This window comes from Babylonia areolata, chromosome 2 (assembly GCF_041734735.1).
Source record: "Babylonia areolata isolate BAREFJ2019XMU chromosome 2, ASM4173473v1, whole genome shotgun sequence".
Lineage (NCBI taxonomy): Eukaryota > Metazoa > Mollusca > Gastropoda > Neogastropoda > Buccinidae > Babylonia > Babylonia areolata.
In genome coordinates, this window is record NC_134877.1 from 511,933 (window position 1) to 656,111 (window position 144,179).

The window sequence follows — 144,179 nt, forward strand, 5'->3', positions numbered from 1 at the left end:
CAGAACTATACATCAGGTAGTCAGTTCATCCAGAACTATACATCAGGTGGACACTTCATCCAGAACCATACATCAGGTGGACAGTTCAGTCAGAACTATACATCAGATAGTTCAGTCAGAACTATACATCAGGTAGTCAGTTCATCCAGAACTATACATCAGGTGGACAGTTCATCCAGAACTATACATCAGGTGGACAGTTCATCCAGAACTGTACATCAGATAGTTCACTCAGAACTATACATCAGGTAGTCAGTTCAGTCAGAACTATACATCGGGTAGTCAGTTCAGTCAGAACTATACATCGGGTAGTCAGTTCAGTCAGAACTATACATCAGGTAGTCAGTTCAGTCAGAACTCCACATCAGGTGGACAGTTCATCCAGAACTATACATCAGGTGGACAGTTCATCCAGAACTATACATCAGGTGGACAGTTCATCCAGAACTATACATCAGGTGGACAGTTCATCCAGAACTATACATCAGACAGACAGTTCAGTCATAACTCTACATCAGATAGACAGTTCACCCAGAACTCTACACCAGGCAGACAGTTCTTCCAGAACTAAAAGATCCTTTCTCTTGTTATTTCGCTTTCCTTGAGTTAGTGTTTTGGGGAACTGCCTATCATGGCTTCCTGCAAGAATCACGTGAGATAGATAATTAGACATGATTATACGTGTAATCATACATATCCTCTTTTTCGATCATTTCTGCATTTTATTGACTGTGTATCAAGTACATTTTGTTTGGAACGAAATCTACTATTGGATACTGTTAATCTCTGTGTGTTTGTCTGTCTGTGTCGTCTGTGTGCCTCTGTGTGTGTGTGGGTGGGTGGCAGGATATGGTGGAGATCGGCGTGGTGAGTCAGGCCGGGGAGCGGGGCCAGACTCACATCCAGCTGGCCAACGTGGGGAGCTGCCTTATGCGCTACTCCTGGCGTCGCCTGCCGCACCAAGACCACTTCCACACAGGCCGCTACCGCCTGTCGCCTTTCGTCTTCAACTACGGGGATGGCTCGCTGCTCCCTGAGGAGAAGGTAGGGGTCATGGCTGCGGAGAAGGTAGGGGTCATAGCTGCTATCTGAGAAGGTAGGGGTCATGGCTGCTCTCTGAGAAGGTAGGGGTCATGGCTGCTCTCTGAGGAGAAGGTAGGGGTCATGGCTGCTCTCTGAGAAGGTAGGGGTCATGGCTGCTCTCTGAGGTGAAGGTAGGGGTCATGGCTGCTCTCTGAGAAGGTAGGGGTCATGGCTGCTCTCTGAAGAGAAGGTAGGGGTCATGGCTGCTCTCTGAGAAGGTAGGGGTCATGGCTGCTCTCTGTAGAGAAGGTAGGGGTCATGGCTGCTCTCTGAGAAGGTAGGGGTCATGGCTGCTCTCTGTAGAGAAGGTAGGGGTCATGGCTGCTCTCTGTAGAGAAGGTAGGGGTCATGGCTGCTCTCTGAGAAGGTAGGGGTCATGGCTGCTCTCTGAGAAGGTAGGGGTCATGGCTGCTCTCTGAGGTGAAGGTAGGGGTCATGGCTGCTCTCTGAGGTGAAGGTAGGGGTCATGGCTGCTCTCTGAGGTGAAGGTAGGGGTCATGGCTGCTCTCTGAGGAGAAGGTAGGGGTCATGGCTGCTCTCTGAGGAGAAGGTAGGGGTCATGGCTGCTCTCTGAAGAGAAGGTAGGGGTCATGGCTGCTCTCTGAGGAGAAGGTAGGGGTCATGGCTGCTCTCTGAAGAGAAGGTAGGGGGTCATGAGGAGAAGGTAGGGGGTCATGAGGAGAAGGTAGGGGTCATGGTTGCTCTCTGAGGAGAAGGTAGGGGATCATGGCTGCTCTCTGAGGAGAAGTGGGGGGGGGGGCGGGAGGGGGGGTCACGGCTGTCTGCTTTCTGAGAGGGTGGGGGGCCAGGGGTTGTTGGACATGTGATCCAGGGGTCAGGGGTTGGATATGATCCACGGGTCACGGGTTGTTGGACATGTGATCCACGGGTCACGGGTTGTGTAACTAACACGTTAAGGTAGATCAAAAGACACACATATTAAAAGGTATATCATACGGCAAACACACACACACACATACACGGGTGTTTTTCCGGTGGTCAGCTGTCCATCCCGGTGCAGTTCTACTCGAGGTACGCGGGGCGGTGGACGGAGCAGTGGATGCTGAGGACCACGCCGTGTGTGTACGAGGGACCTGGGGGGGCCGAGGAGATCGCCGTCAGCCTGTGGGGGCAGGCCCTGGAGGTGGACGTCCACCTGACCCTCAGACAGCAACTGGAATCTGAGCTGGCCAACAGCGCCATGCACAGGTAAGATGGGGTGGTTGGTGGGGGTGAGGGGGTATTAGCGGGACATCCACCTGACCCTCAGACAGCAACTGGAATCTGAGCTGGCCAACAGCGCCATGCACAGGTCAGACGGGGTGGTTGGTTGGGGGGGTCCGGGGGTATTAGCGGGACATCCACCTGACCCTCACACAGCAACTGGAATCTGAGCTGGCCAACAGCGCCATGCACAGGTAAGATGGGGTGGTTGGTGGGGGTGAGGGGGGGGGGGGTCCGGGGGTAGTAATGGGACGTCCACCTGACCCTCAGACAGCAACTGGAATCACAGCTGGCCAACAGCGCCATGCACAGGTCAGACGGGGTGGAGGGGAGGGGGGTTGTGTTGTGGAGGTGGTCCAGTGATAACGCGTCTGCCGCGGAAGCTGACTGATCGAATCCCAAACTTTCCGGATTTGTCTTTCTCCGTCTGTCCACCAGACCTTGCGTGGTGGTGGTGGTGGTCGGGATACTAGCCATTCGGATGACATGATGACCCGAGGCATTTTTACACCCCCTACCCCCCTCCTCCACTGGACTAGTGGAGGGGTGTTGTCTGGTGCCAGTGCTAACGGAGGAGACCGTAAACTGATGTCCCGTGTGCAGCACGCACTTTGTGCACGTATTGGAACCAACGGTAACAAGAGACTGTTGAAAGCCTGTTGACAAATCCACTGGGACAGTATAGCAAATAACTGCCAGACTGAAGGAAAAATAGAAGACGAATGTGGATGTTGCTGCAATATGGCAACACTCTGTCCTGGAAGAGATCAGCCCGAATTTCACACAGAGAAATCTGTTGTGACAAAAAAATTAGAATATCACGATACAATGCAATCCAGTATCATGTCATGCAACCCAACACAGCACAGCACAGCACAATGCAGCACAGTACAACACAAAAATGCACAGTACAACACAAAAATGCACAGCACAGCACAATGCAGCACAGCACAGTACAGCACAATGCAGCACAGTACAACACAATGCAGCACAGCACAGCACAATGCAGCACAGTACAACACAGCACAGCACAATGCTGCATAGCACAGCACAATGCAGCACAGTACAACACAGCACAGCACAATGCAGCATAGCACAGCACAATGCAGCATAGCACAGCACAATGCTGCATAGCACAGCACAATGTAGCACAGCACAGCACAATGCAGCATAGCACAGCACAATGTAGCACAGCACAGCACAATGCAGCATAGCACAGCACAATGCAGCACAGTACAACACAGCACAGCACAATGCAGCACAGCACAGTACAACACAAAAATGCACAGCACAGCACAATGCAGCACAGTACAACACAAAAATGCACAGCACAACACAATGCAGCACAGTACAGCACAAAAATGCACAGTACAACACAAAAATGCACAGCACAGCACAATGCAGCACAGCACAGCACAGCACAATGCAGCACAGTACAACACAAAAATGCACAGTACAACACAAAAATGCACAGCACAGCACAATGCAGCACAGCACAGCACAATGCAGCACAGTACAACACAATGCAGCACAGCACAGCACAATGCAGCACAGTACAACACAATGCACAGCACAGCACAATGCAGCACAGTACAACACAATGCAGCACAGCACAGCACAATGCAGCACAGTACAACACAAAAATGCACAGCACAGCGGAACACAGTACAGCCCAACAAAAGACAAGACAGCACAACCCAACCTACCCACCCCCCTTCCCTCCCCCACAGACTGGCGGAGCGCTACACCTACGACTTGGTACGACTGCTGCCTCTCCGCACGGTGCAGCAACAGCAGGACGTGCAGCAACAGCTGAGGATGCAGAGTGGGTGGGAGGAGGACCCGGTGCAGGTGTTCCACAGGCTGAACCCCAAGCTGTACTACCACAGCCCCCCAGTCACCCTGCTGCTGACCGCCCAGTGCCAGCTGCTGATAGAACGACGGGGCCTGGCCATAGTGCGGGCCGTCACGGAACAGATTGAAGACACGTCTCGGGGTGCTGTGTCGGCGGTGAGTGCTGTCTGTTGACCTGTGGTGAGGGCTGTCTGTTCACCTGTGGTGAGGGCTTCTGTTGACCTGTGGTGAGTGCTGTCTGTTGACCTGTGGTGAGGGCTTCTGTTGACCTGTGTCAGTGGTGAGGGCTGTCTGTTGACCTGTGGTGAGGGCTTCTGTTGACCTGTGTCAGTGGTGAGGGCTGTCTGTTGACCTGTGGTGAGGGCTTCTGTTGACCTGTGTCAGTGGTGAGGGCTGTCTGTTGACCTGTGGTGAGGGCTGTCTGTTGACCTGTGTCAGTGACGAGTGCAGTCTGTTGACCTGTGGTGAGGGCTGTCTGTTGACCTGTGGTGAGGGCTGTCTGTTGACCTGTGTCAGTGACGAGTGCAGTCTGTTGACCTGTGGTGAGGGCTGTCTGTTGACCTGTGTCAGTGACGAGTGCAGTCTGTTGACCTGTGTCAGTGACGAGTGCAGTCTGTTGAACTGTGTCATGACCTGTGTCAGTGACGAGTGCAGTCTGTTGAACTGTGTCAGTGACGAGTGCAGTCTGTTGAACTGTGTCAGTGACGAGTGCAGTCTGTTGACCTGCTGGTGAGTGTTGTCTGTTGATCTGTATCAGTGGTGAGTGCAGTCTGTTGAACTGTGTCAGTGGTGAGTGCAGTCTGTTGAACTGTGTCAGTGGTGAGTGCAGTCTGTTGACCTGTGTCAGTGACGAGTGCAGTCTGTTGATCTGTATCAGTGGTGAGTGCAGTCTGTTGACCTGTATCAGTGCTTTGAATGACGTGTCAGGGTTAGCTAACTGCTCTGAATAACGTGTGAGGGTTCGTTAACTGCTCTCATCAACATGTGTGAGAGTTAGCTAACCGCTCTTATCAACACGTGATAGCTAATTGTTAGGTGCGTGTCTGGACAAACGAACGTGTGTTTATTGCTTGACTATTCCATTTTATGGTTGGTGTGTTCGGTGTTTGTTGATGTTGTTGCTGCTGCAGCCTGTCAGTGTTTGTTGATGTTGTTGTTGCTGCAGCCTGTTGGTGTTTGTTGATGTTGTTGTTGCTGCTGCAGCCTGTCAGTGTTTGTTGATGTTGTTGTTGCTGCAGCCTGTCAGTGTTTGTTGATGATGTTGTTGCTGCAGCCTGTCGGTGTTTGTTGATGTTGTTGCTGCAGCCTGTCAGTGTTTGTTGATGTTGTTGTTGTTGCTGCAGCCTGTCAGTGTTTGTTGATGTTGTTGTTGTTGCTGCAGCCTGTCAGTGTTTGTTGATGTTGATGTTGTTGCTGCAGCCTGTCAGTGTTTGTTGTTGTTGTTGCTGCAGCCTGTCAGTGTTTGTTGATGTTGTTGTTGCTGCAGCCTGTCGGTGTTTGTTGATGTTGATGTTGTTGTTGCTGCAGCCTGTCAGTGTTTGTTGATGGTGTTGTTGCTGCAGCCTGTCAGTGTTTGTTGATGTTGATGTTGTTGTTGCTGCAGCCTGTCAGTGTTTGTTGATGGTGTTGTTGCTGCAGCCTGTCAGTGTTTGTTGATGTTGTTGTTGCAGCCTGTCAGTGTTTGTTGATATTGTTGTTGTTGCTGCAGCCTGTCAGTGTTTCTTGATGTTGTTGTTGTTGCTGCAGCCTGTCAGTGTTTCTTGATGTTGATGTTGTTGCTGCAGCCTGTCAGTGTTTCTTGATGTTGATGTTGTTGCTGCAGCCTGTCAGTGTTTGTTGATGTTGATGTTGTTGCTGCAGCCTGTCAGTGTTTGTTGATGTTGTTGTTGTTGCTGCAGCCTGTCAGTGTTTGTTGATGTTGATGTTGTTGCTGCAGCCTGTCGGTGTTTGTTGATGTTGATGTTGTTGCTGCAGCCTGTCAGTGTTTGTTGATGTTGATGTTGTTGCTGCAGCCTGTCAGTGTTTGTTGCTGTTGTTGTTGTTGCTGCAGCCTGTCAGTGTTTGTTGCTGTTGTTGTTGTTGCTGCAGCCTGTCGGTGTTTGTTGATGTTGATGTTGTTGCTGCAGCCTGTCAGTGTTTGTTGATGTTGTTGTTGCTGCAGCCTGTCGGTGTTTGTTGATGTTGATGTTGTTGTTGCTGCAGCCTGTCGGTGTTTATTGATGTTGTTGCTGCAGCCTGTCGGTGTTTGTTGCTGTTGTTGTTGCAGCCTGTCGGTGTTTGTTGCTGTTGTTGTTGCAGCCTGTCGGTGTTTCTTGATGTTGATGTTGATGTTGTTGCTGCAGCCTGTCGGTGTTTATTGATGTTGTTGTTGCAGCCTGTCGGTGTTTCTTGATGTTGATGTTGATGTTGTTGTTGCAGCCTGTCGGTGTTTATTGATGTTGTTGTTGCAGCCTGTCGGTGTTTGTTGCTGTTGTTGTTGCAGCCTGTCAGTGTTTGTTGATGTTGTTGCTGCAGCCTGTCAGTGTTTCTTGATGTTGATGTTGCTGCAGCCTGTCGGTGTTTATTGATGTTGTTGTTGCAGCCTGTCGGTGTTTGTTGCTGTTGTTGTTGCAGCCTGTCAGTGTTTGTTGATGTTGTTGCTGCAGCCTGTCAGTGTTTCTTGATGTTGATGTTGCTGCAGCCTGTCGGTGTTTGTTGATGTTGTTGCTGTTGTTGCTGCAGCCTGTCAGTGTTTGTTGCTGTTGATGTTGCTGCTGCAGCCTGTCGGTGTTTGTTGCTGTTGATGTTGTTGCTGCAGCCTGTCGGTGTTTGTTGATGTTGCTGTTGTTGCTGCAGCCTGTCGGTGTTTGTTGATGTTGATGTTGTTGCTGCAGTCTGTTGGAGGTCAGCACGTGGTGTGTGTCTCCAGGCAGACAAGGCAGGTCCCCCTTCCAGAGCCAGTGTGGCGGGATCGATCGCTCCAGACAGAGCTCCACGCAGGTAACTGACTGCCCGATTGATTACTCCATCAATGCTCAACGCAGGTTACTGACTGCATGATTGATTACTCCATCAATGCTCAACGCAGGTAACTGACTGCCCGATTGATTACTCCATCAATGCTCAACGCAGGTAACTGACTGCCCGATTGATTACTCCATCAATGCTCAACGCAGGTAACTGACTGCCCGATTGATTACTCCATCAATGCTCAACGCAGGTAACTGACGGCCCGATTGATTACTCCATCAATGCTCAACGCAGGTAACTGACGGCCCGATTGATTACTCCATCAATGCTCAACGCTGGTAACTGACTGCCCGATTGATTACTCCATCAATGCTCAGTGCAGGTAACTGACTGCCCGATTAATTACTCCATCAATGCTCAACGCAGGTAACTGACTGCCCGATTAATTACTCCATCAATGCTCAATGCAGGTTGTTACTAAGTGGGTGAGGAGACAGATAATGGAAGAAATATTTTTGCGAGTTCAGCTTGCAGTCTTCAGTCTCTCACTCTCTCAGTAAACAAACAAAAAAAAACCGACACAAGGAATTTTCCCCTGAGCCAGTTATAATTATTAAGACCAAGGAAAAAAATCTTTCATTCACTCTCTTCATCCTGGAAAAAAATTAATCTTAAACACAGGAACAAATGTCTTGACTATCACAAGTCCCAGGATCGCCTCAGTCCTAGGCCGGACAGCAGCCTACTCACAGTAGTGTCCACCCCACTCACTCGTGGGAAAACTCGGGCACCTCCTCAGTGAACATTCCAGTTCAAGGTCCCTCCACTCCGTGGCCAGTCAGCATGGAGCCCTGATACTTTTTCCAGTTTTTAGCTCTCGCCACTCCATTTGAATTATTCCTTCTAGCTAATTCTCAATGTTCCCTTATTTTATTTTATTATATTTGTTATCCTTTCATACCACTCATGCATTCATACAATTTTCCAATTAACAATACAATATTCATTCATGAGTCACTACATCTTATAAATTTATCAAAAAGCAAACATTTCAAAACTATCAGCAAAAACTACTATATTCTCAAACTATTCAATCATTACTTACATTTCGAATAAACAATAAAATAAATTTTCCCACCTGATGTTCGGAACATTCAAGGCACACAGACCACATCACCCGAGCTCTGATGCATTCAGACTGACGTTACAGCACATACATATACGCACACACACACACATGAACATGCACAGCTCACGATTCACCCACACTTACCACGTGCAAAACATTTTCACATTCATACAGGTATTCGAAATGTACAAACAAAAATTTCGTTCTTCCTCTGGCCACAGGCATTCGAAACTCACTCTGTCACAATGACGGCCCGATTGATTACTCCATCAATGCTCCACGCAGGTAACTGACTGCCCGATTGATTACTCCACCAATGCTCATCGCTGGTAACTGACTGCCCGATTAATTACTCCATCAATGCTCAACGCAGGTAACTGACTGCCCGATTGATTACTCCATCAATGCTCAACGCAGGTAACTGACTGCCCGATTAATTACTCCATCAATGCTCAATGCAGGTAACTGACTGCCCGATTTATTACTCCATCAATGCAGGTAACTGACTGCCCGATTAATATTATTACTCCATCAATGCTTAACGCAGGTAACTGACTGCCCGATTAATTACTCCATCAATGCTCAACGCAGGTAACTGACTGCCCGATTAATTACTCCATCAATGCTCAATGCAGGTAACTGACTGCCCGATTAATATTATTACTCCATCAATGCTCAACGCAGGTAACTGACTGCCCGATTAATTACTCCATCAATGCTCAATGCAGGTAACTGACTGCCCGATTAATATTATTACTCCATCAATGCTCAACGCAGGTAACTGACTGCCGATTAATATTATTACTCCATCAATGCTCAACGCAGGTAACTGACTGCCTGATTAATTACTCCATCAATGCTCAATGCAGGTAACTGACTGCCCGATTAATTACTCCATCATTGCTCAATGCAGGTAACTGACTGCAAGATTAATTACTCCATCAATGCTCAATGCAGGTAACTGACTGCCCGATTAATTACTCCATCAATGCTCAGTGCAGGTAACTGATTGCCCGATTAATTACTCCATCAATGCTCAACGCAGGTAACTGACTGCCCGATTAATATTATTACTCCATCAATGCTCAACACAGGTAACTGACTGCCCGATTAATTACTCCATCAATGCTCAGTGCAGGTAACTGACTGCCCGATTAATTACTCCATCAATGCTCAATGCAGGTAACTGACTGCCCGATTAATTACTCCATCAATGCTCAATGCAGGTAACTGACTGCCCGATTAATTACTCCATCAATGCTCAATGCAGGTAACTGACTGCCCGATTAATATTATTACTCCATCAATGCTCAACGCAGGTAACTGACTGCCTGATTAATTACTCCATCAATGCTCAATGCAGGTAACTGACTGCCCGATTAATTACTCCATCAATGCTCAACGCAGGTAACTGACTGCCCGATTAATTACTCCATCAATGCTCAATGCAGGTAACTGACTGCCCGATTAATATTATTACTCCATCAATGCTCAACGCAGGTAACTGACTGCCCGATTAATTACTCCATCAATGCTCAACGCAGGTAACTGACTGCCCGATTAATATTATTACTCCATCAATGCTCAACACAGGTAACTGACTGCCCGATTAATTACTCCATCAATGCTCAGTGCAGGTAACTGACTGCCCGATTAATTACTCCATCAATGCTCAATGCAGGTAACTGACTGCCCGATTAATTACTCCATCGTTGCTCAATGCAGGTAACTGACTGCCCGATTTATTACTCCATCAATGCTCAATGCAGGTAACTGACTGCCCGATTTATTACTCCATCAATGCTCACTGCAGGTAACTGACTGCAAGATTAATATTATTACTCCATCAATGCTCAACGCAGGTAACTGACTGCCCGATTAATTACTCCATCGATGCTCAATGCAGGTAACTGACTGCCCGATTAATTACTCCATCAATGCTCAATGCAGGTAACTGACTGCCCGATTAATTACTCCATCGATGCTCAATGCAGGTAACTGACTGCCCGATTAATATTACTCCATCAATGCTTAACGCAGGTATCTGACTGCCCGATTAATTACTCCATCAATGCTCAACGCAGGTAACTGACTGCCCGATTAATTACTCTATCAATGCTCAATGCAGGTAACTGACTGCCCGATTAATATTATTACTCCATCAATGCTCAACGCAGGTAACTGCCTGCCTGATTAATTACTCCATCAATGCTCAATGCAGGTAACTGACTGCCCGATTAATTACTCCATCAATGCTCAATGCGGGTAACTGACTGCCCGATTTATTACTCCATCAATGCTCAATGCAGGTAACTGACTGCCCGATTAATTACTCCATCAATGCTCAGTGCAGGTAACTGACTGTCCGATTAATATTATTACTCCATCAATGCTTAACGCAGGTAACTGACTGCCCGATTAATATTACTCCATCAATGCTTAACGCAGGTAACTGACTGCCCGATTGATTACTCCATCAATGCTGAACACAGGTACTCGTGACTGACGGCCTGGTTAATTACTCCATTAATGAACGCAAACTAACCACAAATATCAACCACTTTATTCATAATTAATGACATTAATAGCCACTTGTCCTGCGTAAGCATGGAAATTACATTGATGCATGGGACATCAGTTTGTTGTATGGGTGGGTCAAACATCTGCCAGGACCGGTAAATTCTGCCATGTGATGGGACATCAGTGTGTTGTATGGGTGGGTCAAACATCTGCCAGGACTGGTAAATTCTGCCATGTGATGGGACATCAGTTTGTTGTATGGGTGGGTCAAACATCTGCCAGGACCGGTAAATTCTGCCATGTGATGGGACATCAGTGTGTTGTATGGGTGGGTCAAACATCTGCCAGGACCGGTAAATTCTGCCATGTGATGGGACATCAGTGTGTTGTATGGGTGGGTCAAACATCTGCCAGGACCGGTAAATTCTGCCATGTGATGGGACATCAATTTGTTGTATGGGTGGGTCAAACATCTGCCAGGACCGGTAAATTCTGCCATGTGATGGGACATCAATTTGTTCTATACCGGTAAATTCTGCCATGTGATGGGACATCAGTTTGTTGTATGGGTGGGTCAAACATCTGCCAGGACCGGTAAATTCTGCCATGTGATGGGACATCAGTTGTATCGTGTGGTTTGCTGTTGTAGTTGTTGCATGGATCTCAAACCTCAATGACGTCATGCATAAGAAGGCTCCTGTACAGAGGGCAGTCGGGTTAGCGGCGTGATTATGGTGTGGAAGACGTGAGAAAGGTGTGGAAGACGTGCTGTGAGAAAGGTGTGGAAGACGTGCAGTGAGAAAGGTATGGAAGACGTGCTGTGAGAACGGTGTGGAAGATGTGCTGTGAGAAAGACGTGGAGGCGTGCTGTGATTATGGTGTGGAAGACGTGAGAAAGGTGTGGAAGATGTGCTGTGAGAAAGACGTGGAAGACGTCCTGTGATTATGGTGTGGAAGATGTGCTGTGAGAAAGACGTGGAGGCGTGCTGTGATTATGGTGTGGAAGACGTGAGAAAGGTGTGGAAGATGTGCTGTGAGAAAGACGTGGAAGACGTCCTGTGATTATGGTGTGGAAGACGTGAGAAAGGTGTGGAAGACGTGCTGAGAGAAAGGTGTGGAAGACGTGCTGTGAGAAATGTGTGGAAGACGTGCGGTGAGAAAGGCGTGGAAGACGTGAGAAAGGCGTGGAAGACGTGCTGTGAGAAAGGTGTGGTAGACGTGTGAGAAAGGCGTGGAAGACGTGCTGTGAGAAATGTGTGGTAGACGTGTGAGAAAGGCGTGGAAGACGTGAGAAAGGTGTGGAAGATGTGCTGTGAGAAAGGTGTGGTAGACGTGTGAGAAAGGCGTGGAAGACGTGCTGTGAGAAAGGTGTGGTAGACGTGTGAGAAAGGCGTGGAAGACGTGAGAAAGATGTGGAAGACGTGCTGTGAGAAATGTGTGGAAGACGTGCTGTGAGAAAGGCGTGGAAGACGTGCTGTAAGAAAGGCGTGGAAGACGTGCTGTGAGAAATGTGTGGAAGACGTGCGGTGAGAAAGGTGTGGAAGACGTGTGAGAAAGGTGTGGAAGACGTGCTGTGAGAAAGGTGTGGTAGACGTGTGAGAAAGGCGTGGAAGACGTGCTGTGAGAAAGGTGTGGAAGACGTGCTGTGAGAAAGGTGTGGTAGACGTGTGAGAAAGGCGTGGAAGACGTGCTGTGAGAAAGGTGTGGAAGACGTGCTGTGAGAAAGGTGTGGAAGACGTGTGAGAAAGGCGTGGAAGACGTGCTGTGAGAAAGGTGTGGAAGACGTGCTGTGAGAAAGGTGTGGAAGACGTGTGAGAAAGGCGTGGAAGACGTGCTGTGAGAAAGGTGTGGAAGACGTGCTGTGAGAAAGGTGTGGAAGACGTGCTGTGAGAAAGGTGTGGAAGACGTGAGAAAGGCGCGGACTGGCAGAGAAACGACAGGAGATGAGGAACAGTGATGGTGGACAGTTCCCGCCAATGTCAAACACCAGCGTCTGGCATGAATACACGTTACATGGTGTGGAGTACAGTAATGTGTTTTGCTGCTGATGTTTTGGAGTTTAGAACTTATTATAATACGATAAAATGCAACACAGTTCAATGCAATACACAGCATTGCAACACATCAAGATACAATTCAGCGCAATCCATCATCCATTACAAATAATAGAATGCAAGTACAGTCCAAATCAACACAAAACAAATTCAGTGCAACAATTAACCCCCCACCCCCTCTACCATTACCCCTCTCCTTCTCATTTTATCTCTAAAATTAGTTTTAAAAGACTGTCTGCCACAGACAGAAATCTATTTCTTGAGAGAATCATGGAAGAAGCACTAGAAGAACATGAAGGAACAGTGAGCATTGGAGGGCGAACAATCACAAACTTGCGCTTCGCTGATGATATTGACGGATTAGCTGGTCACGAGCAAGAGCTAACAGACTTAGTGAACCGCTTAGAAGAAAAATCAACAAAATTTGGTATGGAAATCAGCGGGGGAAAAACAAAAGTGATGACAAACAGCAACTTCACATCAGAAATCAAAATCAAAGACCAGAAACTTGAAAGTGTTCACAGATTCAAATATTTGGGATCTATCGTGACAGACGAGGGATCAAAACCAGAAATACTGTCAAGAATTGCCCAGACCACAGCCGCAGTGACCAAGCTCAAACCCATCTGGAGAAACAGAAAAATCGCCATCAGTTCCAAAATCAGACTGATGCGCTCTCTGGTCATGTCAATCTTTTTGTATGCATGTGAATCATGGACCCTCACAGCGGACTTAGAGAGAAGAATAAGAGCTGTAGAAATGAGGTGCTTCCGAAGACTCAGGCATCTCATACAAAGACCACATCACGAATGAAGAAGTCAAGAGACGCATCCGCAATGAAATCGGGCCCTATACTGACCTTCAAACGCTCGCCAGACAACGAAAACTGAAGTGGTTTGGTCATGTCACACGCTCCTCTGGTCTTGCTAAAACAATCTTACAAGGCACAGTGAGGGGAGGAAGAAGAAGAGGCAGACAAAGGAAGAGATGGGAGGACAACATTCGAGAGTGGACAGGCATGGAGCTGAGAGACACCCTGAGAGCGGCCGAGAGACGCGAGGACTGGAGAAAGGTGGTTGACAAAGCTTCGAAGGCGCCCCAAAGGATTCGGAATCTGAGGGATCGGTGACGGTGACTGCCACACCACATACTATTCGCTTTGCTCTGACGTCATGGCATCAGGCTGATGTGTGTGTGTGTGTGTGTGTGTGACTGAAACGACATGGGAAACAAATGTCAGTCGGCTCTACCCAAAATCCCTCCATATTTGTTACAGGTCGGCCACAATGGTCATCATCTTTCAGGGTGGGTCTTCCACGTGGAAACTGCATGTAGCACCTGAAGACTGTGGTCTGTGATGGTGCTTGCTTCCCCAAACAACCTAACAAACAGTGGAAGCATTTCTGATAACTCTTTCCCTGGCGAAAGTCGTACAGCATCATAGCTGGAAAACCCCACTGACTCAGCTCAATTTCAGCACCATGGGGAGCGTCACCCTAACCTGACAATTGGCCTTCCTGAACAGACACGATTTTAGGGAGCACAGTGAAATTTGACTTTTTTACCTGTTACGACATTGTTGTATATAATGACTTAATAATGATTATTGTGACGTCAATAGTTCTTTCCCTATCGCTTCCCTTATTGAAGGGCCGTTGTAAGAAGAAGAGTGATGATGACGATGATGCTGATGTTGGTTCCAGACCGGACAGGGTGTCCAGAAGCCGAAAGTCCTCCAACAACCAGACCACCAGCAACGGAAGCAGCACCCCCGTACCGCCCCGCCAGAGAAGCATGTCCCGCAGTAAGAGGAAGCCCTCAGTGCTGCAGTACCCCGGAATGCCGCAGTCCTTCAGCACCGAGGACCTCCGGCAGTTCCGGCGTCAGCTGGAGGTGGGCAGGGTGTACCGCGAGGCGCAGGCCCTGAGTGAAGACTGCGACAAGAAGGAGGAGACGTTGCGCATCGTCAGCCAGGCCGTCCTGGACATGTCGCAGCGGCCCCTGGCGTCGCCCATCAGGCACTACAAGCACGTGCTGCTCAGGGCGGCTCTGGTCCAGCTGTGCGACAGGCTTGCGGCCCTGGAGTGGACCCTGCGGAGAGACCTGCACCTCCTGGACGACCCCCGCTTCACCAGACTGGCCTCCTTCTCTCCGGACGGTTCTGGCACCAGGAAGCGGAGCTCGGTCAGAGAAGTGAGCAGGTCGGGCAGTTTGGGGTCCAGGAAGATGTCGGTGAGGAGCAGACCGTCCCTCGCCCAGCCCGTGAAGCCCGTCAACTGGGAGGAGGCTGTGGCCAGGCAGTACCACGTCAAGCTGACAGCCATGGTCCACCGCCTGCTGACCTCCACTCTGCAGGCACTGCTGCCCGTGCTCACCTATGACGGCTACCGCATGGACCCCTTGCTGCCTCCGCCAGAAATTTGAATCAGATGGAGGGGAGAGAGGGTGGGGGGGAGGGGGCTCTGGAAAGTGTTGCCTACCTCAGTTTTTGTTCGACGCCGTTAGTTATGTTGTCACAGAAACCTCACTGTTTGTTATGCTGTTGATCAGTCTTTGATGTTGTCACTGTCCCTACCAGTGTGTACAGACCCCATCAAGATCACTTCGTACTGTTGTCACTGTCCCAAACAATGTGTACAGACTTCTACAAGATCAGTTTGTAATGTTGTTGTCTTTACCAGTGTGTACAGACTCTCTCAAGATCAGTCTGTAATGTTGTTGTCTTTACCAGTGTGTACAGACTCTCTCAAGATCAGTCTGTAATGTTGTTGTCTTTACCAGTGTGTACAGACTGCTTCAAGATCAGTCTGTAATGTCTTTACCAGTGTGTACAGACTCTCTCAAGATCAGTTTGTAATGTTGTTGTCTTTACCAGTGTGTACAGACTCTCTCAAGATCAGTCTGTAATGTTGTCTTTACCAGTGTGTACAGACTGCTTCAAGATCAGTCTGCAATGTTGTCTTTACCAGTGTGTACAGACTGCTTCAAGATCAGTCTGCAATGTTGTTGTCTTTACCAGTGTGTACAGACTGCTTCAAGATCAGTCTGTAATGTTGTCTTTACCAGTGTGTACAGACTGCTTCAAGATCAGTCTGCAATGTTGTTGTCTTTACCAGTGTGTACAGACTGCTTCAAGATCAGTCTGCAATGTTGTCTTTACCAGTGTGTACAGACTGCTTCAAGATCAGTTTGTAATGTTGTTGTCTTTACCAGTGTGTACAGACTGCTTCAAGATCAGTTTGTAATGTTGTTGTCTTTACCAGTGTGTACAGACTGCTTCAAGATCAGTCTGTAATGTTGTCTTTACCAGTGTGTACAGACTGCTTCAAGATCAGTCTGTAATGTTGTTGTCTTTACCAGTGTGTACAGACTGCTTCAAGATCAGTCTGTAATGTTGTCTTTACCAGTGTGTACAGACTGCTTCAAGATCAGTCTGTAATGTTGTCTTTACCAGTGTGTACAGACTCTCTCAAGATCAGTTTGTAATGTTGTTGTCTTTACCAGTGTGTACAGACTGCTTCAAGATCAGTCTGTAATGTTGTCTTTACCAGTGTGTACAGACTGCTTCAAGATCAGTCTGTAATGTTGTCTTTACCAGTGTGTACAGACTGCTTCAAGATCAGTCTGTAATGTTGTTGTCTTTACCAGTGTGTACAGACTGCTTCAAGATCAGTCTGCAGTGTTGTTGCTGTCCTCACCGCTGTGTACAGACGCTTTGAACGGACCTTACAGACCGCGTTATTTTCCTTCCACAATCCACCACAAATGTGATGGCTTCACACGGGGGAACGTGCTTACATCTTTGAAATGTCTTCAGGACCACAGGTTGACCCGGGTTTGGGGGGCGGTGGTTTGTGTGCATGTGATGACGGGTGAACATGAATAAAATGAATTGTTCAGAACAATGCGTTTGCTTATCTATTTATTCCCGTATTTATGTATTTGTTTATTTATTTATTTCTTGGTTTGTTTGTTTTCTTTACTTCACCCATTTACTGCGTTTATCATTTTATTTACGTACATGCTCATCTGTCTGATCCATCATATTCTATCTATTCATAGTTGTGTATATGTGCAGTTTTGTTTGATATCTTATTCTTTAGTTATTTGTTCAGACTTTATACATACACTAACTTATCTATAACTTTACTTATTTGGTTAGGATCGAACGACTCGGTGTGTGCCCAGGCGTGTGTATGTGTGTCCGTGCGTTCGTAGGCGAAAATGTGCGTTACGTGTCTGTGTATATATGTATATATATTGAGCCCAACATCACAGTCAACGGTCAGAGACTCAGTGCGGTGGAGCGGTTCACATACCTTGGCAGCACACTGTCACGAAATGCGACCATCGACGATGAAGTGAACGTCAGGATTGCAAGAGCAAGCGCAACTTTTGGTAGACTCAATGCAAATGTCTGGAACAGAAGAGGCATTAGTCTTGAGACCAAGCTAAAGGTCTACAGAGCAGTAGTTCTCCCCACACTACTGTACGCCTGCGAAACTTGGACAGTGTACCAACGACATGCCAAGAAGCTGAACCACTTCCACACAACATGCCTCAGGAAGCTACTGAACATCAAGTGGCAAGACAAGACCCCAGACACAGAGGTGCTCGCAAAAGCCACCCTTCCCAGCATCTTCACCATCCTGATGCAGTCCCAGCTTCGCTGGGCTGGACACGTGGCGCGCATGCCAGACCATCGGCTGCCCAAAAGGCTCTTCTATGGCGAGCTGCAACAAGGGAAGAGATCACACAGAGGTCAGAAGAAGCGCTTCAGAGATACTCTGAAAGTCTCTCTGAAAGCGTTTGATATTAACCCTGACTCCTGGGAGGAATCTGCAGTGGACCGTGACAAATGGCGCGCTGCTGTGCAGGAGGAAGGTGGCAGAATGGTTAAGACGCTCAGCTGCCAATACACAGAGTCCGTGAGGGTGTGGGTTCGAATCCCGCTCTCGCCCTTTCTCCTAAGTTTGACTGGAAAATCAAACTGAGCGTCTAGTCTTTCGGATGAGACGATAAACCGAGGTCCCGTGTGCAGCACGCACTTGGCGCACTGAAAAAGAACCCATGGCAACGAGAGTGTTGTCCTCTGGCGAAATTACGTAAAATGAAATCCCCTTTCATAGGTACACAAATATGTAAGCATGCACTCAAGGCCTGACTAAGCGCGTTGGGTTATGCTGCTGGTCAGGCATCTGCTCAACAGATGTGGTGTAGCGTGTATGGATTTGTCCGAACGCAGTGACGCCTCCTTGAGAAACTGAAACTGAAACTGTGCACAAAGGCGCCAAGTTATGCGAGGCCAACAGGACTGTCTTTGTCTGCCCCAACTGTCAGCGAACATTTCGTGCGCAGATTGGACTATTCAGCCATCTGCTCATTCACAGATAGATTCATGAGCATCCCCCCCCCACCCCACCACCACCCTCCCCCCATCCCCCAGCTGGATGACAACGATGGTCATCATCGATCTCGATGGACACACCACCATATATGTCCGTGCGTTTCGTGTCTGTATATGTCCGTGAGTTACGTGTCTGTGTATATGTCCGTAACTTGCGCGTTACGTGTCCGTGTATATGTCCGTGACTTGTGCGTTACGTGTCTGTATATGTCCGTGACTTGTGCGTTACGTGTCTGTATATGTCCGTGACTGGTGCGTTACGTGTCTGTGTATATGTCCGTGACTTGTGCGTTACGTGTCTGTGTATGTGTCCGTGACTGGTGCGTTACGTGTCTGTGTATATGTCCGTGACTGGTGCGTTACGTGTCTGTGTATATGTCCGTGACTTGTGCGTTACGTGTCTGTGTATATGTCCGTGAGTTACGTGTCTGTGTATATGTCCGTAACTTGCGCGTTACGTGTCTGTGTATATGTCCGTGACTTGTGCGTTACGTGTCTGTGTATATGCCCGTGAATGGTGCGTTACGTGTCTGTGTATGTGTCCGTGACTGGTGCGTTACGTGTCTGTGTATGTGTCCGTGACTGGTGCGTTACGTGTCTGTGTATATGTCCGTGACGTGTGCGTTACGTGTCTGTGTATATGTCCGTGACTTGGAAACCAAAGAAACAATGGGAGGTGTGGAGACAACAGAACCAACGGCTAGAAGAGGCAGATGAACATGAGACATCAAAGCTCTCATCCCCGTTAGACTCGCGCACGTTATACACACGTTACTGTAGTGTTTTGCATTACTTTTTATCACAGCACATTTCTCTGTGTGATATATTGGCTGCTCTCCCCTGGCAGAGGGAGTCGCTATAGTGCAGCGCCCTCCTTCCATTCTGTCAGCAAGTGCATTTGTTGGACATCATAGTGGGGTTTACTATAGGTGTATTTGTTGGACATCATAGTGGGGTTTACTATAGGTGTATTTGTTGGACATCATGGTGGGGTTTACTATAGGTGTATTTGTTGGACATCATGGTGGGGTTTACTATAGGTGTATTTGTTGGACATCATAGTGGGGTTTACTATAGGTGTATTTGTTGGACATCATAGTGGGGTTTACTATAGGTGTATTTGTTGGACATCATGGTGGGGTTTACTATAGGTGTATTTGTTGGACATCATGATGGGGTTTACTATAGGTGTATTTGTTGGACATCATGGTGGGGTTTACTATAGGTGTATTTGTTGGACATCATAGTGGGGTTTACTATAGGTGTATTTGTTGGACATCATGATGGGGTTTACTATAGGTGTATTTGTTGGACATCATAGTGGGGTTTACTATAGGTGTATTTGTTGGACATCAAAGTGAGGTTTACTATAGGTGTATTTGTTGGACATCATAGTGGGGTTTACTATAGGTGTATTTGTTGGACATCAAAGTGAGGTTTACTATAGGTGTATTTGTTGGACATCATAGTAGGGTTTACTATAGGTGTATTTGTTGGACATCAAAGTGGGGTTTACTATAGGTGTATTTGTTGGACATCATGGTGGGGTTTACTATAGGTGTATTTGTTGGACATCATGGTGGGGTTTACTATAGGTGTATTTGTTGGACATCATGGTGGGGTTTACTATAGGTGTATTTGTTGGACATCATGGTGGGGTTTACTATAGGTGTATTTGTTGGACATCATGGTAGAGTTTACTATAGGTGTATTTGTTGGACATCATGGTGGGGTTTACTATAGGTGTATTTGTTGGACATCATGGTGGGGTTTACTATAGGTGTATTTGTTGGACATCATGGTGGGGTTTACTATAGGTGTATTTGTTGGACATCAAAGTGGGGTTTACTATAGGTGTATTTGTTGGACATCATAGTGGGGTTTACTATAGGTGTATTTGTTGGACATCATAGTGGGGTTTACTATAGGTGTATTTGTTGGACATCATAGTGGGGTTTACTATAGGTGTATTTCTTGGACATCAAAGTGGGTTTACTATAGGTGTATTTCTTGGACATCAAAGTGGGGTTTACTATAGGTGTATTTGTTGGACATCAAAGTGAGGTTTACTATAGGTGTATTTGTTGGACATCATAGTGGGGTTTACTATAGGTGTATTTGTTGGACATCAAAGTGGGGTTTACTATAGGTGTATTTGTTGGACATCATGGTGGGGTTTACTATAGGTGTATTTGTTGGACATCATGGTGGGGTTTACTATAGGTGTATTTGTTGGACATCATGGTGGGGTTTACTATAGGTGTATTTGTTGGACATCATAGTGGGGTTTACTATAGGTGTATTTGTTGGACATCATAGTGGGGTTTACTATAGGTGTATTTGTTGGACATCATAGTGGGGTTTACTATAGGTGTATTTGTTGGACATCATGGTGGGGTTTACTATAGGTGTATTTGTTGGACATCATAGTGGGGTTTACTATAGGTGTATTTGTTGGACATCATGATGGGGTTTACTATAGGTGTATTTGTTGGACATCATGGTGGGGTTTACTATAGGTGTATTTGTTGGACATCATAGTGGGGTTTACTATAGGTGTATTTCTTGGACATCAGAGTGGGATTTACTATAGGTGTATTTCTTGGACATCATGGTAGAGTTTACTATAGGTGTATTTCTTGGACATCATAGTGGGGTTTACTACAGGTGTATTTCTTGGACATCAGAGTGGGATTTACTATAGGTGTATTTGTTGGACATCATGGTGGGGTTTACTATAGGTGTATTTGTTGGACATCATGGTGGGGTTTACTATAGGTGTATTTGTTGGACATCAAAGTGAGGTTTACTATAGGTGTATTTGTTGGACATCAAAGTGGGGTTTACTATAGGCGTATTTGTTGGACATCAAAGTGGGGTTTACTATAGGTGTATTTGTTGGACATCATGGTGGGGTTTACTACAGGTGTATTTCTTGGACATCAGAGTGGGGTTTACTATAGGTGTATTTGTTGGACATCAGAGTGGGATTTACTATAGGTGTATTTGTTGGACATCATGGTGGGGTTTACTATAGGTGTATTTGTTGGACATCATGGTGGGGTTTACTATAGGTGTATTTGTTGGACATCATGGTGGAGTTTACTATAGGTGTATTTGTTGGACATCAAAGTGGGGTTTACTACAGATGTATTTGTTGGACATCAGAGTGGGGCTTACTACAGATGTATTTGTTGGACTTCAAAGTGAGGTTTACTATAGGTGTATTTGTTGGACATCAAAGTGGGGTTTACTATAGGCGTATTTGTTGGACATCAGAGTGGGATTTACTATAGGTGTATTTGTTGGACATCATGGTGGGGTTTACTATAGGTGTATTTGTTGGACATCAAAGTGAGGTTTACTATAGGTGTATTTGTTGGACATCATGGTGGGATTTACTATAGGTGTATTTGTTGGACATCATGGTGGGATTTACTATAGGTGTATTTGTTGGACATTAAAGTGGGGTTTACTATAGGTGTATTTGTTGGACATCATGGTGGGATTTACTATAGGTGTATTTGTTGGACATTAAAGTGGGGTTTACTATAGGTGTATTTGTTGGACATCATGGTGGGGTTTACTATAGGTGTATTTGTTGGACATCATAGTGGGGTTTACTATAGGTGTATTTGTTGGACATCATGGTGGGGTTTACTATAGGTGTATTTGTTGGACATCATGGTGGGGTTTACTATAGGTGCATTTGTTGGACATCATGGTGGGGTTTACTATAGGTGTATTTGTTGGACATCATAGTGGGGTTTACTATAGGTGTATTTGTTGGACATCATGGTGGGATTTACTATAGGTGTATTTGTTGGACATTAAAGTGGGGTTTACTATAGGTGTATTTGTTGGACATCATGGTGGGGTTTACTATAGGTGTATTTGTTGGACATCATGGTGGGGTTTACTATAGGTGTATTTGTTGGACATCATGGTGGGGTTTACTATAGGTGCATTTGTTGGACATCATAGTGGGGTTTACTATAGGTGTATTTGTTGGACATCATGGTGGGATTTACTATAGGTGTATTTCTTGGACATCATGGTGGGATTTACTATAGGTGCATTTGTTGGACATCATAGTGGGGATTACTATAGGTGTATTTGTTGGACATCATAGTGGGGTTTACTATAGGTGTATTTGTTGGACATCAAAGTGGGGTTTACTATAGGTGTATTTGTTGGACATCAAAGTGGGGTTTACTATAGGTGTATTTGTTGGACATCATGGTGGAGTTTACTATAGGTGCATTTGTTGGACATCATAGTGGGGTTTACTATAGGTGTATTTGTTGGACATCATGGTGGAGTTTACTACAGGTGTATTTGTTGGACATCAAAGTGGGGTTTACTATAGTGTATTTGTTGGACATCATAGTGGGGATTACTATAGGTGTATTTGTTGGACATCATGGTGGGGTTTACTATAGGTGTATTTGTTGGACATCATGGTGGGTTTACTATAGGTGTATTTGTTGGACATCAAAGTGGGTTTACTATAGGTGTATTTCTTGGACATCATAGTGGGGTTTACTATAGGTGTATTTGTTGGACATCATGGTGGGGTTTACTATAGGTGTATTTGTTGGACATCAAAGTGGGTTTACTATAGGTGTATTTCTTGGACATCAAAGTGGGTTTACTATAGGTGTATTTCTTGGACATCAAAGTGGGGTTTACTATAGGTGTATTTGTTGGACATCATGGTGGGGTTTACTACAGGTGTATTTCTTGGACATCAGAGTGGGGTTTACTATAGGTGTATTTGTTGGACATCAGAGTGGGATTTACTATAGGTGTATTTGTTGGACATCAGGGTGGGATTTACTATAGGTGTATTTGTTGGACATCATGGTTGGGTTTACTATAGGTGTATTTGTTGGACATCATGGTGGAGTTTACTATAGGTGTATTTGTTGGACATCAAAGTGGGGTTTACTACAGATGTATTTGTTGGACATCAGAGTGGGGCTTACTACAGATGTATTTGTTGGACTTCAAAGTGAGGTTTACTATAGGTGTATTTGTTGGACATCAAAGTGGGGTTTACTATAGGCGTATTTGTTGGACATCAGAGTGGGATTTACTATAGGTGTATTTGTTGGACATCAAAGTGGGGTTTACTATAGGCGTATTTGTTGGACATCATAGTGGGATTTACTATAGGTGTATTTGTTGGACATCATGGTGGGGTTTACTATAGGTGTATTTGTTGGACATCAAAGTGAGGTTTACTATAGGTGTATTTGTTGGACATCAAAGTGGGGTTTACTATAGGTGTATTTGTTGGACATCATGGTGGGGTTTACTATAGGTATATTTGTTGGACATCAGAGTGGGATTTACTCTAGGTGTATTTGTTGGACCTCAAAGTGGGTTTTACTACAGGGACAACCTTTTTGTTGCCGTGGGTTCTTAAGTTGAGCAAAATGCATGCTGCACATATGGCCTCGGGTTTGCCCTGCCCTCATCTCCCCTCCCCTTCCTTGTGGGGCACGTAACACCCTGCCCTTACTCCCCTTCCTTGTGGGGCACGTTACACCCTGCCCTCCCTCCCCTGCCCTTCCTTGTGGGGCACGTTACACCCTGCCCTCCCTCCCTCCCCTTCCTTGTGGGGCACGTTACACCCTGCCCTCCCTCCCCTGCCCTTCCTTGTTGGGCACGTTACACCCTGCCCTCCCTCCCCTTCCTTGTGGGGCACGTTACACCCTGCACTCCCTCCCTCCCCTTCCCTGTGGGGCACGTTACACCCTGCCCTCCCTCCCCTTCCTTGTGGGGCACGTTACACCCTGCCCTCCCTCCCTCCCCTTCCTTGTGGGGCACGTTACACCCTGCCCTCCCTCCCCTTCCTTGTGGGGCACGTTACACCCTGCCCTCTCTCCCCTTCCTTGTGGGGCACGTTACACCCTGCCCTCCCTCCCTCCCCTTCCCTGTGGGGCACGTTACACCCTGCACTCCCTCCCCTTCCTTGTGGGGCACGTTACACCCTGCACTCCCTCCCCTTCCTTGTGGGGCACGTTACACCCTGCACTCCCTCCCCTTCCTTGTGGGGCACGTTACACCCTGCACTCCCTCCCCTTCCTTGTGGGGGCACGTTACACCCTGCCCTCTCTCCCTCCCCTTCCCTGTGGGGCACGTTACACCCTGCCCTCCCTCCCCTTCCTTGTGGGGGCACGTTACACCCTGCCCTCCCTCCCTCCCCTTCCCTGTGGGGCACGTTACACCCTGCCCTCTCTCCCTCCCCTTCCCTGTGGGGCACGTTACACCCTGCCCTCCCTCCCCTCCCCTTCCCTGTGGGGCACGTTACACCCTGCCCTCTCTCCCTCCCCTTCCCTGTGGGGCACGTTACACCCTGCCCTCCCTCCCCTCCCCTTCCCTGTGGGGCACGTTACACCCTGCCCTCCCTCCCCTCCCCTTCCCTGTGGGGCACGTTCCACCCTGCCCTCTCTCCCTCCCCTTCCCTGTGGGGCACGTTACACCCTGCCCTCCCTCCCCTTCCCTGTGGGGCACGTTACACCCTGCCCTCCCTCCCCTTCCTTGTGGGGGCACGTTACACCCTGCCCTCCCTCCCTCCCCTTCCCTGTGGGGCACGTTACACCCTGCCCTCTCTCCCTCCCCTTCCCTGTGGGGCACGTTACACCCTGCCCTCCCTCCCCTCCCCTTCCCTGTGGGGCACGTTACACCCTGCCCTCTCTCCCTCCCCTTCCCTGTGGGGCACGTTACACCCTGCCCTCCCTCCCCTCCCCTTCCCTGTGGGGCACGTTACACCCTGCCCTCCCTCCCCTCCCCTTCCCTGTGGGGCACGTTCCACCCTGCCCTCTCTCCCTCCCCTTCCCTGTGGGGCACGTTACACCCTGCCCTCCCTCCCCTTCCCTGTGGGGCACGTTACACCCTGCACTCCCTCCCCTTCCCTGTGGGGCACGTTACACCCTGCCCTCCCTCCCCTCCCCTTCTTTGTGGGGCACGTTACACCCTGCACTCCCTCCCTCCCCTCCCTTGTGGGGCACGTTACACCCTGCCCTCCCTCCCTCCCCTTCCTTGTTGGGCACGTTACACCCTGCCCTCCCCCTCCCCTCCCTTGTGGGGCACGTTACACCCTGCCCTCCCCCTCCCCTTCCTTGTGGGGCACGTTACACCCTGCCCTCCCTCCCTCCCCTTCCTTGTGGGGCACGTTACACCCTGCCCTCCCTCCCCTTCCCTGTGGGGCACGTTACACCCTGCCCTCCCTCCCCTTCCCTGTGGGGCACGTTACACCCTGCCCTCCCTCCCTCCCCTTCCTTGTGGGGCACGTTACACCCTGCCCTCCCTCCCCTCCCCTTCCTTGTGGGGCACGTTACACCCTGCCCTCCCTCCCCTTCCTTGTGGGGCACGTTACACCCTTCCTCCCCTCCCCTTCCTTGTTGGGCACGTTACACCCTGCACTCCCTCCCCTTCCTTGTGGGGCACGTTACACCCTGCCCTCCCTCCCCTTCCCTGTGGGGCACGTTACACCCTGCCCTCCCTCCCCTTCCCTCCCTCCCCTACTATTCCCCACCTTCCCCTCACCTCCCTTGTGGAGCACATCAGCACTGGGTCAGTGCCTCACATGACCCACACACTGTCCACCTCTCTGCACACCCACCTCACCTTCCTCCCTTCCCCGCACACCCTCCCTCCCCTCCCCTCTCCTCAGCCTTTCTCCCTGTGGCCCACTTTGGGTTGTGGAGGCTGTGTCTGTAGTTGGTCACGTGTCAAGGACCTCACTCCTCCCTTATCGCCAACACTACGTCACACTTTGACGCCTTAAGACGTCAGCAAAGACACTGACTGCCGCAGCTCGCAGTCCAGCCTATCAGCTGTCGTCCCTGGCAGCGGCCACTTGAAGGAGTCAAGGAAGAAAGGGTCAACTGTATTCGTGTCGGGGTGTCGAGAAAGAAAAACAAAAAATGAGACAAACGGTGTACGCCGTGTGATTGTGTGTGCGCGTCTTGGTTTTTGCCCTGCCCCCTCTCCCCCTTCCCCTCCCCCCCCCCCCCCCCTCTCCCACCCCGCCCGCCGTCTTGAAAACCAAAACAATAACATCTGATAACGGGAAAGTAAAAACAAAGCTGTTTATGTTTGCATGCGCGAGCGCGTGCTACAAGACTGTACTTGCACGCGAGCCCTCTTAACACATCCTCCTCCCCCCGCACCCCCCCACTTTCCCCCCTACTCCTCCTTCACTTTACTAATCTACGCCCCTCCCACCGCAACTTTTACCCATCTTCGCCCATTCCACCTCCTTGGGGCGTGAACGCTCGTTCGTGTATTTTCAAACATGTGAATGAGCATACATGTTCCCTGTTTTATTCTCTCTCTCTCTCTCTCTCTCTCTCTCTCTCTCTCTCTCTCTCTCACACACACACACACACACACACACTCACTCACTCACTGCCAGCTAATATCTGTCACTCTGTGTGTGTGTGTGTGTGTGTGTGTGTGTGTGTGTGTGTGTACGTGTGTGTGTGTGTGTGTGTGTGTGTGTGTGTGTGTGTGTGTGTGTGTGTGTACGCGTACAATCGATACAACTGAGTGATTGATAAAGACATGACACACAAAAAGAGAGAAGAAGAGGTAGACTGTGCATATCCCCAAAATAACGATGATATGGTTTTACCACTTTATAGTCCTGACAGTCCCCAAAGTAACGATGATATGGCTTTACCACTTTATAGTCCTGACAGTCCCCAAAGTAACGATGATATGGCTTTACCACTTTATAGTCCTGACAGTCCCCAAAGTAACGATGATATGGCTTTACCACTTTATAGTCCTGACAGTCCCCAAAATAACGATGATATGGTTTTACCACTTTATAGTCCTGACAGTCCCCAAAATAACGATGATATGGTTTTACCACTTTATAGTCCTGACAGTCCCCAAAGTGACGATGATATGGTTTTACCACTTTATAGTCCTGACAGTCCCCAAAGTGACGATGACATGTCCTCTTGAACACTTTATAGTCCTGACAGCCACTTGATCTCCTTTGAAATGTTCACTTTGTTTATCAATGCCTGCATCTTCTCTTTAGTGAACCAAAGATGGTTATCATTGTTCATGATTAAATTAATCGTTGAACTATGGCGGCTTCAAACTCGTGTTGGCTACCCCCATTTACGTCGATCTACGCTGATCCATGTGGTTCAGCTTCAGTTTCAAGAAAAACAAGAGAGGCAAGGCCTTCAAGACTCACTTGTGATAAATTAAGTCCCCTAGCATTAATTATAGAGTAATTTCCCTTTTTTACTATCTGCACCAAAGTGTTTGCAAAATAAATAAAAATTCCATGCTTAGCAAAAGAAGTTCCTGTTTGAACAAAAAAATGATGATAATGACTCCTCTTGTTGTGTCAGAATAAGAGGTCAAAGTGCCAAGTTTAGAGAATACAAAAAAATATAAATATAACAGTAAATGCAGTTTGCATATAATTAGGCTTCTTTTTTTGTGCCCATCCCAGAGGTGCAATATTGTTTTAAACAAGATGACTGGAAAGAACTGAATTTTTCCTATTTTTATGCCAAATTTGGTGTCAACTGACAAAGTATTTGCAGAGAAAATGTCAATGTTAAAGTTTACCACGGACACACAGACACACGGACACACACACACACACACACACACACACACACACACACACAGAGAGAGAGAGAGAGAGAGACAACCGAACACCGGGTTAAAACATAGATTCACTTTGTTTACACAAGTGAGTCAAAAAAGGAAAGCAGCAGATCACTGACCTCACAAACCGGACGCTGAGCACTGAGAAAGCAGTACTGAGGAAGAAAGACGTGTCAGCTGATCGTCTTCACAGACTGTGGGAGGTGGACTAAGAGAATCTTGGTAAAGTCGACTTTCGTGGGATAACAGAGGCGACGTATCGAGCCACAGGCTGTTCTTCAGGCAAATGAAATGAGTGAGTGACAGACAGAAAGATACAGACAGAGAGCGAGAGAGTAAAGTTCAGGAAAGGAAAGTGATGAGAAGTCACAGGAAAGGACACAAAAAACAAAGCAGGGTGAGTAGAACTGTCAGTGTGCTCTGAAAGGGAAGGGGGAGGGGAAAGTGGGCGTGGGGGTGAGAGGGCAGGAGTGAGGGAAGGGGGTGGGAGAGACTGTAAGGCTACATTTACACTAGGCTGGTATCTTAGCTCAACTAGTTGAGCTAAGTTGAGCGTCAACTAACGATATCTCCGCTCAACGTTGGTCAACTAGTTACCGAATTCAGGTTGCCTCAACTCCCTTGCGAATGCAGTTTTTTTGTTGTTTTTTAAATAAGCCCCGCCTCCCCGCCACGTCACACGCGCAGCAAGCGCTGGGCGCTTTTATACAGCATTTTTACTGGCAACTACCACCAACTGCCAACAACTGTTGCGTTAACTTGTGCTCAACTTGGAAAGTTGACATGTAGTTGGTGTGGGTCTTGGCTCAACTTCCAAGATAGTATAAATAAAGCTCTCGGGGTAGCTATTCAGTCCATCTTGCCTCTTGTCGAAAAGAAAGGGATTTCTCTTCAGAAAATCCAAGACCTGCTCCTTTTGATTCTCGGTGAGCCTTGGCTGCTTGAGGGACTTGCCCTTCTTGTCAGTCTGGGTGGGGGTGGACTCGATCCCCGGGGTGTGCTCTGCAGCATCTCCAGGAGTCGACGGCACATCATCAGGAACAACTGCGGAATCAGGACTCGACATCTTGTTGTTGCAGGGTCGACAGTGAAAACCCCTAGTAGCAGCCAAAGATTTGAATGAAATGCGCGCAAAGATATCGTGTGATGGTCTGGTTTATATACTGTGCGCACACCAACTGTACAAGTTGAGACAAGATGCAGTAACCCACACCAACTAGTTGCCACAACCTCTGTCAACGTAAATCAACTTAAATCGTAGTTATCGCGTCCAAAAAACACACACTGCGTGCGTGCGAGCGAGGCTTGGCTTGCGAGTCGAGAAAAAGGTTGCCTCAACTCAGCGCATCTTGTGTAAACGCGCATGTCAACTGGCGCCAACGTCGAAGTTGGCGGCCAACTCCATAGGATATTGGGTGGGAGGTGATATCTATTTCAGCTACGGCAACTTGAAGCGCATCTTGATCGGGAAAACCAGATAGGCAAGGTCTAAAAATAAAGGGTCGACAACTGCCACCAACTCACAATATCCTTCCTCATCTAGCTCGGCAACGCTAGCACAACTAGTTGCTGGGAGTTGAGATGCCTAGTGTAAATTAGCCTTAGTGTCAGGGACATATGAACAAGAAAGTAAAATAAGAAGTGGAATTTTATATATATATATATATATATATATATATATACATAATTGAAAAAAAAAAATGAATAAATAAATAAATGAATGAATAATAAAAAAAAAAAACATTTAAAAAAATAAACAAATAAAACAAAAAATTAATTAATGAATTAAAACAACAACAAAACAACAACAACAAAATCAGAGCTATGTGACTAGCCCACAAATGTCACAGTTTGGATTATTTTATATGCATGCGTGCCCGCAAATATTCATACAAGCCGACAAACATAGGCGCTACTGAATTACATACATACGTTCATACTTACAGATATACGTACAAACAGACAGAGACAGAACAGACTGACAATGTGTGCTCTTCAACGAAGTCGTGAACTCATTCGTAATTACCAATTCATGATAATCATCATCATCACTATCACAATAATGATGACAACAACAACAATAATATCCATAACCATGAATAACAAGAAGAAGAAGAGCTTAGAATTCAGTAAAGAGACACCTGGGTTACCCCTACACAGAATACGCTTTTCAGGAAAAAGATTCATTGTTACTTTATATAATAAAATACGGTCCTAACACTGCCCGAAAGGCTGCAATATTCCACCCCTCGTGCAGTACTGCTGGCCTTATTCATTCCTATTTCAAGGACTCCATGAGTATGGAATCTGTTCTTTTGGAATTCCATATTGGTCATCTTTTTATTTTTTTAATCCTCGTTAATCTGGAGAAACCTTTGTCAGTAGTGAACTGCCTGTCACTGTCAGATTCTGACCTCATCGTCAGTGGGTGGGCGGGGTCATGGGAAGAAGGGGGCGTGCCCATATACAAAGTGACACATGTCAGTACTGTCTGTTCACGTCCGGACTTATCCACACGTGCACATGGAAGACACAGTGTGACAGACAGCCTGGGTGGTCACTGATTTCAGCACTGGAAAACCTCCGGCACAGCGAGACAGGTGAACAACTGAAGGGTTTTTTTCCGATCCCCCGCGTTAAGTTAATTCAGCCTTTGTGAAAACCTGCCGTTTCAATTTCAGATTCAAGGAGATGTTAAAGGGTGTGGACTGATCCATAGACGCTAAACCATATCTGCGTAAATTTAGATAGATATGATACAAACAGGCACAGGGAAAAAAGAAAGCAGATGTCTAGCTTTCGCACAAACCCAATGCACAGGTCACACTTTGAGAGCCCTCGGTTTGTAGAAAACCTGGACCGGAAATGAACAAACAAAATATACAATGTAGTATACTAAATGTTTTGAACATAACCAACTGAAAGATACGTACAAAGGTTTTGACTGCAGTGAAACCAGAATGGAAACGGGCCACGTTCAGCAACCACACACTCGTCAATACTCACACTGTTGAGCAAATCCACACACACACACACACACACACACACACATATATATATATATATATATATATATATATATATATATAACGCACTCTCTCACACACGCACGCACGCGCGCGCGCACACACACACACTAACACATACGCACGCACGCGCGCGCACACACACACACACACACACACACACACAGTGAGAGAAAGAGAGAGAGAGGGAGAGAGAGAGAACGATGCCAGAAGCAGTTGTGTGCATGAGGCAGGTGACTGGTCAAACTTCCTGCAGGGGATGGTCAAGCAGCACATTCGCGGAAACTGGCTGCAGGACATTGCATGGCATGGACTCCGCGCACGCGCGCAGAACGCAACTTGGCTGCTTAAATAAAGGAGAAAGTGTGCAAAGGAGAAAGTGTGCAAAGGAGAAAGTGTGCAAAGGAGAAGGGGCAACCGAAGAAATGCAACGAAATTACATTTTTTTTAATTAAATAATAACAACAACAAAATGATGCTGATGATGATATCATTAAGGATAATAATGATAACAGCAACAACAATAATAGTAATGATAATAAACACCCTATGAACTTACTGATTGCGTACGTGTGTTTGAGCGCGCGCGCGCGCGCGCGTGTGTGTGTGTGTGTGTTTGTGGACGTTTGTTGCGTGTGAGCGTGCGCGTGTGTGAGTCTGCACATGCACAAGCACTCATAACTGTATGCATATATATCAAACTTCCGGCTGTATTTTGTCTGTATTTGTTTGTTTCAGTTCGTGTTTGTATTTGTATGTAGATATACATGTATACCTACATACCATCCCCCAAAATATCCCTTGTAATCCCGATACATTTGGCACTAGACGTATTCTATTCTATTGTATTCTATTCTATTGTATTCTGTTCTGTTCTATCCACTAGGGTCAGGAGAACTGGCTGTTAGCTGAGTTTAATCATGTTTATTTGTTTGGCTTTAGAGTTGTAAGAATTCCGGATCTTGCAAACCGTTTTTCTAAGCATCTCTCTCTCTCTCTCTCTCTCTCTCTCTCTCTCTCTATATATATATATATATATATATATATATATATGTGTGTGTGTGTGTGTGTGTGTGTGTGTGTGTGTGTGTGTGTGTTTCATTGAATGTAAACAATGTTGCTAAAAGGATAATTATGCCTAGTTTATTTTCGCTGAAAGATGATAATGACGACGACGCCAGCATAACAACACCAGCATCAACAACACCAGCATCAACAACACCAGTATCAACAACAGCAGCAACACAGCAGCATCAACAGCAGCATCAACAACACCAGCATCAACAACAGCAGCATCAACAGCAGCATCAACAACACCAGCATCAACAACAGCAGCATCACAGCAGCATCAACAGCAGCATCAACAACAACAGCATCAACAACACACCAGCATCAACAACACCAGCATCAACAACAACAGCATCAACAACACCAGTATCAACAACACAACCAGCATAACAACACCAGCATCAACAACACCAGCATCAACAACACCAGTATCAACAACACAACCAGCATCAACAACACCAGCATCAACAACACAACCAGCATCAACAACACCAGCATCAACAACACAACCAGCATCAACAACACCAGCATCAACAACACAACCAGCATCAACAACAACAGCATCAACAACAACAGCATCAACAACACAACCAGCATCAACAACACCAGCATCAACAACACAACCAGCATCAACAACACCAGCATCAACAACACAACCAGCATCAACAGCACCAGCATCAACAACCAGCAGCTAGCGTGTTTCCCACCGAATCCAAGTGGAAAGACGATAACAGTGTGACGCAAAACAAAGTGGGGGAGGGCAGGCGCTGTACACAATAACGAAAAGACCAGAAACTGGGTGCTCGCTGCACGCAGGCACACGCCCTCAAAAAGAAAGGTGTTGACTGAACTCCGTTGAGTGGGCCGCTTGGAAGGCCGCAGAAGTGGGCCTTTCAGATTGAAAACAAAACAGAAAGACAGAAAAAGAGGACGTCCGTAAATGGATGCGCAGATTCCAATCACTGACAACAAAGCTGACACGAAAAGCTGTGAAAGGAGAGACACTTGAGACGAAAAGTGGGCGTGCAGGTAGATGTCAGTACGAAGATGTCATCTCGCGACCCGTCTTGACCAAGCTGCCCTTGGAAAGAGGGGGCTACGCAGCTGCTGTTCACTGGTCTGGCGATCAACGTCATCGCTGATAACGACCACGTCGGCCGTGCTGGAGGCGTGAGAACCGACCTCATAAAACTGGCCACCACAGCTCTGACCAGCACCATCTTTTGGACAAGTTGCTACGATCGTTGAAGAGGCTTTCAACCTTCAGGCATAACTTGACATCTTGTTGAGATATTCTTTGTTACGTGTTGTAGCTTTCAGGAGAGCGAGTGAAGGAGATTTATATGTTATATTCCAGCGTCTCGGATTCTTCGGTCGTTCATAAATTTGAGGAGATTTCACGGAGGGGAGATTCACATCTCTTCTAACATCTTGGATTGTTCGGTAGTTCGTTAGTAGATTGGAGGAGATTTTACTGAGGCTGTTGTTTTGTTTTGGCTCTTAGCTGTTCGGGAAGGCCAAGTGTACCAGGTAGAGCTGGGAACCGTTATCGATTAGGATTCATCATGTTCTTTACATACCTCCTTCTGTCCGTTCTTGGCTACCTGTTGGCTGTCTTCTACTGGTAAGATGCTTGTGCCTCGCTCCTTTGTCCTGTCATATGTTGTGCCTCGCTCCTTTGTCCTGTCTTATGTTGTGCCTCGCTCCTTTGTCCTGTCATATGTTGTGCCTCGCTCCTTTGTCCTGTCTTATGTTGTGCCTCGCTACTTTGTCCTTTCTTTACGTTGTGCCTCGCTCCTTTGTCCTGTCATATGTTGTGCCTCGCTCCTTTTTCCTGTCATATGTTGTAGCTCGCTCCTTTGTCCTTTATGTTGTGCCTCGCTCCTTTGTCCTTTCTTTATGTTGTGCCTCGCTCCTTTGTCCTTTCTTTACGTTGTGCCTCGCTCCTTTGTCCTTTATGTTGTAGCTCGCTCCTTTGTCCTTTATGTTGTAGCTCGCTCCTTTGTCCTTTCTTTACGTTGTGCCTCGCTACTTTGTCCTTTCTTTACGTTGTGCCTCGCTCCTTTGTCCTTTATGTTGTGCCTCGCTCCTTTGTCCTTTCTTATGTTGTGCCTCGCTCCTTTGTCCTTTCTTTACGTTGTGCCTCGCTCCTTTGTCCTTTATGTTGTAGCTCGCTCTTTTGTCCTTTCTTTATGTTGTGCCTCGCTCCTTTGTCCTTTATGTTGTGCCTCGCTCCTTTGTCCTTTCTTTATGTTGTGCCTCGCTCCTTTGTCCTTTCTTTATGTTGTGCCTCGCTCCTTTGTCCTTTATGTTGTGCCTCGCTCCTTTGTCCTTTCTTTACGTTGTGCCTCGCTCCTTTGTCCTTTGTGTATGTCCTATATTTCCCGACATCATCTTGATTGTTTTTTTCTGACACTGTTGCTGTCTTCCCTCCCCTCCTCCTCCTCCTCCTCCTTCCTTCTTTAGCAATTTATTCTTTCACCTTTATTTGTACGTTTCTCGTTTGTATTTTGCAAGACTTAATCACAAACGTTTGTTAATTCATTACAAATTTCACACACAAATCTCTTTCAAGATAAGATATATATCTATGGAATAAGTTACCTCTCTAGACACAAAGAAAAAATTCAGTGCAATGTCGCATTACCTTATGATAAATGTTTTTCCTTTTTGCGATCCCCACAAACACAGTCATCAACGTGTGTGCACTTTTTCAAACGGCAATCATTAAGTTTGGGATTACTTTTAATATGTTTTCTATTACAAATCTATAAATCAACATATACATTTTTTTCACGCAATTGTAACAAGACTGCGTTATTTCTATGTTTGGCATTTATGTTGATCTAGCTAAAATGAAGTATTATTACTGTTATCATCATGATCACAGTTAATGTTATCATCATCATCACAGTTAATGTTACCAGAAGCAGAATCGTCATTGTTGTTGGTGCAGGCAGACAACACAGTGTTGGTCATTGTTGTCATTGTTGTTGGTGCAGGCAGACAACACAGTGTTGGTCATTGTTGTCATTGTTGTTGGTGCAGGCAGACAACACAGTGTTGGTCATTGTTGTCATTGTTGTTGGTGCAGGCAGACAACACAGTGTTGGTCATTGTTGTCATTGTTGTTGGTGCAGGCAGACAACACAGTGTTGGTCATTGTTGTCATTGTTGTTGGTGCAGGCAGACAACACAGTGTTGGTCATTGTTGTCATTGTTGTTGGTGCAGGCAGACAACACAGTGTTGGTCATTGTTGTCATTGTTGTTGGTGCAGGCAGACAACACGGTGTTGGTCATTGTTGTCATTGTTGTCATTGCTATTGGTGCAGGCAGACAACACGGTGTTGGTCATTGTTGTCATTGTTGTCATTGCTATTGGTGCAGGCAGACAACACGGTGTTGGTCATTGTTGTCATTGTTGTCATTGCTATTGGTGCAGGCAGACAACACGGTGTTGGTCATTGTTGTCATTGTTGTCATTGCTATTGGTGCAGGCAGACAACACGGTGTTGGTCATTGTTGTCATTGTTGTCATTGCTATTGGTGCAGGCAGACAACACGGTGTTGGTCATTGTTGTCATTGTTGTCATTGCTATTGGTGCAGGCAGAGAAGACGCCAGATGAGGGTGTTCAAGGAGCTGGGCATCCCGGGCCCCGAACCTCACTTCCTCTTCGGCAACCTGCTGTCCTTCAAGGGCAAGATGATGTTTCAACAGTACCTGGAGTGGCACGACACCTATGGTGAAACCTTTGGGTCAGTAGTTGGTCTTTCTCTTCTTTTTGGTCATTTTTTCTTTCTGTTTCACTCTTTCGTTCCTTTCTTTCTTTCTTTCTATCCCCGCTCGTGAATGAATTCTTCATACCTCCATGAAACTAAAGCTTTCTTTCTTTCTTTCTTTCTTGCCTCTTTTCTTTGTCTGCTTGTATTTGTGCTTTTTCTTCTTGCTTTTTTTAACTGCACTTTCACGTTCATTTTTCACGTTCGATTTTTACGTCCATTTTTCACGTTCGATTCGTTTAGGAAAAGCGTTTTGGTTCGGGTTTTTTTCTGTTACTTGCAGTGGCGTGAATCCTTGACTAAATTTCTGTTATTTGCAGTGGCATGAATCATTGACTAAATTTCTGTCGTTTGCAGTGGCGTGAATCCTTGACTAAATTTCTGTCATTTGCAGTGGCGTGAATCCTTGACTAAATTTCTGTTATTTGCAGTGGCGTGAATCCTGTCCATCTCTGAATGCAAACCCACACGTGGTGAGGACAAAACAGAACCAACTAAACACGACACGTTTTTCCATTGGTTAAAACTTATCCTTCCAGAAGACACGTATTTTACTGTTGCAGTTGTTGTTGTTGTTGTTGTTGTTGTTGTGTGTGCTCCTACAATTTTCCTCTCTTTTTTTACAGTGGGTCCTCTAGCTTCCTATTTTTTCCCAATCTCTTTTTAGCATTTTTTTCTTCTTCTTCTTCTTCTTTTTTTTTTTTCTTTTTTTTATACATTATACATTGTTCAAGATCACAAGTAAACGTTTTAAATCAGGTTGAGGTCCTGAAGGTCCATTGTTCAGCTGGGGTCTTGCTGCCTGGATGGTGGTGTGGCTCCAGAAGTTGGGTCCTGGTTTGTGACACGAGATTCAGTCTGTGCCCTGTTGTTCCCACAGCTATTTCGAGGGCCCCACCCCGGTGCTGGTGACGGCCAACGCAGACCTGCTGCGCCAGGTGTTCGTCAAGCAGTTCAACAACTTCCACGCCCGCAAGCTGTGGCCCGTGCAGGTGGACCCCGACAACACTGACGACGCCCACCTCTTCTTTGCCCGCGGACAGCGCTGGAAACGTCTGAGGTCCATCGTCAACCCCGCCTTCACAGCCAGCAAGCTGCGCAAGGTCAGTCTGCTCGGACACTGCTCGGGCACCACGGACATCCGTAGGGATAAACAAAGTGCGGTGTGTGTGTGTGTGTGTGTGTGTGTGTGTGTGTGTGTGTGTGTGTGTGTGTGTGCACGCTTTTGCAGTGCGTGGACAATTTTTCTTATTTTGGTTTTAGTCATTTGCCTTCTACATATATTTCTTTCCTGTTTTTTTGTTTTTTGTTTGTTTGTTTGTTTGTTGTTGGGTTTTTTTAATATATATTATATCTGAATGTACGTACTTATTTGCTTATTTTGGGCCTGTTGTTGATGGCGGCAAATGGTGCGTGTCTGTGCAGATGCAGCCTCAGATCAACCGGTGTGCACAGCACCTGAAGGAGGTCGTGGACCACCTGGCTGACCAGTCTCAGGAACAGCGGGTCGACATGCTCAGGTCAGGACTGCCCACGTCCACAACTTGTGCTCATTGTCTCTCTCTCTGCCTCTGTCTCTGTCTCTGTCTGTCGGTCTCTCTATCTATCTCTCTCTCTCTCTCTCTCTCTCTCTCTCTCTCTCTGCTTCTGCCTCTGTCTCTGTCGGTCTCTCTCTCTCTCTCTCTCTACCTCTCTCTCTCTCTCTCTCTCTCTCTGTATTGTCTGTTTCTCTCTATCATGCGCATACACACACATGCACACTTTTTCTCCTCTTCCTCCTCCTCTTGCTCCTACTGCTCTTCCTCCTATTCCTCCTCCTCTTCCTCCACTTCCTCCTCCTCCTCCTTATCCTCCTCTTCATCCTCATCTTCCTCCTCCTCTTCCTCCTCCTCATACTCCTCTTCATCCTCATCTTCCTCCCCCCCCCCCCTGAGGTCAGTGATGACGTGTGGCTGTGTGTCCCAACAGTGTGTCCCGCCGGCTGACGGTGAACGTGATCGTGGGCTGTAACCTGGGCCTGGAGGAGGACGCCCTCCACAACCCGGACAACGACTACCTCCGTCACCTGCAGGGCGTTATTGACGACACCAGCAAGCAGCCTGTCCTCTACCTCTTGGGATGTGAGTCCTGCCGCCCCCTCATCATTCAGATAGCTGTCTGTCTGTCTGTCTGTCTGTCTGTCTGTCTATCTATCTGTCTATCTATCTATCTATTTGTCCATCTATCTATCTATATTTTTTAGCTAAATCAGCGTGTCAAAGCTTGATATTTACTCACGTTGGTGACTTAGAACTAGGTTCATGACGTAGTTGTTGCGGATAGCTTGAAAGGTTTATGGGTTTTGGTTGGTGTTTGTTTTGTTATGGGTTTTGGTTGGTGTTTGTTTTGTTTCCTTTGCAACGAAGGTAATGAAGTGTTGATTCGGAGGCAGAGGATGCGGTGGACTTAAATATTGATCACAGTGCATTGAAATTTTGGCTTCACACTGTCAGGAGATGCTTTTTTTCCACGAAAGAATACCACAGTGTTTGGCAAAACCATGTGGATGAGTGTCTGTATCCCAGTCTGTTTTCTTTTGATTATCCGGTAGCCTCTTAATTAAGAAAGGAGTGGTGAAGGCAATGTGTGTGAAAAGAGTGTTGATGTGTGTCCTGTTTCATTAACTAGGGAAGGAGTGATTAAAGAAATGTGTGTGAAGAGTGTTGATGTGTGTGTTGTGTGCTGTGTGCAGTCATTTTCCCCACGCTGAGCGCCCTGTGGATGTGGGTGTACAAGTTCATGCACAACTTCTGCTTCAACCCTGTCTTCTGGCTGGAGGAGCGGATCACGGACATCCTGCACTTCCGCCTCAAGTCCCCTGAGGTCAGTTCCTCTCTCTCTGTCTCTCTCTCTCTCTCTCTGTCTCTCATCTCTCTCTCTCTCTCTCTGTCACACAACCAACCCCCCATGCCCCCCCCCACACACACACACAACCCCACCTCACCCCTCCACCCCCACCCCCCCTCCATACACACACATGCACACACGCGCACATAGGGATGCCTACTCGTAAAAACATGCACAGGTTCGAGAGGGAGACATTGACGGAGGGATGCAGAAAATGTGAACGGCAGCAAAATCTCTGTCTCTGTCTCTCTCTCTCTCTCTCTCTCTCTCTCTCTCCAATACATATAATTAAAATGCAATTAAAATGACAGTGTCTTTAAAATGGCTTACTTTCTGTGTTCCAGAAGTCCGAAGACTTCCTGCAGCAGCTGCTGAACGCCAAGTTCCAGGCGAAGACTGTGGGGGACAGCCAGGACGAGACGGACATCAATGGAAACTCGGTCAACTTCTCACAGCTTTCTCAACCGGTAAGCTTGTGTTGACGTTAGTCTGCACGTGGAGATTTTACAGCTTTTTGTTGACGTTAGTTTAGTTATTGTCTGTGACAGCTTTCTCAACCAGTCAGTTTTTGTTGACGTCAGTTTAGTTATTGTCTGTGACAGCTTTCTCAACCAGTCAGTTTTTGTTGACGTCAGTTTAGTTATTGTCTGTGACAGCTTTCTCAACCAGTCAGTTTTTGTTGACGTCAGTTTAGTTATTGTCTGTGACAGCTTTCTCAACCAGTCAGTTTTTGTTGACGTTAGTTTAGTTATTGTCTGTGACAGCTTTCTCAACCAGTCAGTTTTTGTTGACGTTAGTTTAGTTATTGTCTGTGAACTTCTCAAATGTTTCTCGACTGCTAAGTTTTTGTTGAAGTCAGTTTAGTTGTTGACTGAGTGGTTGACTGGATGGTTGACCTGGTGGCTGGTTGGTTGATCGGCTCACTGGTTGGTTGATCGGCTCACTGGTTGTTGTTTCTGATGATGTTCTTGTTGTCGTTCTTGTCGGCATTGTCTGCGTTGGTTTAACTGGGTTTGTGTTGGACAGGAAGGTTTTGTTTGGTGATGTTGTTCCGTGGCCCTGATGCCCAAACCAGTGAGGGTGTCCCTTGCTCACGTCTTTCCTGCTGTGACAGGAGGTTGTGGCGCACAGTCTCCTCCTGCTCCTGGCTGGATACGAAACTACCAGCACCACTCTGGGCTACATCTTCTACGAGCTGGCCACCAACCTGCACGTGCAGGAGGAGCTCCGTAAGGAGATTGTGGACCACGTTCCGGAAAACCAGGTGCCCCACTACGACGTCCTCCGCCAGCTCAAGTACATGGACATGGTCATCAGTGAAACACTGCGCAAATACCCCATGGCAAGCACGTGAGTTTGGGCCTGGGCTTTGGTCGTGGTGTGTCCTTCCTCTGTCTGTCTGTCTGTCTGTCTGTCTGTCTCTCTCTCTCTTATTTGTTGTTTCTTTTTTCCCTCCTTTTCCCCTTTCTTTCTCACGTTTACAGTGATGTTCTTGTTTTCTTCGGTTCTTTCTTTGTTTGTGAATTTCCCACTATCATTGTTTTTCCTCTTTGTTTTGTCACTGGTCACACACAGCGGGCGGACATTATCAGCGGGAAGAATCAGACATGAATTTCCCACTATCATTGTTTTTCCTCTTTGTTTTGTCACTGATCCTACATCGCGGGCGGACATTATCAGCGGGAAGAATAGTCCGCCGCACCACAAAGTTTCCAGCATGTCCAAGTGATTTTAAAAATTAAATGTGATAGCACTGGAACCAAAGACATGTTCATCGTGATTCGACTACCCCATCCACAACACCCTCTCTCTCTCTCTCTCTCTCTCTCTCTCTCTCCTCTCTCTCCTCTCTCTCTCTCTCTGCCCTGTGGTTTCTCTTGAACCTGTTGAAGGCTGCATTGTGTTTTGAAGGTGTGTGACAGAAAAGAGGAAACTTTATTATCTGAAGAAATGTGACGTGATGTGACTTGACGTGGTGTGACCTGACGTGATGTGACTTGACGTGGTGTGACCTGACGTGATGTGACTTGACGTGGGGTGACCTGACGTGATGTGACTTGACGTGGTGTGACCTGACGTGATGTGACTTGACGTGGTGTGACCTGACGTGATGTGACTTGACGTGGTGTGACCTGACGTGATGTGACTTGACGTGGTGTGTGTGGGTTCGTGCTTCTGTGTGTGTCTGTCAGTATTATCAACATTGTCATTCTTCATTATTATCATCATTATGACGATGATGATGGTCATGACAATGATAATAATGACAATGACAATGATGATGACAACGATGATGATGGTGATGACAATGATGATGACAATGACGACGATGATACAAATGACAATGATGATGATGACAGTAACGATGATGACAATGACAATGATGATGATGGTGATGACAATGATGATGATGATGATGACAATGACGATGATGATACCAATGACAATGATGATGATGACAATGACGATGATGATACCAATGACAATGATGATGATGATGATGACGATGACGATGTGTGTGCCGCAGTGTGATCGCCCGGCAGTGCCAGGAGACGTGTCAGCTGGAGGGACTGACCATCCCGGGGGGCATGCTGGTTCAGGCCAACGTGTGGGCCGTGCACAGAGACCCCCGCCACTGGGGACCACAGCCACAGGAGTTCGATCCCACTAGGTGTGTGTGTGTGTGTGTGTGTGTGTGTGTGTGTATGTCTATGAAAGCTACAAGTTCAACTCGATCATATCAAAGTAATATCAATAAACTCTCGGGGCCTTGTTTTCTGTATCCGCGACAATTTGATGTGTTGAATCCTTATTCATTCATTCATTCATTCATTCATTCATTTACCTATCCCTGTGACAATGTATGCATGACAGTCAGTTTTGTTTGGCAATGACAATCAGAACAGCAGAGGAGCTAACTGCTGTCCTGACTATCTGGACTAGAATTTGACTCTAGTGGAGAGTCTTGCCCAACTTACATCTCCACTCTCTCCAACAAGAGGGTTTCAGGACTGACTGACTGAGTGACAGTGGTGTGCTGTGTTACCTGTGACAATGTAGTAGCGATGTTCCCCTGACTGACTGACTGACTGACTGACTGACTGACTGACTGAGTGACAGTGGTGTGCTGTGTTACCTGTGACAATGTAGTAGCGATGTTCCCCTGACTGACTGAGTGACAGTGGTGTGCTGTGTTACCTGTGACAATGTAGTAGCGATGTTCCCCTGACTGACTGACTGACTGAGTGACAGTGCCGTGCTGTGTTACCTGTGACAATGTAGCAGCGATGTTCCCCTGACTGACTGACTGACTGACTGACTGACTGACTGACTGAGTGACAGTGCCGTGCTGTGTTACCTGTGACAATGTAGTAGCGATGTTCCCCTGACTGACTGAGTGACTGAGTGACAGTGGTGTGCTGTGTTACCTGTGACAATGTAGTAGCGATGTTCCCCTGACTGACTGAGTGACTGAGTGACAGTGGTGTGCTGTGTTACCTGTGACAATGTAGTAGCGATGTTCCCCTGACTGACTGAGTGACTGAGTGACAGTGGTGTGCTGTGTTACCTGTGACAATGTAGTAGCGATGTTCCCCTGACTGACTGACTGACTGACAGTGGTGTGCTGTGTTACCTGTGACAATGTAGTAGCGATGTTCCCCTGACTGACTGACTGACTGATGACAGTGGTGTGCTGTGTTACCTGTGACAATGTAGTAGCGATGTTCCCCTGACTGACTGACTGACTGAGTGACAGTGGTGTGCTGTGTTACCTGTGACAATGTAGTAGCGATGTTCCCCTGACTGACTGACTGACTGACTGAGTGACAGTGGTGTGCTGTGTTACCTGTGACAATGTAGTAGCGATGTTCCCCTGACTGACTGACTGACTGAGTGACAGTGGTGTGCTGTGTTACCTGTGACAATGTAGTAGCGATGTTCCCCTGACTGACTGACTGACTGAGTGACAGTGGTGTGCTGTGTTACCTGTGACAATGTAGTAGCGATGTTCCCCTGACTGACTGACTGATGACAGTGGTGTGCTGTGTTACCTGTGACAATGTAGTAGCGATGTTCCCCTGACTGACTGACTGACTGAGTGACAGTGGTGTGCTGTGTTACCTGTGACAATGTAGCAGCGATGTTCCCCTGACTGACTGACTGACTGAGTGACAGTGGTGTGCTGTGTTACCTGTGACAATGTAGTAGCGATGTTCCCCTGACTGACTGACTGACTGAGTGACAGTGGTGTGCTGTGTTACCTGTGACAATGTAGTAGCGATGTTCCCCTGACTGACTGACTGACTGAGTGACAGTGGTGTGCTGTGTTACCTGTGACAATGTAGCAGCGATGTTCCCCTGACTGACTGACTGACTGAGTGACAGTGGTGTGCTGTGTTACCTGTGACAATGTAGTAGCGATGTTCCCCTGACTGACTGACTGAGTGACAGTGCCGTGCTGTGTTACCTGTGACAATGTAGTAGCGATGTTCCCCTGACTGACTGACTGAGTGACAGTGCCGTGCTGTGTTACCTGTGACAATGTAGTAGCGATGTTCCCCTGACTGACTGACTGACTGACTGACAGTGCCGTGCTGTGTTACCTGTGACAATGTAGTAGCGATGTTCCCCTGACTGACTGACTGACTGACTGAGTGACAGTGGTGTGCTGTGTTACCTGTGACAATGTAGTAGCGATGTTCCCCTGACTGACTGACTGAGTGACAGTGCCGTGCTGTGTTACCTGTGACAATGTAGTAGCGATGTTCCCCTGACTGACTGACTGACTGAGTGACAGTGGTGTGCTGTGTTACCTGTGACAATGTAGTAGCGATGTTCCCCTGACTGACTGACTGACTGACAGTGCCGTGCTGTGTTACCTGTGACAATGTAGTAGCGATGTTCCCCTGACTGACTGACTGACTGACTGACTGACTGACTGACTGACAGTGCCGTGCTGTGTTACCTGTGACAATGTAGTAGCGATGTTCCCCTGACTGACTGACTGACTGACTGACAGTGGTGTGCTGTGTTACCTGTGACAATGTAGTAGCGATGTTCCCCTGACTGACTGACTGACTGACTGACAGTGCCGTGCTGTGTTACCTGTGACAATGTAGTAGCGATGTTCCCCTGACTGACTGACTGACTGACTGACTGACTGACTGACTGACTGACTGACTGACTGAGTGACAGTGGTGTGCTGTGTTACCTGTGACAATGTAGTAGCGATGTTCCCCTGACTGACTGACTGACTGAGTGACAGTGCCGTGCTGTGTTACCTGTGACAATGTAGTAGCGATGTTCCTCTGACTGACTGACTGACTGACTGACTGACTGACTGACTGACTGAGTGACAGTGCCGTGCTGTGTTACCTGTGACAATGTAGTAGCGATGTTCCTCTGACTGACTGACTGACTGACAGTGCCGTGCTGTGTTACCTGTGACAATGTAGTAGCCATGTTCCTCTGACTGACTGACTGACTGAGTGACAGTGCCGTGCTGTGTTACCTGTGACAATGTAGTAGCGATGTTCCCCTGACTGACTGACTGACTGACTGACTGACTGACTGACAGTGCCGTGCTGTGTTACCTGTGACAATGTAGTAGCGATGTTCCCCTGACTGACTGACTGACTGACTGACTGACTGACTGACAGTGCCGTGCTGTGTGCCTGCAGGTTCAGCCCGGAGCGGAAGTCGGGCCGTCACCCCCTGGCCTGGATGCCGTTCGGAGCGGGGTCCCGGACCTGTGTGGGGCAGCGCTTCGCCCTGGTGCAGATCAAGATGGTGCTCTGCCACCTGCTGAGGGAGCACCGCTTCCTGCCCGCCTCGGACCTCCAGGTCCCCCTGGTGCTCAAAGAGGGCGCCACCATCCTGCCCAGAGATGGCGTTCCTGTCAGGGCCGTGCCCATCTCCTGAAACGTTGTCAAGCCATGCATTGAGAGGTCTGTCAGTGATCCGTCTGGAGAAAACTGAATGTTAACAAGACACAGTGAGGGCTGTCAGTGATCCGTCTGGAGAAAACTGAATGTTAACAAGACACAGTGAGGGCTGTCAGTGATCCGTCTGGAGAAAACTGAATGTTAACAAGACACAGTGAGGGCTGTGAGTGATCCGTCTGGAGAAAACTGAATGTTAACAAGACACAGTGAGGGCTGTCAGTGATCCGTCTGGAGAAAACTGAATGTTAACAAGACACAGTGAGGGCTGTGAGTGATCCGTCTGGAGAAAACTGAATGTTAACAAGACACAGTGAGGGCTGTCAGTGATCCGTCTGGAGAAAACTGAATGTTAACAAGACACAGTGAGGGCTGTCAGTGATCCGTCTGGAGAAAACTGAATGTTAACAAGACACAGTGAGGGCTGTCAGTGATCCGTCTGGAGAAAACTGAATGTTAACAAGACACAGTGAGGGCTGTCAGTGATCCGTCTGGAGAAAACTGAATGTTAACAAGACACAGTGAGGGCTGTCAGTGATCCGTCTGGGGAAAACTGAATGTTAACAAGACACAGTGAGGGCTGTCAGTGATCCGTCTGGAGAAAACTGAATGTTAACAAGACACAGTGAGGGCTGTCAGTGATCCGTCTGGAGAAAACTGAATGTTAACAAGACACAGTGAGGGCTGTCAGTGATCCGTCTGGAGAAAACTGAATGTTAACAAGACACAGTGAGGGCTGTCAGTGATCCGTCTGGGGAAAACTGAGGGTGTGAGGGACCATTATCATCGTCACAACTGCTGGTCTTTTGTGTGTATTTATGTGAAAGACTGGACATTTTGTGAGTCTTCATGTGAAAGACTGGACATTTGTCCTCGTCTTTTTTTTTTTTATCTTTTTTTTTTTTTTTTTTTTTTTTTTTTTTTTTTTTGCCAAAGATTTTACCAAAACCTTTTAACTGTTGCGCTGTGGGTATTTGGATGCTCTTCACCAGCACACAAACTCCATCTTTCTGAAATCTGTCCATCATCTTCTTCATGTAGATTGCACATGCACAATGTAATTGATAACACAGAGCTTACCCTACAAGCCAAATGCAATTGATAACACAGAGCTTACCCTACAAGCCAAATGTAATTGATAACACAGAGCTTACCCTACAAGCCAAATGTAATTGATAACACAGAGCTTACCCTACAAGCCAAATGTAATTGATAACACAGAGCTTACCCTACAGGCCAAATGTAATTGATAACACAGTGCTTACCCTACAAGCCAAATGTAATTGATAACACAGAGCTTACCCTACAAGCCAAATGTAATTGATAACACAGTGCTTACCCTACAAGCCAAATGTAATTGATAACACAGAGCTTACCCTACAAGCCAAATGTAATTGATAACACAGAGCTTACCCTACAAGCCAAATGCAATTGATAACACAGAGCTTACCCTACAAGCCAAATGTAATTGATAACACAGAGCTTACCCTACAGGCCAAATGTAATTGATAACACAGAGCTTACCCTACAGGCCAAATGTAATTGATAACACAGTGCTTACCCTACAGGCCAAATGTAATTGATAACACAGTGCTTACCCTACAAGCCAAATGTAATTGATAACACAGAGCTTACCCTACAGGCCAAATGTAATTGATAACACAGTGCTTACCCTACAAGCCAAATGTAATTGATAACACAGAGCTTACCCTACAAGCCAAATGTAATTGATAACACAGAGCTTACCCTACAAGCCAAATGTAATTGATAACACAGTGCTTACCCTACAAGCCAAATGTAATTGATCGATGATCTGGACTGTTAGCACGATGTCTTTGGAATCTCGTCTGGTGTTTGTCTGATGTGTGCAATATGGTCACTACTATGACCAGTGAGAAACTCGGAAACAGCTGTGAAGTGATGTGGTGTGTGTGTGTGTGTGTGTGTGTGTGTGTGTGTGTGTGTGTGTGTGTGTGTGTGTGTGTGTGTGTGTGCGCGCGCGCGCGCGCGCGTTTCTGTCTGTCTGTGTAACTGTGTGTGTGATCTGTAATTTTGAAACGAATGTGCTTTCCAATACAAAAATATTATAGAGCGAAAAAGACAGCGAGAGAAGAGTAACCGAAGCAAGCTCTGATTCGTTCATTTCTGCATGGGGTCAAAAATCAGTCATGGTTTAGCCTTTAACTCACTCAGTACGGCCAGTCCTCTCTTCTCCTCTACACAGACCCCTCAGATGTCCTATGGGTGTCTGAATGACCCAACCTTTAGCTTCCGTCGTCAGAATTGTGGTATTCTTTGTCAACATTCACCTCTTCAGTATAAGAGCCTTCCGTTTGCAATATTTTGATGATGGTAATTGGGGTGAAACGCTGTTAACGTCGTCTCTTTCGCCGTTCGTACGGAGAGAGTTAAAAGGTTAGCTAAGGAGCAGGGGGGTGGGGGGAGGGGTGAAAAACTCAATACGTGCTCATGTTAGCGATTTCGTTCCTGCTAAAGGGAAATTAGCATGCACAGGTGTGTGTATGTATGTATGTATGTGTACTTGAATATAATTGTGTTTGAAGCTATTCCGTCTGTCCATTTTAAAACTCGTAAAAACGTGATGGCTTGCAGTGCGTTACTGTAACATTAGATAAGTTTTAAAATGTAGGAATCTGTGAACATGCCTGCTTGTAGGTATTGGAGGAGGATTTTTTTATTTAGTACATAAATGTGTGTGTGTGTGTGTGTGTGTGTGTGTGTGTGTGTGTGTGTGTGTGTGTGTGTGTGTGTGTGTGTGTGTGTGTGACAGAAAGAACCGTAAGATGATATGATGATGCTTGCAATGTACGTGAATAAAGTGATGTTTGACAGAAAGAAACAAGATATGATGAAGCTTGCAATGTACGTGAATAAAGTGATGTTTGACAGAAAGAAACAAGATATGATGAAGCTTGCAATGTAGGTGAATAAAGTGATGTTTGACAGAAAGAAACAAGATATGATGAAGCTTGCAATGTAGGTGAATAAAGTGATGTTTGACAGAAAGAAACAAGATATGATGAAGCTTGCAATGTACGTGAATAAAGTGATGTTTGACAGAAAGAAACAAGATATGATGAAGCTTGCAATGTACGTGAATAAAGTGATGTTTGACCTAAAAGAAACGTAAGATATGATGAAGCTTGCAATGTAGGTGAATAAAGTGATGTTTAACCTAAAAGAAACGTAAGATATGATGAAGCTTGCAATGTACGTGAATAAAGTGATGTTTGACAGAAAGAAACAAGATATGATGAAGCTTGCAATGTACGTGAATAAAGTGATGTTTGACAGAAAGAAACGTAAGATATGATGATGCTTGCAATGTAGGTGAATAAAGTGATGTTTGACAGAAAGAAACAAGATATGATGAAGCTTGCAATGTAGGTGAATAAAGTGATGTTTGACAGAAAGAAACAAGATATGATGAAGCTTGCAATGTAGGTGAATAAAGTGATGTTTGACAGAAAGAAACAAGATATGATGAAGCTTGCAATGTACGTGAATAAAGTGATGTTTGACAGAAAGAAATGTAAGATATGATGAAGCTTGCAATGTACGTGAATAAAGTGATGTTTGACAGAAAGAAACAAGATATGATGATGCTTGCAATGTACGTGAATAAAGTGATGTTTGACAGAAAGATACAAGATATGATGAAGCTTGCAATGTAGGTGAATAAAGTGATGTTTGACAGAAAGATACAAGATATGATGAAGCTTGCAATGTAGGTGAATAAAGTGATGTTTGACAGAAAGAAACAAGTGTACGTGAATAAAGTGATGTTTGACAGAAAGAAACAAGATATGATGATGCTTGCAATGTACGTGAATAAAGTGATGTTTGACAGAAAGATACAAGATATGATGAAGCTTGCAATGTAGGTGAATAAAGTGATGTTTGACAGAAAGAAACAAGATATGATGAAGCTTGCAATGTACGTGAATAAAGTGATGTTTGACAGAAATAAACAAGATATGATGAAGCTTGCAATGTAGGTGAATAAAGTGATGTTTGACAGAAAGAAACAAGATATGATGAGGCTTGCAATGTAGGTGAATAAAGTGATGTTTGACAGAAAGAAACGTAAGATATGATGATGCTTGCAATGTAGGTGAATAAAGTGATGTTTGACAGAAAGAAACAAGATATGATGAAGCTTGCAATGTACGTGAATAAAGTGATGTTTGACAGAAAGAAACAAGATATGATGAAGCTTGCAATGTACGTGAATAAAGTGATGTTTGACAGAAAGAAACAAGATATGATGAAGCTTGCAATGTACGTGAATAAAGTGACGTGTGCACAGTAACAGTGTGGCCTGGTGGTCTTCACGTGGTGTGTCCCTCTGGTCACGTCACTGTCTCTACCTCACCTCCTCACCCCCTCCCACATGCATACATCACATGCCACGGCCTCTCTCTCTCTCTCTCTCTCTCTATCTATATATATATATATATATATATATATATGTACATATATTATTTAGGCTCTGGGCGAAACCTGGCATTGTGAAATTGCATCACAACATGTACGTCATGGCGTGCTTGCGTCATAATAGCTGCGAAAGAGTGACCCTGGTAACCTGTAAACAACTTATCCCTTGAGGAAGGAACGTGATCGTTCCGAAAATTTGGAATATTTGACAGATTGATGTGTTTGTTTTCTTTTCTTTTTTCTCTTTATATATATGTGTGTGTGTGTGTGTGTGTGTCTGTGTCTGTGTGTGTATGTGAGAGAGAGAAGACAAGACAAGACAAGAGGTTTATTGTACATGGGCCACACTGAGGCCACTGTACAAAGGGATGGGAGAGGGAGGGGGTTGGGGTCAGGGTGTAGGTGCGGTCGGAAGTCGTGAGGTGGGGTCTGAGGGAGGGAGAGACACACACACACACAGGCTGACACACAGACAAACAAACAGACAGACATGCAAGCATGAATTATTATATACGCGTTCTTTCATGTGTATTATAGCCATATGCACAGGCGTGCGCACATGCAAAAATGCGCGTATTCGCACGCGCTTATGCTTATGTAACACACTGATATTCACATTCACACGCGATGCGCTCATTTCTACAAAAGCGTCTGCATGTGCGCGCGTGCGTGCATGTGTGTGTGTGCGTGTATGTGTGCGCGTGTGTGTGATCTCGTGATAAAAAAAACAAACAAAAACACAAAAACTCAAAAGTATTATGTAGCATTATTTGTGAATGCAAAAGTCTCTTATCAATGACTGCTGTTAAAGGAGTTTTCTCAATGACAATTCTCTTCCAAACATACACTGAAAGTGTATGGGAGTACCACAGCGAAATTTGCTGATGCACATTTTCGCAATGAGAATTAGATGATTTAAGTATTCTACCATTTTAGAAGAGAGACCACTCTTTGCAGGAATCCCAGGTAAGGCTTCCGACATCGATAGAACTAATCGTATATTAAATTTTCAACAACAAAAAAGCATTTTCTACGCATGACCATATGTGATTAATTTTGTTGCAGTCAAAGAAAAAGTGTTCAACATAATCTACCTCGTTAGTGCAAAATGTGCATTTGTTGTTGTTGTTAACAATCCCCACTTTGAACAGCAGAATGTTTGTTGGATATATATTGTGCAAAATGTTCCAGTGTAACTCCCGGGCGTAATCTGCTTTCATCAGTTGTTTTTCTAGCTAGACCCCAGTAAGTCCTGTCTATTGAGATGCCGAAATTATTTAACCAGAAGTTTTCACAAAGAGGTATACAAGCAAACCGTTCAATCATGCATGTGCGAAACATTCTTGCCGTTTTAAATTGTTGCCATTAAAACAGACACTAACATGTTCTTGAACTTCATCATAAATATAATTGGGAAAAATCCTTAGAAAAGATGTTACAGTCTGACGTACTGCAATGTACTGAGGAAACAGAGCTGGTGATGGTCCTAGAATATCCTGAACCTCTCTAAATGGTATGGTGGTATTATTGTTCAACAAGTCATGTATGTGTGTTATACCTTTGACAACCCATTCTTTAAAGTATATAACGTTATTCTGATGAGTAATCCTCTTATTATTCCAAATGCATTCCATGCGAAGATTGCCAGGGTGCTCATTTCATTATTCAGAAGCCACACATTCAGCGATTCCTGACAGAACAAAGAGGGGATTTCCTCCAGACCTCTACATTTCTTTTCTCCAACAGTGGAGTTTAAAACGGAAAAAATCTCTTCCCAATACAGAAAAGTAAATTTGTGGAATCCACGACCATTTACATTCATTAGAAGCTTCAGACAGGCCGATTCAGCCATTCACACTGAACAGACTGTTGTAAAAGCTTCATGTCAACCATATTTAGATCTCCTTTTGAATGTGCATTCATAATTTCGCGCATTTTAATCTTTTCAAAGACTTTTTTATTGCAGTTTTTCTTTCTCCATAAAAAGCGAAAAAATATAGTATTTATTTCAGTCAAGACTTTTTCTGGAATAGAAATTGCCTACATAACAAAAATGAACTGTGATACCAAAAAACTTAATCACGCTTATTTTACCCAGATAGCTTAAATTACGCCTCTCCCATGTGAAAATCTTTCATTTAATTGTTTGTATTCTATCAGTCGAATTCTTTTCAATTTCTGAAGCGCTGTTAACGTTAGAAAAATATTTACCCAAAGTTTTAGTTTCATCTGCCCATCGAAAGACATCGAAAGCCAAAACGTTCCTATTCATTATTCTTATTAAACCCCAGCCACATTGCTTCAGACTTACTTCTGTTTATAACAAGTCCAGACACTGTTTTAAAACTGCATAGTATGTCAAGCACTGCAGCGACATCCTCTATATCCTATAAAAACAAGGTAATGTCATCAGCACATAACAAAATTTTCTTCTTTTTTTTTTTTTTTTTTTACATATTGTCATTGTGTATTACATTGTCTACAGCATTCCCGTTTGTTCTTCTGTCGGATCGTAACCTAATAGCAAGCAATTCTACGGCAATTACAAAAGCCAAAGGCGAAAAAGGACATCCTTGTCGAATGCCACATTTGACATCAAAGTCTTCTGATATCCAACCATTGCAGCCAATCCGACTGCGTGCATGTCCATTAAAACACTTACCCACTTTACAAATTGAGGACCAAAACCGAAACGTTTAAAGGCAGTGATTATAAACTTTTTTTGATATTCTATCAAAAGCTTTTGAAAAATCCAAGCTAGCGATGCACCAGGTTTATTCTTCAACCTTATGTAGTCTATCGCATCATCAATAATCATAAGATTTAATGCAATGCTATGACCTTTAATGTAGCCAACTTGATCATCACTGACTATAGAAGATATGACTCCACTAAGTCTCATTGCAAGACATTTAGCTAATATTTTATAATCGGTATTGGTCAAAGAGATAGGCCTCCAGCTAGACAATTTACTCTTTGGAAGCTCTTTTCCTTTGTGTATGAGTGTTATTACATCGGAAGATTGCCTATAACTCAAGGATCCTTTCTCAAAAGAAGCGTCAAATGCGTTTACTAAAATGGGACATAGTTTACACCAGAACACTTTCGTGGATTCCGTTGATAATCCGTCTAAACCAGGTGAATAACCATTATTCATGCTCTTTAAAGCATTAGACATTTCCTCTGCAGTAACATTACCCTCACAACTGATCACTTGTCCAACATTCAGTTTGGGTATATTACACTTTTCTAAAAAAAAAAAATAATAAATCTGTTCATTCTTCAATATCAACTCTATGGTGATCATGACTATATATCTGTTTATAATACTCTTTCTGGGCGTAAAGGATTTCAAACTGATCTGTGACGACTTTATCGCCTTCGAGAACAGGTTGTGGTATGAGCTTAGCATTGGCTTTTGATTTTTCAAGATTTAGAAAGAATATTGTATTTTTATCTCCTTCTATCCACCTCGTTCTTGCCCGTGTCTGGCCCCTTTTTGTTTTTCTTGTTCAAATAAATCATATTGAAACAAAGGGTTTTCCCGTTTACGTATGGCTTCCAGATTGTGTGGATCTTTAGCAAGTAAGGATTCACAGCAATCTAAATCAGCCTGTAGCTGAATAAGAAAATGTTTTCTCTCAACAGCTCTTTGTTTACTGTATTGTATGGTTTCTTCCTTGATTTGTAATTTAAGCATTTCCCATTTTGTGTCATCTGTCATATCTTCATATTCATCATTAGAAATGAAAGATTATATTAGAGTATTTATTTTGTCTAAATAGTCTTTTTCTTTCAGTAATGAGTTATTCAGTTTCCAGTATCCTGGTCCACGCTCAACATTAGCACACTTCAAGTGAATACAAACACATCTGTAGTCAGACTGTGGGAAAGAACAAATATGACAGTACATCATCCACAGCATTTTCATTCAGAAATACATAGTCTAATCGCCTTGCAATCAAAGCACCTTTCACAACTCTAGACCAGCTAAATTCTTTTTGACTAGCATTGAAAGTCGCCAAGCATCAAATAAATTGCATGAATCAGCGAATTTCCGAAAGATTTCAACAATATCTCTGAGATGCCTTTCTCCACTAATGATATCGAGGTCGTTATCCATAACGGTATTGAAATCACCACACACTATCAGTTTATCACAGTCAATATTATTCAAAATAGCGGATGTCTCCAAAAGGAAATCTCCACGCGCACCATTCGAAGCATAAGTTTGTTTATTTGTTTGTTTTTGTTGTTGTTGTTGTGTGTGTGTGTGTGTGTGTGTGTGTGTGTGTGTGTGTGTGTGTGTGTGTGGAGTGATGGCCTAGAGGTAACGCGTCCGCCTAGGTAGCGAGAGAATCTGAGCGCGCTTGTTCGAATCACGGCTCAGCCGCATATATTTTATCCCCCTCATCTAGACCTTGAGTGGTGCTCTGGACGCTAGTCATTCGGATGAGACGATAAACCGAGGTCCCTTGTGCAGCATGCACTTAGCGCGTGTAAAAGAACCCACGGCAACAAAAGGGTTGCTCCTGGCGAAATTCTGTAAAAAAAAATAAAATCCACTTTGACAGGAAAAACAAATAAAACTGCACGCAGGAAAAAAAAAGGGGGTGGCGCTGTAGCGTAGCGACGCGCTCTCCCTGGGGAGAGCAGCCTGAATTTCACACAGAGAAATCTGTTGTGATAAAAAGAAATACATATATACATACATATATATATATATATATATATATATATATATATATATATATATATATATATATATATATATATATATATATACACATATATAAAGAGAAAAAAGAAAAAACAAACACGCTAATCTGTCAAATATTCCAAATTTTCAGAACGATCACGTTCCTTCCTCAAGGGATAATTTGTTATATATATGTATAATTTACTATACTGTGTGTTATGCAGACAGACACGCGAAACGCAGCGCTATCGATCTGCCCCGCCTTCTAACCCCCCCCCCCCTCCCCCCCCCACCCCCACCCCCACCCCCCCAACTCTCATCCCTCGACCACACTATCCTCGCCTTCACAACTGAAGAAAGAACCAACACCCAGCGACCATGATCTGTAAATGAACTATTCAGTTTCTGTGGACAGATGCGGGGACAGCCCAGGGAAATTGGGCACGTGTTTCAGGCCAATCCAGACCTCGTCTTGTTGCCACACCCCCGGTTTGTCATATCTCATACCTACGTCAATGCTCTTCATTCTCCTCCTTCTGACGTAGATCGTGACGTCAAAGGAACGATAAGGTCCAAGGGAAGATGAAATTTTGCGATAAATATATCTACCTGTGTGTATACCAGCTTAGGAGGAATAGACGTTGTTATCTTTATCGTAAGAAGACTTACCTTACATGATGACACCTTGCTTTTATCACTGATCGTAGGGCCAGGAACGATAATGCCGAGTTTGATAACTGACCAGTGGAGGTAGGGTCTGGATACTTCATTGAGGACCGATGCCCATACACACTGTTAAACGATGGTAAATGGGATGCAGACTGTTTTCGTTCCCTTCGTCATATTAATCGATCGATGGTAAATAGGATAAAGATTGTATACGTTCCCTGGGTTAAATTCCTTGAGGGATGGTAGATAGGATATAGACTGTATGTGTACCTTTGGTTAAAATCTTTGAGGAATGGCAGATAGGATACAGACTATATGTTCCTTTGGTTAAAATCCTTTAGCATAGGATATAGACTGTATACGTTCCTTTGGCTAAATCCTTGAGCGATTGTAAATAGGACATAGACTGTTTTCGTTCCTTTGGTTAAAATCCTTGAGTGATGGTAAATAGGGTACGGACTGCATACGTTCCTTTGGCTAGATCATTGAGCAATGGTAAACAGGATACAGACTGTATATGTCCCTTTGGTTAAAATCCTTGAACGATCGTAAAGAGGCCGCAAGTGGAAGCGATTCGGGCAGCACAGGTCAATACTACCATGGCTTCTTCCTCTTTTCTCTTCTCTCGAGGCCTGGCTGCCTGGCTTGGTACTGAGAACATCAGGCCTCTGCTCAGTGATTTGTATTTTCAAAGCAGATGTCATGCGGCGTATATGGATCATTCCCCACACTTTGGCTTCTTGAGCCTGAAACTGAAATTCTGCATCATGCGTAAGTTCTCCCCAGTTCTTCCATGTTCCATCCTGTCGTTTGACGTTCTGCTGGCGTCCCTACTGCTCCTGTTGTACAGGCTAGTGTGTTGTTGTCGTCGTCATCATCATCGTCACCATCATCATCATCAATGATTTTACTGTAGTATTTTGAACTTGAACATTTCAGTGGTTTCATATCGGCTTCGTCATAAAAGACTGGCCTGTGTTAGTTTTGTTGATGAACGGAGGTGCTGTGAAGCCACTAACTATACCAGTCAAGTTCAAACTTTCCATACTGTGTGAGGGAACTTTCTTCCGTACGTATCTGTCACGGACGACATAATGGTTCCGCTATTTTTTCTTTTCTTTTACGTTTATGGAGGGGGTTGGAGTCCATCTCATTCCCTCTTTCTTCTAAAATGACAAACGAAGCTGGCGGAGGCTGGTGGGTCGCTGGATTATTTTTAGAGGCGGGTGTGTTTCGTATGCGCGTGCACGATGTTTTCCATCGTGCGTGTTCCCCTTGCGTTCGAGCGTAGTGAGATCGTGGTATGTTTTCTATGGTTTGTAAGTGTCTCGTGCAATTGAACGGAAAAAAAATATATAGGAAGCTGAGTGAACAGAGTGAGCGGAGTTCTAGTGCTTCAAATGCTCCTCGCCGATTTGTCCCTAGCTTCACTCGAATGGAGTCAGTCCTTGGAGGACGGTGGTAGAACCAGCGCTTAGCGGCTGATGTTCGTTGTTCTTTTCCTCTGTAAACGACATTGTGTCCGCCAGTGGACTGTTCATCATCTGTGTTTCGATGTTAGCACCCGTTGTTCGTTTACGGAACACTGTGCGGTGGCCAGTGGGTGACTTTTGTTCTTGTCCTGTCAGCGTTTCTCCAGTTGCCTGGCGCGCGTCTTGAGGTGTTGTGCCTCCGTTCGAATCGTGGGGAAACGTCACGTCGCTCTAGGTAGGAGCTTGTGTTCCAGTCTTGTTTATGTATTGTTTTCCTCCGTCGTGGTTCATTGTTACGTTTGTATTTTATGTCTCCTGTTTGTTGTGACCTTTCTCTTGTCACGGTTTATTGTGAAAGTTATGAGCCTGTGAAGGGGCGATGAGTTGTCACGTGTTGCTAAAATGTTATATTGGAAATGTGAGGAATAAGGCTATATTAACAATTTTGCCCGTCGACTCTTCTATGTTGAAGTCGGAATGGCTGTGTACCCGAATGGGTATACCCGTTATGGCGTAACATAGTATCCACTTAAGGTTCGACATTCTTATATTCTACTTAACATTTTTGCCCGTCGGCAGTACAAAACATACGTGAAAAAAGGCAAAACGGGTAAAAATGTTAAGTAGAGATATATATATAGAAATGTCTACTTCAGCGGACGATTTTAAAGGAAACTTGGATCGATTAGAAAGGTGTCTAAAAAGGGATGCTTTTTGGGGCGTTCCATGCACCTAGCAAGGGGCTTGGAAAGAATGGGGGATACGCAAAGTGAAGGCGAAAATGTCACGGACGGGCATTATCGTTTTTGCCCGTTTGTCATCTTCGTTCACAGTACGTAATTCCGTTTCACGCTGTTACAGTTATGTAAAATGTAGACGGAAAGAAGTGCATTGTGCTTCCAGTCGCGCGAGTCTGCCGTTTAAGAGAACGACGCTGCCAGTTGAACAGAATGATTGTACTGACCGTCAGGCACCTACTGTCTGCGGCTTCTATGCTGATAGTGGCGCACAGTGGTGCCGTCGAGGTACCGGTACTGATTCGGTGACATTGTATGCGTACAATGAGCCACCGTAGCGTCCTTCTTGGAAGCAGCGGAATAAATTTGGCATGCGCCTTCTTGCTGACACGTCTCTGCACAAACCCATGAGGTCGGCCCATTCCAGAAAAATGTCCGGGTTGAGACCATTTTCATACACCAACGCGCAAACAATTCTTCTTGGGAAGTGAACTGTGTTTGTCGTCCAAAACAGTCCTCCAATTCTGTGTGGCCAAAGTGTGGCAGGGCCAGTAATGTCGGTGATGTCGTGCCACAGTCTGCAAAGATCTGCGTTCCTGCGACGACGCCTTTGCTGAATGTCTGATGCTGTGGCACACCCGCTGTTCAACATCATGCAGACGGAATGAACGGCGAATGAGAAGAAATACAGTTTGGCAGTGGACGTCACAGGTTTGAAAGTGCACTGTCATGGAAGATCTTAATATTCACGCATATGTGCATGCGACGCGAAGCTCCTAACATCCCACACGTCAGAAGCAAGTTACACGTGAAGGTTACACGGCCGGTTACACATGCACGTGGCATGCGACGCCACTCTCCTGCCTTTCGAGAGAACGCATATGATGTGCCCCCACCCCGAAAAATAAGAATGAATCTAATCCAATACGAACTGTTTTCAGTTACACGTTTCCATTGCGAGGGCTGCATGTAGCACGCCCCAGAAATGCTGATTTAACGAGTTATGTGATGCTGTATGTTACGCCAATTGTTCAGTGGACGGAGTTACCGTGACTGTTCCGGGTGAGAAAATAACGGGAGAATAGTTCATAATAGGAGGGTACTCACAGTATGTACAATATATACAAGGGCCAGTGGCCACCAGGACTTCAGTGCCGGTGGCTGGACGGGGCTGGCTTCCAACCAGCTGGGCAGCGCAGGACTTTGCGAGTGAATTTCTTTTTTGGACGTGGGGGGCAAAATTCGTCCTCGCTGTCCAGGTTGTCCGTTCCAAGTCGGGCATCCAGGCGTCTGATGACAGCTCTGGTCTCACCAGCCCGTGTCTGTTTGTGTACACATGCAATCAGTACCAATGACCTGTTAATGTTCACTGATGGCAAGTGAGGAAGTCGAAATTGAAGACGTTGATCAACAAAGCAAACAGGCGAACCTATACAGAAGCCAAGACACTACATGGAAGCTTTCAACATACGTACATTGTACACTTTAGTATCCACGATCATATCCAACAATAACAGCAACTGACCGTATCGGAACGTGGTACCCGCACTGCCTCTTCTGCCTGAGGTTGCGCTGCTGTGTTGCCGGCAACCTCATCACCGTCACAGTCGAGTGGGCTAAGTTCAAGGTCAAACTTCTGCAACATGATGAGAAAATGTCAACACACTGGTATATTGACACACCCAAAACATGGTGAACGAGAAACATAACCCCACGCGACACATCCAGGTGACAGACAGAAACACACACATACACATACTGAACAAACACTTTGTTACATGAAATCATCACAACAGTACACTGTCCAATTCATAACATTTAACGTACTATGTTGCCGCAACATGTTATCCATGTACTGTATGAAGTATACACTAAACGTACTTGTTGGTGTCGATTTACACACATTGTTTCATTCCGTTAGGACGTGTACGTGAAAGACTAATTTAGTAGGTCCATCTGTTTCGGCACAACTGGTGCCGTGGAAGTACTTTCAGTCAGTGTGTCGAACAAAATTGGAAAACCTGAATGATGCTTCCGCATCTTACCGGGTGGATGGGGCTGGGCACACTTGTTGGTGTGCATGGGCCGGGCTCCAGTGCAGAACACGTTCATTGTGGGGACAGTGTTGGGGGGGGAAGGGCTTCCTTCAACCTGTTAGACACACATTGAAGTTTGTAAGCGAAATGGATATTGTATAGACAGTGGTACAAGATATCGAGGTGTGCATTATGAACGTGCCACGTAACAAAAGCAGTGCTGTTGAGTAACAGTACTATTCTACCTAGCGTCGACACGTTCGGCTGTGCAGACACATCACCTTAAGAGGTCAGCAAAGTGCAAGCTGACTGTCAGACGTCGCAGTTCACATTAAAAGCCCGTTTTGTTGCATCCACTGAATTGAAACGTTGGTATCACTATCCATGAGTGTGAAGAAGTTGAAGGGATTTTGAAAGTCACGAAAAGTACAACGTAATATTTCATTACGTGCCACGAACAAAAGCAGGTACTGTTGAGTAACAGAGTACTATTCTACCTACCGTCGACACGTTCGGCTGTGCAGACACATCACCAACCCTTACGAGGTCAGGCATCGAAGGACTGGAGTGTTCCTGCGAAGATAAGTGAATATTAATGAACGTTTTAGATGACATGTTCGAGCAGATTGCACTCATATCACATGTTCGTGGATGCATTATTACACGTGTCATTTGTTAAAACGGAATGAAATGTAATTTCAGTCTGGGGTTACTTTGTGTTCCATGCAAGTGTGAATGTGTACGAAATAATGGCTGAGGTTTTTGTCTATTTCAATCATGTAAGAAGGACAAGAGAGCCAAGGTGATAATGACTCGCCTGTGATACACTTTAACCCCAAATCCGAGCTTTTTATGTATTGGGTATAATGTATTAACTGTTATATTTATATTTCTGTTATTGTCTAGACTTGGCACTGGGATCTGATATTCGACGTAACAAAACATCTGTCATTATTATCATTTCTGGTTAAAACAGGAACTTGTTTTGTTCAGCCTGCAAGTTTTGTTTATTGGCAACGTTTTGTGCAAACAGTAAAATAAGGCAAATTACTCTGTAGGGGAATTAGTTGCCTTTAAACTGATCTCTCTCATCTGAAACATTGCATTTTGAAATCATGCTCAATTTATAAAAAGCTTGGATTTCTCTCCAAACTGGCATCACAAGTGAGTCTTGAAGGCCTTGCCTCGCTTGTTTCAAAATGTAATGTTTAACCTGAGAAAGATCAGTTTCAAGCAAATTAACTCCCCTAGCATTAATTGAGGAATTTCCCTTTCTTACTCTCTGCACCCAAACGTTGGAAAAAGAAGGAAAACTTCCATGATTAGCCCAAACAGTTCCTGTTCGAACCGAAAATGATAATAATGACTGCTCTTCTTGTTCGCTCAGAATATCAGATCAAAGTGCCAAGTTTACAGAATACCACAAATATAAATATAACAGTAAATGCAGTTGGCATATCATTAGGCTTCATTGCTTATTTTCTTGTGCCCATCCCAGAGGTGCAGTATTGTTTTAAACAATATGACTGAAAAGAACTGAATTTCTCCTATTTTCATGCCAAATTTGGTGTCAACCGACAAAGTAGTTGCAGACCAAAGGTCAATGTTAAAGTTTACCACGGACACAAAGACACACACACACACACACACACACACACACAACCGAACACCGGGTTAGAACATAGACTCACTTTGTTTACACAAGTGAGTCCAAAAAGACGTTCACAAAATGTGCACAACTGTTCGTCATATTCACCCCATATAGCACAGTACATGTCACACACACACACACACACACACACACACACACACACCTACCTGTTCATGGCAAGTATACATTTTCGACCCAAAGCGCTCTAACACTTACTTGAATGTGGCCGGACATTACATTGTCCGGCAGGCTTGCGTCCGGCGGCGTGCTGGGCAGTGGCCCCTCATCATCACTGTCCTCTGCAATCACAGTGCTCCGTTCCAGCTCCGGATCACTGGTCCAGGTTGGAAAGAGCGGGGTGTTGTAGGTGTAGTGGGGAGGACGTGACAGGGGGTACACTGTTTTTAACAGTTGGAAGAAGTCGGTGTACATATCTTGGCGGTGCCAGTTGCGCCACATCACTTCGGCAAGATGGCCCTCGAAGAGAGCCAGGTGTGTCCCGTTCACCCGGCGGAAATGGGCTTTAGCATGCTTCCATGCACCTTCGATCTTATTCGTGTGCACGGTCTTCTCAGTGCCGGACGCGTCCACGTATGTCTGCTTGAAGGTGGTCTTGTGGCACACCGTGAAATGCTGGAATCCTAACTGGTTCAGGCCCTCGTAGGCAGCCCATCCGTCCGAAAAGACCTCGGTGCCCGGCGTCACATGTCTCACTATTAATGTTTCCAAAGTCGCCTTATCCCTCTTTTCGACAGGGTAGAGAACTATTCTGTTGGAATGGCGTTCCACAAGGCCGAAGATCCACACCCGCATTCCTTGGGCTTGCCCGCGATTGTACTTGCATCTTTTTCCGAAGACACTCTCATCGATTTCTCCTTGTCCGGTGAATTTAATTGTGGGCAACGTGGAAGACAGCCACTCTTTAAATAGTTCACGGACAAAGCAAGCCCAGTCGACAGCACTTCTGTTATAACTGAAGCCGCATTGCTTGGAGTTCTGAAGAAGGGTGTGTCCGTCTAGAAAATTCTTCAAAAACAGCATTACATCTGGGAGGGTGAAATGAGACCTGTCAAAGGAGGACCATTTGCGAACAGAAAATTCGTGGTTTCGGTTCTTCGAGCACCTCCAATCCAATCCATCAGTTCTTTTCCCCGCTCGCTTCTGCAAAGTGCAAGGTGACTGGCAGACGTCGCAGTTCACAGCTTGCATTAAAAGCCCGTTGTGTTGCATCCACTGAATTAAAACGTTGGTATCACTATCCATGAGTCTGAAGAAGTTGAAGGGATTTTGAAAGTCGCGAAAAGTGCAACGTAATATTTCATTTCTTTTCATCGCTCTCGAGAAACTGCCTCGAAAGCCTTTTCCACTGGCCATGTTGTTGGCTGTGAGTGACCCCAATGACGGACGTACCTCCTCCTTTTTATAAACTCACGAATGTACAGCATATCGTGATGAATCCTCGCTCATAGGCGCCGTACAAACGACATACAAGAAACGGAATCGCGTGCTTCGGAAAAGAACCCCATGAACATGTACGTGAAGATGTTCACGAAAGCACACGTGAAATGACAAGTAACCGGGAATAAACTGAACAATATACTGCGATACAATGTTCGAGTGCCTCTGCATAATATTCATTCATCCCTTCCGAGTCGTCGTGAACCTCGCAGGCGAGTGCCTTTTCGTTTTTAACGTGTGACAATTGGCAGAAGTGCGTGTGGGCTTTCCGCCTTTGCGGACAATGTGTATCCGCGTTGGACAAGCCAACTTCATTCCATGCTTCTGTCACCTTGCAGAAATTACTCTGTAATTCACTAATTGGGGGGTTTACCGTCTTGTGTGTTATGGCAACAGCGATCCAATCCGTCGTGATTGCGCGTGTCTGCCAACTTCATTCAGGTATTGTGTGTCCACAGCGGACAAGTTAATTCCGTGATTGTTTGTGCATCGATGACAACCTCTTTCTGCGACTACTGATGTTGCGTGTGCATCTCCACGTGTTCAGACGGGACGATTCAGGACAACCTTCCATGTGCATTGATTGTGCATTGATTTTGCCTCGATGAACAGTTCTTTCCGTGAATGTGTGTGTGCGGCTGACAAATTCATTCCTGGAATTGGTTTGGATGAACTAGCACAACTTCATTCCGTCAGTGTGTTTCAGAAGGACTACTTCAGTCAGGGATTGTGTGTATGTACTGGGACAACTTCATTCCGTCAGTGTGTTTCAGAAGGACTACTTCAGTCAGGGATTGTGTGTATGTACTGGGACAACTTCATTCCGTCAGTGTGTTTCCGAATGACTACTTCAGTCAGGAATTGTGTCTGATTCCTCTGAGAAGTTCATTCCGGTAAGTCAACGAGTCATTTCAGGTCAGTGTGACACTGCCAACTTCATTCCGTGTGTTTGTATGCCAGTCTTTATTTTCTTCTGTACCCATGTGTACGCCTGACCATTCACAAGTAAGGCAAACGGGCGAAAACGATAATGCCCGTCCGTGACATTTTCGCCTTCACTTTGCGTATCCCCCATTCTTTCCAAGCCCCTTGCTAGGTGCATGGAACGCCCCAAGAAGCATCCCTTTTTGAGACACCTTTCTAATCGATCCATGTTTCCTTTAAAATCGTCCGCTGTAGTAGACATTTCTATGTATATCTACTTAACATTTTTGCCCGTTTTGCCTTTTTTCACGTATGTTTTGTACTGCCGACGGGCAAAAATGTTAAGTAGAATATAAGAATGTCGAACCCGGAAAGAGCACAACTTTTCCGTGTAACCGGTATACCCATTCGGGTACACAGCCATTCCGACTTCAACATAGAAGAGTCGACGGGCAAAATTGTTAATATAGCCAGGAATAAATATTGAAATGTAAGAATTGGAGGAGCTACATTTTTGACATGTCTGCCAAGTGGGAGTTTTTTCAATGGAGGGGGGGTAATTTTAGATATCTTGCTTTTTACATGCTCAAGACAATTTTATTGGATATTTTTGTTAAGGTTAAGGAGCTCGTCCAACTAGAGGCCACGAGTTAACATCGGGAGTGAATTTGTGCTTGTAGAAAACAGTACTGTTGTATATGGTAAATGATTTGTTTTGGCATGTGAAATACTGGAAGGAAGGGAGATAATTATTAGTCTATTTTTACGGCGGCGAGGCGTGCGGAAAAAGATGCCGGCAACCATTGTTAATGTCATTCACTTAAAAAAAAAAAAAACAATAACCAACTATAACGTATGTTTTCCATAATATTTGAAAAAAAGTTGATATCTTTCGAAATAATTATTCATCAATGGTTTGGGGCTGAGGTATCCTGAGAAGTCGAGTATCAGAGGAAGAACGGAGCTGGTGAGACGGGGTATAGATATGGAGGTGTTCAGAAAGAAACTTGGGGCCAGCAGTTTTGATAAAAATGACAGAGACAGGTCGATAATTTTTTAAACAATTATGATCCAAAGATGGTTTCTTGATGAGCGGACGTACAACAGTAGATTTGAAGCTTTCAGGGAAACAACCAGACAGTAAAGAAGAATTGATGACATGAGTAATATGTGGCAGTAGAACATCAATATATTCAACTAACAAAGAAGACGGGACAGGATCAAGCTCACAGGATTTCGGACAAGCGCTGAGACACACTTTCTTCACTTCAGTAACCGGTTGGAAACAATGTAAGACAGGCCGGACCACTGTACACGCGTTCTTTAACGGGTGAAGAAGGAGACACAACAGAGTCAAGCTTATCACGAATGAATATTTTGTGAAGAAGTCAGAAAAATTTTGAGGGTGTTCCTTACGAAATATCAGACAAAAAGTACATGAACTGTAAATCAATTATGTGAAAAAATAAAATAAAATAAAATAAATTAAAAAAGACCTTATGAGCAATCATGATTATAATGTCCCTTATGTGTAGATGGGTTTTCAAAACCAAATAATATACCATAAATATGCAATCTATTTGCGAACAAAATAGCACCCCTGAACACTGATCAACATGTCCTCAGTCGCTTGTGATGTTATAAACCAGTATATCTCAGTACTTTTGAAACACTCTACTAGAAAAAATTCAGTGAATAACCAGTCCAATATGCAAGTACTTGTAGGTTTCGTTTCTTCTTCTTTTTTTCTTCCTTTTGTTTCAGTAATAATTTTTAAAAAATTTAAAAAGTTTTAAAACATGACAGGCACAATTGCACACGCGCGTGCAAGCATACACGCACGCACACGCACACGCACACGCACACACACACACACTCGTGCAGACACACCTGCAGCAGCGGCACTAACTGAAGAGCCCATAATGATATGAAAATTTCCGGGCTCTGATGGCAGGCGCAGGAGAGAGGAGAGTTACGTGTCCTTTCCATAACTCTTTGCACACTGAGGTGCATTCAATAGGGGGACGCATTGGGAGCAACTCGGGTGGTCAGGAACCGAGTAGCGGGGCATTAGGAATTAAGCTATCGTCGTTTTTTTCTGCTTCCTTTCTTTTCGACTAGGGTACGTGTATGAAAATAACCGAAACTGGTATGCCTGTGAGTGTTATCATTATATGGACTGAATTGTGGGTATTTGCTGTTTCGTCGTACAATGTTTAGCTGTCGCTGGGAACGCGATATCACCGCTGCATGACTATTACTGTGTATGACTAGACTCCGCCCATGTCGGCCTCAAAATAAATGGTATTGCGTCGTGACTTGTCTAGTATTTTTGTTTTGTTTTTTTATGATAAGCAACTGAAGACCGGATACATTCAGGCCAGTTATTAGTGGAGCATTACTTAGGCTTTGGTAGTATGTATATTATATATACAATATATATATAAATCTGTAGAACCAGTAGACCATAGAACCTCAGCTCTAGGTCAGTCAACGGCACAACTCATGCTATTTTTTAAGGCCGGCGCTGGGCATTGTTCTTCCATCAATGTGCAGGGAACAGCTTGACATTGGTCCTGGATAATTAACAGATATTGGGTTCAATTCTTGGTCAGTGAAAGTCTTTGGGGACCTATTTTGATTCTTGAGTGTGCTTTCACTGCTGTCCTGCATGAACCTTTCACAGTAATGGCTGATAGAACTGCGTATAGAAAAGTCCAACCAGGAATCAAACTCTTGATCCATAGATGGGTGATCTGACCCTCAGCACCTTGATTCTGACGTTTTATTTGCAGACAAACTCCAACCAAAATTATCGTATGTAACGGTTACCAATGTCATTCAATGACATTTTCGTCAGGATCTCTATGAAGCACCAAGCTTCATATCAATGAAGATCGATGCCCAGCTGCTTCGATTTTTTAAGGATCACTGCAGAACTCTGGCTGTCAGTCTTCACAGAGTCAGTCCTCACAGCATGATAGTGTGTGTGTGTGTGTGTCTTTCAGATAAGTGTCTAAAAAAATGCAGGTTGCTGACCATAATTATTGTTTTAAACAAAATGACTGTAAAGCTTCCAAATTTGAAGTGACCCAAACAACTATATAATTATAAGTACTAATGGAGTTTAGGTGAAGCTTCCACAAATTCAAATGGCCCACACAAGTAAAAGTGAAGTTTACTGTTTAGGTGGCATTCCAGCAGTGTTGTGAAATGTGTCATTTTAGATATTTCTCAGAAATTGGACAAATATAAACTAATCAATCTTAATAAGCTGTGACAAACTGCAACAAAAACTGATTCTTAGTGATACGCTGTCAGAATCAGCAACAACAAAAACCACTAATATTTTATGATGTGCTGTCACAATATGTAAATTACTTTTGTGTTCCTTAGAGTGACAGCACATCATGGAAATTACTTTTCTGTTCCAGATTTTGATAGCTCATCATTAGAAATTACTTGCTTTTGTGTTGCGGATTGTGACAGCACATCATTAAAAATTGTATTGTGCAGGCTGTAACAGTACATCATTAAAGATTTATTGTGTTGCAGACTGACAGCAGATCATTGAAAATTGTGTTGTGTTGCAGATTGTGACAGTACATCATTGAAAATTGTGTTGTGTTGCATACTGTGACAGCACATCATTGAAAATTGTGTTGTGTTGCATACTGTGACAGCACGTCATTGAAAAATGTGTTGTGTTGCATACTGTGACAGCACATCATTGAAAATTGTGTTGTGTTGCATACTGTGACAGCACGTCATTTAAGTTTGATCTCTGTTGCAGATTGTGACAGCACATCATTAAAATTGCATTGGGGTGCAGATTGTGACAGCACATCATTAAAATTGCATTGGGGTGCAGATTGTGACAGCACATCATTAAAATTGCATTGGGGTGCAGAGTGTGACAGCACATTATTAAAAATTGTGTTGTAGATTGTGACAGCACATTATTAAAAATTGTGTTGTGTTGTAGATTGTGACAGCACATCATTCAAAATTGGACATCATTAAAAGATTTGCTGTGTTGCAGACTGTGACAGCACATTAAAAAAAAAATGTATGTCATTAATAATTGTGTTGTGTTGCAGTTTGTGACAGCACATCATTAAAAATTGTTGTGTTGCAGATTGCAACAACATATTATTAAAAATTGCATGATATTGCAGATTGTGACAGCACATCAACACGCCAGCCATGCCAGCAAAGGCCACTGGCAGCCTGCTGTCCAAGCTGAGAGCACTGATGAAGAGTTGCAAACATTCAACAAAACCACTACAGGCCTATATCATTCCCACCGGAGACGCACATCAGGTGTGTGTGTATGATGGTAATAGTGAATGCTTGTTGAGCACTTTCCTCCCTGAAAGGGAGCTCAAAGCACTTAACATAAACACACACACACACACACACACACACACACACTAACTCACAAGAGGAAGACAGAAAAGGAGAAGAAAAAAAAAGATTTAACGCATGAAAGCATAAAACAGATTTTAAAAATACACATATTACATAATCTCTCTCTCTCTCTCTCTCTCTCTCTCTCACAGTTTGCATAGCCTATAACTGAATGTCATAGAAAAGGCATGGAAGGTCTATGCATAGGCATTCCCAAAAGAATGTGTTTTAAAATCTTTTTTTTTTTTTTTTTTAGAAGATTGAAATGTGGGAGAGTGATGAAGATCATCAGGTAAACTGTTCCAGACAGATGGGGCTGAATGGGAAAAAGAAGAATCACCAGGTTTTAACATGAAGAGCTGGAAGCTAAAGATGATCTGTGTTGTCATGAGGGTGTGTAGGTTTGAACAACCTCTCAGATACTGAGGGACAGCACCCAAAACGGAGTTGAAGGTGAGAGTTGCGAATGTTGGCGGAAATTGGTAACCAGTGAAGAGAATGCAGAAGATTATTGATATTGTCAGCCTTTTTGGTTCTAAAGATTGACCTTGCTGCTGCGTTTTGAACTTTCTGGAGTTTTTGTACAATGTGTTGAGGATAACCAATGCATGTGTGTGTTTGTCAGTACATCATTAGTTTTGATCTGATGATAAATGGTTGCTGGTGTGTGTGTGTGTGAGGGTAAAGCAGAGGGGTGAGCAGTGGGGGACCGGTTTGAGTAGGGGTGGTGGGGGGGGGATAACTTCAGTCACTCTGTCACTGTCAGATGAGAGTGACTTTGTATTTGCTGACTTTTGTCAGTTATCCAAACTGCCTGTTTGGTTGTTAACAAATAAAAATAAATTTTAAAAGAATGTATCAGAACAGACAGCTCTGTCTTCTTGTCTGTCTTCAGGGAAACAAATAGATGTGTGGATAGAATGAAAGAAATTGATGGCAGTCCAGTGTGTGTTTTCAGGGAAACAAATAGATGTGGGGATAGAATGAAAAAGAAATTGATGGCAGTCCAGTGTCTGTCTTCAGGGAAACAAACAGATGTGGGGATAGAATGAAAAAGAAATTGATGGCAGTCCAGTGTCTGTCTCCAGGGAAACAAATAGATGTGGGGTTAGAATGAAAAAGAAATTGATGGCAGTCCAGTGTCTGTCTTCAGGGAAACAATGTGGGGATAGAATAAAAAAAGAAATTGATGGCAGTCCAGTGTGTGTTTTCAGGGAAACAAATAGATGTGGGGATAGAATGAAAAAGAAATTGATGGCAGTCCAGTGTTTGTTTTCAGGGAAACAATGTGGGGATAGAATGAAAAAGAAATTGATGGCAGTCCAGTGTTTGTTTTCAGGGAAACAATGTGGGGATAGAATTAATAAAAAATTGATGGCAGTCCAGTGTTTGTTTTCAGGGAAACAAATAGATGTGGGGTTAGAATGAAAAAGAAATTGATGGCAGTCCAGTGTCTGTCTTCAGGGAAACAATGTGGGGATAGAATGAAAAAGAAATTGATGGCAGTCCAGTGTCTGTCTTCAGGGAAACAATGTGGGGATAGAATGAAAAAGAAATTGATGGCAGTCCAGTGTCTGTCTTCAGGGAAACAATGTGGGGATAGAATGAAAAAGAAATTGATGGCAGTCCAGTGTTTGTTTTCAGGGAAACAATGTGGGGTTAGAATGAAAAAGAAATTGATGGCAGTCCATTGTCTGTTTTCAGGGAAACAATGTGGGGTTAGAATGAAAAAGAAATTGATGGCAGTCCAGTGTCTGTTTTCAGGGAAACAATGTGGGGTTAGAATGAAAAAGAAATTGATGGCAGTCCAGTGTCTGTCTTCAGGGAAACAATGTGGGGATAGAATGAAAAAGAAATTGATGGCAGTCCAGTGTCTGTCTGCAGGGAAACAATGTGGGGATAGAATAAAAAGAAATTGATGCAGTCCATTGTCTTTTTCAGGGAAACATGTGGGATTGATGAAAAGAAATTGATGGCAGTCAGAAATTTGTTTTAGGAAAAATCTGTGAAAAAATTTGAAGAAAAAAGATAAAAGTAATTCATGGCCGTCTAGTTTCTGGTATTATTCAGCACAAAAATATGTGGATGAATGAATCCATAATTGATGCTGTCCATTTGTTCAGTAATTTTCAGAGGAAACAATTCTGGTTATAATTTGGGCAAAAGGTAAATTTTGAGTTAGTGTTTGTGTTTTCAGAGGAAATATGTGGGGATTGACAAGAAAAGCTTTCATCACAGGTAATGATGCAGGTACATTGTTTTGTTATTTTTCCTGGGGGACTTTCATGTGTGCACTTAGTTTTTATCATCATTAAATTTTTGTTGTGTTGTTGTTTGTTTCAGTCAAACAATGCGACATGGACATGAGATTACAACACACACACAACTCTGATGCAGCACCAGCTACTGACCTATCCCCAGTGGAGAAAAAGAGGGGAAGTAGGAAAGAAAAAGATGAAGCAGAGCATCCTGCATTGTTTATAGAGAAATGTGTGTAAGAAAAACAGAAATTGATCACAGTTCAGTGATGGCGCTGTCGGCGAAAATGGTTAGGATGATAAAGAATTGTGATGGTGTTCCAGTGATCTGCATTAGAAACAGTGTTGGCATGGAGGAAAAGAAATGCTGCCATTTCCTTCTCCTTGCAGGGACTAATTGTGGGGAATGTTTAAAAATAAAATTTGCAAAAATAGAGAGTATTGATGGGTTGTCCAGTGTTGCTGTTTTGGAGACAACAATGTGGGGAAGGAAATAAACACTAAAAAAAAAACAAAATTGATGCATCCGGTGTTTGTTTTCAGGGAAACAAATAGATGTGGGGATAGAATGAAAAAGAAATTGATGGCAGTCCAGTGTCTGTCTTCAGGGAAACAATGTGTGGATAGAATTAATAAAAAAATTGATGGCAGTCTAGTGTTTGTTTTCAGGGAAACAATGTGTGGATAGAATGAAAAAGAAATTGATGACAGTCCAGTGTCTGTCTTCAGGGAAACAATGTGGGGATAGAAAAAAAAAATTAAAAAAAAGAAATTGATGGCAGTCCAGTGTCTGTCTTCAGGGAAACAAATAGATGTGTGGATAGAATGAAAAAGAAATTGATGGCAGTCCAGTGTCTGTCTTCAGGGAAACAATGTGGGGATAGAATGAAAAAGAAATTGATGGCAGTCCAGTGTCTGTCTTCAGGGAAACAATGTGTGGATAGAATGAAAAAGAAATTGATGGCAGTCCAGTGTCTGTCTTCAGGGAAACAATGTGGGGATAGAATGAAAAAGAAATTGATGGCAGTCCAGTGTCTGTCTTCAGGGAAACAATGTGGGGATAGAATGAAAAAGAAATTGATGGCAGTCCAGTGTCTGTCTTCAGGGAAACAATGTCGGGTTAGAATGAAAAAGAAATTGATGGCAGTCCAGTGTCTGTCTGCAGGGAAACAATGTGGGGATAGAATAAAAAAGAAATTGATGACAGTCCATTGTCTCTTTTCAGGGAAACAGTGTTGGGATGAAAAGAAATTGATGGCAGAAAAACTCTTTGTATGCGATAAATACATCTGTCCAAAAAGTATTTGACTGAGAAAAAGATGTTAATTCTGGCCCTTATTTCTGGATATTATTCAGCACAGGAAAATCAGCTATTGCAACATTTTTCCATAATTATGATATGTTGTCCCCACTTTCAGTATCCAAGTCAATTTTAGAGAAGACGCTAAGGTTTCCAATTCTGGTAATCCCAGTTGGTCAGCATATTTTTTCAGGTCAAATGTAGAGTTGTGATTTTGTGTTGTTGACAGAGTGAGTATGTGGCAGAGTGTGACCAGAGAAGAGCTTTCATCACTGGGTTCACTGGATCAGCAGGTACACTTTTACGTTTTGGCTCTATTTTTCTCTTGGGGGACTTGTGTGCATGTGTTTTGCATCTCTTGTGAGCTTTTTATCATTCATTATTCTTTTTTGTTTGTTTGTTTTGTTTTGCTTATGATTTCAGCCTTTCAAACACACATGCACGCACACACATACAGGCACATGAGCATGCGCATACACACACACACACACACACACACACACACACACAACACTGACCCCTAAACTCCCACACCATGTGGAGACCATTGAAAGAGGGAGAAAGAGGAAAGAAAAGGAGTCTGACAAGCAGACGACCATCCTGCATTACGTTTATAGAGAAATGTGTTAAGACAAAACAGTAACACAGTTGATCACAGTATGATACAAGTGGAATGGGGCCGCTGTGGCAGAATGGGTTAGGTGCTGGACTTGTGATGAAGTGTTCACCAGTGATCGGGGTTGGGGGCCCAGTTTGAGCACAGTGTTTTGTCCTTGGGGAAAGACACTGCTCCCATTTTCCTCTTAACTCCCAGTGTGAGCAGGTGCCTGATTTGGGTTGGGGAATGTTTAAATCAGTAGATGGAGATAATTGTGCCCTGCATTCCTGGACCAAGCCCTAGATGCAGTGAGTATGACTGCTCTGTCTCTACTGCCATAAATGGCTGTTGGAACTTGGACTTTTTTGACCTAACATGTGGAACAGGTGTGACAGTTGTGATGGACAGTTTAGCAGCTACAACACAACACAGTACAACTCAAGACATTGTAATACAACACAATACAACACAACACAGTGTAATACAACACAACACAGTGTAATACAACACAATACAACACAGTGTAATACAATAGAACATACTACAACAGTGTAATGCATCATAACACAATACAACACAACACAGTGTGATACAACACAATGCAACAGATTGTAACACAATACAACACAACAGTATAATTGAAAACACTACAACACAGTGTAATACATCACGATATAATACAACACAACACAGTAAAATACAACGCAATGCAACACAGTGCAATACATCATAATACAACACAGTGTAATACAATACAGTATAACACAATACTATACAGTGTAATACGGCACAATATAACACAACACAGTACAGCACAGTCCATGTGGAACAGGCACCGCAGTGATGACAGTCTGGCAGCTTCAGCACAGCACAGCACAGCACAGCACAGCACAGCACAGTACAGCACAACACAACAGCACAGCACAGCCAACAAACACCACAGCACAGTACAGTACAGCACAACACATCAGCACAGCACAGCACAACAAACATGACAGCACAGCACAACAAACATGACAGCACACTACAGCACAGCACAACACATCAGCACAGCACAGCACAGCACAGCACAACAAACATGACAGCACAGCACAACAAACACAACAGCACAGCACAGCACAGCACAGCACAACAAACATGACAGCACAGCACAACAAACACAACAGCACAGTACAGCACAGCACAACACATCAGCACAGCACAGCACAACAAACATGACAGCACAGCACAACACAACAGACACAACAGCACAGCACAACAAACATGACAGCACAGCACAACACAACAGCACAGCACAACAAACACAACAGCACAGTACAGCACAGCACAACACATCAGCACAGCACAGCACAACACAACAAACACAACAGCACAGCACAACAAACACAACAGCACAGCACAGCACAGCACAACACAGCACAACAAACATTACAGCACAGCACAACAAACACAACAGCACAGCACAGCACAGCACAGCACAACAAACATGACAGCACAGCACAACAAACATGACAGCACAGCACAACAAACACAACAGCACAGCACAACACAACAAACATGACAGCACAGCACAACAAACACAACAGCACAGCACAGCACAACAAACATGACAGCACAGCACAACAAACACAACAGCACAGCACAGCACAACAAACACAACAGCACAGCACAACAAACACAACAGCACAGTACAGCACAGCACAGCACAGCACAGCACAGCACAGCACAGCACAGCACAACAAACACAACAGCACAGTCTGTATGTACCAGGCACGGCGGTGGTGACGGAAAACCTGGCAGCCCTGTGGACTGACGGCCGCTATCACCTGCAGGCAGAGGCACAGCTGGACGGGAACTGGATCCTGATGAAGGAAGGTCAGTGTCAGTGGATCCTGAGGAAGGTCAGTGGATCCTGAGGAAGGTCAGTGTCAGTGGATCCTGATGAAGGAAGGTCAGTGTCAGTGGATCCTGAGGAAGGTCAGTGTCAGTGGATCCTGAGGAAGGAAGGTCAGTGTCAGTGGATCCTGAGGAAGGAAGGTCAGTGTCAGTGGATCCTGAGGAAGGTCAGTGTCAGTGGATCCTGAGGAAGGTCAGTGTCACTGCTGTGTGCCGGCTTCAGTTCTCTTTGGACCACAGTTCTGTCAGTATCACCATTGCTGCAGATTGTGTTCATGAATGTTATTAGAGATTCATCTGCATGAGCGGGCTGAACAGTTTTTGTGACAACAGTTTTTCAGTGTACAAAAATGGATTTTTCAAAATGATAGCGCCTTTCACAGGAAGAATTATGTCCATTTAAAGGTTGAAAAGGTCTTTGATCCCTGAAGCAGGGTTTTCCAGTTGACAGAAATCTTACCCTTCATTGCTGTATCCTGGAGAACAGAAAAACGAGCAGCACAGAAAATCTCCTTTCCTTCCTACAGTGCTGAAAATCCGTTCTGGTGGTAAGCGCTTTGAACGTGGTACACGTCACAAGCGGGGCAGTGTTTATGAGTGGAATGGATGCCAGACACCCCCTCCCTGGGCCGTGGGAAAGTGGTCACTGCTACATTCTTGTTGATGTGCTGTATAGACATGGCACTGCTTACCAGACACGTACACGGAAAATGTATGGAAAAGTCCGATTCAGACCAGTTTTCTGGTGATGAGTTTTACAATGCTTTATCAGTAGATGATTTTGATTTGTTACAACTGAATGAAGAGGAGAGAGTGCAGTTAGATGCTGCTACAGAAGCTCAGACAGCGGGGGATGATAAGTTCAGAAAGTGCAAGACAGAGATAAGTGTGAAAAATGTGGTGTATATTTGTGCAGTAGCTAGCATGATTGGTTGAAGGTATTTCACACTTGTCAGTTTTATGTGACGTATGACATGATGACTATGCCACAAACATGTGTGCATAGGAAAGTTTGGTTTGTGAATTAATGTGTAGAGAATGGTCTGATTCTAGCTTGGTAAGTGCTTGTGTAGTGAAAGACATGTTCTTACTTTCAGCAAACAAACTTCATGTCGTTCATGTGGTAATTACAATAGCAGTGACAATAATTGTGACAGTTTTTCATGGATTTAACCACTAGTGGTGGCACTAAGATACATATGAGGCACTGCTCGGTGAGAACCTGCATGGTTTGCATACTCTGCAAGCAGAACACTGTCCTGCATGTGATACATCCTTGTGTGCATTGTGTTTGACCCCAAACTCACCTGTTTTACACCCAAGTGTCACCAGAGATGTTACCTTATTGTGCCACCAGGGTCATAGACAACTTCTCATGTCAAATCTGTGCACAACAGTATATGACAATCTTATTCTTAATGTACTGTAATGAGCAACGTTGCTGTAAGTCTCCGAAATTAACACCCTGTTTCATACCTTCTTTCTCTTCTCTAAATCCAGGAATGAAGGGAATATATGCATCACGGGAATCTGGGATCAAGGGGAAGTAATGGTTCATAGACAGAATGAAAGAGTTGAAAGCCCCACAGTCTCTCAGTAGTAGGGGCAGTGGATCCATATTCACTGTGTCAGGGGCCTCTCCTCCACTTGAAACTTCCCCAAGTGAAGTCCAGTACCCATTGACAGCTGGGTAGAGTGAGGAGGATGAGTGAAGTGCCTTTCCCAAGGGCTCCAGCCCGTAGAGAAAGAGGAGGATGAGTGAAGAGCCTTTCCCAAGGGCTCCAGCCCATAGAGAAAGAGGAGGATGAGTGAAGTGCCTTTCCAAGGGCTCCAGCCCATAGAGAAAGAGGAGGATGAGTGAAGAGCCTTTCCCAAGGGTTCCAGCCCGTAGAGAAAGAGGAGGATGAGTGAAGTGCCTTTCCCAAGGGCTCCAGCCCATAGAGAAAGAGGAGGATGAGTGAAGTGCCTTTCCCAAGGGCTCCAGCCCATAGAGAAAGAGGAGGATGAGTGAAGAGCCTTTCCCAAGGGCTCCAGCCCATAGAGAAAGAGGATGAGTGAAGTGCCTTTCCCAAGGGCTCCAGCCCATAGAGAAAGAGGAGGATGAGTGAAGTGCCTTTCCCAAGGGCTCCAGCCTGTAGAGAAAGAGGAGGATGAGTGAAGAGCCTTTCCCAAGGGCTCCAGCCCATAGAGAAAGAGGAGGATGAGTGAAGTGCCTTTCCCAAGGGCTCCAGCCCATAGAGAAAGAGGAGGATGAGTGAAGTGCCTTTCCCAAGGGCTCCAGCCCGTAGAGAAAGAGGAGGATGAGTGAAGTGCCTTTCCCAAGGGCTCCAGCCCATAGAGAAAGAGGAGGATGAGTGAAGTGCCTTTCCCAAGGGCTCCAGCCTGTAGAGAAAGAGGAGGATGAGTGAAGTGCCTTTCCCAAGGGCTCCAGCCCATAGAGAAAGAGGAGGATGAGTGAAGTGCCTTTCCCAAGGGCTCCAGCCCATAGAGAAAGAGGAGGATGAGTGAAGTGCCTTTCCCAAGGGCTCCAGCCCGTAGAGAAAGAGGCCCTGAAACCTGGTCACTGGATGACACCCTTCTGGCCGTGCTTCCTGCCATGTACAGTTGGTGGTCCTGTATCAGTGATGCAAGATACGGCTTTCTGGTCAGTACCTTCTCTCCCTCTTCACCCCTCACCCACCTCCACTTCAACTCAGACCCTCCTCTCTGTCTCTCATTCTCCGTCTCTGTCTTTCCCTGTGTTGAGAAAAGAGCTGTGATGACAAACCCCTTGGCAGTGAAAATGAGTTAATGGCAGTTATTGACAATGTTGTGTTGCAGGGCTGGTGGAAACGCCCACCATGGCAAAATGGCTGAACAAGGTCAGTACTTCTCTGGGAGCTGGTCATGCACCAGTGTCCTGTGTGCAGCTTGCACTTAACACACATAGACGTCCCTGAGGAGAGCAGCCCCAATTTCACCCACACAGACCTGTTGTCACCAAAAGTAATACACTACAAAACTATGTTTCACCGCTATTAGAAAATTCAAGAAGGGTTTTTAGATTAACATTCAGCATAACATTTAGTTCTGGAGCAGTCGTTTTCATATGATTTAAAGCTATAAAAAAAAATTTTTAAAGATATATCAGTATAATAATGATAATAGTGAAAAGACAGTGCATGTAGACCTCTGATACATTGCCTCACCTGTGAGTGTTGACGATAATCTTTCTAAATGTCATTCTCAGAATCAGAACAGCTGTATTATCTCCATGTACTCATGGTTGTACCAGGCCTGTGAGTGTTGACAATGATCTTTCTAAATGTCATTCTCAGAATCAGAATTGTAGTAATATCTCTATTTACTGGTGGTGGTGTTGCAGGTGTTGCCGGTGGGGAGCGTGGTTGGGTGTGACCCGACCTTGATGTGTAAAGGTGAGATAGTGTTTTTCTTCATTGCAGGAGTTAGCAGTGGAGTGCATGGTTGGGTGTGACCCGACCTTGGTGTCTAGAGGTGAGGTATTGTGTTATGTGGGTCAGTGGTGTGATGTGTGCTGTCCCCTCTGCGCTGTCTGTTTCCCTCGGTTGTCAGGTACCATGAGACACCTGCAGTATGTTGTTGTTGTAGATAGACGGAATTTTGATGTGTGCTGTCACCTGTACACTGTCTTCAGGTAGCATGAGACACCTGCAGTATGTTGTTGCTGTAGATAGACGGAATTTTGATGTGTGCTGTCACCTGTACACTGTCTTCAGGTAGCATGAGACACCTGCAGTATGTTGTTGCTGTAGATAGACGGAATTTTGATGTGTTCTGTCACCTCTACACTGTCTTCAGGTAGCATGAGACACCTGCAGTATGTTGTTGCTGTAGATAGACGGAATTTTGATGTGTTCTGTCACCTGTACACTGTCTTCAGGTAGCATGAGACACCTGCAGTGTGTTGTTGTTGTAGATAGACGGAATTTTGATGTGTGCTGTCACCTCTACACTGTCTTCAGGTAGCATGAGACACCTGCAGTGTGTTGTTGTTGTAGATAGACGGAATTTTGATGTGTGCTGTCACCTGTACACTGTCTTCAGGTAGCAGGAGACACCTGCAGTATGTTGTTGCTGTAGATAGACGGAATTTTGATGTGTGCTGTCACCTGTACACTGTCTTCAGGTAGCATGAGACACCTGCAGTGTGTTGTTGTTGTAGATAGACCTTGGAATGTTGATGTGTTCTGTCACCTGTACACTGTCTTCAGGTAGCATGAGACACCTGCAGTGTGTTGTTGTTGTAGATAGACCTTGGAATGTTGATGTGTTCTGTCACCTGTACACTGTCTTCAGGTAGCATGAGACACCTGCAGTATGTTGTTGCTGTAGATAGACGGAATTTTGATGTGTGCTGTCACCTCTACACTGTCTTCAGGTAGCAGGAGACACCTGCAGTGTGTTGTTGTTGTAGATAGACGGAATTTTGATGTGTGCTGTCACCTGTACACTGTCTTCAGGTAGCATGAGACACCTGCAGTATGTTGTTGTTGTAGATAGACGGAATTTTGATGTGTGCTGTCACCTGTACACTGTCTTCAGGTAGCATGAGACACCTGCAGTGTGTTGTTGCTGTAGATAGACGGAATGTTGATGTGTGCTGTCACCTGTACACTGTCTTCAGGTAGCAGGAGACACCTGCAGTATGTTGTTGCTGTAGGTAGACGGAATGTTGATGTGTGCTGTCACCTGTACACTGTCTTCAGGTAGCATGAGACACCTGCAGTGTGTTGTTGCTGTAGATAGACGGAATTTTGATGTGTGCTGTCACCTGTACACTGTCTTCAGGTAGCATGAGACACCTGCAGTGTGTTGTTGCTGTAGATAGACGGAATTTTGATGTGTGCTGTCACCTGTACACTGTCTTCAGGTAGCATGAGACACCTGCAGTATGTTGTTGCTGTAGGTAGACGGAATTTTGATGTGTGCTGTCACCTGTACACTGTCTTCAGGTAGCATGAGACACCTGCAGTGTGTTGTTGTTGTAGATAGACGGAATTTTGATGTGTGCTGTCACCTGTACACTGTCTTCAGGTAGCATGAGACACCTGCAGTATGTTGTTGCTGTAGATAGACCTTGGAATGTTGATGTGTTCTGTCACCTGTACACTGTCTCACCTCAGTTGTCAGGTACCACGAGACATCTGCAGTATGTTATATCTATAGACAGACGTTGGAATGTCCACTCTGGAATTGCATTATTTCTGTAGGGAAGTGACAGGTATGCCAACACCTGCTGGGTGTTTTGGAGCAAAACAGTTTCTCTTCTTTGTCCACTTTAAAGCCAGCAAATCATCTTTAGGTCACCTCTGCTGCAATCGGGACAAAATGAATTAATCTAAAACATCACACTGTGGAAAAACATTCTGAATTCCGACAGCTGCTGTGTCATTTGGGTAGAGGAACAGCTGACACCTGTGTTATTTCTGTAGAAAACCTGACACCTGCTGTGTTATTTCTGTAGAGGAACAGCTGACACCTGCTGTGTTATTTCTGTAGAAAAACGTCTAACACCTGCTGTGTTATTTCTGTAGAAAACCTGACACCTGCTGTGTTATTTCTGTAGAAAACCTGACACCTGCTGTGTTATTTCTGGAGAGGGACACCTGCTGTGTTATTTCTGTAGGGGAACAGCTGACACCTGCTGTTATTTCTGTAGAAAACCTGACACCTGCTGTGTTATTTCTGTAGAGGAACAGCTGACACCTGCTGTGTTATTTCTGTAGAAAAATGTCTAACACCTGCTGTGTTATTTCTGTAGAGGAACAGCTGACACCTGCAGTGTTATTTCTGTAGAGGAAAACCTGACACCTGCTGTGTTATTTCTGTAGAGGAACAGCTGACAGGTGCTGTGTTATTTCTGTAGAGGAACAGCTGACACCTGCTGTGTTATTTCTGTAGAGAGAGCTGACACCTGCTGTGTTATTTCTGTAGAGGAACAGCTGACACCTGCAGTGTTATTTCTGTAGAGGAACAGCTGACACCTGCTGTGTTATTTCTGTAGAGGAACAGCTGACACCTGTGTTATTTCTGTAGAAAACCTGACACCTGCTGTGTTATTTCTGTAGAGGAACAACTGACACCTGCTGTGTTATTTCTGTAGAGGAACAGCTGACACCTGCTGTGTTATTTCTGTAGAGAGAGCTGACAGGTGCTGTGTTATTTCTGTAGAGGAACAGCTGACACCTGTGTTATTTCTGTAGAGGAACAGCTGACACCTGCTGTGTTATTTCTGTAGAGGAACAGCTGACACCTGCTGTGTTATTTCTGTAGAGGAACAGCTGACACCTGCAGTGTTATTTCTGTAGAGGAACAGCTGACAGGTGCTGTGTTATTTCTGTAGAGGAACAGCTGACACCTGTGTTATTTCTGTAGAGGAACAGCTGACACCTGCTGTGTTATTTCTGTAGAGGAACAGCTGACACCTGCTGTGTTATTTCTGTAGAGGAACAGCTGACACCTGCTGTGTTATTTCTGTAGAGGAACAGCTGACACCTGCTGTGTTATTTCTGTAGAGAAACAGCTGACACCTGCTGTGTTATTTCTGTAGAGGAACAGCTGACACCTGCTGTGTTATTTCTGTAGAGGAACAGCTGACACCTGCTGTGTTATTTCTGTAGAGAGAGCTGACACCTGCAGTGTTATTTCTGTAGAGGAACAGCTGACACCTGCTGTGTTATTTCTGTAGAGGAACAGCTGACACCTGCTGTGTTATTTCTGTAGAGAGAGCTGACACCTGCTGTGTTATTTCTGTAGAGAGAGCTGACAGGTGCTGTGTTATTTCTCTGTTCACCCATGCTGCAGTGTAACCCCTCAACACTGTGTGTGAACAGCGGTGTGGAAGCCCCTGGAGAAGAGTCTGCAGTCCAGTGGCCATAGCCTGCAGCCTGTCACTGAGAACCTGGTGGACCTGGTCTGGGAGGACCGGCCTCCTCCCCCCTCATCCACCCTCATGGTCCTCTCCAAACACTACACAGGTAACCCCTCATCACCCTCATTATCCTCTCCAAACACTACACAGGTAACCCCTCATCACCCTCATTATCCTCTCCAAACACTACACAGGTAACTCCTCGTCACCCTCATCATCCTCTCCAAACACTACACAGGTAACTCCTCTTCACCCTCATCATCCTCTCCGAACACTACACAGGTAACTCCTCGTCACCCTCATCATCCTCTCCAATCTCTACACAGGTAACCCCTCATCACCCTCATCATCCTCTCCAATCTCTATACAGGTAACCCCTCATCACCCTCATCATCCTCTCCAATCTCTATACAGGTAACCCCTCATCACCCTCATCATCCTCTCCAATCTCTACACAGGTAACCCCTCATCACCCTCATCATCCTCTCCAATCTCTATACAGGTAACCCCTCATCACCCTCATCATCCTCTCCGAACACTACACAGGTAACTCCTCGTCACCCTCATCATCCTCTCCAATCTCTACACAGGTAACCCCTCATCACCCTCATCATCCTCTCCAATCTCTATACAGGTAACCCCTCATCACCCTCATCATCCTCTCCGAACACTACACAGGTAACTCCTCGTCACCCTCATCATCCTCTCCAAACTCTACACAGGTAACCCCTCACATCATCCTCTCCAATCTCTACACAGGTAACCCCTCATCACCCTCATCATCCTCTCCAAACACTACACAGGTAACCCCTCATCACCCTCATCATCCTCTCCAAACACTACACAGGTAACCCCTCATCACCCTCATCATCCTCTCCAATCTCTACACAGGTAACCCCTCATCACCCTCATCATCCTCTCCAAACTCTACACAGGTAACCCCTCATCACCCTCATCATCCTCTCCAAACACTACACAGGTAACCCCTCATCCACCCTCATTATCCTCTCCAAACACTACACAGGTAACCCCTCATCTCCCTCATATCCTCCGATCTCTATACAGGTAAACCCTCATCTCCCTCATCATCCTCCGTCACTACACAGGTAACCCATCATCACCTTCACCGTCCTATGTTCAGGTCACAGCTGTCAGAAGGGTGGGGTGTGTTCAGGTCACAGCTGTCAGAAGGGTGGGGTGTGTTCAGGTCACAGCTGTCAGAAGGGTGGTGTGTGTGTTCAGGTCACAGCTGTCAGAAGGGTGGGGTGTGTGTGTTCAGGTCACAGCTGTCAGAAGGGTGGGGTGTGTGTGTTCAGGTCACAGCACAGCTGTCAGAAGGGTGGTGTGTCTGTGTTCAGGTCACAGCTGTCAGAAGGGTGGGGTGTGTGTGTTCAGGTCACAGCTGTCAGAAGGGTGGGGTGTGTGTGTTCAGGTCACAGCTGTCAGAAGGGTGGGGGGGGGTGTTCAGGTCACAGCTGTCAGAAGGGTGGGGTGTGTGTGTTCAGGTCACAGCTGTCAGAAGGGTGGGGTGTGTATGTTCAGGTCACAGCTGTCAGAAGGGTGGTGTGTCTGTGTTCAGGTCACAGCTGTCAGAAGGGTGGGGTGTGTGTGTTCAGGTCACAGCTGTCAGAAGGGTGGGGTGTGTGTGTTCAGGTCACAGCTGTCAGAAGGGTGGGGTGTGTTCAGGTCACAGCTGTCAGAAGGGTGGGGTGTCTGTGTTCAGGTCACAGCTGTCAGAAGGGTGGGGTGTGTTCAGGTCACAGCTGGCAGAAGGGTGGGGTGTGTTCAGGTCACAGCTGTCAGAAGGGTGGTGTGTCTGTGTTCAGGTCACAGCTGTCAGAAGGGTGGGGTGTGTGTGTTCAGGTCACAGCTGTCAGAAGGGTGGGGTGTGTGTGTTCAGGTCACAGCTGTCAGAAGGGTGGGGTGTGTGTGTTCAGGTCACAGCTGTCAGAAGGGTGTTGTGTGTATGTTCAGGTTACAGCTGTCAGAAGGGTGGGGTGTGTGTGTTCAGGTCACAGCTGTCAGAAGGGTGGGGTGTGTGTGTTCAGGTTACAGCTGTCAGAAGTGTGTTGTGTGTATGTTCAGGTTACAGCTGTCAGAAGGGTGGGGTGTGTGTGTTCAGGTTACAGCTGTCAGAAGGGTGGGGTGTGTGTGTTCAGGTTACAGCTGTCAGAAGTGTGTTGTGTGTATGTTCAGGTTACAGCTGTCAGAAGGGTGGGGTGTGTGTGTTCAGGTTACAGCTGGCAGAAGAAGGTGGAGCTGGTCCAGGAAAAGCTGAAGGAGAAAAACGCCAAGGCCTTCATCGTCACCGCCCTGGATGAAGTGGCCTGTGAGTCCTGCCTCTTGTCTGGAAACAGAATGAAAGTGGACGTGTTCACACAGCTTGTAGTATCAGGATTGATGCTGATACAGTGCCTGTATTCAGTCAGATAACAATCTCTTGGTGCTTTACAAACATGGAATCATTTGCAGAACGAGCTGCGTATCTGGGTAGAGTTGACTGACAGCTGCCTTTAGATACTTTCATTTCATGTGTCATTTAGTCAGGCTTCTGTCACACACATGTAGTAAGTGATTTTATTAGTGGCAGAGTTTGATGTGTAGGACTTGTGTCTTTGTTGTAGGATTATATGGTTTACACTATGTGGAACTGGTATTCCTTCCTTGGATGGTGTGTAAAGTGTGAGGTTGAATGTGTTCATGAATGGTTTGCATTGACATTATAACAACAACAGTATGGTAAGGGGTTAGAATATATTGGGTGTCCCCAAAAAAGTGAACCGCTTTTTGGCAAGTATTTTCTCAGTGACAGAGAAACTGAATTCATTGAACGTTTTTACACAGTAACCTTAGGGTATCATCAACAAGTCTGCAAAATATCTAAAAGTTTGGATGCAGATTATGCGAGTATTGTCAAATTCAATACAGCATGTCAAAAAATCCATTATCAGAGCTGTGCAATGTCACCTTCATCATGTTCATGCCAGCTGCCAGGTGTTAGCATCTGTCAGTCAGTGTCAGTCTAAAAATAGCCTGTCTGGATGTCAAGTCTATTGATTTTTTTTATTGTCGTCTGTATCCAAAATCAGTTCCATCCAAAGTTTCAGTTTGGAAGGATCAGCCATGCCTTTGAGTGAAAGTGATAAGGTTACCATTGAAAACTGTTTCAAGGAGAAAGGCTGGGGTGGAAGAAGGATCGTAAAGGAATTTCCAGGCAAGGTGTGTGTTGAGGAACTCATTCAATCCCAGGAGTGAGAACCCAGGGACCCACAAATCTCTTAGAGAAGTTGTAAGCGATTTGCAAGTGAGCAAGTCTTCTGTGCAAAGAATGGCGAAAGAATTGGAGCTGAAGGCCTTCAAGAGGATACGGGTATCAAAGAGGGACCAAAATGTTAGAAGGAAAAGAAAAAGTCGCTGCCGTGACTTGAATGACCGCTACTCGGCCGCTGATGTGAAAAGGATCATTTTCACAGACGAGAAAGACTTTACATTAGAGACAGCTAAAAATCACCAAAATATCGCGTTTATGGGAAATGGAAATGAGAAATTCAGCCATCTTGCCTCTATCATGAGACTTCTAGATTGTCAAAAAAGATAATGGTTTCAGGTGGAGTATCCTGGAAAGGAAAAACAAATATTCATTTTATTGACACTGATAGAGCCGAGGTTAATAGTGAAAGTTACATTCAGTTATTGGATGACAATCTTTTCCCAGATTGTAGGCGTCTTTATCCTAGAAACAATGACGTGTTTCAGCCCGATGGGGCTCCTTCACACACAAGTTGGGTAACCCAGGCCCATCTGGAGGAGGCTACACCAGAATTCATCAAGACAGATGAATGGCCTCCACAAAGTCCTGACTGTAACCAAATGGATTATGCCACATGGGACTCTCTGAAGGAGAAAGTTTACTGGGGAGTGAGAAACAAATTGATCGAGCAGGCGTTAAAGGACAGGATAATAATGTCATGGGAGGAGATATTGGTGGAAGAAATACATAAAAGCATTTCTGCTTGGAAGAAACGGCTTCGTTTAGTCGTGGAGGAAGATGGAGGCCACATTGAGCATAAACTGAAATAAGTGAGTTTTTCTCTGATATTGGATTTTTTGACATGCTGTTTTGAATTTGACAGTACTCGCATAATTTGCGTCCAAACTTTAAGATATTTTACAGACTTGTTGATGATACCCTAAGGTTACTGTGTGAAAATTTTCAATGAATTCGGTTTCTCCATCACTGAGAAAATACTTGTCAAAAAGCGGTTCACTTTTTTTGGTACACTCGATATACTAACACCAATGACAATGTGGACATGAGTAACAAATGATTGGATAACACAATGAATGTCATGTATATTGAGAGTGTAGGAATGATTGTTCTTGGGATGGATAACATAGTGACAGAATGGGAATGATTGTTAAAGAGTTGAATACCATGTTGACAGGATGGGAATGATTGTTAAAGAGTTGAATACCATATTGACAGTACTGGAATGATTGTTAAAGAGTTGAATACCATATTGACAGTACTGGAATGATTGCTACAGGGTTGGTTGATGTGGTGAAGGTGTGGAAATGCCTGTAGCTTGCATTTTATGGCTGCCTGTTACAGGGTTGCTCAACCTGAGAGGGGCTGACATCATGTACAACCCAGTGTTCTTTTCTTACGCTGTGATCACTCCAACTAATGTCCAGTAAGTACTGTACAACGCACTGTTCTTTTCTTACAGTCATCACTCCAGTAAGTACTGTACAACCCACTGTTCTTTTCTTACACTGTGATCACTCCAACCAATGTCCAGTCAGTACTGTACAACGCACTGTTCTTTTCTTACACTGTCATCACTCCAACCAATGTCCAGTCAGTACTGTACAACCCACTGTTCTTTTCTTACACTGTCATCACTCCAACCAATGTCCAGTCAGTACTGTACAACGCACTGTTCTTTTCTTACAGTCATCACTCCAGTAAGTACTGTACAACCCACTGTTCTTTTCTTACACTGTGATCACTCCAACCAATGTCCAGTCAGTACTGTACAACGCACTGTTCTTTTCTTACACTGTCATCACTCCAACCAATGTCCAGTCAGTACTGTACAACGCACTGTTCTTTTCTTACACTGTCATCACTCCAGAAAGTACTGTACAACCCACTGTTCTTTTCTTACACTGTGATCACTCCAACCAATGTCCAGTAAGTACTGTACAACGCACTGTTCTTTTCTTACACTGTGATCACTCCAACCAATGTCCAGTAAGTACTGTACAACGCACTGTTCTTTTCTTACGCTGTGATCACTCCAACCAATGTCCAGTAAGTACTGTACAACCCACTGTTCTTTTCTTACACTGTGATCAGTCCAACCAATGTCCAGTAAGTACTGTACAACACACTGTTCTTTTCTTACACTGTGATCACTCCAACCAATGTCCAGTAAGTACTGTACAACGCACTGTTCTTTTCTTACACTGTCATCACTCCAACCAATGTCCAGTCAGTACTGTACAACGCACTGTTCTTTTCTTACACTGTCATCACTCCAACCAATGTCCAGTCAGTACTGTACAACGCACTGTTCTTTTCTTACACTGTCATCACTCCAACCAATGTCCAGTAAGTACTGTACAACGCACTGTTCTTTTCTGACTTTGTGATTACTCCAACTAGTCAGTAAGTACTGTAAGACCCTGTGTTCTTTTCTTACACTGTTCATGTTGACAGTATGTTAATTGCCATGTTAACAGTATATTGACATGTTGATGGTGTGTACGTTGTCATGTTGACAGCCTGTTCATTTAGACTGACATGTTGACAGTCTGTTTATGTTGACAGTCTGTTCATTGCCTTGTTAACAGTCTGTTCATTAATGTGTTGACAGTGTTTATGTTGACAGTCTGTTCATTAACATTTGACAGTCTGTTCATTTCCCTTTTAACAGTCTGTTCATTGACATGCTGACAGTCTGTTCATTGCTGTGTCACAGTCAGTTCATTGACATGTTGACAGTCTGTTCTTTGCAGTGTAACAGTCTATTCATAAACATGTTGACAGTCTATTCATTGCCGTGTCAGTCTGTTCATTGACATGTTGACAGTCTGTTCTTTGCTGTGTCACAGTCTGTTCATTGACATGTTGACAGTCTGTTCATTGCCGTGTCAGTCTGTTCATTGACATGTTGACAGTCTGTTCATTGCCGTGTCAGTCTGTTCATTGACATGTTGACAGTCTGTTCATTGCCATGTCACAGTCTGTTCATGGACATGTTGACAGTCTGTACTTTGCAGTGTCACAGTCTGTTCACTAACATGTTCTAACACGGCAATGTGTTCTGTTGTGTCACAGTCTGTTCATTGCTGTGTCACAGTCTGTTCATTGAGGAGAGCAAGCTGGAGGAGCCAGTGCGACAGCACCTGGAGGTGAATGGGTCAGGGGGCCCCCGGGTCGTCACACACCCCTACAGCCGAATCTGGGACTTCCTGGGATCTCTGGTCAAGTCTGAGACCGGCTTGATCTGGGTATGGATTGGTCTGAATACTGGCATGGTGTGGGTATGGATTGGTCTTAATACTGGCATGGTGTGGGTATGGATTGGTCTGAATACTGGCATGGTGTGGGTATGGATTGGTCTGAATACTGGCATGGTGTGGGTATGGATTGGTCTTAAGACTGGCATGGTGTGGGTATGGATTGGTCTGAATACTGGCATGGTGTGGGTATGGATTGGTCTTAATACGGGCATGGTGTGGGTACAGGTTGATCTTAATACTGGCATGGTGTGGGTATGGATTGGTCTTAATACTGGCATGGTGTGGGTACAGGTTGATCTTAATACTGGCATGGTGTGGGTATGGATTGGTCTTAATACTGGCATGGTATGGGTACAGGTTGATCTTAAGATGGGCAAGGTATGGGTATAGGTTGATCTTAAGACGGGCAAGGTATGGGTATGGATTGATCTTAAGACGGGCAAGGTATGGGTATGGATTGATATTAAGACTGGCATGGTATGGCGTAGCGAAGTGGTTAGCGTCGCGGACTGACAGCTGGGAGGACGCAGGTTCGAATCCCAGTGGAGGTGGGTTTTTCTGCCCATGGTCGGCTCCTACCCAGAGTTGAGTGTGCTGTTGGCTTAAATGGGGAGACTGGGACCACACAGTCGAGTGTCATCCACTTCAAGGATGCGTCTTTGGGTGTGTTGCTCTAATTACCTGACCAACACTGCAAGTGTCTGTATCTCTCAGGCCTGGTTAACGCCGGGATATCATTATGACAGGAAGCGTGGAGTACAGCCTTGTCACGCAGTCCCAAACCAAAAATGGACCTCCATAGCAACATCGTCATCATCCTCGTCATCCACCTCCTCCTTCATCGTCATCAGTATAAACAAAATAGTCTCAAAGTCCGTGGCCTTTCATGCCCTGCCCTCATGGTGACCTCAGTTTCGATACCCCTCCACTTCCGTGCTTGGGATGAGTCCTGTCATTGTCGTCAGTGTCGGCAGATTCATGGGGGGCTGTTGTTTGAGGGACGTGGTGGCGGTCTTCACTCTGGGAGGGACGCTCACTCAGTCTGGCTCCGCGACTAAGCCATTATTGTCGTTAGTAGGGGGCTTAGTAGGTGGTGTCCTGAGTACGTTAAAACAGAACAGGCACCACTGAACACCACCAAAGTGACTCAGCAGCAGTGCAGGGTCTCCTCTGGTGTGTGGCCTCCTGGCGACTTAACATGGATGGTTCCTTGTGGACTGCCGATGCTGGAACTCCAACGGACGAACCCGGGTGTGGCCGTGTATGGGGGAATCTAAATGAGCGGCGTGGGAGTAATGCCACTGAAACGGTGCAGATGAATGGGGCAGCAAAAAATAAAAAAATAAAAAAGACTGGCATGGTATGTCTATGGGTTGATCTTAAGATGGGCAAGGTATGGGTATGGGTTGATCTTAAGACTGGCATAGTATGGGTATGGGTTGATCTTAAGACTGGCATGGTATGGGTATGGGTTGATCTTAAGACTGGCATAGTATGGGTATGGGTTGATCTTAAGACTGGCATGGTATGGGTATGGGTTGATCTTTAGACTGACATGGTATGGGATTGGATTGATGTAAGTGAGTATGGGTTGATATTAAGACTGGCATGGTATGGGTATGGGTTGATCTTAAGACTGGCATGGTATGGGATTGGATTGATGTGAGTGAGTGTGTGGCTCTTGGTGCACATGCAGCATCCTTGGGTGGGAAACCCTCACAACTGCCAACTGCCTGTGTACAGTGGAGTTGTGGGTTTGGGGAGAGGTGTGTTCAGAAGTGTCGTTCCCACAGAGACAACACACCTGTCATGTTACACTGCCTGCCCACACTGGCTGCAGTGGTGTGTGCCTTTAGGAAGTGTTCTCTCTGGAGTCACTGATGTCTTCATCGTTTGCATTGGACTTCTATCATGATGACACTGTGTCTTATCTGTGTATGTGTGTGTGTGTCTTCTCTCTTGTGTGCCTGTGTTTGTATGTGTGTTCTATTGTGTTTATGTCTTATCTCATTTTGTGTGTGTGTGTGTTCTCTCATGTTTGTGTGTGTGTGTGTGTGTGTGTGTGTGTGTACAAGAGGAGGAAGTGTACATTGGATGTATGCAGAAATTTCTTACGGTTTTGCATTATGTGTCTGTTTAACCATTATATTTCTGTGTACCTGAATGTCTGTGACATTAGTTCCTGTCTGTTGCTGGAGTTCATGTGTACCTGAATATCTGACAGCGGTTTATGTGTACCTGAATATCTGAATGAAGTTCATGTGTACCTGAATGTCTGACAAGTTCATGTGTAAGTGAATGTGACAGTTCATTTGTACCTTAATGATAGGAGTTGATGTGTACCTGAATGTCTGAATGTTTTTGTATGGATATGTGCATTGTTTTTTGTGTGGATATGTGCATGGACAGTGGTTGACTGTGCTATTGTCAAAGACCAGAACAAAAAACAAAACAAAACTTATTTCTTGTCAACAGGTCAGCGACAAATCCAGCTTTGCCATTTCTGACATCATTCCAAAGGTGAGCATTCACGTTTCCAGTGGACAGGAAATAGAAAAGAAAGATGCTATTGAAGTCCTGTTTGTAGATTTGGGTATGGGCATCACATCACAGAAGATGTGTGGTGTGGAGGTGTCATGTAAACATCACTGAAGGCATGTGAGACAGAGACCCAGGCTTTGACACATGACAGGAAGACCAGTTACAGAGACCCAGGCGTTGACACATGACAGGAAGACCAGTTACAGAGACCCAGGCGTTGACACATGACAGGAAGACCTGTTACAGAGACCCAGGCTTTGACACATGACAGGAAGACCATTTACAGAGACCCAGGCGTTGACACATGACAGGAAGACCTGTTACAGAGACCCAGGCGTTGACACATGACAGGAAGACCAGTTACAGAGACCCAGGCGTTGACACATGACAGGAAGACCTGTTACAGAGACCCAGGCGTTGACACATGACAGGAAGACCATTTACAGAGACCCAGGCTTTGACACATGACAGGGAGACCAGTTACAGAGACCCAGGCTTTGACACATGAAAGGGAAGCCATTCACAGAGACCCAGGCTTTGACACATGACAGGAAGACCAGTTACAGAGACCCAGGCTTTGACACATGAAAGGGAAGCCATTCACAGAGACCCAGGCTTTGACACATGAAAGGGAAGCCATTCACACAGACCCAGGCTTTGACACATGAAAGGGAAGCCATTCACACAGACCCAGGCTTTGACACATGAAAGGGAAGTCATTCACACAGACCCAGGCTTTGACACATGAAAGGGAAGTCACTCACAGAGACCCAGGCTTTGACACATGGAAGGGAAGTCACTCACAGAGACCCAGGCTTTGACACATGAAAGGGAAGTCACTCACAGAGACCCAGGCTTTGACACATGAAAGGGAAGTCACTCACAGAGACCCAGGCTTTGACACATGAAAGGGAAGTCACTCACAGAGACCCAGGCTTTGACAGACAGACAGAAAACCAGTTACAGAGACCCAGGTTTTGATAGGTGTTGTCCATGTGTGAACAGTGTGTTTGGTTGTGTTCTGTTGTCCCATGTGTGAACAGTGTGTTTGGTTGTGTTCTGTTGTCCCATGTGTGAACAGTGTGTTGTGTTTTGTTGTCCCATGTGTGAACAGTGTGTTTGTGTGTTGTTGTCCCATGTGTGAACAGTGTGTTCTGTTGTCCAGTGTGTGAACGGTGTGTTTTGGTTGTGTCTGTTTGTCCAATGTGTGAACAGTGTGTTTTTGTTGTGTTGTTGTCCAATGTGTGAACAGTGTGTTTTGCTGTCCCATGTGTGAACTTTGTGTTTGGGTTGTGTGTTGTTGTCCAGTGTGTGAACAGTGTGTTAAATTTGTGTTTTGTCATCCCATGTGTGAACAGTGTGTTTTGTCATCCCATGTGTGAACTGTGTGTTTTGTCATCTCATGTGTGAACAGTGTTTTTTTTTTGTTTTTTTTTTTTTTTGTTTTTGTTTTTTCCCCTCAAGGCCTGACTAAGCGCGTTGGGTTACGCTGCTGGTCAGGCATCTGCTTGGCAGATGTGGTGTAGCGTATATGGATTTGTCCGAACGCAGTGACGCCTCCTTGAGCTACTGAAACTGAAACTGAAACTGTCATCCCATGTGTGAACTGTGTGTTTTGTCATCCCATGTGTGAACTGTGTTTTGTCATCCCATGTGTGAACAGTGTGTTTTGTCATCCCATGTGTGAACTGTGTTTTGTCATCCCATGTGTGAACAGTGTGTTTTGTCATCCCATGTGTGAACAGTGTGTTTTGTCATCCCATGTGTGAACTGTGTGTTTTGTCATCTCATGTGTGAACTGTGTTTTGTCATCCCATGTGTGAACAGTGTGTTTTGTTGTTGTCCCATGTGTGAACAGTGTGTTTTGTTGTTGTCCCATGTGTGAACAATGTGTTTTGTTGTTGTCCCATGTGTGAACAATGTGTTTTGTTGTTGTCCCATGTGTGAACAATGTGTTTGGGTTGTGTGTTGTTGTCCCATGTGTGAACAGTGTGTTTTGTCATCCCATGTGTGAACAGTGTATTTTGTCATCCCATGTGTGAACAGTGTGTTTTTTTGTTCCATGTGTGAACAGTGTGTTTTGTTGTTGTCCAGTGTGTGAACAGTGTGTTATTGTCCCACGTGTGAACAGTGTGGTGTTGTCCCATGTGTGAACTGTGTGTTTTGGTTGTGTGTTGTTGTCCCATGTGTGAACAGTGTGTTTGGTTGTGTTTTGGTGTCCCATGTGTGAACAGTGTGTTCTGTTGTCCAGTGTGTGAACGGTGTGTTTTGGTTGTGTGTTTTTGTTCCATGTGTGAACAGTGTGTTTTGTTGTTGTCCAGTGTGTGAACAGTGTGTTTTGTTGTTGTCCAGTGTGTGAACAGTGTGTTTGGGTTGTGTGTTGTTGTCCCATGTGTGAACAGTGTGTTCTGTTGTCCAGTGTGTGAACGGTGTGTTTTGGTTGTGTGTTTCTGTTCCATGTGTGAACAGTGTGTTTTGTCATCCCATGTGTGAACTGTGTGTTTTGGTTGTGTGTTGTTGTCCCATGTGTGAACAGTGTGTTTGGTTGTGTTTTGGTGTCCCATGTGTGAACAGTGTGTTCTGTTGTCCAGTGTGTGAACGGTGTGTTTTGGTTGTGTGTTTTTGTTCCATGTGTGAACAGTGTGTTTTGTTGTTGTCCAGTGTGTGAACAGTGTGTTTGGGTTGTGTGTTGTTGTTCACATCTGACTTGGCCTGCTTTGGTGGGCATGGCTTTCAGCACTAAAGAAAGATCTCTATGATGGTGGTGGTGTTTTGTTGAATTCAGCACTAACTAAGGAAAGGACTGTGTTGTTGTTTTGTTGAATTCAACACTAAGAAAAGAACTGTGTGATGGTGGTGTTGTTTTGTTGAATTCAGCACTAACTAAGGAAAGAACTGTGTGATGGTGGTGGTGTTTTGTTGAATTCAGCACTAACTGAGGAAAGAACTGTGTGATGGTGGTGGTGTTTTGTTGAATTCAGCACTAACTAAGGAAAGAACTGTGTGGTGGTGGTGGTGTTTTGTTGAATTCAGCACTAACTAAGGAAAGGACTGTGTGGTGGTGGTGTTGTTTTGTTGAATTCAGCACTAACTAAGGAACGGACTGTGTGATGGTGGTGGTGTTTTGTTGAATTCAGCACTAACTAAGGAAAGAACTGTGTGGTGGTGGTGGTGTTTTGTTGAATTCAGCACTAACTAAGGAAAGAACTGTGTGATGGTGGTGGTGTTTTGTTGAATTCAGCACTAACTAAGGAAAGGACTGTGTGATGGTGGTGGTGTTTTGTTGAATTCAGCACTAAGGAAAGAACAGTGTGATGGTGGTGGTGTTTTGTTGAATTCAGCACTAACTGAGGAAAGGACTGTGTGATGATGGTGGTGTTTTGTTGAATTCAGCACTAACTAAGGAAAGAACTGTGTGATGGTGGTGGTGTTTTGTTGAATTCAGCACTAAGGAAAGAACTGTGTGATGGTGGTGGTGTTTTGTTGAATTCAGCACTAACTAAGGAAAGAACTGTGTGATGGTGGCGGTGTTTTGTTGAATTCAGCACTAACTAAGGAAAGAACTGTGTGATGGTGGTGGTGTTTTGTTGAATTCAGCACGAACTGAGGAAAGGACTGTGTGATGATGGTGGTGTTTTGTTGAATTCAGCACTAAGGAAAGAACTGTGTGATGGTGGTGGTGTTTTGTTGAATTCAGCACTAAGGAAAGAACTGTGTGATGGTGGTGGTGTTTTGTTGAATTCAGCACTAAGGAAAGAACTGTGTGATGGTGGTGGTGTTTTGTTGAATTCAGCACTAACTAAGGAAAGAACTGTGTGATGATGGTGTTGTTTTGTTGAATTCAGCACTAACTAAGGAAAGAACTGTGTGATGGTGGTGGTGTTTTGTTGAATTCAGCACTAACTAAGGAATGAACTGTGTGATGGTGGTGGTGTTTTGTTGAATTCAGCACTAACTAAGGAATGAACTGTGTGATGGTGGTGGTGTTTTGTTGAATTCAGCACTAACTAAGGAAAGAACTGTGTGATGGTGGTGGTGTTTTGTTGAATTCAGCACTAACTAAGGAAAGAACTGTGTGATGGTGGTGGTGTTTTGTTGAATTCAGCACTAACTGAGGAAAGGACTGTGTGATGATGGTGGTGTTTTGTTGAATTCAGCACTAACTAAGGAAAGAACTGTGTGATGGTGGTGGTGTTTTGTTGAATTCAGCACTAAGGAAAGAACTGTGTGATGGTGGTGGTGTTTTGTTGAATTCAGCACTAAGGAAAGGACTGTGTGATGATGGTGGTGGTGTTTTGTTGAATTCAGCACTAACTAAGGAAAGAACTGTGTGATGGTGGTGGTGTTTTGTTGAATTCAGCACTAAGGAAAGAACTGTGTGATGGTGGTGGTGTTTTGTTGAATTCAGCACTAAGGAAAGAACTGTGTGATGGTGGTGGTGTTTTGTTGAATTCAGCACTAAGGAAAGGACTGTGTGATGATGGTGGTGGTGTTTTGTTAAATTCAGCACTAACTGAGGAATGAACTGTGTGATGGTGGTGGTGTTTTGTTGAATTCAGCACTAACTAAGGAAAGAACTGTGTGATGGTGGTGGTGTTTTGTTGAATTCAGCACTAAGGAAAGAACTGTGTGATGGTGGTGGTGTTTTGTTGAATTCAGCACTAAGGAAAGAACTGTGTGATGGTGGTGGTGTTTTGTTGAATTCAGCACTAACTAAGGAATGAACTGTGTGATGGTGGTGGTGTTTTGTTGAATTCAGCACTAACTAAGGAAAGAACTGTGTGATGGTGGTGGTGTTTTGTTGAATTCAGCACTAACTAAGGAAAGAACTGTGTGATGGTGGTGGTGTTTTGTTGAATTCAGCACTAACTAAGGAAAGAACTGTGTGATGGTGGTGGTGTTTTGTTGAATTCAGCACTAAGGAAAGAACTGTGTGATGGTGGTGGTGTTTTGTTGAATTCAGCACTAAGAAAAGAACTGTGTGATGGTGGTGGTGTTTTGTTGAATTCAGCACTAACTGAGGAATGAACTGTGTGATGGTGGCGGTGTTTTGTTGAATTCAGCACTAACTAAGGAAAGAACTGTGTGATGGTGGTGGTGTTTTGTTGAATTCAGCACTAAGGAAAGAACTGTGTGATGGTGGTGGTGTTTTGTTGAATTCAGCACTAACTAAGGAATGAACTGTGATGTTTCTGATTCAGGACCGTCGTCTGCTGGAACCATCCCCTGTGGCCAAAATGAAGTGTGTCAAGAATGCTGCAGAGATTGAAGGCATGAGGCTGGCTCAGGTGGGTCTCTCTCCTCTTGTGTCCCGCTCTCTCTCTCTCTCTCTCTCTTGTGTGAAAAAGTACATACATTAGCTATTAAACGTTTTTTAAATGTTCCATTACATGCTTCAAATACTGTATTATATGGAGAAAGTGGTAGATACCCATTATACATTAAATCATGTGTGAAATGTATAAAATATTGGTTAAAATTAATAAGGCTACCCACATCGAGATTATGTAAGCAGGCGTATGAAATGTTAGTAAATGAACATGAGAGAGGGAAGGAAAACTGGGTATATTTTGTAAAGAAGACATTAACTGTAAATGGATTTGGGATTGTGTGGATGTGTCAGGGAGTTGGATGTGTAGAAGGATTTGTTTCAGAATTCAAAGATAGGCTAATTGCTTCATATAAACAGAATTGGCACTGTAAAATGGAAAGCACTGAGAAATATAGATGGTTTTATAGTTTTAAAAGTATATTTCAAACAGAAAAATATATCACAGTCGTGACAAACAAGTGGCACCGAACAAGTCTCGCCAGATTTAGAACGAGAACGATTGGTTTGAATGCTTATGAAAAGTGGTTTCAGACTGAGCCCTCGTTACTCTCCCCTTGTCCGATGTGCGGTCATTCAAGGGAGGATGAGTTACATTTTTTGTTTAGTTGTAAAGCTTATGACGATATTCGAGAAAAATGTGTTGTATTTAAAACAAATTCAGCAAAGTATGAAGATATTTTTGGAGTGCTTAATTTAAATCAGGAAACTTCACTACAGTCACTTGCAAAATATATTGCAGAAGCGAATAACATGCGACGAAAAAAAACTCAACAATAATAAAATAGTATCAGGTGTTGCTCATTGTGAAAAGTGAAATCTGTGTTGTCACTCTCATATGGAAAATATTTATGTTATACATTTATATATGTTTTTGTTTTTATTTCTCACTACATGCCATTACTTTGAATGGATGGTCGAACTGCACTTTGTTGCACAGATTGATTGATTTCGTTTTGGTTTTGGTTTTCATCAATATTATTACTATTGATGCATGTTGTTATTTGTATTATGAACCCCCATGTCATTAGGGCTGTAAAGCTATTGACATTAAAGTGTTCAGTGTTCAGTGTTCTCTTGTGTGTGTCTCTCTCTCTCTCTCTTCTTGTGTGTGTGTGTCTCTCTCTCTCTCTCTCCTCTTGTGTCCCTCTCTCTCTCTCTCTCTTCTTGTCTGTCTCTCTCTCTCTCTTCTTGTCTGTCTCTCTCTCTCTCTCTCTCTCTCTCTCTCTCTCTCTCTCTCTCTCGTGTCTCTCTCTCTCTCGTGTCCCTCTCTCTCTCCTCTTGTGCCCCTCTCTCGTCATATTGATGCAGGGTGTGTGTGCACATTGTGTGTCAGTGTTGATGTACACATTGTGTCATATTGATACATGGTGTGTGTGTGCACATTGTGTGTCAGTGTTGATGTACACATTGTGTCATAATGATACATGGTGTGTGTGCACATTGTGTGTCAGTGTTGATGTACACATTGTGTCATAATGATACATGGTGTGTGTGTGCACATTGTGTGTCAGTGTTGATGTACACATTGTGTCATATTGATACATGGTGTGTGTGTGCACATTGTGTGTCAGTGTTGATGTACACATTGTGTCATAATGATACATGGTGTGTGTGTGCACATTGTGTGTCAGTGTTGATGTACACATTGTGTCATATTGATGCAGGGTGTGTGTGCACACATTGTGTGTCAGTGTTGATGTACACATTGTGTCATAATGATACATGGTGTGTGTGCACACATTTTGTGTCAGTGTTGATGTAAACATTGTGTCATAATGATACATGGTGTGTGTGTACAGATTGTGTGTCAGTGTTGATGTACACATTGTGTCATAATGACTTGTGTGTGTGTGTGTGTGCACATTGTGTGTCAGTGTTGATGTACACATTGTGTCATATTGATACAGGGTGTGTGTGTGCACATTGTGTGTCAGTGTTGATGTACACATTGTGTCATAATGACTTGTGTGTGTGTGCACATTGTGTGTCAGTGTTGATGTACACATTGTGTCATAATGAGGCATGGTGTGTGTGTGCACATTGTGTGTCAGTGTTGATGTACACATTGTGTCATAATGATACATGGTGTGTGTGTGCACATTGTGTGTCAGTGTTGATGTACACATTGTGTCATAATGACATGTGTGTGTGTGTGCACATTGTGTGTCAGTGTTGATGTACACATGGTGTCATAATGAGGCATGGTGTGTGTACAGGTGCAGGACGCTGTGGCGCTGTGTGAATTCATGGTGTGGCTTGAGAAGGAGGTGAGTGGACTGTGCTTTAACACATGGTGTCTGTCTTTGGGGACTGTGTCTGTAGGGGTTTGTCAGTCTGTAGGGGCTGTGTCTGTAGGAGCTGTGTCTGTCTGTAGGGGCTGTGTCTGTAGGAGCTGTGTCTGTCTGTAGGGGCTGTGTCTGTAGGAGCTGTGTCTGTCTGTAGGGGCTGCGTCTGTAGGAGCTGTGTCTGTCTGTAGGGGTGGGGGCTGCGTCTGTAGGAGCTGTGTCTGTCTGTAGGGGCTGTGTCTGTAGGAGCTGTGTCTGTCTGTAGGGGCTGTGTCTGTAGGAGCTGTGTCTGTCTGTAGGGGCTGTGTCTGACTATAAGTGCTGTGTCAGTCTGTGGGAACTGCCTGTTTGTAGGGGCTGTGTCTGTCTGTAGGGGCTGCGTCTGTAGGAGCTGTGTCTGTCTGTAGGGGCTGTGTCAGTCTGTAGGGGCTGTGTCAAGTCTTTAGGGGCTGTGTCTGTCTGTAGGGGCTGTGTCTGTCTGTAGGGGCTGTGTCTGTCTGTAGGGGCTGTGTCTGTCTGTAGGGGCTGTGTCTGTCTGTAGGGGCTGTGTCTGTCTGTAGGGGCTGTGTCAGTCTTTAGGGGCTGTGTCTGTCTGTAGGGGCTGTGTCTGTCTGTAGGGGCTGTGTCAGTCTGTAGGGGCTGTGTCTGTCTGTAGGGGCTGTGTCTTCTGTAGGGGCTGTGTCAGTCTGTAGGGGCTGTGTCTTCTGTAGGGGCTGCGTCTGTCTGTAGGGGCTGCGTCTTCTGTAGGGGCTGTGCCTGTCTGTAGGGGCTGCGTCTGTCTGTAGGGGCTGCGTCTGTCTGTAGGGGCTGCGTCTTCTGTAGGGGCTGTGTCTGTAGGGGCTGTGTCTTCTGTAGGGGCTGTGTCTGTCTGTAGGGGCTGCGTCTGTCTGTAGGGGCTGTGTCTGTCTGTAGGGGCTGTGTCTGTCTGTAGGGGCTGTGTCTGTCTGTAGGGGCTGTGTCTGTCTGTAGGGGCTGCGTCTGTCTGTAGGGGCTGTGTCTGTCTGTAGGGGCTGTGTCTTCTGTAGGGGCTGTGTCTGTAGGGGCTGCGTCTGTCTGTAGGGGCTGCGTCTGTCTGTAGGGGCTGCGTCTGTCTGTAGGGGCTGCGTCTGTCTGTAGGGGCTGTGTCTGTAGGGGCTGTGTCTGTCTGTAGGGGCTGCGTCTTCTGTAGGGGCTGTGTCTGTCTGTAGGGGCTGTGTCTTCTGTAGGGGTTGTGTATGTAGGAGCTGTGTCATTCTGTAGGGGTTTTGTGTTTAGGGGCTGTGTCTTCTGTAGGGGTTGTGTCTTCTGTAGGGGTTGTGTCTGTCTGTAGGGGTTGTGTCTGTCTGTAGGGGTTGTGTCTGTCTGTAGGTACTGTGTCTGTAGGGGTTGTGTCTGTCTGTAGGGGCTGTGTCTGTAGGTACTGTGTCTGTAGGGGTTGTGTCTGTCTGTAGGGGCTGTGTCTGTAGGGGCTGTGTCTGTCTGTAGGGGCTGTGTCTGTCTGTAGGGGCTGTGTCTGTAGGGGCTGTGTCTGTAGGGGCTGTGTCTGTCTGTAGGGGCTGTGTCTGTAGGGGCTGTGTCTGTCTGTAGGGGCTGTGTCTGTCTGTAGGGGCTGTGTCTGTAGGGGCTGTGTCTGTAGGGGCTGTGTCTGTCTGTAGGGGCTGTGTCTGTCTGTAGGTACTGTGTCTGTAGGGGTTGTGTCTGTCTGTAGGTACTGTGTCTGTAGGGGCTGTGTCTGTCTGTAGGGGCTGTGTCTGTCTGTAGGGGCTGTGTCTGTCTGTAGGGGCTGTGTCTGTCTGTAGGTACTGTGTCTGTAGGGGCTGTGTCTGTCTGTAGGGGCTGTGTCTGTAGGGGCTGTGTCTGTCTGTAGGGGCTGTGTCTGTCTGTAGGGGCTGTGTCTGTAGGGGCTGTGTCTGTAGGGGCTGTGTCTGTCTGTAGGGGCTGTGTCTGTAGGGGCTGTGTCTGTAGGGGCTGTGTCTGTCTGTAGGGGCTGTGTCTGTAGGGGCTGTGTCTGTAGGGGCTGTGTCTGTAGGGGCTGTGTCTGTAGGTACTGTGTCTGTAGGGGCTGTGTCTGTAGGGGCTGTGTCTGTCTGTAGGTACTGTGTCTGTAGGGGCTGTGTCTGTAGGGGCTGTGTCTGTAGGTACTCTGTCTGTAGGGGCTGTGTCTGTAGGGGCTGTGTCTTCTGTAGGGGTTGTGTCTGTCTGTAGGTACTGTGTCTGTAGGGGCTGTGTCTGTAGGGGCTGTGTCTGTAGGGGCTGTGTCTGTAGGGGCTGTGTCTGTAGGGGCTGTGTCTGTAGGGGCTGTGTCTGTCTGTAGGTACTGTGTAGGGGCTGTGTCTTCTGTGGGGGTTGTGTCTGTCTGTAGGGGCTGTGTCTTCTGTAGGGGCTGTGTCTGTAGGGGCTGTGTCTGTCAGTACAGACTCTGTAGCAGCTGTGTGTGTAGGGGCTGTGTCTGTCTGTAAGGACTGTCTGTCTGCAGGGGGCTGTGTCTGTCTGTATTGTTGACTTGTGCAGGGCCCTAAGTGATCAGTGATGGTGTGTTGACTTGTGTGTTGACTTGTGCAGGGCCCTAAGTGATCAGTGATGGTGTGTTGACTTGTGTGTTGACTTGTGCAGGGCCCTAAGTGATCTGTGATGGTGTGTTGACTTGTGTGTTGACTTGTGCAGGGCCCTAAGTGATCAGTGATGGTGTGTTGACCTGTGCAGGGCCCTAAGTGATCAGTGATGGTGTGTTATGTTTATTTGTACAGGTCCCCAAGGGATCTGTGACGGAAATATCGGCAGCAGACAAAGTCGAAGAATTTAGAAGGTAAGAATGATTGGTTTGTGTCTCCAGCTTATGTGGGCATGTTCACGCACACACACACACATGCATGCCTTACGCTCACTATGCACACATGCGCGCGCACACAAACACACACACACACACACACACACACACACACACACACACACACACACACACACACACACACACACACACACACACACACTGACACCTACAGTCTCACAAACACAATTGTATTCACATGCTCACAAGCATGCATACTATTTTACAGAAACTGAGATCAAAAGAACACATGCACGTGCAAGAAACAAGAATGTTTGTTTGAGCCTGTTGGGGGACATGGGGATACACATTAGCAACATGTACTGACCCCTGTTAGAACATGGAGGTACACATTAGCAACATGTACTGACCCCTGTTAGAACATGGAGGTACACATTAGCAACATGTACTGACCCCTGTTAGAACATGGAGGTACACATTAGCAACATGTACTGACCCCTGTTAGAACATGGAGGTACACATTAGCAACATGTACTGACTCCTGTTAGAACATGGAGGATACACATCAGCAGTGTATGTACTGACCCCTGTTAGAACATGGAGGATACACATCAGCAATGTATGTACTGACCCCTGTTAGGAATGAAGTATACACATCAGCAATGTATGTACTGACCCCTGTTAGAACATGGAGGATACACATTAGCAACAGACACACAATGCTGTTTGAAAGAACGGGTTTTCAGTCTCCAGCAAGGCATACATGATTGATGTATTTAACACTTGATTAGAGTGGAAGGAAGGTTTCTCCCTCTTCTCCCTGACCATCTGTGTGGGGAGGCACTGGGCGCCGCACAGAACTGTTCACCACAATCCTCCAAGTGTTAGGGCTGTGTGTCAGTGCCTGGGTCTCTGTAAATGGTTTTCCTGCAAGTGGAAGGAAGTTGTGTGTGCTGAAAATCAGGTGTGTGTTTGCTTTGTTGCAGACAACAGAAGGACTTTGTTTCGCTGAGTTTTGATACCATTTCCAGCATTGGACCTAATGGAGCAATCATCCATTACAAGTAAGGGCTTCTGTCTGTTCTGTGTGTGGGGGGTTGGTGTGTGTGTGTGTGTGTGTGTGCATGTTTTTCCTTTTTAGAGTGAAAGCAGGTGGATTTCGAGTGTTGGTTCTGTGTTGGTGAGAGCGTGGTCCTTGAATATTGAACAGAGCGTGGTCCTTGAATATTGAACAGAGTGTGGTCCTTGAATATTGAACAGAGCGTGGTCCTTGAATATTGAACAGAGCGTGGTCCTTGAATATTGGTGTGGTCCTTGAATATTGAACAGAGCATGGTCCTTGAATATTGAACAGAGCGTGGAGCGTGGTCCTTGAATATTGAACAGAGCGTGGTCCTTGAATATTGAACAGAGTGTGGTCCTTGAATATTGAACAGAGTGTGGTCCTTGAATATTGAACAGAGCGTGGTCCTTGAATATTGGTGTGGTCCTTGAATATTGAACAGAGCATGGTCCTTGAATATTGAACAGAGCGTGGTCCTTGAATATTGAACAGAGCGTGGAGCGTGGTCCTTGAATATTGAACAGAGCGTGGTCCTTGAACACCTTGTGCTGAACCAGCCATGGTGGTCCACTGGGAACGTGCATGCACTCACACATACACTCACTCATGCTCAAACCACACTCATACACTCACACTGCTCTCTCACTCACACACACACACATGTATACTTACACCCGCACTATCAATTTCACACACACACACACAAACTAAACTCATACACACACATGCAGAGACACTCATACTCACTCTCTCACTGATGCATTCACACGCACTCTCTCTCTCTCTCTCTCTCTCTCTCTCTCTCTCTTTCTCTCCCTCTCTCCCTCCAACATTGAACGTTTCAGGTCACTCTTCATGCATTTATTTAATTTTGTGTTTTTGTGTCTTGGGTTTGATCTTTTCAACTGAAAAACCTGCACCCCCTTGACATGACAACTTTGCAGTTAATATCAATGAAATGTCAAAGGGTGAAAAACCTGCACCCCCTTGACATGACAACTTTGCAGTTAATATCAATGAAATGTCAAAGGGTGAAAAACCTGCACCCCCTTGACATGACAACTTTGCAGTTAATATCAATGAAATGTCAAAGGGTGAAAAACCTGCACCCCCTTGACATGACAACTTTGCTGTTAATATCAATGAAATGTCAAAGGGTTAAGTGTCTCTCTCTTCAAAATGCCTTCAGGTTTTGTTTGGGGGGGGGGGGGGGGTTGTGGAACCCCTTCCCCCATACCCTCCCTGAATACACAATTTTCTGCTGGATGACATTTTCAGGTTTTCCTTTTTCTCCAGTGTTTATTGACCAAAAATTGGAACTGAAATATTTGAAAACCTACGAACTAAGATCAGTTGCTGTGTAAACATGTTTTGTGTTGTGGTGTTTTTCTCCCCAGACCCAAGCCAGAGACTGACCGACAGGTGACCACAGACCAGATATACCTGGTGGATTCAGGGGCACAGTACAGGTGAGGTGAACTGCTTAACACAGATTTTACTGCGTCCCATTATTGTTGTTTCCACCCATCCCCTTTGCTTTAATTTATGTGTTTGTCTGTGACTGCTTACTGCTGTTGAAATTTAAACTTTTTTGATAATGCATCTAAATTTTTGTGGTGTTAGTTTGAAGGTTCACTTTTTGGTGGACCCTGAAATCATGACTAGTGTGCTGAATGGGAACAGGCATTGGTCAGGCCCCTACTCCACTCCCCACCCTGCTCCTCACTTCTCTCCCTTTTCTGTCGGACTGCTGTCGTCTGACACCCACTTCTCTCCCCTTTCTGTCAACAGACTGCTGTCGTCTGACACCCACTTCTCTCCCCTTTCTGTCAGACTGCTGTCGTCTGACACCCACTTCTCTCCCCTTTCTGTCGGACTGCTGTCGTCTGACACCCACTTCTCTCCCCTTTCTGTCAGACTGCTGTCGTCTGACACCCACTTCTCTCCCCTTTCTGTCAACAGACTGCTGTCGTCTGACACCCACTTCTCTCCCCTTTCTGTCAGACTGCTGTCGTCAGACACCCACTTCTCTCCCCTTTCTGTCAGACTGCTGTCGTCAGACACCCACTTCTCTCCCCTTTCTGTCAGACTGCTGTCGTCTGACACCCACTTCTCTCCCCTTTCTGTCAGACTGCTGTCGTCTGACACCCACTTCTCTCCCCTTTCTGTCAGACTGCTGTCGTCTGACACCCACTTCTCTCCCCTTTCTGTCAGCAGACTGTCATCTGACACCCACTTCTCTCCCCTTTCTGTCAGACTGCTGTCGTCAGACACCCACTTCTCTCCCCTTTCTGTCAGACTGCTGTCGTCTGACACCCACTTCTCTCCCCTTTCTGTCAACAGACTGCTGTCGTCTGACACCCACTTCTCTCCCCTTTCTGTCAACAGACTGCTGTCGTCTGACACCCACTTCTCTCCCCTTTCTGTCAACAGACTGCTGTCGTCTGACACCCACTTCTCTCCCCTTTCTGTCAGACTGCTGTCGTCTGACACCCACTTCTCTCCCCTTTCTGTCAGACTGCTGTCGTCTGACACCCACTTCTCTCCCCTTTCTGTCAGACTGCTGTCGTCTGACACCCACTTCTCTCCCCTTTCTGTCAGACTGCTGTCGTCTGACACCCACTTCTCTCCCCTTTCTGTCAGACTACTGTCGTCTGACACCCACTTCTCTCCCCTTTCTGTCAACAGACTGCTGTCGTCTGACACCCACTTCTCTCCCCTTTCTGTCAGACTGCTGTCGTCTGACACCCACTTCTCTCCCCTTTCTGTCAGACTGCTGTCGTCTGACACCCACTTCTCTCCCCTTTCTGTCAGACTGCTGTCGTCTGACACCCACTTCTCTCCCCTTTCTGTCAGACTGCTGTCGTCTGACACCCACTTCTCTCCCCTTTCTGTCAACAGACTGCTGTCGTCTGACACCCACTTCTCTCCCCTTTCTGTCAGACTGCTGTCGTCTGACACCCACTTCTCTCCCCTTTCTGTCAGACTGCTGTCGTCTGACACCCACTTCTCTCCCCTTTCTGTCAGACTGCTGTCGTCTGACACCCACTTCTCTCCCCTTTCTGTCAACAGACTGCTGTCGTCTGACACCCACTTCTCTCCCCTTTCTGTCAGACTGCTGTCGTCTGACACCCACTTCTCTCCCCTTTCTGTCAGACTGCTGTCGTCTGACACCCACTTCTCTCCCCTTTCTGTCAGACTGCTGTCGTCTGACACCCACTTCTCTCCCCTTTCTGTCACAGACTGCTGTCGTCTGACACCCACTTCTCTCCCCTTTCTGTCAGACTGCTGTCGTCTGACACCCACTTCTCTCCCCTTTCTGTCAGACTGCTGTCGTCTGACACCCACTTCTCTCCCCTTTCTGTCACAGACTGCTGTCGTCTGACACCCACTTCTCTCCCCTTTCTGTCAGACTGCTGTCGTCTGACACCCACTTCTCTCCCCTTTCTGTCAGACTGCTGTCGTCTGACACCCACTTCTCTCCCCTTTCTGTCCAGACTGCTGTCGTCTGACACCCACTTCTCTCCCCTTTCTGTCAGCAGACTGCTGTCGTCTGACACCCACTTCTCTCCCCTTTCTGTCAGACTGCTGTCTGTATGGTTCTGTCCCCTTGTTTTGACAACATGATACTGCATTCTTTTTTTTTGTCTTTATCTCATCCTTTAAGGTAATGCATTCTTTTTTTTTGTCTTTATCTCATCCTTTAAGGTAATGCATTCTTCTTTTTTTTTTTGTCTTTATCTCATCCTTTAAGGTAATGTATTCTTTTCTTTTGTCTTTGTGTAAACCTTTGTGACCATGTAATGCATTTTTTCCATTTTCTTTGCTTAAACCTTTGTGACCATATATGCCTTAGAGACTGCATGCTGATGCACTGAAATGTGTCTGAAAATTAAATGGAAAAGAATAGAATAAATCTTTTTTGTCATGAAACCTGAATGTTTATAAGACAGGAGGTTCAGATATTCAGATAAGTAAATAGTTACCGGTATGTGTTTGAACAACATTGAAACACAGGTTTTCCCCAGCCTCTGTGGTTGTACATTGTTTGCTTGTGTTTGTGGATGTGTGTGTGTGTGTGTGCACTCATGCATGTGATTGACCCAGGTGTGGCACGACGGACACGACGCGCACCCTGCACCTGGGGACCCCGTCCAGGTACGAACAGGAGTGCTTCACCAGGGTGCTGAAGGGACACATCAACCTGTGCACCGCCGTCTTCCCCAGCACCGTCAAAGGTAGGGGCTGACAGCAAGGTGCTGCAATGCTGTGTGTTGTCTGTGACACTGCGTCAGTCAGCAAGGTGCTGCAATGCTGTGTGTTGTCTGTGACACTGTGCGTCAGTCAGCAAGGTGCCAGCTTTGTGTTGTCTGTGACACTGTGTGTCAGTCAGCAAGGTGCCAGCTTTGTGTTGTCTGTGACACTGTGCGTCAGTCAGCAAGGTGCTGCAATGCTGTGTGTTGTCTGTGACACTGTGTGTCAGTCAGCAAGGTGCCAGCTTTGTGTTGTCTGTGACACTGTGCGTCAGTCAGCAAGGTGCTGCAATGCTGTGTGTTGTCTGTGACACTGTGCGTCAGTCAGCAAGGTGCCAGCTTTGTGTTGTCTGTGACACTGTGTGTCAGTCAGCAAGGTGCCAGCTTTGTGTTGTCTGTGACACTGTGTGTCAGTCAGCAAGGTGCCAGCTTTGTGTTGTCTGTGACACTGTGTGTCAGCCAGCAAGGTGCCAGCTTTGTGTTGTCTGTGACACTGTGTGTCAGTCAGCAAGGTGCCAGCTTTGTGTTGTCTGTGACACTGTGCGTCAGTCAGCAAGGTGCCAGCTTTGTGTTGTCTGTGACACTGTGCGTCAGTCAGCAAGGTGCCAGCTTTGTGTTGTCTGTGACACTGTGCGTCAGTCAGCAAGGTGCCAGCTTTGTGTTGTCTGTGACACTGTGTGTCAGTCAGCAAGGTGCCAGCTTTGTGTTGTCTGTGACACTGTGCGTCAGTCAGCAAGGTGCCAGCTTTGTGTTGTCTGTGACACTGTGCGTCAGTCAGCAAGGTGCCAGCTTTGTGTTCTCTCTGAAAGAGGAATTGGTGACACGTCTACTGACAAAAGCCACATAAAATTAGATTAAAAAAAATATATAGTAATATATTAGTTGTTTTTTTGTGGGTTTTTTGTGTGTTGGTTTTTTTTGTTTTTTTTTGCATCTATTGATTTGGGGTTCTGATGGTACAACATAGAGCGTGTATGAAGAGGGGGTGTGGTGTTGTGATGGTCAGGTCAGATAGAGTGTGTGTGTGAAGGTGTGGTGTGGTGTTGTGATGGTCAGGTCAGATAGAGTGTGTGTGTGTGAAGGTGTGGTGTGGTGTTGTGATGGTCAGGTCAGATAGAGTGTGTGTGAAGGTGTGGTGTGGTGTTGTGATGGTCAGGTCAGGTCAGATAGAGTGTGTGTGAAGGTGTGGTGTGGTGTTGTGATGGTCAGGTCAGATAGAGTGTGTGTGTGAAGGTGTGGTGTGGTGTTGTGATGGTCAGGTCAGATAGAGTGTGTGTGTGAAGGTGTGGTGTGGTGTTGTGATGGTTAGGTCAGATAGAGTGTGTGTGTGTGTGAAGGTGTGGTGTGGTGTTGTGATGGTCAGGTCAGATAGAGTGTGTGTGTGTGTGAAGGTGTGGTGTGGTGTTGTGATGGTCAGGTCAGAGAGTGTGTGTGTGAAGGTGTGGTGTGGTGTTGTGATGGTCAGGTCAGAGAGTGTGTGTGTGAAGGTGTGGTGTGGTGTTGTGATGGTCAGGTCAGATAGAGTGTGTGTGTGAAGGTGTGGTGTGGTGTTGTGATGGTCAGGTCAGATAGAGTGTGTGTGAAGGTGTGGTGTGGTGTTGTGATGGTCAGGTCAGATAGAGTGTGTGTGTGAAGGTGTGGTGTGGTGTTGTGATGGTCAGGTCAGATAGAGTGTGTGTGTGTGAAGGTGTGGTGTGGTGTTGTGATGGTCAGGTCAGATAGTGTGTGTGTGTAAAGGTGTGGTGTGGTGTTGTGATGGTCAGGTCAGATAGAGTGTGTGTGTGAAGGTGTGGTGTGGTGTTGTGATGGTCAGGTCAGATAGAGTGTGTGTGTGTGAAGGTGTGGTGTGGTGTTGTGATGGTCAGGTCAGATAGAGTGTGTGTGTGTGTGTGTGAAGGTGTGGTGTGGTGTTGTGATGGTCAGGTCAGATAGAGTGTGTGTGTGTGTGTGTGTGAAGGTGTGGTGTTGTGATGGTCAGGTCAGATAGAGTGTGTGTGTGTGTGTGTGTGTGAAGGTGTGGTGTGGTGTTGTGATGGTCAGGTCAGAGAGTGTGTGTGTGAAGGTGTGGTGTGGTGTTGTGATGGTCAGGTCAGAGAGTGTGTGTGTGAAGGTGTGGTGTGGTGTTGTGATGGTCAGGTCAGGTCAGATAGAGTGTGTGTGAAGGTGTGGTGTGGTGTTGTGATGGTCAGGTCAGATAGAGTGTGTGTGTGTGAAGGTGTGGTGTGGTGTTGTGATGGTCAGGTCAGAGTGTGTGTGTGTGAAGGTGTGGTGTGGTGTTGTGATGGTCAGGTCAGATAGAGTGTGTGTGTGTGAAGGTGTGGTGTGGTGTTGTGATGGTCAGGTCAGGTAGAGTGTGTGTGTAAAGGTGTGGTGTGGTGTTGTGATGGTCAGGTCAGATAGTGTGTGTGTGTGAAGGTGTGGTGTGGTGTTGTGATGGTCAGGTCAGGTAGAGTGTGTGTGTGAAGGTGTGGTGTGGTGTTGTGATGGTCAGGTCAGATAGAGTGTGTGTGTGAAGGTGTGGTGTGGTGTTGTGATGGTCAGGTCAGATAGAGTGTGTGTGTAAAGGTGTGGTGTGGTGTTGTGATGGTCAGGTCAGATAGTGTGTGTGTGTGAAGGTGTGGTGTGGTGTTGTGATGGTCAGGTCAGATAGAGTGTGTGTGTGAAGGTGTGGTGTGGTGTTGTGATGGTCAGGTCAGTGTGTGTGTGTGTGAAGGTGTGGTGTGGTGTTGTGATGGTCAGGTCACATGCTGGACACCCTGGCACGCACGGCATTGTGGGACGTGGGTCTGGACTATCCCCACGGCACGGGGCACGGTGTCGGAGCCTTCCTCAACGTCCATGAAGGTCAGACACGACATGGGTCTGAGACAGAGCTGTGTGTGTGTGTGTGTGTTCGCGTCAGTTTATGTGTGACTGTGTATGCATATTTCTATTTGTGCATGTGTGAGAGTGTTTGTGAGTATTTATGTGTGTGTGACTGAGTGATTGTGTATGTGTGTGTGATCGACTGTATGTATGTATGTGAGTGTGCATAAGTGTATGCATGTGAGTGTGTGTGTTGGGTTGTAGATGTAGGCGCTTGTGTGGTACATACCTCTGTACACCTGTGAATGTATTCATGGTGTGAATGTCTGTGTGTGTCCAAAGAACTTGTGGCAACAATATACGTTTTTTTACAGTCATCCTTCGGGAAAATGCTAATTCCACTAAGGTAGGTAAGTAAATATGCACTGGTCAGGGGAAAAGAGAAATGAAAAATGGAATGTAGAGATGTGATGAGTCTGACAGAATGCAGCACACAAGTCCACAAGACCTCGGGGACACAGTGACCTCCCTTGTCCTGCACAGCCTGGGGGGACTCTGAATGAGGGGAGCAGGGGAGTACTACCACACGTACAGTGCACATGATGGCACAGCTAAAAGAGAGAAACAAAGAAAACTTTGAACAACTGCAGTGTAAGTGTGTTTTCCTGTTTCAGGACCGTGTGGCATCAGCAGCCGGGTCAGCCTGACTGACATCAATCTGGAGGAGGGCATGATTCTGTCTGATGGTATGTACACCAATGATTCTGTCTGATGGTACGTACACCAATGATTCTGTCTGATGGTACGTACACCAATGATTCTGTCTGATGGTACGTACACCAACCACCAGTTTATTTTGTTATCAGTGTAGAGGAGGGCATGATTCTGTCTGATGGTATGTACACCAGCCATCAGTTTATTTTGTTATCAGTGTAGAGGAGGGCATGATTCTGTCTGATGGTACGTACACCAACCACCAGTTTGTTTTGTTGTCAGTCTGGAGGAGGGCATGATTCTGTCTGATGGTACGTACACCAGCCATCAGTTTATTTTGTTGTCAGTGTAGAGGAGGGCATGATTCTGTCTGATGGTACGTACACCAACCACCTGTTTATTTTGTTATCAGTGTAGAGGAGGGCATGATTCTGTCTGATGGTACGTACACCAATGATTCTGTCTGATGGTACGTACACCAACCATCAGTTTATTTTGTTATCAGTGTAGAGGAGGGCATGATTCTGTCTGATGGTATGTACACCAGCCACCAGTTTATTTTGTTATCAGTGTAGAGGAGGGCATGATTCTGTCTGATGGTATATACACCAGCCATCAGTTTATTTTGTTATCAGTGTAGAGGAGGGCATGATTCTGTCTGATGGTACGTACACCAATGATTCTGACTGATGGTACGTACACCAGCCATCAGTTTATTTTGTTATCAGTGTAGAGGAGGGCATGATTCTGTCTGATGGTACGTACACCAATGATTCTGACTGATGGTACGTACACCAGCCATCAGTTTATTTTGTTATCAGTGTAGAGGAGGGCATGATTCTGTCTGATGGTACGTACACCAACCACCAGTTTATTTTGTTATCAGTGTAGAGGAGGGCATGATTCTGTCTGATGGTATATACACCAGCCATCAGTTTATTTTGTTATCAGTGTAGAGGAGGGCATGATTCTGTCTGATGGTATGTACACCAACCACCAGTTTATTTTGTTATCAGTGTAGAGGAGGGCATGATTCTGTCTGATGGTATATACACCAGCCATCAGTTTATTTTGTTATCAGTGTAGAGGAGGGCATGATTCTGTCTGATGGTATATAAACCAGCCATCAGTTTATTTTGTTATCAGTGTAGAGGAGGGCATGATTCTGTCTGATGGTACGTACACCAATGATTCTGTCTGATGGTACGTACACCAACCATCAGTTTATTTTGTTATCAGTGTAGAGGAGGGCATGATTCTGTCTGATGGTACGTACACCAATGATTCTGTCTGATGGTACGTACACCAACCATCAGTTTATTTTGTTATCAGTGTAGAGGAGGGCATGATTCTGTCTGATGGTACGTACACCAACCATCAGTTTATTTTGTTATCAGTGTAGAGGAGGGCATGATTCTGTCTGATGGTATGTACACCAATGATTCTGTCTGATGGTACGTACACCAGCCACCAGTTTATTTTGTTATCAGTGTAGAGGAGGGCATGATTCTGTCTGATGGTACGTACACCAGCCACCAGTTTATTTTGTTATCAGTGTAGAGGAGGGCATGATTCTGTCTGATGGTACGTACACCAACCACCAGTTTATTTTGTTATCAGTGTAGAGGAGGGCATGATTCTGTCTGATGGTACGTACACCAACCATCAGTTTATTTTGTTATCAGTGTAGAGGAGGGCATGATTCTGTCTGATGGTACGTACACCAGCCACCAGTTTATTTTGTTATCAGTGTAGAGGAGGGCATGATTCTGTCTGATGGTACGTACACCAACCACCAGTTTATTTTGTTATCAGTGTAGAGGAGGGCATGATTCTGTCTGATGGTACGTACACCAGCCATCAGTTTATTTTGTTATCAGTGTAGAGGAGGGCATGATTCTGTCTGATGGTATGTACACCAGCCATCAGTTTATTTGTTATCAGTGTAGAGGAGGGCATGATTCTGTCTGATGGTACCTACACCAACCACCAGTTTATTTTGTTATCAGTCTGGCTGGCTACTGTTTGTGTTTCAGACTATTGGTGTTTAACTCTTTCCGGACAAAAGAATGCTCACGCATTCCTTCACAAAACGTATTCGGTTTCGGACAAAGGAATGCAATAGCATTCTCCGAAAGTAAAATTCCATCATGCGCTGTACACGTGATTTTGTGATTAGCCAAGCAGAGTGCGCTATTCTGGGTCACTCCACAATCGAACAGTACGATTGGTTAATATGGGATGTGTGGCCTGTCTCGCACACACGCTGACAAAGTCACTGACCGGTCATCTGCTCGTGTGCCAGCCTGTTAGCAAAGCGGCCTCTTCTCGGAATGTTGTGAAGCGAACAAGGCAGCGACGGCAATGTTTTAGGGTTGCCGAAGTACTTGAAATGCTACAAAGTGAAGGGTCGGACATTGAAGAGGTGGATGATGACGAAGAAGAAAGCGAATTTAATGCAGAAAGCGAGCATGGGTATGGTGATTCGGGGTGAAAAATTGGCAGTATTTTCTACATATGGCAAAACTGTAAAAATAAGATGAGAAATTTGATTTTTTTACATGTAATAGCTCAACACGTAATAAACCAGTTCTGAAAGTTTCATTTTCTTACACAGTATTTTGTATTTTTTGTAATTTTTTTCCTAACCCTTACAAATGGGCCGTCTGTGGGGAAAAGCAAGGGAGAAAACATGTCGTCCCGAATGAGTTAAAAGCTTGGCTATTGCTGTTTCAGAGCCTGGCTATTGTTGCTATTTCAGAGCCTGGCTATTGTTGCTTTTTCAGAGCCTGGCTATTGTTGCTTTTTCAGAGCCTGGCTATTGTTGCTATTTCAGAGCCTGGCTATTGTTGCTATTTCAGAGCCTGGCTACTGTTGCTGTTTCAGAGCCTGGCTATTGTTGCTGTTTCAGAGCCTGGCTACTGTTGCTGTTTCAGAGCCTGGCTACTATTGCTGTTTCAGAGCCTGGCTACTATTGCTGTTTCAGAGCCTGGCTACTATGAAGATGGGAAGTTTGGGATCCGCCTGGAGAACTGTGTTCTGGTGGTCAAGGCACAAACACAGGTAAGATTCAAACCATGTCTGGAGAACTGTGTTCTGGTGGTCAAGGCACAAACACAGGTAAGATTCAAACCATGTCTGGAGAACTGTGTTCTGGTGGTCAAGACACAAACACAGGTAAGATTCAAACCATGTCTGGAGAACTGTGTTCTGGTGGTCAAGGCACAAACACAGGTAAGATTCAAACCATGTCGTATCATTTCTGTGGCCACTTGCAGTTGTACTTGTGTTCAAGATTCTCTACTAGAGGTCTGTATCTATGTACGTCTTTATACAGTGTTCACGAAAGGTTATGGACCATTTTGTTCACTGGAGGTCTGTACATATGTGACACACCACGCAAAAACCCAGCTAAAGATAGATTTGATCATTTTTGACATTTCTGTATACATGTGACACACCACACAAAAACACTGCTAAAGATAGATTTGATCATTTTTGACATTTCTGTATACATGTGACACACCACATAAAAACCCTGTAAAAGATAGATTTAACGTTTTTGACATTTCTGTACCTTCTGAAAGTTTAAACTCACACATCAACACACAAAAAACAGTGAGTTGGTGTGCCCAAAAAGAAGAAATTGAGAAATCGGCTTATGAAAAAAAACAACATACATTTGCTTGCTTGTAACTTCAGAACAAGAATTATCATGAACATGTATCTGGTGTCAAAAGACACTGTAGAGGGTTGAAGAAGTGAGGGATGATCAGTATATGTGTGATGTCTGCACTGAGGTGGACGTGTTGTCCACACTGTAGAGGGTTGAAGAAATGAGGGATGATCAGTACATGTGTGATGTCTGCACTGAGGTGGACGTGTTGTCCATACTGTAGAGGGTTGAAGGATGATCAGTACATGTGTGATGTCTGCACTGAGGTGGACGTGTTGTCCACACTGTAGAGGGTTGAAGGATGATCAGTACATGTGTGATGTCTGCACTGAGGTGGACGTGTTGTCCATACTGTAGAGGGTTGAAGGATGATCAGTACATGTGTGATGTCTGCACTGAGGTGGACGTGTTGTCCATACTGTAGAGGGTTGAAGAAATGAGGGATGATCAGTACATGTGTGATGTCTGCACTGAGGCGGACGTGTTGTCCATACTGTAGAGGGTTGAAGAAATGAGGGATGATCAGTACATGTGTGATGTCTGCACTGAGGTGGACGTGTCAGTGGAGTGCCCTCCCTTCTGTCGCAGTACAAATACAAGAACAAGACATTCCTGACCTTTGAACCCATCACCTTGGTACCTATCCAGACCAAGCTGATTGACCCCACACTTCTGACAGAGAAAGAGGTACGTTCTGTGTGCTGACTGTGGTGTTTGTTGACAGCTGTCTGATGAGGTTAACTGTCTTTCTTTTTAAAAAAAAAAAAAAAAAAAAAAAAAAAGTTTCCTTTTTTTGGCATTTGAATATTACATCACCACTGCACATAAGCACAGATATGATGATACATGTATGTGATAACTGTTGAGATAGCTCCCAGTGTCTTGCTAGTTGCATGTGTGAAACCTGTTACAGACAACGTGCCAGGTGTGCTGCTTGAAGACTGATCTATATTTGAAACCTGTTTTAGATAGTTTTCCATGGATGAAACTTATTACAGATATTTTCCCAATTATCATGTTTGAAACCTGGGGGAGTTTTGTATTATCAGTGTCTGAGACCTGGTGTGTGTGGCCTGCAGTAATGGTGACAATGACAGTGACAGTAATGCTGACAGTGGCTGTGACAGTAATGCTGACAGTGGCTGTGACAGTAATGCTGACAGTGCCTGTGACAGTAATGCTGACAGTGACAGTAATGCTGACAGTGCCTGTGACAGTAATGCTGACAATGACAGTAATGGTGACAATGATAGTGACAGTAATTATGACAGTGACAGTAATGCTGACAGTGGCTGTGACAGTAATGCTGACAGTGCCTGTGACAGTAATTGTGACAATGACAGTGACAGTAATGCTGACAGTGCCTGTGACAGTAATTGTGACAATGACAGTGACAGTAATGGTGACAGTGCCTGTGACAGTAATGCTGACAGTGGCTGTGACAGTAATGCTGACAGTGCCTGTGACAGTAATGCTGACAATGACAGTGACAGTAATGCTGACAGTGCCTGTGACAGTAATGCTGACAGTGACAGTAATGCTGACAATGACAGTGACAGTAATGCTGACAGTGGCTGTGACAGTAATGCTGACAGTGCCTGTGACAGTAATGCTGACAATGACAGTGACAGTAATGCTGACAGTGCCTGTGACAGTAATGCTGACAGTGGCTGTGACAGTAATGCTGACAATGCCTGTTGCCTGTGACAGGCAGTAACAGTGACAGTGATGTTTCAGATCTCCTGGCTGAACGCCTACCACACCACAGTGCGCACGGTGGTGGGCAAGGAGCTGCAGGCCCAGGGCAAGGAGGAGGTTCACGACTGGCTGGTCAGGCACACGGAGCCTCTGGGGTAGAGGTCGTGTAGCCTCTGTTCCTTCACACTGCAACATCGTGTAGCCACGTCCCTTCACACCTCAACATCGTGTAGCCACGTCCCTTCACACCGCAACATCGTGTAGCCACGTCCCTTCACACTGCAACATCGTGTAGCCACGTCCCTTCACAGTGCAACATCGTGTAGCCACGTCCCTTCACACTGTTGGCCACGTCCCTTCACACTGTTGGCCACTGTCCCTTCACACTGCAACATCCACTGTCCCTTCACACTGTTGGCCACTGTCCCTTCACACTGTTGGCCACGTCCCTTCACACTGTTGGCCACTGTCCCTTCACACTGTTGGCCACGTCCCTTCACACTGTTGGCCACTGTCCCTTCACACTGCAACATCCACTGTCCCTTCACACTGTTGTCCCTTCACACTGTTGGCCACTGTCCCTTCACACTGTTGGCCACGTCCCTTCACACTGCAACATCCACTGTCCCTTCACACTGTTGGCCACTGTCCCTTCACACTGTTGTCCCTTCACACTGTTGGCCACTGTCCCTTCACACTGTTGGCCACTGTCCCTTCACACTGTTGGCCACGTCCCTTCACACTGCAACATCCACTGTCCCTTCACACTGTTGGCCACGTCCCTTCACACTGTTGGCCACGTCCCTTCACACTGTTGGCCACTGTCCCTTCACACTGTTGGCCACGTCCCTTCACACTGTTGGCCACTGTCCCTTCACACTGTTGGCCACTTCCCTTCACACTGTTGGCCACTGTCCCTTCACACTGTTGGCCACGTCCCTTCACACTGTTGGCCACTGCCACGTCCCTTCACACTGTTGGCCACGTCCCTTCACACTGCAACATCCACTGTCCCTTCACACTGTTGGCCACTGTCCCTTCACACTGTTGGCCACTGTCCCTTCACACTGTTGGCCACTGTCCCTTCACACTGCAACATCCACTGTCCCTTCACACTGTTGGCCACGTCCCTTCACACTGCAACATCCACTGTCCCTTCACACTGTTGGCCACTGTCCCTTCACACTGTTGGCCACTGTCCCTTCACACTGCAACATCCACTGTCCCTTCCTGGACTGCCGACACTTGTGGTGTGTGTGAGTGTGTAGGGACTGCTGTCACTTGTGGTGTGTGTGAGTGTGTAGGGACTGCCGACACTTGTGGTGTGTGTGAGTGTGTAGGGACTGCCAACACTTGTGGTGTGTGTGAGTGTGTAGGGACTGCCGACACTTGTGGTGTGTGTGAGTGTGTAGGGACTGCTGTCACTTGTGGTGTGTGTGAGTGTGTAGGGACTGCCGACACTTGTGGTGTGTGTGAGTGTGTAGGGACTGCCGACACTTGTGGTGTGTGTGAGTGTGTAGGGACTGCCAACACTTGTGGTGTGTGTGAGTGTGTAGGGACTGCTGTCACTTGTGGTGTGTGTGAGTGTGTAGGGACTGCCTACACTTGTGGTGTGTGTGAGTGTGTAGGGACTGCCTACACTTGTGGTGTGTGTGAGTAGGGACTGCCGACACTTCTGGTGTGTGTGAGTGTGTAGGGACTGCCTACACTTGTGGTGTGTGTGAGTGTGTAGGGACTGCCTACACTTGTGTGTGTGAGTGAGTAGGGACTGCCGACACTTGTGGTGTGTGAGTGTGTAGGGACTGCCGACACTTGTGGTGTGTGTGAGTGTGTAGGGACTGCCTACACTTGTGGTGTGTGTGAGTAGGGACTGCCTACACTTGTGGTGTGTGTGAGTAGGGACTGCCGACACTTGTGGTGTGTGTGAGTGTGTAGGGACTGCCTACACTTGTGGTGTGTGTGAGTAGGGACTGCCTACACTTGTGGTGTGTGTGAGTAGGGACTGCCAACACTTGTGGTGTGTGTGAGTAGGGACTGCTGTCACTTGTGGTGTGTGTGAGTGAGTAGGGACTGCCAACACTTGTGGTGTGTGTGAGTGTGTAGGGACTGCCAACACTTGTGGTGTGTGTGAGTGTGTAGGGACTGCTGTCACTTGTGGTGTGTGTGAGTGTGTAGGGACTGCCGACACTTGTGGTGTGTGTGAGTGAGTAGGGACTGCCGACACTTGTGGTGTGTGTGAGTGAGTAGGGACTGCTGTCACTTGTGGTGTGTGTGAGTGTGTAGGGACTGCCGACACTTGTGGTGTGTGTGAGTGAGTAGGGACTGCTGTCACTTGTGGTGTGTGTGAGTGTGTAGGGACTGCTGTCACTTGTGGTGTGTGTGAGTGTGTAGGGACTGCCGACACTTGTGGTGTGTGTGAGTGTGTAGGGACTGCCAACACTTGTGGTGTGTGTGAGTGTGTAGGGACTGCCAACACTTGTGGTGTGTGTGAGTGTGTAGGGACTGCCTACACTTGTGGTGTGTGTGAGTGTGTAGGGACTGCCAACACTTGTGGTGTGTGTGAGTGTGTAGGGACTGCCAACACTTGTGGTGTGTGTGAGTGTGTAGGGACTGCCTACACTTGTGGTGTGTGTGAGTGTGTAGGGACTGCCAACACTTGTGGTGTGTGTGAGTGTGTAGGGACTGCCTACACTTGTGGTGTGTGTGAGTGTGTAGGGACTGCCAACACTTGTGGTGTGTGTGAGTGTGTAGGGACTGCTGTCACTTGTGGTGTGTGTGAGTGTGTAGGGACTGCCTACACTTGTGGTGTGTGTGAGTGTGTAGGGACTGCCTACACTTGTGGTGTGTGTGAGTAGGGACTGCCGACACTTGTGGTGTGTGTGAGTGTGTAGGGACTGCCGACACTTCTGGTGTGTGTGAGTGTGTAGGGACTGCCTACATTTGTGGTGTGTGTGAGTGTGTAGGGACTGCCGACACTTGTGGTGTGTGTGAGTGTGTAGGGACTGCCTACACTTGTGGTGTGTGTGAGTGTGTAGGGACTGCTGTCACTTGTGGTGTGTGTGAGTGTGTAGGGACTGCCTACACTTGTGGTGTGTGTGAGTGTGTAGGGACTGCCGACACTTGTGGTGTGTGTGAGTGTGTAGGGACTGCTGTCACTTGTGGTGTGTGTGAGTGTGTAGGGACTGCCGACACTTGTGGTGTGTGAGTGTGTAGGGACTGCCTACACTTGTGGTGTGTGTGAGTGTGTAGGGACTGCCTACACTTGTGGTGTGTGTGAGTGTGTAGGGACTGCCGACACTTGTGGTGTGTGTGAGTGTGTAGGGACTGCCTACACTTATGGTGTGTGTGAGTAGGGACTGCCAACACTTGTGGTGTGTGTGAGTGTGTAGGGACTGCCTACACTTGTGGTGTGTGTGAGTGTGTAGGGACTGCTGTCACTTGTGGTGTGTGTGAGTGTGTAGGGACTGCCGACACTTGTGGTGTGTGTGAGTGTGTAGGGACTGCTGTCACTTGTGGTGTGTGTGAGTGTGTAGGGACTGCTGTCACTTGTGGTGTGTGTGAGTGTGTAGGGACTGCCGACACTTGTGGTGTGTGTGAGTGTGTAGGGACTGCCTACACTTGTGGTGTGTGTGAGTGTGTAGGGACTGCCTACACTTGTGGTGTGTGTGAGTGTGTAGGGACTGCCTACACTTGTGGTGTGTGTGAGTGTGTAGGGACTGCTGTCACTTGTGGTGTGTGTGAGTGTGTAGGGACTGCCTACACTTGTGGTGTGTGTGAGTGTGTAGGGACTGCCTACACTTGTGGTGTGTGTGAGTGTGTAGGGACTGCTGTCACATGTGGCACAATGAACTGTTGTCAAGTCAAGTCAAGTCAAGTCAAGTCAAGTCAAGATAAGATTTTATTTCATGATGGTAAATTGAATAAGCAACAATTGCTTTTTTACATCAAGCCATCAATGAAAAAAAAATGTGTAATATATATATATTTTTTTTTTTAAGGAAAAAAAAGAAAAAAATATAGGAGACAGAGAAGAGAGAGAGAGAGAGAAGAACTAAGCACATGAAGAGCAACAATAACAACAAAATGCATATATATATATATATATATATACAAGAATATTATGATCAGAAATACATACACACACACACACACACACACACCACTGAACACAAATTCTCGGACACAATTACACCATGCCCATCCCACCCACATGCACATGTTCCCTCATATAGTGCAAAATCCTTGCCAACACAAGCATATACAAAACATTTCACAATTAATAATAGGAATATAAGACTAAAAGATCAAACATTGTATTACTGTTAATTATTTTCAATGACGTGATTCTTCAGATTTTTCTTAAACACGTTTTTATTTACGATACTTTTCAGAGTGAGTGGGAGATTATTCCATAAATTTCCACCAGAATACAGAAAGCTGGATTTGTAAAGGTTGTTTCTTGGTCTGGGTATGCAGAGCATGTGTTTGTGTCTGTGTTCATTAGTTTTAAAAGTGTCTGCAATCATTTTTGGAGCATCTCCATACATAACATTATGCATGCAAACAGCTTTGTTGAAGTACAGCCTGTTGTGAAAAGATAATATATTAAGTTGTTTCTAGTCCATTGGGGTCAGGGAGTTCGGTTTCAACAATACTATTTTCAGTGCTCTTTTATACATACGGTGAATAAACTTTAAGTTTGAGAGGCTACAGCTGTCCCATAAAGTTGATGTATAATCGATTACTGGCAGAATATGTGCACAGAAGAATGGCTTTCATGAAAGGATATTAAGGATCTTTTTGATTTTTGCTAGTTGAAGTATTCTATTAGAGAGATGTTTACTTAAGTACTTCGTATGGTCAGTCCAAGATAGATCTTTATCAATAATGACACCTAGAATTTTTTGTGAATCTACCTCTTCAATTTTATTGACGCCTAGGAATAGTGGTTTGAAGTTATGTTTCATTTTTTGTCGTGCACATACATACATGCACTTCGTTTTCTGAGCATTCAAGGACATGTGATTCAAGTGTGTCCAGTCAGTAAGTTTCTGAATATCATCTTGGAGTTCATTAGTTAGTTTACTGGCATCTGAATTGCTTGAATGTAAGGATGTGTCATCTGCAAACATTTCACATTTACATTTCATATAACAAGGTAAGTCATTAATATAAGTGGAAAATAAAATTGGTCCTAAGATGGATCCCTGTGGTACTCCATGTTTAATAGATGCAAAATTTGACGTTTGATTAGTGAAGTCAGCAACATATTTTTTGTTTGTTTGAAATCTGTTAATAAACACTGAATATTTGTTGTGGTGAAGCTCACTTTGTGTGTTTTGTATGTGTATGAATGTGCTTCATGTTACTTTTTTTTCTCAACAGAATTACTTTTTAGATTTCTTGATCTTTGTGTGAACTTTCTGTTGGTCTGCAGTGCTGTTGATAGTTGTGAATCATGTGTGTTGTTGGTCTGCAGTGCTGTTGATAGTTGTGAATCATGTGTGTTGATAGTTGTGAATCATGTGTGTTGTTGGTCTGCAGTGCTGTTGATAGTTGTGAATCATGTGTGTTGTTGGTCTGCAGTGCTGTTGATAGTTGTGAATCATGTGTGTTGTTGGTCTGCAGTGCTGTTGATAGTTGTGAATCATGTGTGTTATTGGTCTGCAGTGCTGTTGATAGTTGTGAATCATGTGTGTTATTGGTCTGCAGTGCTGTTGATAGTTGTGAATCATGTGTGTTGTTGGTCTGCAGTGCTGTTGATAGTTGTGAATCGTGTGTGTTGTTGTCTGCAGTGCTGTTGATAGTTGTGAATCATGTGTGTTGTTGGTCTGCAGTGCTGTTGATAGTTGTGAATCGTGTGTGTTGTTGGTCTGCAGTGCTGTTGATAGTTGTGAATCATGTGTGTTGTTGGTCTGCAGTGCTGTTGATAGTTGTGAATCGTGTGTGTTGTTGGTCTGCAGTGCTGTTGATAGTTGTGAATCGTGTGTGTTGTTGTCTGCAGTGCTGTTGATAGTTGTGAATCATGTGTGTTGTTGTCTGCAGTGCTGTTGATAGTTGTGAATCATGTGTGTTGTTGGTCTGCAGTGCTGTTGATAGTTGTGAATCGTGTGTGTTGTTGTCTGCAGTGATGTTGATAGTTGTGAATCATGTGTGTTGTTGTCTGCAGTGCTGTTGATAGTTGTGAATCATGTGTGTTATTGGTCTGCAGTGCTGTTGATAGTTGTGAATCATGTGTGTTGTTGGTCTGCAGTGCTGTTGATAGTTGTGAATCATGTGTGTTATTGGTCTGCAGTGTTGTTGATAGTTGTGAATCGTGTGTGTTATTGGTCTGCAGTGCTGTTGATAGTTGTGAATCATGTGTGTTGTTGGTCTGCAGTGCTGTTGATAGTTGTGAATCATGTGTGTTGTTGGTCTGCAGTGCTGTTGATAGTTGTGAATCATGTGTGTTGTTGGTCTGCAGTGCTGTTGACAGTTGTGAATCGTGTGTGTTATTGGTCTGCAGTGCTGTTGATAGTTGTGAATCGTGTGTGTTATTGGTCTGCAGTGCTGTTGATAGTTGTGAATCGTGTGTGTTACTGGTCTGCAGTGCTGTTGATAGTTGTGAATCGTGTGTGTTATTGGTCTGCAGTGCTGTTGATAGTTGTGAATCATGTGTGTTGTTGGTCTGCAGTGCTGTTGATAGTTGTGAATCATGTGTGTTATTGGTCTGCAGTGCTGTTGATAGTTGTGAATCGTGTGTGTTATTGGTCTGCAGTGCTGTTGATAGTTGTGAATCGTGTGTGTTATCTCCGTGAAGAGCATCCACCTGATCTCAGTTGTATGTCTGCCTGTCTGTTGTAAACTTTAACCGTGACATTTTCTCAGCAACTACTGATTGCACAGAAACCAGACTTTGTTGTTGTCAAAGTAAGATGAAACCAGACTTTGTTGTTATCAAAGTAAGATGAAGCCAGACTTTGTTGTTATCAAAGTAAGATGAAACCAGACTTTGTTGTTATGAAAGTAAGATGAAACCAGACTTTGTTGTTATGAAAGTAAGATGAAGCCAGACTTTGTTGTTATGAAAGTAAGATGAAACCAGACCTTGTTATGAAAGTAAGATGAAGCCAAACTTGTTGTTATGAAAGTAAGATGAAGCCAGACTTTGTTGTTATGAAAGTAAGATGAAACCAGACTTTGTTGTTATGAAAGTAAGATGAAGCCAGACTTTGTTGTTATGAAAGTAAGATGCACAGAAACCAGACTTTGTTGTTATGAAAGTAAGATGAAGCCAAACTTTGTTGTTATGAAAGTAAGATGAAACCAGACTTTGTTGTTATGAAAGTAAGATGAAACCAGACTTTGTTGTTATGAAAGTAAGATGAAGCCAAACTTTGTTGTTATCAAAGTAAGATGAAACCAGACTTTGTTGTTATGAAAGTAAGATGAAACCAGACTTTGTTGTTATCAAAGTAAGATGAAACCAGACTTTGTTGTTATCAAAGTAAGATGCACAGAAACCAGACTTTGTTGTTATCAAAGTAAGACTTGAACACTTAGCACCTGGCCATGGTTTGTTTGCGCATTTTTGTAATAAGTACATGCTGCACATGGAACCTGATCTATTTTCATTGAAAACTTTCTGTTGGTGTATGATTCATGGTTCATGGACTGTAGCAGTTTCACTGTGGTCTGTGTGTTAACGTGCTGTAAGATGTAGCAGTTTCACTGTGGTCTGTATGTTAATGTGCTGTTAGATGTAGCAGTTTCACTGTGGTCTGTATGTTAATGTGCTGTTAGATGTAGCAGTTTCACTGTGGTCTGTATGTTAATGTGCTGTAAGATGTAGCAGTTTCACTGTGGTCTGTGTGTTAACATGCTGTAAGATGTAGCAGTTTCACTGTGGTCTGTAGTTAATGTGCTGTAAGATGTAGCAGTTTCACTGTGGTCTGTGTGTTAACGTGCTGTAAGATGTAGCAGTTTCACTGTGGTCTGTGTGTTAACGTGCTGTAAGATGTAGCAGTTTCACTGTGGTCTGTATGTTAATGTGCTGTAAGATGTAGCATTTTCACTGTGGTCTGTATGTTAATGTGCTGTTAGATGTTGCAGTTTCACTGTGGTCTGTATGTTAATGTGCTGTTAGATGTAGCAGTTTCACTGTGGTCTGTATGTTAATGTGCTGTTAGATGTAGCAGTTTCACTGTGGTCTGTATGTTAATGTGCTGTTAGATGTAGCAGTTTCACTGTGGTCTGTGTGTTAACGTGCTGTAAGATGTAGCAGTTTCACTGTGGTCTGTGTGTTAACATGCTGTAAGATGTAGCAGTTTCACTGTGGTCTGTATGTTAATGTGCTGTTAGATGTAGCAGTTTCACTGTGGTCTGTATGTTAATGTGCTGTTAGATGTAGCAGTTTCACTGTGGTCTGTATGTTAATGTGCTGTTAGATGTAGCAGTTTCACTGTGGTCTGTATGTTAATGTGCTGTTAGATGTAGCAGTTTCACTGTGGTCTGTATGTTAATGTGCTGTTAGATGTAGCAGTTTCACTGTGGTCTGTAGTTAATGTGCTGTTAGATGTAGCAGTTTCACTGTGGTCTGTATGTTAATGTGCTGTTAGATGTAGCAGTTTCACTGTGGTTTGTGTGTTAACGTGCTGTAAGATGTAGCAGTTTCACTGTGGTCTGTATGTTAATGTGCTGTTAGATGTAGCAGTTTCACTGTGGTCTGTATGTTAATGTGCTGTTAGATGTAGCAGTTTCACTGTGGTCTGTAGTTAATGTGCTGTTAGATGTAGCAGTTTCACTGTGGTCTGTAGTTAATGTGCTGTTAGATGTAGCAGTTTCACTGGTGACAAAGCACAAACAGGGCAGAAGTGTGTATGTTAATGTGCTGTTATTTGAGATCACAGCACAAATGCTCAAAGACAAAACTGATCACGGGTATTTTTAATTGAAAATTCATGATATAAGCTCTTAGTTAAAAGTCATTCAATTCAATATGCAGTCATTCTCTTCAACCAAAGAAAACTCATGTGTGTTGGCTCAGACAGATAAAAATTATTTAAACACTCCAAAACATGACAACAATTTCAAAAATGTGTTAAACACCTTCTGTAGGCAAATATGACATAATGTGCATTACTCCAGGATTTTATCAACAACCATACTCTTCACATGTGGTCTGGCATGCAAATAAATTGAATAACAACAACGGAACACTTAGCGTTTTCAAACCTCTCAAATCGCTTTACAATAATACATCAGTCAGACACAAAAACACACTGATGTTAATGCACACACACACACACACATGCGCTGACAAATTTGAAGTCCAGTAGACGACCAGAAAAAAAGAAAGAGACCTTAACCCTTTCACTGCCAAACTTGCATTGATGCAGCAGCTAGGTTGGAGACCCATGTCACTGAAGGGTGACCAGATCATGGGTCTGTTATCCATGAACCTACTGCTCTTTATGTTCGATGGTAGGACATGTCATTTTCTACACATCACAAGGGAAATCCCCAGCTGTTCATAGACCATATTTTGCACTCTAAATTGACTGGTGGTGAAAGGGTTAAAAAGTGTGACACTGGTCCAAGGCTGACAAAAAGACCTTTTGTAAAATAACCAGAAAAGGCAGCATGAAAATGGCCAGACTCATCGAAACACCAGCATGAAGAATAGAAGTGAAAGATGAAGATAGTTTTTTTTAACCCTTCTTTCTTGTGAAAATTATCTGATAAACATACACTCAGAATAGCGCCACCTGTGGTGACTGAGGAGAAATACAGTATGGAACTATCCTTCAGTTGTTTCCCCTGACTTGCCGTAGTTTACTTTGAGGAAAGTGGAGCAGCTTCCCACAGATGATTCATTGTTAGCTGACAGTGTGAGCACCATCATTGGCATTTCACTGACACCAACTCTGCTGTCAGCAGATGGTTCTTCCTTCACGTGTGACAGCTCTGTTCATCTGCAGATGGTTCTTCCTTCACGTGTGACAGCTCTGTTCATCTGCAGATGGTTCTTCCTTCACGTGTGACAGCTCTGTTCATCTGCAGATGGTTCTTCCTTCACATATGACAGCTCTGTTCATCTGCAAATGGTTCCTTCATGTGTGACAGCTCTGTTCATCTGCAGATGGTTCTTCACGTGTGACAGCTCTGTTCATCTGCAGATGGTTCTTCCTTCAAATATGACAGCTCTGTTCATCTGCAGATGGTTCTTCCTTCACGTGTGACAGCTCTGTTCATCTGCAGATGGTTCTTCCTTCACGTGTGACAGCTCTGTTCATCTGCAAATGGTTCTTCCTTCACGTGTGACAGCTCTGTTCATTTGCAGATGGTTCTTCACGTGTGACAGCTCTGTTCATCTGCAGATGGTTCTTCACATGTGACAGCTCTGTTCATCTGCAGCATGCTTAGCTTCAGTTTCAAGGTGTCAAAATGTTCTGACTCATCCATGTATGCTGGACCACATGTGCCGTTTCTGCTTTTTTTTTTTTTTTTTTTCAAGGAGCAGGTGCCTGAGCCCACATAAAGCCAACGTGTTGGTCAGGCCTTGAGGTCTACAACATGCACGGCGATACATAGTTTCTGTCAGTCAACATGGCTGTTGGTGGTGAAAAACCAAACAGAAGGTAGCTGTGAATCTTAAGCCATGTCAGTGACACACGACTTGCTGACACATGAAAGGAGCAAGCTTCCAGAGGCCAGCGGTGAAGACTGCATGGAAAGCTGAATACATCTGTACATCTTTCCTTTGAAGTCACACACACAAGCAGCAAGGACAAATTTAAGGTAAATTTAAAGTTTATGTTTTGTCCTCTGCATGCATATTTTCAAACCGTGGCATCAGCATGTCTCCACACGGTGACAAAGAGCGCCAGAAAATACAGTGCACTTAAATCCACCAGGAACAGCTGGGCTTGGTCATGTGTTCATGGGCTGCATGGTGCACGTTCCTTCCCACAGGTTTCTTCCTCTCCGCTTTTACTCCGGCCTTCTGGTAGCTGTTTGGGGCAGCATGCTACGTCTAACTCCACCAACACCAGGGGGCAGCATGCTACGTCTAACTCCACCAACACCAGTCCCCAGAGGGCAGCATGCTACGTCTAACTCCACCAACACCAGGGGGCAGCATGCTACGTCTAACTCCACCAACACCAGGGGGCAGCATGCTACGTCTAACTCCACCAACACCAGAGGGCAGCATGCTACGTCTAACTCCACCAACACCAGGGGGCAGCATGCTACGTCTAACTCCACCAACACCAGGGGGCAGCATGCTACGTCTACCTCCACCAACACCAGTCCCCAGAGGGCAGCATGCTACGTCTAACTCCACCAACACCAGACCCCAGAGGGCAGCATGCTACGTCTAACTCCACCAACACCAGTCCCCAGAGGGCAGCATGCTACGTCTAACTCCACCAACACCAGGGGGCAGCATGCTACGTCTAACTCCACCAACACCAGTCCCCAGAGGGCAGCATGCTACGTCTAACTCCACCAACACCAGTCCCCAGAGGGCAGCATGCTACGTCTAACTCCACCAACACCAGTCCCCAGAGGGCAGCATGCTACGTCTAACTCCACCAACACCAGGGGGCAGCATGCTACGTCTAACTCCACCAACACCAGTCCCCAGAGGGCAGCATGCTACGTCTAACTCCACCAACACCAGAGGGCAGCATGCTACGTCTAACTCCACCAACACCAGTCCCCAGAGGGCAGCATGCTATGTCTTAACTCCACCAACACCAGGGGGCAGCATGCTACGTCTAACTCCACCAACACCAGGGGGCAGCATGCTACGTCTAACTCCACCAACACCAGGGGGCAGCATGCTACGTCTAACTCCACCAACACCAGTCCCCAGAGGGCAGCATGCTATGTCTAACTCCACCAACACCAGTCCCCAGAGGGCAGCATGCTAAGTCTAACTCCACCAACACCAGTCCCCAGAGGGCAGCATGCTACGTCTAACTCCACCAACACCAGGGGGCAGCATGCTATGTCTAACTCCACCAACACCAGTCCCCAGAGGGCAGCATGCTACGTCTAACTCCACCAACACCAGGGGGCAGCATGCTACGTCTAACTCCACCAACACCAGTCCCCAGAGGGCAGCATGCTACGTCTAACTCCACCAACACCAGTCCCCAGAGGGCAGCATGCTACGTCTAACTCCACCAACACCAGGGGGCAGCATGCTACGTCTAACTCCACCAACACCAGTCCCCAGAGGGCAGCATGCTATGTCTAACTCCACAAACAACAGGGGGCAGCATGCTATGTCTAACACCACCAACACCAGTCCCCAGAGAGCAGATTGCTATGTCTAACTCCACCAACACCAGTCCAAAGCCCGGATGCAAAATAAGGACGGTTGGACGAGGGGTGCGTGACACTTCTCTGTCAAAAAAAAACATCACTGCCACAAAAACATCAGCAAACAAATACCTCCACAGCCCAAAAGCAAAATGGCTTCCAGTGGATCTTTAGGACACATATGAATGGCCTTGACTTTGTGAACAATCTGTCCCTTCTCTCCCACACCCAACAACATTCAGGAAAAGACCAGTACTGATGCAGAAACCTCGGGTTGCCTGGGCCTCGACATCCACAGAGGGAAGGGCAAGATCCTCAAGGTCAGTGCAGCAAACAACACCCATCAGGCTGGAAAGTCAGGAGCTAGAAGAGGTGGAGAGTTTCTCTTATCAGCACCATTGACTTTGCAAGGTGGAACAGACGCTGACATTACAACCCACATCGGCAAGGCATGGGTGGCTGCCCATCAGCTGAAGAATTCTGGGGAACAAGAGATCTCAATCAACATCAAGATCAGAATCTTCAACACACAGTGAAGTCTGTTCTGTATGGAGCAGACACCTGGAGAACCACTGTCACCGCCATGAAGAAAATCCTGACTTTTGTCAACACCTGCCTCAGAAGGATTCTTCAGATTCTCTGGCCAGAAGAACAGTGGGAACAAACAGGACAGCAGCCTGCAGAAGAAGAGATCCCCAAAGACAGGAGATGGATCGGCCACACACTCCACCCAAAGACAGGAGATGGATCAGCCACACACTCCACCCAAAGGAAATGGGTCGGCCACACACTCCACCCAAAGACAGGAGATGGATCGGCCACACACTCCACCCAAAGGAAATGGGTCGGCCACACACTCCACCCAAAGACAGGAGATAGATCGGCCACACACTCCACAAGCCTGCACCCAGTGTCACGGTGAACCCGCAGGAGGAAATGCAAAGAGGCCAGCCCAGAAACACTTTGTGCCGTGACCTGGAGGCAGACATGAAGAGAACAGGCCACACCTGGGGACTGCTGGAGTGACTGGAACAGGACTGGGATGGTTGGAGACCATTGTGAAGAGGACAGGCCACACCTTGGGACAGCCAGAGACCATTGTAAAGAGGACAGGCCATATCTGGGGACAGACATGAAGAGGACAGGCCACACCTGGGGACAGACATGAAGAGGACAGGCCACACCTGGGGACAGACATGAAGAGGACAGGCCACACCTGGGGACAGACATGAAGAGGACAGGCCACACCTGTGGACAGACATGTAGAGGACAGGCCACACCTGGGGACAGACATGAAGAGGACAGGCCACACCTGGGGACAGACATGAAGAGGACAGGCCACACCTGGGGACAGACATGAAGAGGACAGGCCACACCTGGGGACAGACATGAAGAGGACAGGCCACACCTGGAGACAGACATGAAGAGGACAGGCCACACCTGGGGACAGACATGAAGAGGACAGGCCACACCTGGGGACAGACATGAAGAGGACAGGCCACACCTGGGGACAGACATGTAGAGGACAGGCCACACCTGGGGACAGCTGGAGTGACTGACACAGGACAGGGATGGCTGAAGACCATTGTTGGTGGCCTGTGTCTCAAATTGGCAACAGGTGTTGGTGAGATGATGCTGTGTATACTTGTTTTTCCATAACAATCATATGCCCCATGGTGTATGGAATCCTTGATGTGCTCACTACATCTGCATGCATACACATGAAGGCAGCAGTTGGTCTGTAGAGATGTTGACCTGGGAGATAGGTAACTCATGTGGTGCTGATGGTCTGTAGACATGTTGACCTGGAGATAGGTAGTCCATGTGATGCTGATGGTCTGTACAGATGTTGACCTGGGGAGATAGGTAGTCCATGTGGTGCTGATGGTCTGTAGACATGTTGACCTGGAGATAGGTAGTCCATGTGGTGCTGATGGTCTGTACAGATGTTGACCTGGAGATAGGTAGCCCATGTGGTGCTGATGGTCTGTACAGATGTTGACCTGGAGATAGGTAGTCCATGTGGTGCTGATGGTCTGTACAGATGTTGACCTGGAGACAGGTAGTCCATGTGGTGCTGATGGTCTGTACAGATGTTGACCTGGAGATAGGTAGCCCATGTGGTGCTGATGGTCTGTACAGATGTTGACCTGGAGATAGGTAGTCCATGTGGTGCTGATGGTCTGTACAGATGTTGACCTGGAGACAGGTAGTCCATGTGGTGCTGATGGTCTGTACAGATGTTGACCTGGAGACAGGTAGTCCATGTGGTGCTGATGGTCTGTACAGATGTTGACCTGGAGACAGGTAGTCCATGTGGTGCTGATGGTCTGTACAGATGTTGACCTGGAGATAGGTAGTCCATGTGGTGCTGATGGTCTGTACAGATGTTGACCTGGAGATAGGTAGTCCATGTGGTGCTGATGGTCTGTACAGATGTTGACCTGGAGATAGGTAGTCCATGTGATGCTGATGGTCTGTACAGATGTTGACCTGGGGAGATAGGTAGTCCATGTGGTGCTGATGGTCTGTAGAGATGTTGACCTGGAGATAGGTAGTCCATGTGGTGCTGATGGTCTGTACAGATGTTGACCTGGAGATAGGTAGTCCATGTGGTGCTGATGGTCTGTAGAGATGTTGACCTGGGAGATAGGTAGTCCATGTGGTGCTGATGGTCTGTACAGATGTTGACCTAGAGACAGGTAGTCCATGTGGTGCTGATGGTCTGTACAGATTTTGACCTGGAGATAGGTAACCCATGTGGTGCTGATGGTCTGTACAGATGTTGACCTGGGAGATAGGTAGCCCATGTGGTGCTGATGGTCTGTACAGATGTTGACCTGGAGATAGGTAGCCCATGTGGTGCTGATGGTCTGTACAGATGTTGACCTGGAGATAGGTAGTCCATGTGGTGCTGATGGTCTGTACAGATGTTGACCTGGAGACAGGTAGTCCATGTGGTGCTGATGGTCTGTAGAGATGTTGACCTGGAGATAGGTAGCCCATGTGATGCTGATGGTCTGTAGAGATGTTGACCTGGAGATAGGTAGCCCATGTGGTGCTGATGGTCTGTACAGATGTTGACCTGGGGAGATAGGTAGTCCATGTGGTGCTGATGGAATTTGAACCATGGACCGAGGGGATGGACGTCCAGTGCTATCACCACTCCACGTGTGTGTGTGTGTGTGTGTGTGTGTCACTGAACCATGAATCTCTGGGATGAAATTTGGATGTACGTACCACAGAACCATATATAATCATAGCACCCATTGTCTACACAGTACCAACCCTCTGACAACCATTCAACACATGCTGAATCAGAAAAAAAATCTTCCACATTAACCTACATTTACGGCAGGTTGAAACATTACTTGTGCACATGAAACAGTTTGAACTTGCATTCTAGCTCAGCACAAAGCAACAAGTGGATAACTATGAACACTAGCTCAGCACAAAGCAACAAGTGGATAACTATGAACACTAGCTCAGCACAAAGCAACAAGTGGGTAACTATGAACACTAGCTCAGCACAAAGCAACAAGTGGATAACTATGAACACTAGCTCAGCACAAAGCAACAAGTGGATAACTATGAACACTAGCTCAGCACAAAGCAACAAGTGGATAACTATGAACACTAGCTCAGCACAAAATAAGTGGATAACTATGAACATGTAAATGCATCTGACTTGTCACTTGAAGAGTTTGAAGACATACAAATCAAACTACAATGTTTCTCTTCCTCTGCATTTGTGGACTGGAACTTGCATGATTACCTAACCATTTAGGCATAAAAAGTGAATGTTCTTACCCTACCATTTAGGCATAAAAAGTGAATGTTCTTACCCTACCATTTAGGCATAAAAAGTGAATGTTCTTACCCTACCATTTAGGCATAAAAAGTGAATGTTCTTACCCTACCATTTAGGCATAAAAAGTGAATGTTCTTACCCTACCATTTAGGCATAAAAAGTGAATGTTCTTACCCTACCATTTAAGCATGGAAAGTGAATGTTCTTACCCTACCATTTAGGCATAAAAAGTGAATGTTCTTACCCTACCATTTAAGCATAGAAAGTGAATGTTCTTACCCATCCAATTAGGCAGCCACAATCTGTTTCTGGGAGGTGGTACAGGTCGGATGTGCTGATGTTTTCATAACCCACAGAATGTACAGCATTACAGTATGTTGTGTGTGTATATTTCCTCTTTATTCTTGAATAAACACAAAGAGGATGAAGGCACCAGTAGGCTGAATATAAACTGAGCTGGAAGAACACACACATCTGTACCACTGACCCACTGTTCCAGACAGATCTCTCAAACCTGGGTACTGTATACAACTCCGATGAACTCAGCACTCAAACATTCAGCTCATCACTTCATATCAAAGTAAATGAACATACACTGATACAGCATTAACAAAATTATTAGCAATGATGTGAACTGATGTTCCTGCTAAGTGTGTGATAACTGGTTGAAAAATTCAGAATTCAGATGCACTGAACACTGAATAAAAGAAAGCCTTCAATAGGAGTACATTCAAAATTCAAATGATAAACCAGAATATATTATAGCATCATTAAAATATGATAATGCTGACATATGTTTCAATCAATAACACTTTTTAGTTTTGCTTAATTACCACTCCTGAAAACAAAGAAACAAAAAAGACATAACTCATTGGACATGGGAACACCTTGGATAATGGTTTTAAACATTCTGATTGAGCTTCAGTGAAACACACATCTCACAATTCACTGTGTTAATTCATAACATTATTCAACTCAAATGAAACACCCATCTCTGTTGCAAACTGATCATGTTTTTTATCATGTTTTGAATCGTGACCAACTTTTCTGAAGAGAATGAAGTTGGATTTTTGCCACTGGTCGGAGTGAATGGCATTGTCTTTTGTCACTGTTTATTTTGAAACAGAATCTTTGAGAAGACAAAACTTAATGTTATCACAATATTTTGAGACAGAATCTTTGTGAAGACAAAATTAAATGTTGTCACCTTATTTTGACACATGTGCTATCCCACAAATAGATAGTGTTATACAAAACAAAAGGTAAAATAGTCCTATCATTATTAAAGAGACATCTATGAAGAACTGTCTGAATGACTAGTGTGCTTTGTGGAAATGCCACTTAAAGTTTAAAACGAACTAAAAAGGCTTGCTTGTGTTTTCACGCTGTCTAGAGAAGGAATTTGGTCACTTGCTGCCAGCTGGTCGTCGAAAGCTGTTCATTCAAAAACACAACACAAACTGAGAGGAATGAAAACAAATTAAAGCAGCTGGCCTCCCCTGTATGTTTTGGACCGTACGTCTGTGTATGCTTCGTCTTCAGTGTTACTGCCTCCAGCAGACAGCAAACTGCTTCACACAGTGTGAATGTAAATTCACATACCTGTGTATTTGAGTATAGTAAGCATTGCAGGTGTGCCAGAGTTTCTGGACTGTCTGTCTTCCCTCTTACATTTTTACCAGACAGTATGCGCATTCTCAAAATAATGCATTTCATCGTTGTGGCATCATGTGCCCTGTGAGCATGGTAAGAGGGCTTGCAAAGTCAGTACAGCTGAGCTGAAATCTGGGATGAAATATGTATGATTTCACCCACTTCACTTTCTTTCTCTGTCTCTGTCTCACTCTTTAATAACTGGAAGACTGCAGTATCAGTGTCCACATTCTGACGTTTGACGATGAGTGAAGTCCACCCATGTCACTCCACCATTTGCTGTGGCTTGATTCTCAAACGCTAGCTTTCCTGCCATGAACAGTCCACCATTTGCTGTGGCTTGATTCTCAAACGCTAGCTTTCCTGCCATGAACAGTCCTCTTCTGTGTCATCTTCCTCTTCCTCCAATTCCTCTTCATCGTTCTCTGGAACACTGGCCAAGGTGGTGCCACTTTTCTTGGAGGAGACGACGTAGGTGGTGGTGTCAGACACTGGGACTGCACTCACTCCCAGGTCCTCCGGTCCCAGCAAAATGTAGTCCAGACCCTGCAACAAACACATGTGTGGTATGATACCTCCTGTCCCAGCAAAATGTGGTCCAGACCCTGTAACAAACACAACACGTGTGGCATGATACCTCCTGTCCCAGCATAATGTAGTCCAGACCCTGCAACAAACACAACATGTGTGGAATGATACCTCCTGTCCCAGCAAAATGTGGTCCAGACCCTGCAACAAACACAACATGTGTGGTATGATACCTCCTGTCCCAGCAAAATGTGGTCCAGACCCTGCAACAAACACAACACGTGTGGCATGATACCTCCTGTCCCAGCAAAATGTGGTCCAGACCCTGCAACAAACACAACACGTGTGGCATGATACCTCCTGTCCCAGCAAAATGTGGTCCAGACCCTGCAACAAACACAACACGTGTGGCATGATACCTCCTGTCCCAGCAAAATGTGGTCCAGACCCTGCAACAAACACAACACGTGTGGTATGATACCTCCTGTCCCAGCAAAATGTGGTCCAGACCCTGCAACAAACGTGTGTGGTATGATACCTCCTGTCCCAGCAAAATGTGGTCCAGACCCTGCAACAAATGTGTGTGGTATGATACCTCCTGTCCCAGCAAAATGTAGTCCAGACCCTGCAACAAAAACAGCACACAGGTAGAATCCTGTAACAAACACAGCACACAGGTAGAATCCTGTGACAAACACAGCACACAGGTAGAATCCTGTAACAAACACGACATATAGGTAGAATCCTGTGACAAACAGCACACAGGTAGAATCCTGTGACAAACACAGCACACAGGTAGAATCCTGTGACAAACACAGCACACAGGTAGAATCCTGTAACATCCTGTAACAAACACGACACATAGGTAGAATCCTGTATGAAACACAAAACCTGGTAGAAATACAACATACAACTGACAGCCATACAACATACAACTGACAGACATACAACATACAACTGACAGCCATACAACAACTGACAGCCATACAACATACAACTGACAGACATACAACATACAACTGACAGACATACAACATACAACTGACAGACATACAACAACTGACAGCCATACAACTGACAGACATACAACAACTGACAGACATACAACATACAACTGACAGACATACAACCATGCCTTCAGACAGCAAGACGTGATGACCAGAGGTCACTGATGATTAACCCTTTGACTGCTGCTGACAAGTACACTGGTCAGTGAAAGGCTGTTGGCCTGAAATAAGACAGGTGACAAAGTGTCAGTCACCGTTCTCTGTTTGAAGTTCTTCCTCTGGGGACTGCACTTCTTTTGTTCAGCAACATGAAGGACACTGCTGAAAGGTTCACAAAAAGTAGGTGTCAGAGTTACAATTCAGACATAATATTTCTCAGGGTGAAGGCTGAGCAGCACAGGGGTGAGGCCTCACCTTCCAGTGGGCGGGGCGCTGCCTCAGGTAGTTGTCCCTCAGGTCCAGTCGACTCAGCTGGGACAGTGCCACAATGGTGTTGTCCGGAACTCGACTCACGTGGTTGCCCTTCATGAGCAGAGAGGTCAGCTTGGACAGCTGCAGCAGGCAGTGCGGCACACAGCTGCAGCGGTTGTTGTTGAGGTTGAGGTAGGCCAGGTTCTGAAGGCGGCACAGCTCCTCAGGAACCTCGTCCAGCTCGTTCTCAGCCGCACACAGCCACTCCAGGCTCTGCAGCTCTCCCAGGTCAGCCGGCAGTCTGGACAGCTGGTTTCCCCGCACACTCAGCTTGGTCAGCTTGGTCAGGTGACCCAGCTCCGAGGGCAGGGAGGTCAGCTGACAGTTGACGACCCACAGGTCGGACAGTGAGGTCAGGCTGCCGATCTCTGGGGGAAGTATTCCCAGAGGGTTGCAACTGATGGACAGAATCCTGCACACATTGTTGGACTTTTGTTTATGGGTATCATTACCTTCAGATTGAATCCACACTCATATACTTAAAAAGTGTTTTCTCACTGATGGAGATTCATCTGCACTAGAAAAATACTGGTATAGGATATTGTAAATGAATGTGCACATCACTATGTATGGTAACTCTTGCTTTTTCTTCTTCTTCTTCTTCTTCTTCTTTTTTAAATAAAAAATGATAATGGATGGTTGAGTCATGTTGAAATGATTGACTTTTGTGGGATATTTTACAGGAATAACACAAAACAGAATGCTTTCAGAGAATGTTGATCATTTAATGACAAGCAAAAAATGTATATATTTGTATGATTGCTGACCCTACTTAATAAATAGGACAAATTAAATCATTAGCACATCAAAGAATCCTTGGTAACAATAATCATAGGAGGAGCCATGCAAATTTCACACAGACACATCTGTTGTGATGAGACCAAAACAACACTATCAATAAGCACACACCCCACACATTTCATAATATATATCTATATACATACATATATATCTGCATGTGTGTGTGTGAGTGTGTGTGAGCATGTGCGTGCGTGTAAGCACATATCTGAATAATACATGTTCATTTATTTTCAATGAACTGGCACAGCCTCTTTAATCCTGAAAAAGTCACACAGAACACATGGACAATACAGAACAAACACATGATTGCCTCGGTGGTTTTTCAACTTGAAATTAATCAATGATGAGGCGAGGAGATGAAATGATTAACAAATAGTAAAGAGTGGTAACCATGTGTTTGTTCTGTGTTGTCCGTGTGTTCTGTGTGGCTTGTTCACGATTAAAGAGGCTGTGCCAGTCTTGAATAAAAGCTCATTTGTGTTTGCACATTTCTTCTGTCATTGCTGCTGTGTGCACATGTCAAATGATCAGTATATGGACAAGCCTGGTGCTTCCTTTTTTGGGGACGTGTCTGGGTTTGTTCCAATGTACCTTTTATTTACCTGTGTGCTAGCTGAACTGGTAGTGTAAGCAGCACTGACTTAAGTTGTGTACCTCGTGTATGGAGAGAGTTACCACTCTTTACTATTTGTTAATCATTTATCTCCTGGCCTCAAGTTGTGTACCTCGTGTATGGAGAGAGTTACCACTCTTTACTATCTGTTAATCATTTGATCTCCTGGCCTCAAGTTGTGTACCTCGTGTATGGAGAGAGTTACTACTCTTTACTATTTAATCATTTATTTCCTGGCCTCATTGTTTATTAATTTTATATATACCTGAGACGATGAAGATATATTTAATATAGCAGCATTGTTAACTGTTATCTTTATAACCCTTGGTACGTATACCTGAGACGATGAAGATTTCCAATTCCATTTGGCAGCATTGTTAACTGGTTGTTGTCCAGGATAAGCTCTTCCAGATAGGACATGGCCAGTATTTCAGACGGCGGCATGATCAGCTTGTTGTCATTCAACGTCAGCTGTTTAACAGCAGTCAGTCTGGCCAGGTTATTGGTGACGATGGTCAGACTGCGATGACTCAAGTTAACAACTCGGGCTGAACGTTGCACTGCATTTTCCACAAATTGTTCCAGCTCTGAAAGATCCATCATTCCATCTAACAACTGACCATGTTGTTTAACATAAGAGCTACAGTCTCATAACACTGGAGTGCTGTTGACATCTCTGGTACACAGATCTGCGCAAGCCATCACTACCAAAGAAACATGTAGAACGGAATGAGACACACGTGGATAAGTGTTAATTCTTTGCAGCTATTAATTACAGTCATTTTCGTTTTGTTTTCTTACAAAGAATAAACAGTCTGGAATCGCAGCTGATTATCCGACATATGCTGGAGAAACGTCAATCTTGACACAGTCCTCAAACACTTGATGCAGCGTCCATCCGGTTTGTGATAAGTCGTGGCCATTTTGGCGTCCTATGATACGAGTTGTTTTGGTTTGCCGATCTATGATTCATCCTTGGATGCAACAAAACCATTACTTTAATTCAGACAGACATATACAATCTTACGGTACTACATTATCTTTCAAATATAATATGCAGTTACTTTAAGTGGCAAAAGCTTTTTCTCAGTATTTTTTTAATTTTATTTAAAAGGAGACAGGAACAGCGTTTGGGATACCGGGTACCAGTGGAAATAACTTCCCTTGAGAACTTCCTTCTGGTCTCGGAAGTTATGTTTAGTATCGTCCGAAAGTAGACAGGAGGAAGTGTGGAAATCGTCGTCTCCATCAACTCAACGTTGGAGATTTTTGCTTTTTGTTGACATTCGGGGACATTCTGATTACAGGTATCAACTGTATTTAGAGTATGGTACAAAAAAAAAAAAAAATGTGTGTAATAGCTTGCCAAGACCTAGTCTGACTGCCACTCCTGCTCTCTGTTCTGAACTGAAAATGCTCCGAAATGCATCCTTCTCGACCACTACGACTGCCACTACAACAACTACTACCAGTAGTACTACCTTCACTACTGATGATGATGATGATGAAAACAACAACAGTAATGATGATGATTTAAAGTCGAAAATGCATCATTGATGAAGTACTGATTTTCAAACTTTAAACTATTTCTGGTTTTGACTCGAGTCCTGATTTGTTCGTTTGTGCTGTACTCAATGATAATACTAATAATACAAGCACTAAGCCATGTAAATGTGTGACTCACACACACACACACACACACACACACACACACACACACACACCTTGAGCTGTTGATTATATATCGAATTACAGTACATGAGTGTGTGCATACATGTATATATACTATGCATGCTCATGTATGTGTGTTTAAATGTTTATACCTTGTTGTTCATCAGTTTTGTTTCTTTTTATGTGTAACACTGTATGTTTACATTATTGTTATTCCAGACCAGATGCTTATGTATGTGTGTGTGTGTGTGTGTATCCATTCATGTGTGTTTGAGTATGTGTGTGTGTGAATGTGCACATTCATGTGTGTGTGTGTGTGTGTGTGTGCAGGATGTATGACCCCACGTCAGGTTACCATGGGGCCGACGCAGCCACCCTGCAGACAGAGGGGGTCAACCTGGCCCACCAGGCCGTGGCCTATGATGAGCAGGAGAGATTTGACCTGGCCCTCTTCTACTACACGGTGCCCACACTGATCTCTTCTCTCTCTGTCTCTCTGTCTGTGTGTATCTGTGATGTGTGTGTATCTATGATGTGTGTGTATCTGTGATGTGGGTGTATCTATGATGTGGGTGTTTGTGTGTTTCTTCTTCATGCATGGTTATGTGCACCTTTTTTTTTTCACTTCTGTCTTTTTTTTTCTTCTTTTTTTTTCACTTCTGTCAGGTGTTTGTTAAGTGGGTGTAGATGACTGGAAGATAGGCTGGCAACCATCAACCATGCCTATAAATAAAATCTTGATCTTTGAAAAATAAAGTTTTGAGAACTTTCTGAGTTTCATTCATTGTCTATGTGTCTCTCTATTTTCTGTTTTGGTCAGTCTTACTCTATCCCTCTCCCTTTCTCTGTTTTTGCTGGAACATCTACACTGTCATCATTTTGCACGCCTTTTAAAATCAAGTTAATGAAATGTGTGGAATACTAATACTATTAGATTTATCTAAAGAAATAATACCAAAAAGATGCTGTGTTGTTGATTTTATGTTTTTGTTTCAAAATATGTTTACTGTTATTTGTCTACAGCCACTGTATGAAAAATTAATTCTGTAAGATACTGTCATGTTGGCATACTACTTTTATTTCAAATGTATAAGAACTGTGATTTGTGAACACTATAGACATGTGTAACATACAAATAAAATTTCACTCAGGATTTCATGATACCAGTTCCTTGATCACGTTTGATAGAGTTGTGAACCTTCACGAGTCCAGTACATTTCATTTTACTTTGTCCTGCAGGAGGCAGCACAGACTGCAGTACATTTCATTTTACTGTGTCCTACAGGAGGCAGCACAGACTGCAGTACATTTCATTTTACTGTGTCCTTCAGGAGGCAGCACAGACTGCAGTACATTTCATTTTACTGTGTCCTTCAGGAGGCAGCACAGACTGCAGTACATTTCATTTTACTTTGTCCTACAGGAGGCAGCACAGACTGCAGTACATTTCATTTTACTTTGTCCTTCAGGAGGCAGCACAGACTGCAGTACATTTAATTTTACTGTGTCCTGCAGGAGGCAGCACAGACTGCAGTACATTTCATTTTACTTTGTCCTTCAGGAGGCAGCACAGACTGCAGTACATTTCATTTTACTTTGTCCTTCAGGAGGCAGCACAGACTGCAGTACATTTCATTTTACTTTGTCCTTCAGGAGGCAGCACAGACTGCAGTACATTTCATTTTACTTTGTCCTACAGGAGGCAGCACAGACTGCAGTACATTTCATTTTACTTTGTCCTGCAGGAGGCAGCACAGACTGCAGTACATTTCATTTTACTTTGTCCTTCAGGAGGCAGCACAGACTGCAGTACATTTCATTTTACTTTGTCCTTCAGGAGGCAGCACAGACTGCAGTACATTTCATTTTACTTTGTCCTTCAGGAGGCAGCACAGACTGCAGTACATTTCATTTTACTTTGTCCTTCAGGAGGCAGCACAGACTGCAGTACATTTCATTTTACTGCGTCCTGCAGGAGGCAGCACAGACTGCAGTACATTTCATTTTACTTTGTCCTTCAGGAGGAAGCACAGACTCTGCAGTACATTTCATTTTACTTTGTCCTTCAGGAGGCAGCACAGACTGCAGTACATTTCATTTTACTTTGTCCTGCAGGAGGCAGCACAGACTGCAGTACATTTCATTTTACTTTGTCCTGCAGGAGGCAGCACAGACTGCAGTACATTTCATTTTACTTTGTCCTTCAGGAGGCAGCACAGACTGCAGTACATTTCATTTTACTGTGTCCTACAGGAGGCAGCACAGACTGCAGTACATTTCATTTTACTTTGTCCTTCAGGAGGCAGCACAGACTGCAGTACATTTCATTTTACTTTGTCCTTCAGGAGGCAGCACAGACTGCAGTACATTTCATTTTACTGTGTCCTACAGGAGGCAGCACAGACTGCAGTACATTTCATTTTACTGTGTCCTTCAGGAGGCAGCACAGACTGCAGTACATTTCATTTTACTCTGTCCTTCAGGAGGCAGCACAGACTGCAGTACATTTCATTTTACTTTGTCCTGCAGGAGGCAGCACAGACTGCAGTACATTTCATTTTACTTTGTCCTTCAGGAGGCAGCACAGACTGCAGTACATTTCATTTTACTTTGTCCTTCAGGAGGCAGCACAGACTGCAGTACATTTCATTTTACTGTGTCCTTCAGGAGGCAGCACAGACTGCAGTACATTTCATTTTACTTTGTCCTTCAGGAGGCAGCACAGACTGCAGTACATTTCATTTTACTGTGTCCTACAGGAGGCAGCACAGACTGCAGTACATTTCATTTTACTGTGTCCTTCAGGAGGCAGCACAGACTGCAGTACATTTCATTTTACTGTGTCCTTCAGGAGGCAGCACAGACTGCAGTACATTTCATTTTACTGTGTCCTACATGAGGCAGCACAGACTGCAGTACATTTCATTTTACTTTGTCCTTCAGGAGGCAGCACAGACTGCAGTACATTTCATTTTACTGTGTCCTTCAGGAGGCAGCACAGACTGCAGTACATTTCATTTTACTGTGTCCTTCAGGAGGCAGCACAGACTGCAGTACATTTCATTTTACTTTGTCCTTCAGGAGGCAGCACAGACTGCAGTACATTTCATTTTACTGTGTCCTTCAGGAGGCAGCACAGACTGCAGTACATTTCATTTTACTTTGTCCTGCAGGAGGCAGCACAGACTGCAGTACATTTCATTTTACTGTGTCCTTCAGGAGGCAGCACAGACTGCAGTACATTTCATTTTACTGTGTCCTTCAGGAGGCAGCACAGACTGCAGTACATTTCATTTTACTTTGTCCTTCAGGAGGCAGCACAGACTGCAGTACATTTCATTTTACTGTGTCCTGCAGGAGGCAGCACAGACTGCAGTACATTTCATTTTACTTTGTCCTTCAGGAGGCAGCACAGACTGCAGTACATTTCATTTTACTGTGTCCTTAAGGAGGCAGCACAGACTGCAGTACATTTCATTTTACTTTGTCCTTCAGGAGGCAGCACAGACTGCAGTACATTTCATTTTACTTTGTCCTACAGGAGGCAGCACAGACTGCAGTACATTTCATTTTACTTTGTCCTTCAGGAGGCAGCACAGACTGCAGTACATTTCATTTTACTTTGTCCTGCAGGAGGCAGCACAGACTGCAGTACATTTCATTTTACTTTGTCCTTCAGGAGGCAGCACAGACTGCAGTACATTTCATTTTACTTTGTCCTTCAGGAGGCAGCACAGACTGCAGTACATTTCATTTTACTGTGTCTTTCAGGAGGCAGCACAGACTGCAGTACATTTCATTTTACTTTGTCCTTCAGGAGGCAGCACAGACTGCAGTACATTTCATTTTACTGTGTCCTGCAGGAGGCAGCACAGACTGCAGTACATTTCATTTTACTTTGTCCTTCAGGAGGCAGCACAGACTGCAGTACATTTCATTTTACTGTGTCCTTAAGGAGGCAGCACAGACTGCAGTACATTTCATTTTACTTTGTCCTTCAGGAGGCAGCACAGACTGCAGTACATTTCATTTTACTTTGTCCTACAGGAGGCAGCACAGACTGCAGTACATTTCATTTTACTTTGTCCTTCAGGAGGCAGCACAGACTGCAGTACATTTCATTTTACTTTGTCCTGCAGGAGGCAGCACAGACTGCAGTACATTTCATTTTACTGTGTCCTTCAGGAGGCAGCACAGACTGCAGTACATTTCATTTTACTTTGTCCTGCAGGAGGCAGCACAGACTGCAGTACATTTCATTTTACTTTGTCCTTCAGGAGGCAGCACAGACTGCAGTACATTTCATTTTACTGTGTCCTTCAGGAGGCAGCACAGACTCTGTTGGCTGCAGCTCAGGCTGGAAGCTGTCACCCCGCCCTGGTGGACAAAGCCACAGAGTACATGCTGCGAGCTGACAAGATCAGAGAAACAAGTCAGTGCTGCCATCATTCTTCCCTTCTTCCACAGAGAGCGTCCACACACACTCACACACTCATACACACATACACACACACATACACACACACACACAAACACACACACACACTCATACACTCACACACATATTAGAACAACCAAAACCCCAGACAAATCTGAAAATATATAGATTTAGATGGGTACAGTGGTTAGAGTGCTGGATTCTGGCCACAGTGTAGTGAGTTAGATCCCCAGTTTCAGCACACAGCGCTGGATTCTGGCCACAGTGTAGTGAGTTAGATCCCCAGTTTCAGCACACAGCGCTGGATTCTGGCCACAGTGTAGTGAGTTAGATCCCCAGTTTCAGCACACAGTGCTGGATTCTGGTCACAGTGTAGTGAGTTAGATCCCCAGTTTCAGCACACAGCGCTGGATTCTGGCCACAGTGTAGTAGTTAGATCCCCAGTTTCAGCACACAGTGCTGGATTCTGGCCACAGTGTAGTGAGTTAGATCCCCAGTTTCAGCACACAGCGCTGGATTCTGGCCACAGTGTAGTGAGTTAGAGCCCCAGTTTCAGCACACAGCGCTGGATTCTGGCCACAGTGTAGTGAGTTAGATCCCCAGTTTCAGCACACCTAATGGGTTAAGGATGGAGATTTTTCCCATCTCCCTGGTCAACAAAAATGCGGACGTTCTAGTGCTTGAATCCTCTTCAACTGTATACACATCCAGAAGATCAAAATATGCGTGTTAAGTATCCTGTAATCTATGTTAGCGTTCACTGGATTATGGAAACAAGAACGTACTCAGCATGCCTTCATGAGTGAAAACCTAAGTATCATAACGGTAAAAGCCACTCATACATATGAGTGACCATGGAAGTTGCAACCATGAATGGCAAAAAAGACGAAAATTCATAAAATATGTTAATAATAGACTTGACCATACTTTATGGGCATTACCGACCCTTTTTGCCTTGTATGAATTATTATAAATCCCCTATACATTTTATATATTCCTCAAACTCTGTATTATATATTCCTCAAACTCTATATGGGAACTGTTTCCAAATATGTTTTATTGTCTAAGATTAGTAAGCAACTTCTGTTCCTGGTTTGTGGTGGCAGTTCAGTTCTTTTAGGTTTTTTGTTATTGTTGTTTATTGGGTGGTGTGTTTTTTGTTTGTTTTTTTGTTTTGTTTTGTTGTGTTTTTGTCACCTATTTCATTACTACAGTTTATGTAAAAGAGAAGAGGATATAAAAGTTGGTGTGATATTCTTTTCTTTTCCCCTGAACCACTTGATGTTGAATAATTTCGATGCTGAGAATAGATGCAGAGATAGACGCATACTACATAGGTAGATTAGATAGATCACTTGATCAATAAATGGATACTAGATAGAAAGGTAGATCATTCTTTCAATAAATAAATACTAGATAGATAAGCTTTTCTTTGAATAAGCTTACCTTTGGAAACTGGTTGGTTATTACTTTATTTATTTTAAAGTTTTTAGATAACTTTGTTTTGTTGATTCTTTACCTTAAGTAAATTTTGTTCTAAAAACTATTGGTGTTCATGGTGGTTTTTTTGTATATATATTTCTTTCTTCTCTTTTTTTTCTAGTTTTTTCCCCGGGGTCAGCAAGGAATGGTAACTCAGGTGGAGAGGAGGTAGAGAAAACCCAACAGCAGGTAATGTTTGTAGCTCACATGTCTCTCTCTCTCTCTCTCTTTCTGTGTGTACCTGTCTCTTTCTCTGTCTGTCTCTGTCTCTCTCTGTGCGTCTCTGCCACCTCTGTCTCTTGAATCAGTCCTTACCAACAGAACACAACATATAGTTACCAACGGTAGCTTCTCTTCTACGAGAGCATTAAAATGTGTTTCTCAAGGATTCGTTCTTTGGCCACTTCTTTTCTTACTGTAATGATCTTCCTTTGTCTGCATCAGTATCCACAGTCTCATGTGATCTTTTTGACAGTGACATTTCCTTTCATTACAATGCTGTCAGTGTAGCTTCAGTTCAGTGTTCTCTTCAAGTGGGATCAATTGATGTTTTTAAATTGTGCAAAATCAACTCTACCCCACGCCCCACTCACTCCCCTACAGACGCATACACACACACACACACACACACACACACACACACACAACACAACACAACACAACACAACACAACACAACACACACGCGTGCAGACACACACACACACACACACACACACACACACACACAACACAACACAACACATCACAACACAACACACCACACCACACCACACACAACACAACACAACACAACACAACACAACACAACACAACACACACCACACACAACACAACACAACACAACACAACACAACACAACACACACACAACACCACACACACACACACACAACACAACACAACACAACACACACACCACACCACACCACACCACACCACACCACACACACCACACAACACAACACAACACAACACACCACACCACACCACACCACACCACACCACACCACACCACACCACACAACACACCACACCACACCACACCACACCACACCACACCACACAACACAACACACAATACACCACACCACACCACACCACACACACCACACCACACCACACCACACCACACCACACCACACACACCACACACACCACACCACACCACACCACACCACACCACACCCACCACACAACACAACACACCACACCACACCACACCACACCACACACACCACACAACACAACACAACACACCACACCACACCACACCACACCACACACACCACACACACCACACAACACAACACACCACACCACACCACACCACACACACCACACACACCACACCACACCACACCACACACACCACACAACACCACACCACACCACACCACACCACACCACACAACACACCACACAACACAACACAACACAACACACAACACCACACACACACACACACAACACACACACACACACACACACACACACACACACACAACACAACACAACACAACACAACACAACACACACACACACACACACACACACACACACACACACACACACACACACACACACACACACACACACACACACACACACACACACACACACACACACACACACACAGAGTAACAGGGGAGGGTGATGCTACAGACAGACCTGGAGAGGGCACGCTTCCTGCTGT

General features: G+C 45.1%; 6 protein-coding genes across 10 annotated transcripts in view; 3 read left to right on the forward strand and 3 right to left on the reverse strand.

The window, feature by feature from the left end:
- Positions 1–33,202: 33,202 nt before the first annotated feature.
- LOC143296256 (cytochrome P450 3A2-like) lies at positions 33,203–47,344 on the forward strand. Its single transcript, XM_076608095.1, has 10 exons — positions 33,203–33,589; positions 35,574–35,723; positions 36,628–36,850; positions 37,173–37,267; positions 37,716–37,867; positions 38,479–38,609; positions 38,978–39,100; positions 39,748–39,983; positions 41,161–41,304; positions 44,315–47,344. The coding sequence occupies exons 1-10, from the start codon at positions 33,531–33,533 to the stop codon at positions 44,553–44,555; spliced, it is 1,554 nt and encodes a 517-aa protein (XP_076464210.1). The 5' UTR covers positions 33,203–33,530; the 3' UTR covers positions 44,556–47,344.
- LOC143295892 (uncharacterized) lies at positions 45,452–54,237 on the reverse strand. The gene is made up of 3 exons (XM_076607569.1): positions 54,199–54,237; positions 47,832–48,698; positions 45,452–47,711 (listed from the first exon to the last, which is right to left on the reverse strand). The coding sequence occupies exons 1-3, from the start codon at positions 54,235–54,237 to the stop codon at positions 47,271–47,273; spliced, it is 1,347 nt and encodes a 448-aa protein (XP_076463684.1). The 3' UTR covers positions 45,452–47,270.
- A 10,446-nt stretch (positions 54,238–64,683) lies between these two features.
- LOC143296267 (xaa-Pro aminopeptidase 1-like) lies at positions 64,684–113,880 on the forward strand. Of its 5 annotated transcripts, none has more exons than XM_076608106.1 (22): positions 64,684–64,801; positions 66,858–67,002; positions 70,877–70,940; positions 73,016–73,120; positions 75,962–76,002; positions 76,506–76,557; positions 79,996–80,139; positions 82,267–82,362; positions 84,646–84,727; positions 86,402–86,552; positions 89,040–89,084; positions 94,307–94,393; positions 96,654–96,704; positions 99,449–99,507; positions 100,476–100,553; positions 101,950–102,021; positions 104,660–104,790; positions 107,545–107,649; positions 108,285–108,356; positions 111,311–111,387; positions 112,589–112,687; positions 113,738–113,880. In XM_076608106.1, exons 2-22 carry the CDS (start codon positions 66,886–66,888, stop codon positions 113,855–113,857), a joined length of 1,848 nt encoding a protein of 615 aa, XP_076464221.1. In that variant the 5' UTR covers positions 64,684–64,801; positions 66,858–66,885; the 3' UTR covers positions 113,858–113,880. The 5 variants fall into 5 exon arrangements, with proteins under 5 accessions (XP_076464221.1, XP_076464238.1, XP_076464229.1 ...); XM_076608123.1 differs by lacking the exon at positions 76,506–76,557 and adding an exon at positions 76,585–76,636; XM_076608114.1 differs by having other exon boundaries at positions 64,797–64,836.
- Positions 113,881–114,662: 782 nt separating this feature from the next.
- On the reverse strand, positions 114,663–118,865 carry LOC143295900 (uncharacterized). The gene is made up of 3 exons (XM_076607582.1): positions 118,854–118,865; positions 114,802–116,739; positions 114,663–114,752 (listed from the first exon to the last, which is right to left on the reverse strand). The coding sequence occupies exons 1-2, from the start codon at positions 118,863–118,865 to the stop codon at positions 115,573–115,575; spliced, it is 1,179 nt and encodes a 392-aa protein (XP_076463697.1). The 3' UTR covers positions 114,663–114,752; positions 114,802–115,572.
- Positions 118,866–129,986: 11,121 nt separating this feature from the next.
- LOC143296294 (uncharacterized) lies at positions 129,987–135,803 on the reverse strand. Its single transcript, XM_076608148.1, has 3 exons — positions 135,232–135,803; positions 133,424–133,892; positions 129,987–132,020 (listed from the first exon to the last, which is right to left on the reverse strand). Exons 1-3 carry the CDS (start codon positions 135,495–135,497, stop codon positions 131,829–131,831), a joined length of 927 nt encoding a protein of 308 aa, XP_076464263.1. The 5' UTR covers positions 135,498–135,803; the 3' UTR covers positions 129,987–131,828.
- A 283-nt stretch (positions 135,804–136,086) lies between these two features.
- Positions 136,087–144,179, forward strand: part of LOC143278503 (calpain-7-like) — a 54,436-nt gene continuing 46,343 nt past the window's right edge. Inside the window, exons 1-5 of the mRNA XM_076583282.1 lie at positions 136,087–136,201; positions 136,896–137,028; positions 140,889–140,997; positions 142,607–142,674; positions 144,149–144,179. The exon at positions 144,149–144,179 is cut by the window's right edge and continues 86 nt beyond it. Coding sequence (XP_076439397.1) covers positions 136,897–137,028; positions 140,889–140,997; positions 142,607–142,674; positions 144,149–144,179 — 340 coding nt within the window. The 5' untranslated portion in view covers positions 136,087–136,201; position 136,896. The remainder of the gene's footprint in view (positions 136,202–136,895; positions 137,029–140,888; positions 140,998–142,606; positions 142,675–144,148) is intronic.

What these genes read in the sequence shown, in the direction of transcription:
- LOC143296256 (XM_076608095.1), top strand. Translation starts at nt 33,531, where the DNA reads ATGTTCTTTACATACCTCCTTCTGTCCGTTCTTGGCTACCTGTTGGCT. An exon ending in CAGCGGGTCGACATGCTCAG is followed by an intron (nt 37,268 to 37,715) that starts GTCAGGACTGCC and finishes GTGTCCCAACAG; the next exon opens with TGTGTCCCGCCGGCTGACGG. An exon ending in TGTCCTCTACCTCTTGGGAT is followed by an intron (nt 37,868 to 38,478) that starts GTGAGTCCTGCC and finishes TGCTGTGTGCAG; the next exon opens with TCATTTTCCCCACGCTGAGC.
- LOC143296294 (XM_076608148.1), bottom strand. Translation starts at nt 135,497, where the DNA reads ATGATGGATCTTTCAGAGCTGGAACAATTTGTGGAAAATGCAGTGCAA. An exon ending in GGAAATCTTCATCGTCTCAG is followed by an intron (nt 133,893 to 135,231) that starts GTATACGTACCA and finishes CAATGTGTGCAG; the next exon opens with GATTCTGTCCATCAGTTGCA. An exon ending in AGCGCCCCGCCCACTGGAAG is followed by an intron (nt 132,021 to 133,423) that starts GTGAGGCCTCAC and finishes TGTTTGTTGCAG; the next exon opens with GGTCTGGACTACATTTTGCT.
- LOC143296267 (XM_076608106.1), top strand. Translation starts at nt 66,886, where the DNA reads ATGCCAGCAAAGGCCACTGGCAGCCTGCTGTCCAAGCTGAGAGCACTG. An exon ending in CTGAGACCGGCTTGATCTGG is followed by an intron (nt 86,553 to 89,039) that starts GTATGGATTGGT and finishes TCTTGTCAACAG; the next exon opens with GTCAGCGACAAATCCAGCTT. An exon ending in GGAGCAATCATCCATTACAA is followed by an intron (nt 100,554 to 101,949) that starts GTAAGGGCTTCT and finishes TTTTCTCCCCAG; the next exon opens with ACCCAAGCCAGAGACTGACC.
- LOC143295892 (XM_076607569.1), bottom strand. Translation starts at nt 54,237, where the DNA reads ATGAGATATGACAAACCGGGGGTGTGGCAACAAGACGAG. An exon ending in GGGTGTGGCAACAAGACGAG is followed by an intron (nt 48,699 to 54,198) that starts GTCTGGATTGGC and finishes CTACATTGCAAG; the next exon opens with CATCATCATATCTTACGTTT. An exon ending in ATCATATCTTGTTTCTTTCT is followed by an intron (nt 47,712 to 47,831) that starts GTCAAACATCAC and finishes CGTTTCTTTTAG; the next exon opens with GTCAAACATCACTTTATTCA.